Source organism: Podarcis pityusensis (genome assembly GCF_964106645.2).
Source record: "Podarcis pityusensis genome assembly, chromosome: 3".
NCBI lineage: Eukaryota > Metazoa > Chordata > Lepidosauria > Squamata > Lacertidae > Podarcis > Podarcis pityusensis.
This window is the reverse complement of record NC_138026.1, coordinates 13,375,530-13,519,708: the sequence shown is the minus strand read 5'-3', so window position 1 is coordinate 13,519,708 and position 144,179 is coordinate 13,375,530. Positions and strand designations below refer to the sequence as shown.

General features: G+C 44.5%; 1 protein-coding gene and 4 long non-coding RNA genes across 11 annotated transcripts; 3 read left to right on the top strand and 2 right to left on the bottom strand.

Annotated features, from left to right (window-relative positions):
* Positions 1-11,273: 11,273 nt before the first annotated feature.
* LOC308473706 lies at positions 11,274-38,389 on the top strand. The gene is made up of 3 exons (XR_013984224.1): positions 11,274-11,374; positions 29,201-29,824; positions 37,213-38,389. It is a non-coding gene; the product is annotated as an uncharacterized lncRNA (long non-coding RNA).
* A 15,329-nt stretch (positions 38,390-53,718) lies between these two features.
* Positions 53,719-90,319, bottom strand: LOC308473631 (uncharacterized protein). Of its 6 annotated transcripts, XM_080999429.1 has the most exons (4): positions 89,596-90,319; positions 73,072-73,129; positions 72,011-72,122; positions 53,719-54,011 (listed from the first exon to the last, which is right to left on the bottom strand). In XM_080999429.1, the coding sequence occupies exons 1-4, from the start codon at positions 89,707-89,709 to the stop codon at positions 53,927-53,929; spliced, it is 369 nt and encodes a 122-aa protein (XP_080855555.1). In that variant the 5' UTR covers positions 89,710-90,319; the 3' UTR covers positions 53,719-53,926. The 6 variants fall into 6 exon arrangements, 1 of the variants encoding a protein (XP_080855555.1); XR_013984108.1 differs by lacking the exons at positions 53,719-54,011; positions 72,011-72,122; positions 73,072-73,129; positions 89,596-90,319 and adding exons at positions 61,925-62,117; positions 63,912-65,029; positions 65,984-66,114; XR_013984107.1 differs by lacking the exons at positions 53,719-54,011; positions 89,596-90,319 and adding an exon at positions 76,331-76,594 and having other exon boundaries at positions 71,598-72,122.
* Positions 65,739-68,724, top strand: LOC308473697. Its single transcript, XR_013984214.1, has 2 exons — positions 65,739-65,877; positions 65,999-68,724. It is a non-coding gene; the product is annotated as an uncharacterized lncRNA (long non-coding RNA).
* A 9,998-nt stretch (positions 90,320-100,317) lies between the features above and the next one.
* Positions 100,318-105,697, bottom strand: LOC308473682. Its single transcript, XR_013984193.1, has 4 exons — positions 105,610-105,697; positions 103,513-103,724; positions 101,849-101,937; positions 100,318-100,730 (listed from the first exon to the last, which is right to left on the bottom strand). It is a non-coding gene; the product is annotated as an uncharacterized lncRNA (long non-coding RNA).
* On the top strand, positions 100,883-129,371 carry LOC308473654. Of its 2 annotated transcripts, none has more exons than XR_013984144.1 (4): positions 100,883-101,819; positions 110,367-110,466; positions 126,253-126,500; positions 129,145-129,371. It is a non-coding gene; the product is annotated as an uncharacterized lncRNA (long non-coding RNA). The 2 variants fall into 2 exon arrangements; XR_013984145.1 differs by lacking the exon at positions 100,883-101,819 and adding an exon at positions 105,706-105,799.
* The last annotated feature ends 14,808 nt before the right edge of the window (positions 129,372-144,179 follow it).

Genomic DNA, 144,179 nt, shown 5'->3' with positions numbered 1-144,179 from the left:
GTAGGATCAGACTGGATAGTTAGCCTTGGTGAAGACTTGACGTTTTCATCCCCCAAAAAGGTTTTGATTTGAGTTTCCACTGAAATGAGGCTGCATTTTAATGTTTTAATGTTGTATTTTAATCTTGTTTTTTAAGTTGTATTTCAATCAATTGTTTTTATATTGGGTGTTAGCCGCCCTGAGCCCCGTCTTGGCTATTATTATTATTATTATTATTATTATTATTATTATTATTACAGTGGTACCTCGGGTTAAGAACTTAATTCGTTCCGGAGGTCCGTTCTTAACCTGAAACTGTTCTTAACCTGAGGTACCACTTTAGCTAATGGGGCCTCCCACTGCTGCCATGCTGTTCTCATCTTGAAGCAAAGTTCTTAACCCGAGGTACTATTTCTGGGTTAGCGGAGTCTGTAACCTGAAGCGTATGTAACCCGAGTTACCACTGTATTATATGATTAGTCCAGTAGGCAGGACCCATAGCTCACATGCTTTGTGTGCTGAAGTTCCCAGCCTCAGTCTCTGGCATCTCCAGTTCATGCACAGGAACAGGAACCAGTGAAGCCAGCAGAAATCAAAACAGTCATCAGCCAAAACACAAGCAACAATATGCAAGGGTTTTGACTACACTGACTGGTAGCGGCATGCCAGTGTTTCAGGCAGAAGTATTTCCCAACCCTCTCTGGACATGCCAGGAATTGAATGTGGGACATTTTGCACACAAAACCGATGTTCCACCACTGCCATGTTTGAATTGTGTGTGTGTGTGTTTGTGTTGCAGTGGCCACTGAATGTATGACTGCAAACAACAGCAACAGTAATTACTAAATATGAAGTGGATATACCTGAAGGTCATAAAATATCAGTTTGTATTTGGAGGTAAATAAAAGCTTGCCTTAATCAACACACCCCTAAACAAGGAAATAAGTGTAGCGCCTCCTATTTGAATATGCAAATTTATACTAGCTCCTACTGATTTATTTATTTTTTTACAGGCAAGTTAACAATCACATGACACATTTATATACTCTCCATAATTGAGTTCACCTGCTTGGGGTGAAGCTGCCTTATCAGTTTACTGATTTTGTAGGCAAACAGTTTAGTGTTGCTGTTCTGATAGGGAAAGGGTCCACGCCTGTTTTTAATTCCCACACCTTTCCTAGGAAGTTGCTGATGGAGTTCTCTGTGAAGGAGCTTCCCCAGTCCTTAGTACGATTCCACTCAGAACTGTGAAACCCATCAAAGGGAACAGAACCCATAAACTAAGCATAATGATATAGTAAGGATCCCTTTAGAGACGCGGGTGGTACTGTGGGTTAAACCACAGAGCCTAGGACTTGCCGATCAGAAGGTCAGCAGTTTGAATCCCCGTGACGGGGTGAGCTCCCGTTGCTTGGTCCCTGCTCCTGCCAACCTAGCAGTTCGAAAGCACCTCAAAGTTCAAGTAGATAAATAGGTATCGCTCCGGCGGTAAGGTAAACGGCGCTTCCGTGCGCTGCTCTAGTTCACCAGAAGCGGCTTAGTCATGCTGGCCACATGACCCAGAAGCTGTACGCCGGCTCCCTCAGCCAATAAAGTGAGATGAGCGCCGCAACCCCAAAGTCGGCCATGACTGGACCTAATGGTCAGGGGTCCCTTTACCTTTACCTTTAAGGGTCCCTTTGGCATGAAGCTTAATTAATAGTGTTAGTATAATTAACATGCTGGTGAATTTACCTAATCAAATCTCCTACCTTACATAGAATAAAGTAAAGGTAAAGGACCCCTGGAGGGTTAAGTCCAGTCAAAGGAGACTATGGGGATGCGGCGCTCATCTCCCTTTCAAACCAAGGGAGCTGGCATTTGTCCACAGACAGCTTTCTGGGCCATGTAGCCAGCATGACTGAACTGCTTCTGGCATAACGGGACCCCGTGATGAGTGCCAGAGCACACGGAAACGCTGTACATAGAATAACTATGTAAGAGTGTCGTCAAGCTGCATTTTCTATGGCTGCCAACAGATGGACCACAGTTTAACAGCAATCTGGGCTTTCAGAGTTGCTGGATCATTGCAGCAACATCAAAGGTGAGAAAAAAGGTACCAGGGTGTATGAGACCTATGGAGGTTTGGTAAGGTATAAGAGGAGGGGGAGGGTGGCTTTGATTAGGAGTAAGGGAATGCATAGTTTTGGCAAATTATAGGAGGGTTAAGGTAAAGGTAAAGGGGCCCCTGACCATTAGGTCCAGTCGTGGCCGACTCTGGGGTTGCGGCACTCATCTCACTTTATTGGCCGAAGGAGCCGGCGTACAGCTTCCGGGTCATGTGGCCAGCATGCATGACTAAGCCGCTTCTGGCGAACCAGAGCAGCGCACACTGTTTACCTTCCCACCAGAGCGGTACCTATTTATCTACTTGCACTGTGACATGCTTTCGAACTGCTAGGTTGGCAGAAGCAGGGACCAAGCAAGGGGAGCTCACCCCATCATGGGGATTCGAACCACTGACCTTCTGATCGGCAAGCCCTAGGCTCTGTGGTTTATCCCACAGCGCCACCTGCATCCCTATAGGAGGGTTAGCAATTTGCAAAGGGAGGAGGTGGGTGGGTTTTTGCAAGGAGTGAACAGAGGGGGTGGGTGCTTAATTCTCCCCAAGGAGTTCAACATGTTGTCCATGGTTCTCCCCCTCCCCATTTTATTCTCACAACAAACCATTGAAGTAGGTTAGGATTTGACTGGCCCAAGGTCAGCCAGCGAGCTTCATGGCTGAGTAAAGATGTCAACTGGGATCTCTCAGGCCCTAGTCCAACTCTCTGGCTGCTAATCTTTCGCAAGTCAACAGGATTTAGGTTCTCTAAATCAAACCTTCATCTGAACACAAGAGCAAAGTTAGTCTCCAGAAAGGCATGTATAGTGGATAAAAACATCTCAAAATATAGATGCACTTTCACGAGATTGAATATACTGCCTTCGGCTGTTCTTGAGGGTCGATTTCAAAAAATTCCACTGGAAAAACTTTTCCACTGAAAAGTTATGTCCATGTGGAGATGGCAATATTGAGTCAGTGGCTCATGTGCTTCTGGCTTGCACTCTTTATAAAGATTTGAGGAGTGAGGTCATTTTGTTGTTGTTTTTTAGTTGTTTAGTCCTGTCCGACTCTTCGTGACCCCCTGGACGAGAGCACGCCAGGCACTCCTGTCTTCCACTGCGTCCCGCAGTTTGGTCAAACTCATGCTGGTAGCTTCGAGAACACTATCCAACCATCTCGTCCTCTGTCGTCCCCTTCTCCTTGTGCCCTCCATCTTTCCCAGCATCAGGGTCTTTTCCAGGGAGTCTTCTCTTCTCATGAGGTGGCCAAAGTATTGGAGCCTCAGCTTCATGATCTGTCCTTCCAGTGAGCACTCAGGGCTGATTTCCTTAAGAATGGATAGGTTTGATCTTCTTTCAGTCCATGGGACTCTCAAGAGTCTCCTCCAGCACCATTATTCAAAAGCATTAATTCTTCGGCGATCAGCCTTCTTTATGGTCCAGCTCTCACTTCCATACATCACTACTGGGAAAACCATAGCTTTTAACTATACGGACCTTTGTTGGCAAGGCAATGTCATTACCCCTCTGTTATTGTCCATGCCGGGTCGCTCAACCATTGCTACTGTGTCTTTTCTTCTAGCACAGTGGTTCTCAAGCTGTGGGTCCCCAGATGTTGTTGGACTACAACTCCCATCATCCCTGAGCCCTGGCCTTGCTAGCTAGGGGTGATGGGAGTTGTAGTTCAACAACATCTGGGGACCCATAGGTTGAGAAAGGCTGTGAGCAGATCAAGATGACCAGGTGACAGGGAAAATTGCAAGGTTTTTAGTGGGGGCAATTAGAATAAGATCTATTATTTGATTATTGTTGTAAACCTCCCAATGTATTTTGTATAGTTAAGTTTTTACCTCTATCTTCAGTACATTTCATTTCATTTCATTATGATGGCTAGAGGCTAATGCAAATAAAGATTTTTCTGAGCTGGATAAAAACATAAAAGCCCTGATAATTGTATCTTAACATCCTAACAAAAACATACATAGCGCCTTCTGTTGAGTCGTACTGTTGGCCCCTCACAAGACCAGTTATTCTAATTCCAACTGGCAGCAGAACTACAAGATCTCAGGGAAAGCTTTTTCCTTGTCATATTACCCAAGAACCACTTAACTGGAGATGAGGGAAATCTTCAGTTTTGGCATCTCAGTTTCCCCTTACCCCAGTCTTCAATGAAGTATTCCATTTCACCTATCAGCTTGCGAAAAGGCGTTTTCGAAAGTCCTCATGAAATGTATTCTCCTACTACGTGCATTGATTGCAAACATTTTCTCAAATACAAAGCATTTTGTATGTTGTTTTCATGAGCACATGCATTTTTATGCACACTCTACCCTAATATATGCATTTTTGCTCACATTACCTGGCCAGGGAACTGCATTGCAAAATTCAAAGAAATGTGGATTTTGAACACTGGCTGCATTTTGTTTTGCATATTGCTTCAGGAAGTGTGCTCTGGTAGGTTTGCCTTTAAATGTGAACCAAACTGAATTTCTCCCCCATCAGTATTTGGGCAGAAATCCTAACCCCATTTACTTGGGAGTAAGTCCTTTTTTTAATAATATATTTTTTTATTAATTTTCAATTTTTTTTGACAATATTATAACATCGTATCACCTTTCACAATTTTTTAGCTCTGCAGAGCTTTTGACTTCCCTCCGTTCCGCCATCTGGATTTTATAAAACACATCTTATAACCACACATTTATATCATCTAACTTCTACGTTTAACTTGAATGATTTAAAACTTAAAGCACAAGCAGAAAGTTTCTTCTTTTAAACGTTGTGAACTTTACCGCAGTCCGGCTAGTGTCTTTATAAATTTACTCCATTCTCCCTGGAGCACTTGGTCACTCTGGTTTCGGATTTCCCCTGTCAGCTTTGCCAATTCTGCATAGTCCATCATCTTCGTCTGCCATTCTTCTACTGTCGGTAATTCTTGCTGTTTCCACTTTTGGGCTAATAAAGTTCTAGCTGCCGTAGTAGCATACATAAACAGTTTCTGGTCAGCTTTTGATATTTCCACTTGGGAGTAAGTCCTGTTGAATTCAATAGAGGGTCAATACTAGAGGACAACCTCAGCCTCCATGATGACCTTGCATGAAAAGGCATATGCAATTGATTGCAAAGATCCAAATTGCTACATTTGATATGCTTGCTAAGTATTGGCAAAGCTAAGGCCCCTCCCCAAATACAACAATCCCATTCACGAAGCTGTATGTGTAAATAAATGTGACTCAATCATTCTACACCATGAGAAGGATAATAACCTGAATTGTCTCAAAATGGGAGGTTTTCAAAGAATATTTGAAATATAAATATAGTAGTTTAAACTCTGTTGCAGCATTCGAGGAACTTCAGTAATAGTTGCAAGTTAGCCATAAGAGTTAAGATGTATTAAGAAAAAGTTAAATGATGATAAAAGTGTGTATTGGCAATAAGTAATAAGAAATTGGAATAAGGAATAGACAGGAGGTCAGGTCTATAGTGTTAAGACCAACTTATGTTTTATTGTTTGTTAAGAAAATTTTGTGTTTATTGTTATTCCTGTGTGTAATTCTATATTTGTGTTTTCTCTTTTTTTCTTTTTCTTGCTGTATCATTAAAAAGAGAGAGAGAGAGAGAGAAGGATGATAACCTGCTCCACTCCAGCCCAAGGTGTTTATTAAGGCATGCCAAGATGTAAGTGGGCTGTTGTTGTAGGGTAAAGGGCATTGCGATCCTATGACGTAGCGATGTACTCTAATTCCCCGCAGCAAATATACAAACCACAGCCTTATATAAAACAGCTCAATAGAGGTAAGGCGGAAACAAGTCCTTCGTTTACAGCAGTCTTACGAATGAAGCTCAACTTTGATTTCTTTTTACTGTGGGAAAATTCCCTGCTGTATTAATAGCGTTCCCTTTTATAGATCCCTCATGCTTAACAAATTGAAAGGCACACTATTAATAGCGATTGCATGGAAATGGAGGCACCTCTGGGACTCAGCGTGAGTTGCACTTGGCAGCAGACAGAAGAAGTACCACACAAATGTTTGTGCAACGGAGCCACAGATTGCTTGGGCACAAACTTTGCGAATGTTTCTCATGTGATGACTATGATTATCATGTGATAGCCTGCTTTGATCATTAAGAAAACCCTCTAAGAAATGATGGCTCTTGATATACAATAGCTGCTTTAGATTTTTCATTATAGTATTTTGATCTGATGTATCCAGTGAGACAAAGGTTTTGTGAATGCATCATTATGCTTAGCTTAAATGAAACTATTCTAATGGTTGCTATTATCTCTATCTATCTATCTTTCTATTTTTTATTAAATTTTCTATTTTACAATTTAAAGTACTCATTTTTACATCCTTAAAATAACAGTGACTTACCCTTCTTCTCTTTCCATGGTTCATTTTACATACTATAGATCCCTGCATATTTTACTGCTGCAATTTGAATGTGGGTTTGATTGGCTATACTTTATTGAAGGAGCATCTCCACCTCCATCATTCAGCCCAGGCACTGAGGTCCAACTCTGAGGGCCTTCTGGTGGTTCCCTCACTGTGAGAAATGAGGTTACAGAGAACCAGACAGAGGGCCTTCTAGGTAGTGGCACCTGCCCTGTGGAACACCCTCCCTTCAGGTGTCAAAGAAATAAACAGCCATCTGACTTTTAGAAAACATCAGAAGGCAGCCCTGTTTAGGGAAGCTTGCAAGATTTGATGAATTACTGTATTTTAATATTTTGCTGGAAGCCGCCCAGATGGGCGGGGAATAAATTATTATTATTATTATTATTATTATTATTATTTACATTGTTAGTCCCTCTGAACTATCTTGTGGGAGGAAGGTTGGGCTCTAAATGTAAGAAAACACATCACTAACTAACTAATCAAGACAGGGGCCCATGGGAGAAGAGAGCACTGTTCCTCTAAAACCAAATTTAATGAGAAGTGCTTGTTCTTAGGGTCATAACATAAGTTTTTATGTTATTTCAATATCTAACCTAATTAGTTGACATTAAGAAGAAGAAGAAACCTTCTATAATTTTTATAATTCTGCCTTTAAATCTGTAGAACAATCAGATCAGTTCAAGCAAAAAGCAGGTTTATTATGCATTATGTATCCTGGATGCCTTCCTTCTGTTTCATAGTTGATTGAAAATGCAATGTTAATGCCTGTGGCAAACCAATGGATTTTTTTTTTTTTTTTTAACAAGCATTACTGCCGTGTAACAAATATACATCTGAAGGGCTAGAGCTGATGCAGGAATAAAAGGCCCATGCAAACTTCACTGGCAAAGCATGCATTTTAAATAAAGCCTCAGTGAAGAGTAACAGAGACAGTCTCCATTCTCATTCTGAGTAATGTCTGCCTTTATTCAGCAGAACAGCCCACGAGGAAAGTAACAGACAAAGACATACCAGATGAAAAACATCACACTAACAAAATCCTTGTACGCAGGGCAAAAAATTTTATAATTGCCGACTGATGATATTTGCCTCTGAAAGTATGTGGGGAAGACAGTGGGAATGGGTAAGGGTTTTTTGTTTTGTTTTTAAAAAGGAAAAAAAAAGTGTGAAAGAGAAAATATACAAAATAATGAGTGGGTGATGATGCTGTGCTTTGAAAGTTTTATTCTAATCAAAATATCTGTGCTGTGGTTTGGGTTGTGGAGCCTCGTTCGGTTTCCCCGACTCAGCTCTGAAATGCTTAATCCAGTATCAAACAGCAAACACCACTTGGCACTGATCCTCCTAAACCCAGACTGAGACCTTTGCCAACATTTCTTGATGAGGAGTGAAATTTGCCCGCACGTTCAAGATGGAATATGGCCCATGCTTATGATGTCAGAATGAGTCTTCCACTTTGGGTTCGGGCAGACTGAAGAAGTTAGTCAACCTATACATCTTTTCATGTTTATTTTTTAACCAATATGATAAAAATGGGCGCCTTACTACCAAAACATCATGCTGGTATTAATTAAAAGCCTATTGAACTCAATTGAAAGACATCAATGGGCCTCAATTAACTAATGTGTTTGTTTATGTAGAGATTACAATCCTACTCAACACATGTCTTTGCACTAGTTACAGTGCATAAATAGCTGCAGTTTAAAATCACAATGCCCATGGACTTCAGTCCAAGCCCATTGATCATATATATATATATATATGTATATATATATATATATACACACACATATACATATATATATACTTTATTGTCACTTGTACAACTTGTATACAGTGAGATTACATGAGCACCCCCCACTCAGCTCTCTTAGTCTTAATTCCCCTCGTTTACTGACGCACGCACACCACACCTGAAAGTCCGTTGCCCTGTTGCTACCTTTTCATTCAGCAGCCTAACAGCCCACAGATAGAAGCTGTTCTTTGCCCTGTTGGTGTGACTAATCATGCTTCTATATCTTCTGCCTGAGGGCAGGAGATCAAGAAAGTGCCGGCCAGGGTGTGAATCATCCCTGAGAATTTTCCTCACTCTCCTGAGGTAACGTTCTTCTGCTATTTCATCCAGCGGATTCATGGGACAGCCCATAATATCTTGTGCTGTATTCACCACTCTCTGTAGGCACTTCCTATCAGTTGATGTCAAACCAGTGTACCACACCGTGATGCAGTATGAAAGAACACTCTCTATTGTTGACCAGTAGAAGGAGATCATCAAATGTTGATTGACATTGTTCTTCCACAATACTCCTAGGAGATGGTGTCTCTGTTAGGCTTTCTTAACCACCTGGGTTGTATTTATTTTCCAAGTAAGGTCTTCACTGAGATAAACTCCTAGGAATTTAAAGGAAGAGACTCTCTCCACACACCCCTCCCCGATGTACAGTGGGGCTAGTTCTCCTCTCTTCCTCCAAAAGTCCAACACCATCTCCTTTGTCTTTCTGATATTAAGGTGCAAGTTGTTCCCTAGGCACCATGTAGATATTTTTTGGACCTCCCCTCTATATGCTGATTCATCTCCACCTGTTATTAAACCCATTATGGTGGTGTCATCTGCAAACTTAATAATTGTAGTAGACGGGTCAGATGATACACAATCATATGTATACAATGCATACTATATAGGCCATTACATGCAATAGCATGTGTTAACTTGTGTGAAGTTGAGCTTAAGAGCCTGATCCATACTTTCTTTCAGAGCATGAGATAGCTTCTAAAGAAGGAGCAGAAGAGCAGTAGGAGAAGGAAGATAATGAGAGAGAAACATAACTATACAATAATATGCACCAGATGTACATTTAACAATAGGAGAAGAGCCTGCTGGTTCAGGCTAATGGCCCATCTAGTACAACTTCCTATTTTCACAGTGGCCAAGCAGCTGATGGGTAGCCTGAAAGCAGGAGTTGAGCACAAGAGCAATCTCCCCTCCTACAGTTCCCAGCCACTGGTATTCAGAAGTCTGCAGCCATAGTGGCCTAGAAAAGCCAGAACAGACCTATCAACTTCTCCAACCTAACCTTGAAAAGAAGCCCACAAGGCAGCACCATGGAGAGCTCCAACAAAGCAACTTGCTCCAACAGTGTCCACTACCCGCTAACTCTTGGGATGTTCGAGACTCCTCCTTTCCTCTGCCCATATGGAGTTGCCCCTTTCAGTGAGAGAGGGGCTGGTGGCCACTCTTCCCACACACTGCTGCTGCCCTCCACAGTGAGACAAAGAGAGATTATGCCCACCTACCTCTGGGTGACTCTGTGTACACTACATACACTGCAGCTGTGGAGAGGGAGGGGGTTGAATTTGCCAGCTGGCAAATGAAGCGAACTATGTGTCTTCCCTACTGATGCTGCTTGCCTGAAAAGGAGACAGTGGCCATTGTGACCTCATGATGATGACACCTGCCTGAGGGAGTGTCATGGCAACCTGTTTCATGTAATATCTTGCCTGATGAAGCATCATGAAGAACTTGAAAGCTTGCCACATTTTTGTGACTTTTTGATTGGTCCCAGGTATTGCCCAACTAGCCGATGGATAACAAACATGGATTCTGCGATGTGTTATGGTGGCTAAGAGACTTATACTGCTAGACTAGAAGGACAAACTTTCTCCATGTTTCAGCCCGTGGTTTGAAGAGCTCACTGCCCGCTTTGCATTTGAATGCATGCCATATAACTATCCATTTCATTTAGAAACCTATTAATGTATATGTTTCAAACAGAGTTAATGGGGTATTTTTAGTTTCAATGTCAGCTGGCAATAGATTGTTTCAATCACTGTTGTTCGTTTGTTTAGTTATTTTCTGTTACAAATGAAAATAAAAAAAACTGAAAGGGAGGAGGTATTGCTCAACTAAGAGTTGCAGTCATTCTTATAACAGGGAACAAGCTAAATTCAAAATTAAGGTGAAATTTAAACATTTAGAACAAAAATCTAAACTAATGTTAAATAAGAGATGAAATACCAAATGTAAATTTTGCACACCCAAAAACTAACAGCTGTGAATATTATTAATGTGAAATGCATAAATTATCCAGGATCAGTACAAGCTGATCTGGATCAGTGAGATGATTTCTGTACTGAAAATAAATAGTTTATTTCTTAAAGTGAGTTGCTTCTTGAGCCAAAAGAGGGTTAAGTTTTCATTTGCTGTCTACAGCAAGAATATTGATTTTCAATAAAAACTATTCTATTAAACATCAGATCTGTAAGATACAGAATATTCTGCTTTTGCTCAAATTTAATATATTTTATGAGATATACGGAAGGAAAACTCAGTTTCCTTTTATATGGAAGAAATGATGGATCGCTGTGATAAAATGAATCAGGCAAGGAAAAATGTAGATAAAGGGCCATAGCTCAGTGGTAGAACATTTGCTTTGTATGCAGAAAAACCCAAGTTCCATCCTCAGGTAAGACTTCGAATGTTCCTTGCCTGAAAGTGGGTCTGTATTGTTCTCCTTGCCTTCCCAAGGCTGCAGGTTGCTACCACATAGTTCATCATAGTGTGGCAGAGCCAATCTGACACTCCCCCCATGCTGGCCTTGCCCCATTGCCTCTCCCTCTCAGTAGGTAACAGAGATGTTCAGGACTGGGAAGTCAGGAGAGCACAACATCCCCACACCTGGGTAGCACCATTGGTCACTACTGAATGTCGACAATATTGAGCTAGGTGGACTAATGTCCTAACAGTAGAAGGCAACTTCCTAAGTTCTTATGAAAATTTTGTCATACTCTTTTCTCATGGTTTGATCCTCCAGGCCATTGAAATCATTCAGTATCTTCCAACTTTGACTTGGAAGCACTTCAGTAAGGATAGTGATATGTGACATGGCATCAAAACGCAGAAGCCAGCTTTTGAGGTGAGTAAATTTGTTCCCTAAATATCATTTTGTGCCTCATGTTGCTGAATATATTGAAAATGTAAACAGATGTTAGAGAACTCCTCTAGCTTCTTTGGCTTTGGAAAGAGCAAATGGAATTATTTTTATTTTTTTCATGCAGTTCATTTTTTTTTGTTTTTTGGATGAAGTTAAAGTGAACCAAATTAATTTTGCCACAATGCTTTAGGCTCTCTTATATGATGCCACCAACTGAGAGCCTACTGAAACATTAAGGGTGAAGGTGAAGGATTTTAAAGAACTAGTACGATGGTGGAAAGGAGTTTCCCTTTCAAATGTTCTCTTCTTGGGAGTTGAGTTTTCTAAACTCAGGCCACCCATAAAACAAGCCATATGATTTTGTTATCATTGGAAGCTGACTGTCAGAAGCACAGCTAATATGTTCTGTGGTATCTGGATGCCTCTACATTGCACGATAAGAGTATTATGCAGCAACAAAAAACTTTGACACACTATCCGTAAGAACTAGTTCAGATTTAGGATCCCACAGAACACTCCCTTCCTTACCCACCCTCTGCGGCACTCAGATAAGGGCTACTCAAGGCTTTTAAAATAGGGTTTGAGATTCTGTATAAGCTTAACCTAAACTTCAAAAAATGTGATCCAATAATTGCTTAAAATCCAATTTTTGCTGTAAATCCCATTCTACCACCAAAATCATTGGGATTAAAAATGCTAAAATTGGACTACCTAAAAATATCAGAGACACGAGTGGCACTGTGGTCTAAACCACTGAGCCTCTTTGGGCTATACTTGCTATTCTGGTATAGAATGTAAGCAGCCCAACTACTTGTGGGACAACTTTCTGACAGCAAATAACACCTGCACTGGCCAGCCTAGGATCAAGGTTTGGGACGCAGGTGGCACTGTGGTCTAAACCACTGAGCCTCTTGGGCTTGCCAGTCAGAAGGTTGGCAGTTCGAATCCCCGTGACGGAGTGAGCTCCCATTGCTCTATCTCAGCTCCTGCCAACCTAGCAGTTGGAAAGCACACCAGTGCAAGTAGATAAATAGGTATCACAGTGGCAGGAAGGTAAATGGCGTTTCTGTGAGCTCTGGCTTCAATCACGGTGTTCCATTGCGCCAGAAGCGGTTAGCCATGCTGGCCACATGACCCAGAAAGCTGTCTGTGGACGAACGCTAGCTCCCTTGGCCTGAAAGTGAGATGAGCGCCTCAACCCCATTGTCACCTTTGACTGGACTTAACTGTCCAGGGGTTCTTTACCTTTACCTTTACCGGGGGATGATGACTATTAAGTTTCTCCCTTTCCTTCTGTTACATCCCGATAATTTTGGACATAGTTCCCGCTCTGGCAGAAAAACCTTTATCTGGCCTGTCCCACTTCAGAACGGTAGTAATGCATTCTTGAGTGTACCCCAAAGTTCTTCCTTTTAAGTGAATGGGTTCCTTCATTCCTTTGGGGAAAAATAAAACCCTGTAGTTGGGAACAACATTGTGGCAGATGAAGTCCAATCTTGTCCTCTGCTCCTAACTCTGGGTGGGACAGTCTTTGCTTGTAGAGGAGGAGTTGCACCCATACAACATCCTTGTGGTTCACAAATCCTCTTTCTACACACGTTACTGCCACCACAATAAACCTTTGCCTTATACAGTTGTACCTCGGGTTAAGAACTTAATTCGTTCTGGAGGTCCATTCTTAACCTGAAACTGTTCTTAACCTGAGGTACCACTTTAGCTAATGGGGCTTCCCGCTGCTGTTACGCTGCCGCCACACAATTTCTATTCTCATCCTGAAGCAAAGTTCTTAACCCAAGGTACTGTTTCTGGGTTAGAGGAGTCTGTAACCTGAGGCGTCTGTAACCCGAGGTACCACTGTAATTTAAGAATAATCCAAGAGTCTTCTTTTTCACTAAACATTGGAAAGGAGGAGACATTGAGGTGACATGATAGCTACAGTATCTTCAAATATCTAAAGGGCTGTCACATGAAATGTTTTCTGCTGCTCTGGAGGGTAGGACCTGTACCAATGAATTCAAGTCACAAGAAAGGAGATTCCAACTAAACATCAGGAAGAAGCTTCTGACAGTAAGAGCTGTTAGAATGGACTCTCTTGGGAAGTTATGGACTCTCCTTCAAGTGGTTGGATGGCCATCTGCCATGGATGCTTTAGCTGATATTCCTGCATTGCAGGGAGTTGAGCTAGATGACCCTCATGGTCCCTTCCAACTCTACAGGTTCTATAATTCTGTTATTGGGGGAGCCAGTTGGCTGAGTGTACACCTGTCAGTTGGGGTCTTGACACTGGTGTTGCTGCCGCTTTCCCAAATGGGGATACAGCAGGGTGGCAGCGAGGGTGGGGCTGTGCAGACACACCAACGGAGCTAATCCTTACCATCACCCTGCCGCTTCCAGGTAAGCTGCTGCAACACTTTTACTTAAGCAGACATCAGTAGTGGATCACGTGATGGGGTGGAGCCACAGAGCCATCCCATCGCATGAGCCACTACTGATGCCTGTGTCATGAATTAGCAACTGTTGCTCATATATTGGGGGGAGGGATTTTATCCACGTGTCTTCCCTTGTTCTGGAAATGTGTGTAAAGAAGCAGCAGGGAAATAACTGCAGAATAGCTTTTTTCTCCCGCACATAAGTGAACTTGGACATAAGAATGAGATGTCTCTAGTAAAGTCTGGGAAGATTCTTCGCCATCCGTGATTAATCTATCCTACACCAGTCTGCATGATGACCCCTTTTAGATGTTCCCATTGGCCGATTCCCAGAGTTCCAGACATGCCACAAAGTTTTGGCTGGCCAGGAGATTCCAAGCATCGCCAGACTTCTTGATTTTAGCTACGTTCAAGATGAAAGTTGGATTTCCCCTCTCCCCTTTAAAAGTTGGTGGCATAACCCAATGAATATATTGCATTTTCAGCTGCATGTTTTGAAAACTAAAAGGACAAGAAAACAGTGTGGGAAAAATCAGGCTACAGGACGACAAGAGGGGAGAAAAACAAACACCCTCTATAGTTCCCATAGCTCAACAGAGCATATTGTTAGGGTAACTCATAGGCCAGTGCCTCTGAGGGATCCAATCACTGTTTGGCAGAATTAGATTCTGATTCATGCTTTCTTAACTCATACACGTGCCAATGAGGGATGAGAACATTCCATGGGAACTTTATGACCAGTCTCCTCCTTATCAGCTTTGAACCAGCTGCCAGACTTGAAGGTTGTTCGATAGATAATTGAATTCTCCACATCACACATTAATTTCTAGATCCTGTCTTATCCATCCATGGGCTAAGATTCAAGGCCCAATGCAGAGTAGCATTTTCCTATCCACACCCACCCTTCCTGTCTCTGAACTTCCTTCCTTAAGATTTACCCAGAGATCATTGTGCTAAGTGAATTCCCTGTCCTCAGCTTGTAAACCTCATGCCCTTGGAACTTGTTCACAAGCTTTGCTCTGACACTAGGGATTTTTTAAATCAATGCTTCCCTACAAGCAAGGTCTGCAACAAAAAGTTGTGTTGTATTCCCAGTCTCTCTTACAGGAGTGCTCTCTATAGGAGAGTTATAGTCCTACTCAGGTAGCCTCAGGAGGAAGGAAGGGGGAAAGGCTATCATCAACAACGCATCACCAGGTGATTGACAGGAGGGTTGTCCCATTCACCTGTCAAAGGTGGCCCATGGAGGTGGGAGGAGATGGCAACCAAGCAGGATCAAACTCCTTGCCCATCAGATAATGGGTTGGGAGTCCAGTTCTGCTGTTGGCAGAACAGCCGTGTCCTGCTGTTGGCAGAATCAGTCGTGTCCTTACCAAGCCTCATACCTGATCCCATATAAGACATGCAAGGTGGGTGCAGCCCCAGATTACACATCTTTGTAAAATACTCTCCCCTAATATATTTTGCATGCTATTTTCATAAACATATGCATAATATTTAGTATGTATTTTTTTCACTAATATTGGGATTTTTTATGCATACTATACCCCAGTGTAGGTAGAACTCATCTTACACACATAAAGCTACAATCACATAAGCGAATAAGTGTAACATGCAAGTTACTTTTATATGTGTTTACTTTTACATAGTACTTGGTATTATTATCTTTAGAGAGGAGCAAAAATCCGTGGAAATCCACCCATGTGCTTCCACTAGAAGGGGTTGTGGATTAGGCTGAAAATGTGTTAGTGCTGAAGCTGCCTTTTACTGAGTCATCATTGCTTACCCAGTCCATCAGTGGTTCTTCAAGGTCACAAACATGAGATCTTCTGCAGTTCATTGAAATTCTTGTAACTGGACATGCCAAGGATAGAACCTGAAACCTTATTCATACAAAGGCCCATATGAACTTATCCAGATCATATGATCATCATCTGAGGCCCTTCATCGTGTGCCTCCTCCACTAAAAAAAAAAAAAAAGGATACTTTTAAAAAAGGAGGAGAAGGGGAGATGATGTGGAATGCTCTGTAAATACAGTGATCCATCCAGTCCTACATGCTTCTCCAAGAGAATCAGATGTCTCAGAAGATAGGCAGATAGAGGATGCTTCATTCCCACACTGATCAAAGCTCATACCCACTTTGCCACACTAGTTATACCAAGGTCGGAAGCCACACAGAACATAGGCACCATTTTTCATAGCAAGTTATTTGTGTGATATGGCTTCCACCTGTTCATGGTGAGTTTTAACCACACCAAAGAAACTCCCTGAAAAAGTGGAATGGTTATTTGTGGCCACACTCTGGGTTGTATTCATAGAATCATAGCACCAGTCTTTACTCAGAGAAGACCCACTTAAATTAAAGCCAATATCTCTTGAGTTAGTTGAATACAGCCCCATGTGCCTGGAACAGCCACCAACTCTACCTGATGAAAAAGCCACAGACCTTTCTGTCTGATGGACCCTTGGTGACTGCCATTCTTGTTTTCACTTGATGTCTCTTAAAAAGTAGAGACATCACCTTGCCAACAAAGGTCCGTATAGTAAAAGCTATGGTTTTCCCAGTAGTGATGTATGGAAGTGAAAGCTGGACCATAAAGAAGGCTGATCGCCGAAGAATTGATGCTTTTGAATTATGGTGCTGGAGGAGACTCTTGAGAGTCCCATGGACTGCAAGAAGATCAAACCTATCCGTTCTTAAGGAAATCAGCCCTGAGTGCTCACTGGAAGGACAGATCCTGAAGCTGAGGCTCCAGTACTTTGGCCACTTCATGAGAAGAGAAGACTCCCTGGAAAAGACCCTGATGTTGGGAAAGATGGAGGGCACAAGGAGAAGGGGACGACAGAGGGTGAGATGGTTGGATAGTGTTTGCGAAGCTACCAGCATGAGTTTGACCAAACTGCGGGAGGCAGTGAAGACAGAAGGGTCTGTCGTGCTCTGGTCCATGGGGTCATGAAGAATCGGACACGACTAAACGACTAAACAACAACACTTCATATAAAACTTCATGTACACTGCTTGGAAGTGCCAGTCACTGCAGAATGCATTGTACAGTCACTGTGCAGGGGATTTTAGGAGAGCAATGCACAAGAAGACCTTGCTATGTGCACATTGATCTAAGCTAGAATCCTAATGCCTATGCATAAGCCTGGTAGATATTGCCTGCTAATCAGTCTACGGGGTATAATATTTTTATTTGTAGTTGGTCAAAACGACTGTGCTGCAGTTTGACACTGAAAATGCCAGGTATTTCACTCTTAATACAGCTACTGGCTTGTGCCAACTCTCTTTTCATATGCCAACTCTCTTTTCAAATACTGACAAAGGAAGGTTATGTCTAAGTATGCAAATCCTCCTAAATGTACAATGGGAAACAGCAAACCGATACAAATAACTTGCAGTCTACGGAGCTGACCTGATGATATGATGTCAATCCAGCAGATCAGCGGTGGAAATGGAAATTGACTAGTTTTCCAGACATTCCATTACTGTCCATTCCTTATAAAGCCAGCAAGAACGTGGGTGGTGCTGTGGTCTAAACCCCAGAGCCTAGGGCTTGACAATCAGAAGGTTAGCGGTTTGAATCCTCATGATGGGGTGAGCTCCCGTTGCTCAGTCCCTGCTCCTGCCAACCTAGCAGTTTGAAAGCACATCAAAGTGCAAGTAAATAAATAGGTACCGCTCCGGCGGGAAGGTAAACGGCATTTCTGTGCGCTGCTCTGGCTCGCCAGAAGTGGCTTAGTCATGCTGGCCACATGACCCGGAAGCTGTCTGTGGACAAATGCCGGCTCCCTCGGCCTACAGACCGAGATGAGCGCGCAACCCCAGAATCGTCTGCGACTAGACCTAACGGTCAAGGGTACTGTCAGGGGTTCAGGGACAGAGGCACAGGGTAGGCAGGAGATGGAGAGCGATGGGGATGAATCCCAGGACAGCGAGGAAGAGGATGACAATGACTCTAGAGATTCCATGAGTCTTTCCAGCGAATCAGAGGATTCCCAGAAGGGGGCGCCGGTGGTCAAGGCCAGGGGAGCCCCAGGGGGGACTTGTCAGGAGCAGGGGGCCAGCGGGGGATCCCAAAGTGGCAGCTGGGCGTCAGGACCAGCCTCCCCGCCAGAGTGCAGCGAAGGGGGTGGAGGTTCCAGTGTATCAGGGGAGGCGGCTCCGGCAGTAGAGAAAGGAGGGAGGTCGGAGCAAGCCACCCTCCCGGAAGGGGAGGGGAGTAGTGAAGGGAGTAGCGTAGCTGTCAAAAGGAAAGTTAGAGGTTGGGGGCGCGCGCCAAGTTCAAATGTAGAGGCGCGCGGAAGTACAGGGAGCCCGGAGGAGGGGCCAGGTCCCAAAGCCCGCAGGAGGGGGCAAGAGCAGTCTGATTCCGCGTCGGAGGAATCCAGGAGGGGCGAAACCCCAGCGGGCAGAAAGACCCTGCGGAAAAGGAAAGAGAGAAAGAGGTGGAGCAGCGCAAGCCTCTTAAACTGGTGCAGGGCGGGGACAGATTCAGAAGGGACTTCAGCGGTCTAAGCCTAGCAGACGTAGGGCTGCGCGCCTCGGATCTGAAGCAAACAATGAACTGCAATAAACACTTTTGTATATAAGAAAAGAAAGGCGTTGGTCTTTTGTGAGCTGAGACTTGAGGCAGCCCTGACAGTAAGTCCCTTCTCTAAAAAAACTGCAAAAAAAAATTTTTTTGCAAAGCTCACGAAGTTTGGCAGACATGACTACTGAGGAGCAGATAACGACCCTGCAAAACGCAGTCGCTGAACTCTCCGTTGCAGTACGGGTCTCTCAGAAGACAGTTGCCGAAGCAGAAGCGCGATGCCAGGATCTGCAAGCCAGGTGGGATCAGGCGTGCAAACAGGGGTTCCCGGGGTCCAGATCAGAGGGAATCGCTCTTGGACGAAGGGGGGGCAATTTAGTAGCCCACTTCGATGGGAACCTGAAGCATTATCCCAATTTCAGAGCAGACGTCCTATACGCGCTGCATTTGCTTCGAAAAGACTTCAAAGATGAGGAGGAGAAAGTAGGCTTTATTGTGTCACATTTGCATGGGGAAGCTAGAACCTGGTTACGCAATTTGTGGCGCGAAGATGGTCTTGCCCGCAGGGACTCTGACGAATTTATCAAAGCCATGGACGCTTGCTTCCAATCTACCGTTGACGTTGATGTGGCGCGCCAGGAGATGCATGGATTGCGGCAGGGCAAGGCTACAGTGCGTCAGTACCATTCTCGCTTTTTTGCATTGCTGAATGTGCTGGGCTGGGAAAAAGACTCCCTGGCAGTGAGAGACTTGTTTTGGGAGGGGCTTCATGGCTCAGTAAAAGATGAGCTGGCTAGGGGAGACAGACCTCAAACCCTAGCAGACGTCGTCCAGAGGGCACTCACGATAGGGGTGCGCCACGAAGAACGCCCTTGGCACAGTGAGGAGGGGCGTCACGTCCGCCCACCAGCTAGAGCGCCTCCTTTTCTTCTTCCCAGGGACCTGGGACGTACAAATCCCTCGCCTATGCTGAAGGGAGGGGAGGAGCCAATGGAGCTGGGTCGTGCAAAGGCTCAGTCAGCTGCCGGAGCCTCAGCGTCCGGAGCAGTCAAGGCGAAGCCTCCTAGAGGGACCAGGAAGTGTTACATCTGTGACAGCCCACAGCACATGGCTAAAGAGTGTCCCCAGAGGCTCCAGAAGCACACTGCAGCCTTAGCAACAGTAACAGGGGAAGAGTTCCAAGGAGAACAGTTTCAGGGAAACGAGAATGCCTGATGGAAGCAGAGACGCTGGGGCTCCACCAGGCAAGTCAGTGAAGCAGTCCCCAGCGCTTTTGCAGCCTACAGACCCTTTACCACCCAAGCCAGTGGTGCAGCTCACTGCTACTCTCCAGCTACCTAATGGACTCACCCTGGAAGTCCCCATTACGATTGACTCAGGGAGCAACGCAGACTTCGTGGGGATGCAGTTCATCAAGCAGCATCGCATAGCGCTACTACCAGCCACGCTGCCTCTGAACGTCGTCACGGTAGATGGCAGAAAGTTGCTGGGTGGGCAAGTGGTACAACAGACGCCACCCATGCTGCTGAAAATTGGGAATCATCGCGAGGTCATCAGTTTCAATGTCACCCAACTGTCAGACACGCCTATAGTGTTAGGCATGAGTTGGCTGGATAGACACAGCCCATCATTAGCGTGGTACCAGCGGCAGCTCACCTTTGGCTCGTCCTACTGCGCACAACATTGCATCCAGACAGGCCAGGAGGAGGAGGGCCAGGAGGAAGGGCAGCAGTTGCATCTAGGCATGGTGCAGGCAGTGCCCCACAAGTACAAGGGGTTTTTGGAGGTCTTCTGTGAAAAGGAAGCTGCCAATTACCACCCCACCGGCCCTACGACTGTGCAATTGACCTCTTACCAGGGGCGACGCTGCCGACTGCGAAGCTGTATTCCATGTCTGAAGATGAAATGCAGGAACTCCGGGAGTTCATAGATCACAATTTGAAGCGGGGATTCATCCGAGAATCCAAGGCCGTGGGGGGCAGTCCTGTGTTTTTCGTGAAGAAGAAGGACACGCCCCAAAAAAGGCTCATTGTGGACTATAGGGCCATCAACTCGATGACAAAGCCCAAGGCCTTCCCCATGCCCAAGATTGACGACCTGCTCGCGACGGTGAGGAAGGGGAGGATCTTCACCAAGTTGGATCTACGCGGAGCATACAATCTAATACGCATGAAGGAAGGTGACGAGTGGAAGACGGCCATGTTCACGCCGCTGGGCACCTATGAATACAGAGTTATGCCGTTTGGTCTCCAAAATGGCTCCCACTGTTTCCAAGCATTCATGCACCACGTGCTAGCAGGACTCCTCTACAAGAAGTGCGTATGCTTCCTCGACGACATTCTGATCTTCTCAGAATCGCAGGAGACTCACGAGAGAGACGTAAAGGAGGTCCTGCAGAGGCTACGGGAGCACAGGCTCTACGCCAAACTGGAGAAGTGCCAGTTCGACGTGACGGAGGTGGATTTCCTGGGCTACCGGCTGTCCGACAAGGGACTAGCCATGGACAGCGCCAAAGTCCGCGCGGTGTTGGACTGGAATAGTCCGCGCAATCGGAAGGAGGTCCAGAGGTTCGTCGGTTTCGCCAACTTTTACCGCAAGTTCATCAGGGGTTTCGCGAAAGAGACGGCAGCTATCACGGACACCCTCAGTTCCAAGAAGAAAAAGTTCACCTGGACGGACCAGGCGGAGCAGTCCTTCAGGAGACTTAAGAGTCTCTTCGCGTCCGAAGACCAGCTGCTACACGTGAATCCCGGCAGGCCCATGCGGGTTGAGACTGACGCCTCTGACAGAGCAGTGGGGGCCGTCCTCTTGCAGGAAGATCCGCAAGGGAACTGGAGGCCCTGCGCTTTCTATTCCCGGAAGCTCAGCAAGTCGGAACAGAACTACACCATCTGGGACAGGGAGTTGTTGGCCATCCACGCGGCTTTCAAGGCGTGGCGGCACTTCCTTATCGGAGCCAAGCACACCGTGCAGGTCCGCACGGACCACAAGAACCTAGAGTATTGGCGCACGGCGAAGCTCCAGAGCCAGAGGCACATGAGATGGGCGGAGTTCTTTGCGGATTTCGATTTCCGGATAGAGTATATCCCGGGAGACAACAACGTCATAGCGGATGCGCTCTCCAGGAAACCGCAGTATCTCGAGGAAGCAGCACCAGTGGCAGCCAGGCACATTTTCGCACCGCAAGCGTGGGCGTGCGCTTCCGCCGCCGTGGACCTGGACGCGGTACGACGCGCGCTACAGACGGATCCGTTCGCACAATCCAAGATGGAGGAGGTGCGAAGGGGGACAGCAAAGGACGGCGAATTCCAGATACGCGACGGTCTGCTGACCCGCAAAGGTGCTCTCTACGTGCCCGGAGACGATCTCCGCGCGAAGGTTTTACAGCAGTTACACGACGCACCCAGCGCGGGTCACTTCGGCAAAGAAAAGACGGCGGACTTAGTAGCCAGAGACTTTTGGTGGCCCCAGATGCGGGGAGAGGTCGCGGATTACGTCGCCAGGTGTGACATTTGTCAGAGGTCCAAGCCAGTGCACAAGAAGCCAGCGGGATTGCTGGAACCGCTGGAGACGCCACTACAGCCGTGGGAACGGGTGGCGCTGGACTTTGTTACTGATCTGCCCAGTTCGCGGGGCAAGACGGCGGTGCTTGTGGTTGTAGACCTGTTCACCAAGATGGCGCACTTCATTCCTTGCGCCAAGGTGGCAACAGCGGAACAGACCGCCAAGCTGTTCATAGACCACGTGTTCCGGGTGCACGGCTTACCGCGGTCCATCCTGTCCGACCGGGGTCGCCAATTCATTTCCAGTTTCTGGCAGAAGCTCCTGGGCATCCTGAATGTCAAGATCAACTTAGCGTCGGCGAGACACCCGCAAACCAACGGCCAAGCGGAGAGGGTCAACGCCATCATGCAGCAGTACCTGCGATGTTACGCCAATCAAAACCTGCAACTTGGGTGGACTACTTACCGATGGCCGAGTTTGCCTACAACAACACGAAGCACGCGTCAACGGGGGTGACACCGTTCTTCGCCAACAATGGGCGACATCCCAGAACCTTCCCGGCGTTGGAGACAACGACGCAGGGGGAGTCGCAGGGAGCTGAGCATTTAGCAGCAGAATTGCAGGAGGTCCACGAGGAGCTACGACGGCACTTGGAACTAGCTAAACACGCCTACAAAGTGCAGGCAGACAGGCACAGGAGGGCAGGAGAAGACATCCAGGTGGGGGACTGGGTATGGTTAGCAGCCCAGGCGGTGCCGGCCAAGTCGTTAGCTAAGAAGAAGCTAGGACACAAACAGCTAGGGCCATACCAAGTTGAGGGCAGGATCAATCCCGTAGCTTTTCGGTTGACCCTCCCAGAAGGTTCCCGAATGCACCCGGTCTTTCATAGGTCGGTGCTTACACCCTACAAGGCCCCACACAGATTTCAGGAGCCAGGGACGGCACCAGACCCACGTAGAGAATCACCAGGGGGGGGGGGAGTCACCGAGGACCCCGACACTCAACGAGGTCACGGAAATTCTGGACTCGAGATGGGGGGAGGAGGGAGTGGAATACCTCCTCGCCAGGGAAGGTACCCCGGCCAGCGCCAACAGTTGGGTGCCAGATTATGCTCTGGAGGAACCTCTTCTTAAAGATGAGTTCCATGCACTCTTCCCACACAGGCCCATGCCAGAGGAGTATTTTGATGACTGGCTTTTTACGCCCACACTTTCAGGCAGCACCTTCCGGGGGTTCTCCTCCGCAGAGGAGACCACGCCGGAATCGAGCCCTCCAAGGGGATCGTGCTCGGGGGTGGACACGGACCGCTCTTATTGGTGGGACGATCAACCAGAAGTGGGGTGGCGAAGGGGGCCTTGGCAAGCAGCATCGCCTGAAGTAACAGGGGGAGGGAAGGGTTTGGATGTGTTGGGGGAGGACCCCGGTTTCGAGCACGCATACACTGAACTGGAAGCAGAGGAGATCGACGTCGATGAACTGTATCCAGCGTCTACCCCCGCTACAACGGAGCTCCCGGAACCTGCGCCCGAGCAGCGGGAGGGGGGAAGGGGGGGCTTCAAGGGGGGGATGGATGTCAGGGGTTCAGGGACAGAGGCACAGGGTAGGCAGGAGATGGAGAGCGATGGGGATGAATCCCAGGACAGCGAGGAAGAGGATGACAATGACTCTAGAGATTCCATGAGTCTTTCCAGCGAATCAGAGGATTCCCAGAAGGGGGCGCCGGTGGTCAAGGCCAGGGGAGCCCCAGGGGGGACTTGTCAGGAGCAGGGGGCCAGCGGGGGATCCCAAAGTGGCAGCTGGGCGTCAGGACCAGCCTCCCCGCCAGAGTGCAGCGAAGGGGGTGGAGGTTCCAGTGTATCAGGGGAGGCGGCTCCGGCAGTAGAGAAAGGAGGGAGGTCGGAGCAAGCCACCCTCCCGGAAGGGGAGGGGAGTAGTGAAGGGAGTAGCGTAGCTGTCAAAAGGAAAGTTAGAGGTTGGGGGCGCGCGCCAAGTTCAAATGTAGAGGCGCGCGGAAGTACAGGGAGCCCGGAGGAGGGGCCAGGTCCCAAAGCCCGCAGGAGGGGGCAAGAGCAGTCTGATTCCGCGTCGGAGGAATCCAGGAGGGGCGAAACCCCAGCGGGCAGAAAGACCCTGCGGAAAAGGAAAGAGAGAAAGAGGTGGAGCAGCGCAAGCCTCTTAAACTGGTGCAGGGCGGGGACAGATTCAGAAGGGACTTCAGCGGTCTAAGCCTAGCGGACGTAGGGCTGCGCGCCTCGGATCTGAAGCAAACAATGAACTGCAATAAACACTTTTGTATATAAGAAAAGAAAGGCGTTGGTCTTTTGTGAGCTGAGACTTGAGGCAGCCCTGACAGGTACCTTTACCTTTCACCTTATAAAGCCACAGTACTGTTCTGTAGGGCTCTCATGCTAATAGTCTCTATAATGTCTGTTATAACTAAACCTCTGGAACATCAGAAGCCTTTGATACGAAAGACATGCTAACATATCTCCCTTGATTTCCTTATTGTTTTCAGTACTGTGTGTTCTAAGAACTGGAGAGGATTTGAGTTTATTTAACTTCTACAGATAGATTATCCTGAGATATTTATTTAAACCTTTGGGGTTTAAAATCAGTCATGTCCACCGCAATTTGGGCAATGTTGACTGTTGGCAACTCCCTATGGTTCTTTACTCCAAATCTCCATTAGGCCGCAGAGGCACAAATCAAGTAATTTAATGGAACTTGCAGTTCTTGACTAAACATTTTTGAGAAGTCTTTGCTTAAAACGTGTCTTGCATTGTGAATTTAGGAAATGGAAAAGCTCCCTAAATGTAATCACAGCTAGAGTAGCCTTCTTCAAGCCCAGTTGTTCTTGGACTCCAGCACCCATCAGCCCCAACCATCATGGTCAGTGGTTAGCAATGACAGGAGTTGGAGTGCAAAACCATCTGGAGGGCACCAGATTGGGAGAAATTGAGCAAAGCTGTTGGTTAGTTTGGAAGGAAACATAGATTTAATTCATCATTGAATCTGTGCAGATTAGTTTATCTCACCTCCATGCAAGATTTCTGTGTGGCTAAAATGTAGTTCTGAGCTCCTGAAAAGTAATGTGACACTTAATTGAACATAACCCTGGTTAAAACAACACTGTTTGGTTTCAATTGTTTTAAAACTATATTCTGGAGACAATGGACATTGTGAGGTTTTGGCAGTATCACTGAGTGGCTTGATATCTCTCCTAGCAGTCTATGGACCCAAGCAGGTAAGTAAGGAGACTGGAGGAGACTCTTGAGAGTCCCGTGGACTGCAAGAAGATCAAACCTATCCATTCTGAAGGAAATCAGCCCTGAGTGCTCACTGGAGGGACAGATCATGAAGCTGAGGCTCCAATACTTTGGCTACCTCATGAGAAGAGAAGACTCCCTGGAAAAGACCCTGATGTTGGGAAAGATGGAGGGCACAAGAAGAAGGGGACGACAGAGGATGAGATGGTTGGATAGTGTTCTCGAAGCTACCAGCAGGAGTTTGACCAAACTGCGGGAGGCAGTGGAAGACAGGAGTGCCTGGCGTGCTCTGGTCCATGGGGTCACAAAGAGTCAGACACGACTAAATGACTAAACAACAACAACGGGTCAGTAAAGGAATGACAACACAGTATTGCAGAAAAAGGGCTAGGATTGGTAATAGGTTGGCAATTGGTTATAGGTTGGCAATAGGTTCAGGACAAATCAGAGCGGGGTTCACGCAATGTATAATTACATTATGCGTTTTCTCCCAAACGAAATTGTGATGAACAGTGGCCTAGATGGCCTTATTTTTATTCAATTGTACTGCCCTTTTAATCTCACGTTTCTTCTGCCATGGAACTCAAGATGCCATACATGTGATTCCCCATTGGTCACTCATCTAGGCACTGACCAGACCCAGACCAGCTTCAGCAGGCATGGTGGCCTTCTAACCAGAGAAATTCATGGATGAGAAAAGGTCTGTCAATGGCTATCAGCAGAGCCAGCCCAATATATTTTGACCCCTGAGGCAAACTGCAAAATGGTGTCCCCCCCCCCCCCCATCAGGGAAGAAGGTGTGAGTGAAGATCTACATTGAGAATGGGGGTAGGGAATCTACATCGGGATCTGCTGCTCCTATGGATCCTGCCTCCTGAGGTGGTCACTTCAACTGGCCTCATGGGTGGACCACCTCTGGCTATCAGGGATGCCTGTCTATTTGTGGTCTTAGTCACTTTACACCAGAATTTATCAGCAAATTGGATTCTTTTCAGTGTAAGTATGGATCAAGATAAAGGTTTTTATCTCCTACTGCAGATGTTACATTTGCATAGTAAGCTTTGTACAATGATATTATCACCAATTAATTCTCTGTTCTTATTTTGGAGCTTTGCCTATAAATGGCACAGTCGTACTGGGCCTCTTACATTTCAGATAGATCATTAGGCCCTACTATTTCCAATCCCCACTCCAGACCTTTGACATGTATGTTGTTGTTTAGTCGTTTAGTCGTGTCCGACTCTTTGTGACCCCATGGACCAGAGCAGGCCAGGCACTCCTGTCTTCCACTGCCTCCTGCAGTTTGGTCAAACTCATGCTGGTAGCTTCGAGAACACTGTCCAACCATCTCATCCTCTGTCGTCCCCTTCTCCTTGTGCCCTCAATCCTTCCCAACATCGTGGTCTTTTCCAGTGAGTCTTCTCTTCTCATGAGGTGGCCAAAGTATTGGAGCCCTAGCTTCAGGATCTGTCCTTCCAGTGATCACTCAGGGCTGATTTCCTTAAGAATGGATAGGTTTGATCTTCTTGCAGTCCATGGGACTCTCAAGAGTCTCCTCCAGCACCATAATTCAAAAGCATTAATTCTTCGGCGATCAGCCTTCTTTATGGTCCGGCTCTCGCTTCCATACATCACTACTGGGAAAACCATAGCTTTACCTGCCAGTTGAGGATTATGCATCTGATGAAGTGGGTTTCAGTCTATGAAAGTTACATCACAAAAAAGTTATTAGTCATTCGGAAGTCAAAGATTCTTTGACTTCTATTTTTGCAGCAGACTTAATGCAGTTACCTTTCTGGGATGTGTCAGGTGCTTTGAGCACTTTAGAAGAGAGTTAAAATTTAAGCACAGGACGCTGGGAAAGTGATTCGAAAGAGCTAATTGGAGAGAAGGGGATTTCCAAAGATGACGACACTTCTGGAAAAAACTGTTCAGGACCAGCTTAAACAAATATGGCATCAAGCCTTGTTGATGGGAGCCAAGGAACACAGGGCCATTTCTGTGCTGTCAAATGTCATGACACAAAGATTCATGAGAAAATGCCTTCTAGCTCCCGGGAAATCTCCCTGTCAGAGCACACCCTCCTAGTTCGACACATCTGCTATACTTCGTGCAGGAATTCATCGGGCACAAAACATAGATGGATTTCTTGGGAATGAGCAAGAGACTTCATATAAATGCTTTTTGTTGGGGGGGGGGGCGAAGGAAGCAAGAAGAACCATACATGTAATTATTTTTATTTTTGCATATTTCTGAAGCATTCTAAAGAGGGTGATAGATAAACCATGCATCATATCACATCCTCCTCAAAATGACTGAGACATGTGGATGAAGAGAATCTATTAGACTAGAGAGATGTGCTTTGTACAGGGGAAGGTTTGGCATTAGTTTAGCAGAAAACCAACATTTGTCAAGGACCCTTATGGTGGAAGAAGGTAGCAGAGCTTTCATTTTATGCAGTAGGCTGAAACGAGTCCTCGCCTTTCTAAAAGCCCATCCCTAGGGGTCAAATTACTGTAATATCAAATAATGGTTGCAGACATTTCAAGTGGTGCTGGCAGAGATAGGAATCAATTACAGAATGTTGAATTTTAATGTTGTTGATATGAGTTCGTCTTAATGGGGGGGGGGGAGGGATATCTCACACAAGACCAGGAAACAGAAGGGGCAGACTGAGCAATGCTCTAAAACTGTGAAGACAGGGGCTACACAACCAGATGGGAGGTGTCTCAAGAAGTCCAGGAGGAAAATGGGGTTACACCTCCACTCAAGACAGGAGGGGGAGAAGTGCTGTTAAGTGGGGAAGAGTGCCAAGAGGTAAGGAAGGCTGACTTTCATATACTGATTCAATTTAACCGGCCAGTTTTCTGACTGTGGGCTTCCAGTGAACTTATGATTCAGCAACACGTGCATATTTAGTCTGCGGGACACTGCCACAAATTATTAATGTGGCAAATAGTTTAAACATCTCTATCCAAAAGACGGTCAGATTTCTAGTTGGAGCTTAAGATTGTTTGGCACTGAATGTGTAATTCTGCGACAGCTCAAAGCATGTTCACTGCTAACGCAGCTCAGATATATCCATGGACAGATTTTGGCCTTTTGATCTGTGGAGTAAAAATGGTTTTAAGGTCTGCAGAAGTAAATAGTAGACGCTAATATGGTGTTCATCCCAGATCTGTCATTGGAAAGGCTCCATCTTCTCACAATCTCAGAGTGCAAACATCTCTGTATATTTGATATCCTTGACATTAAAAGAGTGATCTGGTTTGTTTAATGGCTCCGAAAGCATCCCTGAGTCACTGAAGCTAATAGCCCCCATTTGAATTTGTAGTGCCTGCTCTGAGCAGCACCAAGTGAAAAGTTCCAGATCCAGCAATTTGAAAAACTCCTGGCACCGATGTTTAGATCTTGACCCCCTGACTATATTTTGGTTCATAGTTAGCAGCTAGGTTACCAAAGAGGATGGCAATGTTTAGGCATCTCTGCAGCTTCATTCTTCATTCAGGGTCTCATTTGACAAGATACTCCAACAGGCCTGATGTTTCTCCAAACTGCATTCCTGGGCTGAAGAACTATATAGAGGGAGAGCCATGGCTTAAATGCTCTCTCTGGAGTAGCTTCTGGCAGGAGAGGTCGGTGAGAAGGGCTGTCACCAGGTACCTAACCTCCAATTAGTGCAAGTTTTACCCCTTACTGGGAGGTAGGGGATGAGGCGACAGGCAGCTTAGTGCTGTATGGATGCTTGGGCAGGAGTGCCAGAGTGACCCCATCAATGCCCCCAACAAGTGGGATGTAATCCATTGGAGCAGTCAAATACAACATTCCTTGTTTCCCTAGAGTGGGCACAGGCAGGAGGATGTTAATCCAGTCAGTATGACTTCGTGTTCCACTGGTCTGGAGCGTCCTCCCCCTGCATGTGACCAGGGAGATGGGCGTGACCCTGGCTGATGCCATAAAAGAGCCGAGTCACGCAGCAATCTTCTCTCTTGATGCCATGCTGCTCTCCTGCTGCCATTTTGTTCTCTTGATGCTGTTCTCTTAACGTATTTTGCTCTCTGCTTGCTCTCAGCCAGCAGCACATGGGCTCAATCCCCATGAGGGATTAACTCACCCTATGTTCTGTAACTACTAGCTAAAACCTGCCTTCAGGGATCATACCGTGAACTGAATGTGAGTAAACTTCTTGTTACTTTTAAGGAAAGACTCTTGCGTCTTTATTCTTTTAAGAAGGATAAAAGGGGACACCAGGAATAATCCATTCTGGTCAAGCCAGACTGGATTGCTTAACTAAAGAGATTCAAATGAGTCTGCAAACTAGCTTCCTGCTGAATTGAGGGGAATCTGTTCTGCTACATGACCCAGTAGCATGAATGAAGGAAGGATAATATTTAATTAATATATCCTCTCCTACTATCCTTAACATTCCCACACAATAAAGTGCCAACTTCCTCATTGCCTTGTCCCATCCCTTCTCCTTCCCTGTAAGTGGCCATGACTTTGCAAGCCAGGTACCCACCACTGCCTCTACTCACTGACTGCTCCGGGCTTCTAGAAAGGATAATCTGCTGTCTTTGGTTTGAGCTTTAAGGGAGTCTGAAATTCTGCCTGTTCGCATGGAACATAATCCAAGCTGTACCTGAAGAGTTCCATCCAGCTCACCGACTTGGAAGGCAGAGATGGGTGTTTTATCAGGGTTGGTTGCAAAATGTTCTTCCTCAGATTGTAGCTAAGGCGCTGAGCATCAAATTTTGGGGAAACGTGTAAACGTTTTGGGCATGACCCACTCCAATTGTGGACTCTGTTCCTGAACACAGAGGGTTCCCATGGGCCCTGTTAGCACCCTGTTTCTCCTCCCCCCCCCCACATAGGACAACAATTAAATCATTCTTTATGATTTCGTCAAGAAAACATAGAATGGGGAATTGCTGAGCCCCGTCTGAACCCCTTACGTTCAGGGGCTGTGTCTGTGGCTTGAGTTGCTGGTGTCCATTGATCTTAGCAATTTGACTCTTACATTTTTTTTGCCTTAAAATTCTTTGGTAATCATTAATAAATATCCATGATAGTTTAAAAGCAACATTTCAGCCAATATGTTTTATGGCTGAGAAGGGATTTGAACCCAAGTCTCTCAGGCCCTAGCTTAGTCCAACACTACACTACAGTGGCTTTCATTTACATAGGTTTAGATAAGATCTGCATGTCACCTCTGCCCTGCAAAGGAGATCTACAGGTGAGTCACATTTTGGATATGGAATCAAAGGCATAAATCAGTGTTTCAAACCAAAGGAAATTAGAATGTGCATCTGGGTGTTGATGTTGTCCATCTGCATTGCATTGCTTTCAGCTGAATGCACATTTAACACACAGCCCCATCCATATTCTGATGCAGCTAGTCTTACAGAAACAGCTTTATAAAGTGTAGCTCGAGTGGATTCAGAGCAATCGTCTATTATATACAGCGTCTTGTGTGCTATTAGATAACAGAAGCATCTGGGAAAGATGATACGTTTTACTGTTGCATAAGAGATATCACCATTGATATACACTTGAGATTGTGAGAAATGGGTGTGTTCTTTTGGAATATGCCTGCTGGAGAGTCTAACTGCTTTCCAGTGCAAGTGCCAAAGAATCGGAGCCAAAATCACAGCCATTAAATATTGAAGTCATTGTAGCCATCCAAGAAAAAGGGTCACAAATTCTCTATTGTTCTGTCTGACTTTATAGAAAGAAACTTGGGAATGTCAAACACTGATTACAATTCAAAGAAGAAAAAAAACAATAATAAAAAATGATGCCAAATAACACTGTTTTAAAGTTCAGCTTAGTGCTCTTAAATTACAAAGCAGAACTCTTTCTTCTAATGTTTGGCATGCCCACATTCTAATTTTGACTTCTTCTGAGAGGTGGCGATAGCATCTGATGAGTCACCATTGAAATGTGTGAGACCAAATGTTTTTCCCCCCATATAGCTGAAGCAATCAGCACTCTTGGTTTGTTGTGCATGGCTTGCTTTCGTTGGGCAATAGTGGCATGGTGTTCCACTTCCTGAACCATGTGATCGGGGCATTCTATTGGGGAACTTGGACTGAACTCTACGTTCCCTCTCAGACCCAGGCACCTAACTCTCCTACTCCCGACATGAACTTCATTTCATTCACTTTTGGCCATTGGCCCCACCCCTGAGCCTAGAATTCAGCATTTTTAAAATCTGATCTAATACAATGTGTGCTGGGCTGGAGTCTGCACTGTAAGAAATGATAGGCACGGGCACCATTGGTGACAGATGCCCATTGGGAGGAAAATAGAAATACAGGAAGTGGTTTTATATCGCGCCAGACTATGTGTTCATCTTTCAGGGACCGTGCTGAGGAGGGCTGCACTGAGGAGGAATGGTGGGAGCCTCCCCCTCCCCCTGCTCCAGATCCTGAATCTTCCCAGGAGCAGGAGGACAGTATAGATTTGGAACAGTGGTTTGCAGAGGGGCATAGTTCAGAAGGCAGAAGCTGGGAAATACTGGATGGGAGACAGCTAGGAGAAGAAACACTGGAAGAGAGAGGGTTAACAGATTCACAGTCTCTGGACAGCATTCACTCCCCCCTTCTCCAAAGTCATGGAGAGCTCAGAAAGCACAGAGGGTACAAGCTCAGATTACAAAACATAGAAGTGGCGTAGATTAATAGGGACAGGAGGGGGTAGATTCCTTAATTGGGAGCACTTGCCATTCCTAATTGTGTTCTTTGTTCTCTCTGTGATTATTAAAGTATAAATGGCAGTTAATAATTTGTTTCTGAAGCTAATTTAGATTACATTTATACAATGGAAAGACAATTCTTCCATGGAGGTCTATAGAAAGCCATTGCCGTATCTGGCCACAGAGACTGAGTCACACAAACCTTTATTGCACATGCAATCCAAGAAAAATTGTCCCAGAGAAAGGAGTTTGGTTGATTGCCTTGTGTCCCTTAAGACAATTCTGCTTGTACCCACCAGCTTACTAAAATTAAAATGCACCCCCAACGCAATTATCTTGGGATGTGTTGTTTTGTGTGGTTGATTGTTATATCCTGTTAGAAATCCTTAAACCCCAACCAAAGAGCAGGTCTCAGAGTTCTGATGGGGGAAGAATGTAAGAATGCTCAACTGGTTCCTGTTTGGAGGAAGGATGTGCCTTCAGTAATAGAGATGAATATGTGAACAGTCTAAATAAGGGATCCAAACTCTCTTAGGAAAGGGGGGCGGGAATCTTGTTTTTATTTCTGGAAAGGAAAGAGAGATACATTTCACAAAAAGCCTGTTTTCTTTTTGTAAGTCAGCTTCCCTTTAGCTCTCACATCTGGAAAGCATGAAAGGAGGAGGACAGCCTTCTGCCAGGCCTAGAAGTGTAGAGGTGTTTGGAAAACTTCAACCATCCCAAAATGCTTAAATCAGCCAAAGCGAAAGGCAGAACCTGGAATCTAGTCATTCTTGCTGTGGTGTGTGTATGTGTTGCTACAGCTTCCTTTTGAAAGTTAAAATAAAAGATCAGCTCCCCCACAGGACTTTTTTTTTGAGCACATCATCAAGGAAGCGATGATTTTGGCACACAGCAGTTGCTGCCTCTCCTCTCCAGACATCAAATAGGCCCACCACATTGCGCTGGGTGAAGAAACAGGAAGGAGCAAGAACACACAGCTTGCGCTCCTTGTCTCCAATGAGTCAGGAGAGCCGCCTCTGCTGAGGATGGAAATCCTCCACTTTTCCTGTGGTGCAGGAAATACCTGTAAACATCTCGGGGTATATTCAGCTCCAACAGACAGTAAACAAGACTATGTCATCCACTCCCATCTACCAGAGCCTTGTAAGGCGAAAGCAACAAGGCGACCTTGAATTCAACCTGAAGGAAAATAACAGTGAAGGAACTGACTCATATGTATCCCCCCCAAAAAATCCAAGTAGGGTCAGTCAGGAAGAAGGAAGGAAGGAAGGACACCTTGAGCCTACACAAGTCAAGAACATGTTAGAACCAGGAACCAAATTGATTCAGTGGGCCACCCAGCTCAATATCCTGTTAATAACAGTAGCCAGTCCAGGATGCTTCCAAGGAAATGTGTAAGAAAATAGTGCCGATACGAAAGAAGCTGTGCATATTGCTTCCAGCTTTTGAAGGTCAGAGAGCAAGGGGTGTCCTGTTTATAAAGTTTCTCAGGATGTCCAGCTTGGTCCTGAATGGGTTGACTGAGAGCTGATGCCTATGCACCTATGACAGTTGAAACATGAGGTGGCAAAGAGAGGAGGATGGAAAGGATACTGTGAATTTATGAGACCATTCTCATAACAGGAACTCTGGAAGCTTCCTCCTACTGAGTCCGACTGTCGGACTGAACCTGAGGCCTTCTGCATGCAAAGTACATGCTCTACCACTGAACTATGACCAGTAGCTCCTTATGAGGTGGGCTTATGCCTTCCCACAGTGCTTTGCAAATGTTCATGCATGGGACCAGAATGCTGCAGACAGGGTGGGAGACAGCCATTCACCCAGCAGAGCTAATGGCTAATGTAGCGTAGAAGCCTAGTACGAACGGAGGACCTAAAATTGTGAAATACTAATTCATTTAACAGTCGAGAGAACATTGCCCACAGAAAGTGTGGCAATAAAAATGTACACTGTAGAATTTTATGACCTCATAAAACTACAGATTGAATATGATTCTTAGATCATAACATTCAACCATTGTCTAGAATTCTGTTGTCTTTTCAGAGTATAGACTGGCACGGAAGAAAGCAAACTAAAATCTAACTGGGGGGCATTTCACGAACAGGAAGGAAATGTGCAAGTGAGCTAATATTGAGCAGTGCAAAATTACTTTTTTTTTCCTTTTAAAAACATGATTTTTAATTAGAGTATCATAGAAAAGATGGAAGGCAAAATGGCCGCACACACTACGTGTTGACAATTTCCCCAGCCATTCAAAACATTCTCATGGTGTATCAAGTGTATGGTAAACTACTGGGGACTCAAAGTGTGGAAGAACATGTACAAGGACCTAGGTTTTTTGTAGAATCAAGGCGGTGGCTGGAGCTCTTCTGATTTCCTTTATACAGTGGTGCCTCGCAAGACGAAATTAATCCGTTCCGCGAGTGTCTTCGTCTAGCGGTTTTTTCGTCTTGCGAAGCAACCCTATTAGCGGCTTAACGGATTAGCGCTATTAGCGGTTTAGCGGCTATTAAAGGCTTAAAAGCTTAGCGGATTAGCTGCTAAAAGGCTATTAAAGGCTTAGCGGCTTAGATAAAGGGGGGGGGGGGAGCGAGAAAAAAATCTCAAGACTCGCAAGACATTTTCGTCTTGCGAAGCAAGCCCATAGGGAAATTCGTCCTGCGAAGCAACTCAAAAACGGAAAACCCTTTCGTCTAGCGGGTTTTCCGTCTTGCGAGGCATTCGTCTTGTGGGGCACCACTGTACTCTGTTTCTCATTCTCGTGAATGGACATTAATGAATATTTCCATCATTTAAAACAAATAGCACCTGATAGAATTGGGTGTGATTGTGAAGATGACCTGTTTCTGAAAACCAGCACCTCTTCTCGTACATGAATAGTGTGTAGAACCGTTGCAGATTATAAAGAATGCTTTTGGCTGTGGCAGCATGCTGGATATCTGAGAAGATTCAGAAGCACATCTTGGTGGATGCCCCAAATTCTGGAGTAAATACACGGAAGCACTACTTTTCCAAGTTCATCTGAGCACCCACAGAGACAGTAAAGTCCATGCAACAGGCATATGGTGAGTGGAGAGCCGATCATTGTAGGAGGAGGACCACCTGCCTTCCAGAGGCAGCAGGAGAAGAAGAATCTCTTGCTGCTTTGTCAGTGTTAAGACTGGTGTTCTACTTCTGTTTTATATTAAGAAGCAGTGTCTGTTCTTATTGGAAACCTGAGAACACGGATGGCGGTATCCCCCTACACATTGCAATCTCTTCTCCCCGATAATTCAATTTGAATCTCTATCCATTTCACTGCCTTATAACATTGTCAAGCTGCTCTTACTGCTAAAACATTTCTCTTTCTGTTCAGCTGAAATCTACCCTCCTATAACTTCAGCTAATTAGATCTACTCTGGCAGCAGACAACATGTCTTGACCCTGTTCTATGTGACAACACTTCAGGTCTTTGGAAAGTGGCATCATTCCCACCTACCTCCCAGTTTTATCCACGCTAAATGTTCCTGGTCCCTGCCATTTTTCCTCATAGAATTTGTTTTCTATTGTCCTGACCATCTTCATCCATCTCCTTAGAACCCAGTCTAATTTGCCGATAATATATCAATCCATCTAGCACTGCAGATGAAATCTGAGTAGTGTAGAAGAAAGCAATATCTATCTATCTATCTATCATCTATCTATCTATCTATCTATCTATCTATCTATCATCTATCTAGCTATCTATCATCTATCTTTCTCTATCTATCATCTATCTATCTATCTATCTATCTATCTATCTATCTATCTATCTATCATCTATCTATCTATCTATCTATCTATCTATCTATCTATCATCTATCTATCTATCTATCTATCTATCTATCTATCTATATCTATCTATCATCTATCTATCTATCTATCTATCTATCTATCTATCTATCTATCTATCTCTATCATCTGTCTATCATCTATCTATCTATCTATCTATCATCTATCTATCTATCTATCTATCTATCATCTACCATCTATCTATCATCTATCTATCTCTGGCAGCACACGATTTCCGTTCTCATCCTATCTCTATCTATCTATCTATCTATCTATCTATCTATCTATCTATCATCTATCATCTATCATCTACCTATCTATCTATCTATCTATCTATCTATCTATCTATCTATCTATCATCTATCATCTATCTATCATCTATCTATCTCTGGCAGCACACGATTTCCGTTCTCATCCTGGGGCAAAGTTCTCAACTCAAGGTAACTCTTCCAGGTTAGCAGAAGAGTTTGTAACCTGAAGCGTTTGTAACCTGAGGCATTTGTAATTCGAGGTACCTCTCTCTCTCTCTCTCTCTCTCTCTCTCTCTCTCTCTCTCTCTGTATTTCTTGTGACCTGGAACCTGTGGTTCTGTTAATGAAACCTAAAACCACATTAGCCTTTTTCACAGCTGCATCACACTGCTGACTCATGTCACTGCTGACTCATGTCCAGTTTGCAGTTGTCCTGGATACAGGAAAAGCAAAAGCCAAGATTTTACATTGACTTCTATAATAAAATCAACTAAAAATCCTATATTATTATTAAAGACGTTTGCACGTAAACACTTTTCTCAGGTCAGATTTATAAAACCACCTATATGTGAACTTTGCCTACTCTCCAATACTTTAAAGCTAAAATCCAAGACACCATCTTCCCATTTTCTTAATCACAAAAGCATGGCAGCCATTTTGGTTGCCGTGATCTCACACATTTTTGCACTGTGGTACCCCCCTAAAAAAACAAAAACAAAAAAAACTTTTCCAGGCCCATTATCCCAAAACACACATTTTAGGGCACCAAGCAAAATCACAGCCCTGAAATAATCACTCTCTTTTTTGGGTGGGGGCGGCCATCACACTGAGAAATCATGTGATATCATGGCAACCAAATGGCTGTTCTCTCGTGGTAAAAAATGGGGTGTCCTGGTTTTCCTGGGACACTTATAGGGTGTGAGCTTGATCTTGTGACAAGAATTGACATATAAAATGGAAGAATGGTATAAAAGAGGTGTGGGATATAGCTATTAATGATAAATAAACAACTGCTATTAAGGTAAGATGGGGACTATGCAGGAGAAATGATTCTGAGGTGATACCAAAGGTCTTTGTAGAATTTCTACTGTTAAAATGGAAAGGGGTCAAACCATTGCAAGAGGTGTTGAGATTTTGGGAGGTTGGATAGTTACAATGAAATGGTCTCAGGGGTGGGGTGCACATTTTTATTTATTTATTATTATTTTGTAATCATCATCATCATCATCATCATCATCATCTTGTGAAGGGGGGGGGAAGAATTGACATAGTTGCATTGTTGTCATCATCAGTATTCTGATTATTTACCTGGCCTTCACCATACAGGCAACCAGGCAGAGGGCCTTCTCAGTAGTGGCCCGCCTCCTGTGGAACACCCTCCCATCAGATATCAAGGAAATAAACAACAATCTGACTTTTAGAAGACATCTGAAGGAAGCCCTGTTTAAGGAAATTTTTAATGTTTGATGTTTTATTGTCTTTTTAATATTCTGTTGGGTTGGGAGCCAGCCAGTGTGTGTGTGTGTGTGTGTGTGTGTGTGTGTGTGTGTGTTTGTGTGTATCCGTATCTATCTCTATCTCTATCTCTATCTATCTATCTATCTATCTATCTATCTATCTATCTATATCTCTATATAAGTAGATAGATAGATGATAGATAGGTCCCTGGGTTGGTCACAGCAATTAAAAAATACAATATTAAAACAGTTTAAAACTAGTACAGTCAAGAGAATAGAATGGGCCCTAAAAATATCTCTCTTGGGTGTCAGAGGCCAGGGCTGCCACCCCTTGAACTTCTGAGGGCAGTGGAACTACCAAGATGGTACCATTTACCACCAGAGAGGAGCTACAGGGAAAAGGCTCACTTTCAGATGTTTCAGGCCTAAGTCATACTGGGCTTTAAATATGAAGATGGCTTGCCATTCTTTAGGAGATGGGAAACAAGATGTATTCAACCCTTTCACAAAAGAAGTGTTGGATCCCACCACAGTGTGACCAGAAAAAGGAAAAAGAATCCAACAGGAGTCACAGATCTGCTGATCTAGTGAAAAAAGGAGGCTTCAGATCTCTTGTCAGCTGACCCAAGGGAGGGATATAAAGGAGTGCAAACCAAGAGAAGCATCTTTAGATGAGGGTGCAGAGGGAAGAAGTTGGGTATGCTGACCTAGGATTTGGCTTCTGATCTGAAGCATTTCTAAAAAACATAAGTGGTTTAATAAAAACACCCTGTAACCACAGAGTCAGGAAGAAGCTCCTTTGAGAACTCTTTGGTGCTTTCCAAGGGTTGGGAAATGCAATGTACCTCCTGTTTATACTTGCCACCAGGCAGTTGATACTGATACCTTTGAAGCTGGTTCAAGGAAAGGAGGATTCGGTGCTGAGAAAGTGACCCTGTGATCTCTCATGTGATCTAAAGGGAGCTGGTCTTCAACCAGTTAGGACTCACAATTGGACGCTGTTCCAACCTAAGGTGGACCACAAATGTGACACCATCAGCACTGTTGTTGTTGTTGTTGTTGTTGTTGTTGTTCTTCTTCTTCTTCTTCTTCTTCTTCTTCTTCTTCTTCTTCTTCTTCTTCTTCTTCTTCTTCTCTCTCCTCCTCCTCCTCCTCCTCCTCCTCCTCCTCCTCCTCCTCCTCCTTTTCCTTGTTTCCTTGTTTGGCTTTCTTTTTCACAGGGCACCTGACCATTCTAAAGAAAGAAAGAAAGAAAGAAAGAGAAAAATGGCAAATGCTTTTTTTAATATTAAAAAGTTGTTATTTTCCAGATCATCAGACTAGTTGATTTGAAGCATTAAAACATATAAACATGGAGGGAGGGAAACAATCACACAGCCTATGTTTGTTTCTTTTTTAAAAAATAGTAACTACTTTCCATTAAGACTTTTCAGTTGCAAAACAGCAGTACATTAACCAACATTTCCTACTCTCTTTTCAGAGCCAACAACCAATTTTCACTTACCAACTGTCTTTTCAGAGTTGCCAAAGATTGCAAATTCACCCAGAGCTTTACAAAATATTGAGAATTGCTATGACTTTCTCCAACAGCAAAAGAACAAACTGTTACTGTATGTACAATCAATACAGTTTATTAATCTTTGCTATTGTAGGCACAGGAGCTTTGAAGGATTTTTATTATTATTTTGCTCCTTTTTGTTTTGAAGTTTCATACCCTGCCTTTAAATTCAATTATCCTCAAGGTGGCTTAGTTTGCAATCATACAACCTTCACTTGTCAGAGGGGGAGGTCCCTGAGTTAGGGTTGCCATATTTCAAAGAGTGAAAAAAGAAAAGTTGTTGAGCTCTTTTTGCCATTTTTGAGCTATTTTTATGGGAAATCGGCAGTTGCTAGGAATCACAAGTGTTGTGTTGTTCATGTCCTGTTTGCAGACTTTCAACAGGACACCATGAGAACACAAGAGGCATAGCTTCCCCAGCCTTGGCCAGAGGGTGGACTTTGGTTTTTCAAATTTCAGCTGTGCCCTGTGCAAGCCCAGAATTCAGCAAACACCTTTCCCCCAACACCTCTCACCTTCCGTTCTGTTCAATTCACTACTTCATAGTTGTATCCATTGCAAGGGAACCAGTTGCCTCTGCCTAGGCCTAGGGGAAGAAGGGGCTCCTATAGGTGGAAAGGGGGCTTAATTTCACATTTTCTATTCACCCCTTTGGCAAGATGTTTCTCTATATGAGTTAAATTGTTTTACAAATCCCATGATTTAAAGACCAAACACAGATACTTTAAAAAAAGAAAAGAAAAACTGGAGACTGGCAGTGTTGGGTGGAAGATAGACTCAACTAAAGCTTTGTAATAAATAAACCAATAACGTCCTTAATCAGAGACACATGGCGAGAAAATGGATGACATCAGCAAGGCTGGAACTGCCGCTAGCAGGAAAATAAGGTACTGTAATACCATCTGAATGGTTTGAGATCTATTTGTGGTGATTCAGCATCAAAGCCACTACATTATGAAGCAAATATTGAGATTCAGGCTGCAATTCTATACTAACTTGCTTGGGAGTAAGCCCTATTTAGTGCTGTGCTTTTAGTTCTAAGTAGACACGTATACGCGGGTGGCGCTGTGGGTTAAACCACAGAGCCTAGGACTTGCCGATCAGAAGGTCGGCTGTTCGAAGCCCTGCGACGGGGTGAGCTCCCATTGCTTGGTCCCTGCTCCTGCCAACCTAGCAGTTCGAAAGCACATCAAAGTGCAAATAGATAAATAGGTACCGTTCCGGCAGGAAGGTAAACGGCGTTTCCGTGCGCTGGTTCGCCAGAAGCGGCTTAGTCATGCTGGCCACATGACCCAGAAGCTGTACGCCAGCTCCTAGGCTAATAAAGCAAGATGAGCGCCGCAACCCCAGAGTCGGGCACGACTGGACCTAATGGTCAGGGGTCCCTTTACCTTTACCTTAGACACGTATAGGCTTGCACTGTCAGTTGTTTGCTTGATAGAACCTTCTTGAATGTATGTGGTAGAGGGCATAAGATGTCGATCAACTGAGAGTCTGAGCTTCTATGGATTTGTCACAGTTTAGGAAAATAAGGGATAGATCTCTGCAGATATTCCCATTCTCAAGAAGAAACTGAAATAAAAACTGTCCAAGTCAGACATTGATTATGCATCTGTTTTATGATGTTGTGCAAGAGCATAAAACAGACCAGGCTATCTGTAAAGAGGTCTGGGGCCTATCTGACTTCCCTATCCCATAAAATTGACTAGATAAATGCATCCATGCAAGCAACAAATCAACGACTCATATTTTTAATATGTAATTGGCTGATTGTATTATGCCAAAAGAACAACAAGTCATAAAGCGAGCTCAATATATTTACATGCCCATCAGATACAGTCTCCCTTTCCATCTCTGTTACTTTCCATCAGACTACATATCCGGAGCATTTTAATTATAGATATCCACAAGAAAGTCAGATTTTCTTGACCAACTCAGCACATAAAACTTTCATCTAATCTATTTTTTATGTCCCAGAAGAAGAAAAGAAGATGGGTAATCAGAGTGTAACAAATAAATATGAAAGGAATTTTGATGTTTCCCCAGAAATTCCAAGGCTTTCTTGGTACTGGGGTGAGCAGTTCAGAGCAATTAGTAGCCACCCTCTTGTTTCTCCTACATTTTACAAAATGATAATTGGAATAGAGGGCTTGAGACTTTTAGGACTGCTACCAACAGTTCCCAATCAGGGAGTGGGGATGACTCGCGACGAGACGACGGCGAAGAATGAGGCCAGGGAGAGGCTGGCACCGCAGCATAAGGCTGCTGAACACGCCCCCTCCGAGGCACCTGGTTGGATGCCTGCAGAGGGGGCGTGGGCGCCAGCCAGGTGAGGTGGAGGCAGGGGGCAACCGCCCCCTGCTAGGGGCGGTGCTCGGGCTCCCGCCCACAACCACTCCCCTCTCTTCCAGGGAGGAGAGTCTTTCCCAATCAGGGAGTGGGGATGAGGGCTCAGGCTGGCCACTTATCACAAAGAAGAGAGCATCTGCATAAATTTTGCATATGCTAATATATAGGCATTGCTTATGCTGTGTGGGTTATTTCTCCTGGGGTTTTTTAATATATATAATTTTTATTGAGTTTTCATTTTTCTACAAATCAAATTAAACATTTTACAAATCCAATGACTTCCCTTCTCCTTCCATGGTTGACATTACATATCATAGTTTCCTGCATATTTTACTATAACCATTCAAATCAATATTTTCCACTTTTACATCAATCAACTATTTATTTCTCCTGTTTTTATGATATATATTTGAATTGTGTATTTATGTTTATGGTGGCAAAATTAGTGTCTGTACGTTTACATTCCCTCAGAACTGTTCCCTCAGAACTGTCTACGAAGTGTCATAAAATTCCCCACACTGGTTCCGACTGGTTATAACAAAGAAAATTAATCTCGAAGAGCTCGCTTTTGCTAGCTGTTGTTGCCTGAAATGAATGTGTTGCTAAGAAAATCATGGCGGGTATAAATTTTATAAGATTGCACAGCTTTGCATATCCTGCATTTTTTTTTTTTTTAAGAGACTCCCTACATGGTGATCTAAGATGTGGGATACCTATGTAAACTCTACTCCTACGTGTGGTCCTGAAAGGAAAGCTAATATTTTGCGGTATTAATTGGTCCCCACTGAGATGCCATCATTTGATCCCTCTATGGAAAGTACTACTACTACTTTGGTCAAAACCACAGACCCACTTTAGCAGCCAAGCAAGAATGTCTGTGGTTTTGCTTTAGGAACATGATGAAGCTTGCAACAGCCTTCAAGCAGGTGAATAATCTGGCTAAGTCATTGGGTTTACACGTGGCTAGGGGAACAAACCTACTGTGGTTCAGTGCTGAATCAGGACCCAAATTCCTCTCGTATTTCTGCTTACAGACGGAATGACAGAATGAGGATAATTACTTAATTGCTCCTCCCCCTTAATATTCCCCAGGCACCATACAAACTGCCCACACAATTCTCAACAGTGTGGGTCTGTATGACAGCTCTACCCATTCTTCATTCATCTGCTTTCACTGAAGAACCTGCATTCAGATTCCCAGCAATTTTAAATTCATTGGGACCTTGTTTGAGTACCTAAAAGAACAGCACCTTTGTAGTTCCAAAGAGAAAGCTCACATTTTGTCATCCTTTGACAAATCTTCCAATTCGTGTGGCTGCTCTTCCTAAGGATTATCGGTCTCATATTGTAACATGTGTATGGTATCACTGCAAGTTTAGATATTAGATTCAGTATTTAGAGTCCCTTATAGCTTTTTATCATTGTGAAAACAAGTTTTAAAATCTACAGGCTGTGCCTATACATTGTTCACATGTATAGGAGGGTATTGCATAGCAAGCCATCTCTTACGGCTTTTCAGTGCCTGCTCAGACAACAACATCCTCCATCCCAAATCTCTACAGGCACCTCCAGACTACAGTGGTACCTCAGGTTAAGTACTTAATTCGTTCTGGAGGTCCGTTCTTAACCTGAAACTGTTCTTAACCTGAAGCACCACTTTAGCTAATGGGGCCTCCTGCTGCTGCCACACCGCCGGAGCCCAATTCCTGTTCTTATCCTGAAGCAAAGTTCTTAACCTGAGGTAACATTTCTGGGTTAGCGGAGTGTGTAACCTGAAGCGTATGTAACCTGAGGTACCACTGTAATAGTATTTTGCAGGAGGGATTCAGGTGCATATAACAATTAAAGTAGATTAATTGTGTCATCCTAGTGCAACAACAGACAAGCAGACTTCTTGCAGTTAGGAAAATGAAAGCATTGAAAAGTGTGGCATGAACAAATGACTAACATTAAGATGTGAAAACACCCGACAAGCAAATCATGATGAATGTTTGTTGTCATATAGCTGCCCCACAAACAAATCAGAACAAATGCATAACGCAACCATAGAATATTTACACGAGCAAATGAGGATGAATGCTCAATAAATAAGTCATCTGGATGATCCCTCTGTCTGCCCCATGTCTATGGCTGATTTTGGAAGAGGAAGCCCTTCCAGACTGAATAGATATTGTGATGCAACTTTTATGAGCCTGAGTAATTAAGACTTGAGGTTAGCCAGAGACATGCTGAGATAAGCCATAGAAGAGCTCTCTTCAGAAATGCATGTATGGTTCTAGAATTAAATCAGCAGCTGACTCCAGAACATTTTAACATAGAAAGAGACAAGGCCTTAGCACTGTCTCCTCACGCAGAAACATCTTCTACCCAGGGCTTTGCTTTCATCCAGAACTCACTGGACCTCAGTTCTGGCACCTCTCAGGCAAGTGCCATTGCCATTCTAAGAGAATGAGGGAGCTGTTCCTGGTGACTTCTGGCACCTCTTTTTCTAGAAAAATAGCACTGCCTCTACCAATGCTTCTTCTTTTTTTGATGGACATCATTTTAAGGAAGAGTTCTGTGTAACGCCAAAGCTTATCTACCACATTTTGAAAATTGGTTGGTCTTAGCAGAGAGATTTCCCCCCACACTAACTAAAGTTTAAATGTGTGCCCACACACTCACTGCTGCATTAAGGCTGAAGTTTGAAGAGTGCAGTCTGAACTGTGGGGTGTGTGTTCTGGCTAGGATGGGTAGGGGCTTGCATTTGTGTAGACTTTTTTCTTTATTGCGTGGACATTTACTTTTAAAAAATACCCCTTCATTGCTTCTAGTGGGATTGATACCATAAAATCTTTGAGGGACCTGAACCAAGAGGGATGGAGAGAGAAGCTATATTATATTCCATCTCCAGGCTGTAAATAGGAACCCTCTGGGGTCCCTCTAAAAATGAATGGGTCTTGGATTCAGTAGATCCAAGACAACCTCTGCAATGGCTCTCTGAAGACGGTTCGGAAATTTCAGCTAGTGCAGAATTCAGTGGCCAGGTTGCTCACTGGAGCGACTGCGCTGGCTACCAATTAGTTTCCAGGCCCAATTCAAAGTGCTGGTCTTGACCTTAAATGGCTCAGGACTGCAATACCTCAAGGACCGCCTCTTTCCATATAAATCTCCCTGGACCCTGAGATCATCTTCTGAGTCCCTCCTTCGTGTGCCTCCTCCTCAAGAGTCCGGAGGGTGGCAACATGAGAACGGGCCTTCTTTGTAGTGGCTCCCCGTCTGTGGAATGCTCTCCCCAGGGAAGTTTGCCTGGCACCTTCATTACACACTTTTAGGTGCCAGGCAAAATTGGTCCTTTTTAACCAGGCCTTTGGTTGATCTGATTGACACCCTATACCTTTTTGGGGGGGGAGGGAGTGTAATTGGGTTGTTGTTTTTATTTTGGTTATATATATTGTGGTTTTTATGTTGATCTTTTCTGTGAGACCTCCGGGTATAGGGCAGCATATAAATTCAATTAATAATAATAATAATGCCTCATTTTGGGGGAATAATGGTGACTATTGCCTCCAAAGAACCAGCAGTAGTAGAGCTATGCCTGGGGAGATACTTGTGGGTGTAGCAGGATCTTATGTTGCAGATGTGCCGCTTCATGGAAACAGCTCTTCTGTCCCAGAGGTAAGGCACCTCCATGTCTTTGCAATGCCCTCTGGCCATCTGATCTGGGGATGTTAAGTAAAACAAAATATAAGCAGCTCTGCATATATTTTAAATATGGCATGACTTCTCCAAACGTAATATACAGTATTCCCTTTCTATGTATGCACTATATTGTGTGTCTGATGTAGAGCATATAGGGAGAGGGGATGGAATTAACTGTCAGGAAACTTTCCCTGAACAAAATATATATCTAGCATCTATATGTTGAATTCTGTTTGGTAAATAGGGACTATTGTTTTGAGAGGAATGTAACCAGCATTCATTATGTTTTGACTCAACATGCTTCATGGGGAGTACAGGAAGTGGCGCAGACTGAAATATTCCCCTATGTTATCTGACCTGTAAAAACTTGGCTGCAGTCCAAAGCTGCAGTTTTTAATCACACAACACTCACATTGACTAGGGGTTTGGACCCTAACATCACCTTTCGATTCAGTAGATGTTCCATGTGAGTTATGGCAGCAAATAAACGCAGAAGATCATTTATCTGTACGTCTGCCTGGAAAGTAAGAAGCCCGCTGATACGTTAAGATCCTTTTATTAGTCAACCTCTGCCTATAAGAGTTTTAAAAAGGTGTTTCCCATCTGACCTCTCTGTTTTGGAGGAATGGGGTGTAACCAAGAGGGGCTATTTTATGCAGTTAAGATCATATACAGCAACATTCCTCAGCCTAGTGACTTGCAGATGTTGTAAGACTCCAACTCCCATCAGCCCCAGCCAGCAAGTTCAACAGTCAAGGATGATGGGCGCAGTAGTCTGGCAACATCTGGAGGGCATCAGGCTGCGGAGAGAGAGAGAGTGCTCACATGAAGTCATTGCTCATGGCAGGAATAGATGGAAGGTTTTATCAGAGCTAGTTCTGAAGTTCTGTTTCCTTCTTTGCATCTCAAAAGCACAGAAATGGAAGGGATAAATGGCATGTCTGTCATTTTGATTAGATGCATGAGACAGGCCTGAACATTCTACATATCCTGTTCACATCTGACACCATTCAGATATGATGAAAACTTGTGTCTGCTGTCAATTAGCCGTCCACTCCCTACTCCACAAATTCCCTGTTCAGAAGTGAGAGATGTAACTAGTGGAGAAATACCAGTCACTACATCCATGGCCAATACTCATGTATTTAGAGCATTTTTAGCCTGCTTTCCAAATTATGTTAAATTCCCAGGGCAGGGAAGAACAGAACAACATATAAAAATACAAGGAAAAAGTACAAACTCATAAAACCGTAAGAGCTCAAAAGCTGTCAAATAAAATAGCAAACCACTAAAAGGCACAAAGACACTATGTAAACTGATATGGATGAAACAGAGGATTAAGACCGTTCCATTTAAAAACTAGGGGTGAGCATTGGATGAGGATGAATTCTAAGCTAAAGTGGGCTGCCTTGGAAGGACTTAGAGTTTGTCAGGGTAGAAATGAGATCTGTTTGAGGCAGCTTGAGTGAAAGGGGTACCTCTGAAGTGCTTCTTGAATCCCCAGTGATCCAGATCATTTTTTAAAAAAAAACCCTGGAAATATGTTTGATAAAATCAAAGGCACTACTCCTTATCTCGGACCATAAAAAATAATCCCAGGTTAAGTATAGGATTGCAGTCTTAATGCTGTAAGAGTGCTGAACAGAAGCTTCCAGAGAAGAAACAATATTTACACTGCAATCCTCTGTTTATCCCACAGTAAGCTCTATTGCTCAATGGGCCTTCCTTTTGAGTAGAATTGTATAGAATTCCACTGTTATAGCCATAAATGTTCAGTTGCAGCTTATGGAGTTAAACAGTGGAACAAAAAGAGGGTTTAGAGAAAGGATATATAGCCAAAAACCTACATTTATATAGGATATATAAGGATATATAGCCAAAAACCTACATTTGTGTTCCCAGTCCGAAATGTATTCATTTGGAGTTACATCACAGAGATTTTTATTTGAATTTCTAAGCAGCTATGCTTAGGACTGTGGCACAATCTTATCCTTGTTTACTGAGAAGTGAGGTTGCCACATGTTTACTTTAGAGTAACGCTCACTGAACTCATTTAGCCTTAACTTTTGAGTAAACCTGCATAGGATTATGATGTAAGGCCCATTTAATTCCTCGGATCTGCAGCCTTAGACTCACAACTGTCCTGATTTTCATTTGAGATTTGTGTTTGAAGGTGATTTCATGGATAGAGGTCCAATGCTTTATGAAGTAAAGCCCTGGCCCTTTGCATAGCTGCCGTGCAATTTCTGTTCTCATCCTGAGGTAAAGTTCTTAACCTGAGGTACTACTTCTGGGTTAGCAGAGTCTGTAACCTGAAGTGTTTGTAACCCAAGGTGTTTGTAACCCGAGGTACCACTGTAGTTTTTAAGACCCTGTGTCCAATTCTATATTAATTTTATAATGAATGATTTTAGAGTGTTGTTTGTGCTGTAATTTTGTACTGTTTTATTGTTGTTAGCCGCCCTGAGCCCGGCTTCAGCTGGGGAGGGCAGGATATAAATAAAAATTTATTATTATTATTATTATATTATTATTATTATATAGGGACACATATATAGGATATAGGGACGCGGGTGGCGCTGTGGGTTAAACCACAGAGCCTAGGACTTGCCGATCAGAAGGTCAGCGGTTCGAATCCCCGCAACGGAGTGAGCTCCTGTTGCTCGGTCCCTGCTCCTGCCAACCTAGCAGTTCAAAAGCACGTCAAAGTGCAAGTAGATAAATAGTTACCGCTCTGGCGGGAAGGTAAATGGCGTTTCCGTGCGCTGCTCTGGTTCGCCAGAAGTGGCTTAGTCATGCTGGCCACATGACCCAGAAGCTGTACGCTGGCTCCTTCGGCCAATAAAGCGAGATGAGCGCCGCAACCCCAGAGTCGGCCACGACTGGACCTAATGGTCAAGGGTCCCTTTCCCTTTCCCTTTCCCTTTCCCTTTACTGTCCAATTCTAGATGTCACCAGTTAAAAGGATCTCGGGTAGGTGGAACCAGTAAAAGGTCCTGAAATCCTGGAAAGAGCTACTTCTGGGCAGAGCACACCATAATCAATCAATAACCCGACTCAGAAGTATAAGGCATCTATATGTTTTTGCTGTGCGAGCTTACCCTATCACTTTCAATGCAAATAAAAACAGGTCAGTTTTGCATGTTTGGCTTTGCATAGCAGAAATGAGTGGGAGAGTTCCCCTCATCTTGAAAGCAGCTCTGTTCTTGCAAGCTTTCTGGGAGAGCATTTGGGGGAAAGCCTGTGTTTTCCCTGAAAGTTCTCGTTCCTGGCTTGTCAACGTTACTGGCTGCATTCTGACGGTGTTGCGTCTCTGTGCACTGCAGATAGGGAATGGTATTTTCTTTGGCTCCACATGCATGGCTGAAGTGACAAGGAATACAGTTTGATGTGATGCCCTTTGTTCATGCAGCAGGATGTTATAAATTGCATTGAAGAAATTCATACAATTTTGCAGCAATCGATGAGAGGTCTGCTCACCTTCCCTGGTGGGTGGCATTGCAGCCAGGCATCCAGGACCTCTCAGTGATCTGTCTGGCACTGAGGGATGCTGCCCTCATCATGCTTACTCCTGGCCACATCATGCGCCCAGCTGTCCAATCAGCATGGCCAGGGCATGAGGCATTGGGTAAGCTTTTGTTTAAGGGAGGGGAGGTGTAGCTGCTGCCTGCCCCTCCTCAATAAGGGTATCCTGTTAAAGCGATCGGGGTGTGTGGATCTTGTCCAAAGCCTGGATGTGGGCTAGGGCCATGCCATGACCCCAACGGGGACCCCACAGGGTGCCCCAATTTGACATATGTCATAGGGCTCCCCCTATTGGTGGTTTACCCTTAGTTAGACTCCCTGAAGACGGGCAGGAGTTGGAATATAGCCTGGTTTTCACCCCATGCCTAAGCCAAACACATCTGTAACCAATAAAGTTGTGGCCTAATTTATCCCATAAACCTACATATTCGTCTCCATGTGTTTATTATCTATGGGAACTGAGGGGCCCAGGGCCTTGGCACGCAATTTCATCAAGCTTGTGGGGTTAATGCTAAAGTGCTTCTGCCCATGAGCCTGCTATTCTGTTGGCTTTGGGCGCCTGGCCTGTTGAATGCTGACTGAGGCAGTTCAGGATCTTGTTTAGCATTTCAGGCTAGACAAGCCATTCTGTAGGAAATTACAAGCCAGACGAATTCAAAACCAGGAAACTCAGAAAATCCCGGTGCCATTGCTTGTCAAAATTCTTAGTGGCTCAGATCCTGTTCATGTGGTGCTCTTGCTATGATCTCTTTCAGGCATAGGCAAACTTGGCCCTCCAGATGTTTTGGGACTACAACTCCCAACATCCCTAGCTAACAGGACCAATGGTCAGGGGTGATGGGAGTTGTAGTTCCAAAACATCTGGAGGGCTGAGTTTGCCTATGCCTGATCTCTTTCCTTCCAGTTCCATTGTGAAGATTGCTATGTTGCACCAAGCCACCATTGCTGGTGCAACTTCAGCAAACTTCAACTGACTGCCTGATAATACAAGTCCCAACCTATTCTCATCTCATCCTTCGGGAGAATTTGCCTGTTAATTTTAGCCCCTGCTTTGGTGATACAGTGTGGGAAGTCCTTTCAGTGGGATTCCTCCAGAGTAAGCGTCATGCAGGTGCCTGCCTTGATCACACCTTTAGCTCATGTACGAATTCTCTAAACCTACTAAGTCCAATATGTGAAAATGATATTACTGTTTAACCCACATAATTAATGATTCCTGGATCAGAAATGCCAAGGTTGGCACAAATAATAGGATTAGCTCAGTTGTCAAATGTCCAAATGCACCTGGTTTGTCTTTTAAAACACTGGAAGGAGCAAAGTTGCTGCACTTGTCCTTTTACCTTCTACCGTCAGGTAGGGGATTTCCATTTCTGTTAAATCCTTTCTTTGGCACAGCCAGCGTTGCTCATGCTAGGAATTATTTTCTTTGTCTTTTATCCAGTGTGGGTCTTGCTTTCCTCAGTGCCGTATGAGTCATTCCACCTTCCTTTCTCAGGAAAGTGGAACTCCCTTTTCTGGTGTCAGCGAAAAGAAAAACAAAACAAAACTGGTAAGCCACATGCTGCCAATGTCCCATTCCCCCCCCCCCCCCATTTTCTTCAAGAGGAATTTGGAACAATCATCTTGAATTTTGTAAAGAATTCAGTGATTTCTTGAACGGTGGGCTTGAGATCTTACAATACTTTTGAAGTATTGGGCCACTGGCATGAGTCAAGAGACTCTTCTTATTTTCCTACTCTGAGGCAAATGCTAACTAGATGCAGCGCTGTCGCTGATTCTCAGAATCATCTGTTTTAGGATATGAATTTGTCAGCTTGTAATGCTTATATATACTGAGAATTGAATATTATTTCCCCTGGAAGAACTTATCTTAGGGTTGCCATATTTCAAAAAGTGAAAATCCAGAAACAAAAGTTGTTGAGGGTTTTTTTGTTTTGCAAAGTTGTTGAGTCTTTCATGAAATTTGAAAATTGCGTGTGGAGGTCCCCAAGCCACCCCTCAAAATAATTCACAAATAACACATAATTTTTGTTTAAGGTTTTTGGCATAATTTTGGCCACAACTTTATTAAATGCATAATCTGTGAGTGGTTGCTTAGGCATTGGTTATGACTATCTGTCCCCCTGCCTGGGACAGAACTGACTATCCGAACTCCCTCAGAAGCCAGAGAAAGGAAAACAATATTGGGGATCAGTTGAGCTGAGCGACAGTCCCTCACTGCTCACCCAACCTGCTCCCCAAGGCTTGCCGGCCCTGGTCCCATTTCAGGGATTGGATGAAATCGTGGCAAGCCCCAGGATTCCTTTAACGGAATTCCCTTCCACACCACCATTGGAGAGGCAGGCCCAGCCTATCCTGACCCCCCTCCACCAATTTTTTATAACCAATGCCTAACCGCAACCTTACAAGTTGTGATGAATTGCTAAGTAGTAGACAAAAACCAAATGGCACCAGCCAATCAGCCAAATGGACAAAATTCCTACTAGGCCCCTGCCCCAACGGCAGACGACCCCATGACAGGCATAGCAAGGTCAACCGGAACACAGGGCGGGCGGGTGGGTGATCCGATGCACTCAGCGAAAGAGAAAGCAAAAGCGGAGTGCCCCAATATTTAAAGCCTTTGGTCCCACCCACCCAATTTGCAACATGCAATTTACCCCAGCAACCTGGTCATCCAATCGTTGCATCAGGCATTCACCATTTAACCTGCCTGGCAACAGAGGGTTGGCAGACCCCACCACAACACGTGCTCTCATTTCAGGGAGAATACACTTTGTCAAAATCTACACTACTGACATGGGCTGCCATACACCTGGATTTCCCCAGTCATTTCAGTGACGCTGTTTGCGAGGACTGAATGCCGGTTATGTCTGGGGAAATCTGGATGTATGGCAACCCTATCTTATCTGGTCCAGAATTTGCAGTCAACTGCAGGCTGGCTAACTAGGCTGCAACACAGGCTCATGCACACTGCTGTAGCTTCAACCACTTGCCTCTTGCCATCTGGTCTCCCTTTCCTAATCCATCCCTTGGCAGGAGGCACATGCATTTAAGATGCCATGCCAACATTGCCTGCTGTTCTTCTCTTCACCTGTAGCCTGCTGGTTTGCTCCTCAAAGTGTGCTCACATGTGCCAGACTCAGCAAGCTCCCATTCTGGGATGCTGCCAGTAGCAGATGGTGCGGAGAGGCTGTGTCACTTACCTGACCTCTCTCTGGTTGAGTCGCTGCTGCATACCAAGATGAAGAGAGGTAGGGGTAAGGTAGCAGGGATGTCAGTGCAGTGCAAATGCATCAGCAGGAGCGTGGGACTGGCTTTGCCATCTTCTTTGGAGATTATTTTCAAACACTGATAAACAAAGTTGTTGGGCTTTTTTAATAGAAGACTGGGGTCATCCAACAAAATTGAATGGCAGAAAATTTAGGCTAGACAAAAGGAAATACTTCTTCACACAGAGATAGAATAATTTGGCCCGAATAAGGAAATTTTGTCCATGGTATGATTATTTCCTACCTAGAGATTTTGAAACTATTTGCAAAATTTTGCACCCTATTTGCAAAATTTAACAATTCCAAAATATAGATGTGCTTTTGCTCTTGCAGGATTCAATATACTGCCTTCAGCTGCACTTGAGGGTCGATTTCAAAAAATTCTGCTGGAAAAATGGTTATGTCCATGTGGAGATGGCGGTATTGTATCAGGGGCTCATGTGTTTCTGGCTTGCACTCTTTATAAAGATCTGAGGAGTGAGGTTATTACCGCTCTACTATTGTCCATGCTGGGTCACTCAGCCATTGCTACAGTGACCTTTCTTCTAGCAGATCAAGATGATCGTTGTTGTTGTTTAGTCATTTAGTCATGTCCGACTCTTCGTGACCCCATGGACCAGAGCACACCAGGCACTCCTGTCTTCCACTTCCTCCCGCAGTTTGGTCAAACTCATGCTGGTAGCTTCGAGAACACTGTCCAACCATCTCATCCTCTGTTGTCCCCTTCTCCTTGTGCCCTCCGTCTTTCCCAACATCAGGGTCTTTTCCAGGGAGCCTTCTCTTCTCATGAGGTGGCCAAAGTATTGGAGCCTCAGCTTCAGGATCTGTCCTTCTAGTGAGCACTCAGGGCTGATTTCCTTCAGAATGAATCGGTTTGATCTTCTTGCAGTCCATGGGACTTTCAAGAGTCTCCTTCAGCACCATAATTCAAAAGCATCAATTCTTTGGCGATATGCCTTCTATCAAGATGATCAGGTGACAGCAAAAACTGCAAGGTTTTTTAGTGGGGGCAATTAGAATAAGATCTATTATTTGATTATTGATGTAAACCTCCCAAATGTATTTTGTATAGTTAAGTTTTTACCTCTATCATCAGTATATCTTATTTTATTTTATTGCTATGGCTAGTGACTGATGCAAATTAAGACTCTTCTGATCTGATCTTCTTCGCACAGCATATACAGAGTTTGGTACCTCAGGATGCTGGCTGCCTCCCTGGAAATTTGATTCAAAAGCAATGCATTGGATAGTTTGTCTGCATCTCCAGCTATGTTCAACCTGTGTATTTGTAAATAAACTAAATATTACAATTTCCAGAGGGGTAGCCAGGTTGCCCAGGCAGGCACAATCTGAGGCCCTGCAAGAGCGGTGAAGTAACTGAGATGGGACACAGGTGTTGGGTAAAACCAAGCCAAAACTTTATTAACTACAGCAGAAAGTTGGGTTTCCATGGCAGTAGGGCAAGGATCCAGTTCCTCATTCCACTCAGCCCTTGCTGTTGGAATGACACTCTGTCATGATTGGGACATGCCCAAACTCCTTCCATGGGAATCCCCCAGAGTTGAGTCCTGGCATGGTGCAAGTCAACTATCCAGGGTCTCACTGGGTGACCATGTTGAAAGATTCCAGCTGGGCAGAGGCCCAAAGCAGTACTTCTTCCCTTTTCCACCATTCCTGGAGGTTGTGCAATATCAGATCGATGCATAGTAAGGTCCCTTAGCATCCAAATATCAACCCATATCGGTTCACACCCTTGCAAGAGAAATAGAGGTAAAGCAGAAGAATAGCTATAAAATGGTTTAAGCAAGTACAGATTAGCTGTCAAGGATCACCTCTCCTATCAGTTGTGACAATAACCTCACAGTGGCAGGCAAGCTGGGAGAAGCCCATCAAGTGCTTGCTGTCATTAGAACTGATTGCTTGAACTCAGCCTTACCCTAAGGCTGGTCTATCAGCAACTGCAGTTTAAAGAAAATGTGAGGTTGGGGCAGAGTGGATTTTGCTTGAAAAATCAGTGTTTATTTTTTCAGATCCATATGAATTTGCGAATCAGCAGCTGTATTTTCCACATTTTCCAATATCTGTTTCAGAGGGTTTTCTGCCCTCCTCCCTACATGCTAGACTTTTTCTTCTCCAGTCTTTTCCCACACACAAATATCATTGTAACTTTGTCTAGATGGTCTTCTCTGTAATCTTTACAACTAGGGTTGAGACTGCCAGGAATTCTTGGAACCATGTTTCTTCAAAGATTCTTTGTTCCTTGTTTCTGACTCATCAATTCTTGGCCTGTTGAATACAATGAGATCAGGATCAGGATCCCAGTGAGGTAGCGTCTTAGATGTGTGAGTCAGACTGTGCCACTCTAACACTCATGTGAATAAAATGCCAACCTTCCGAACATCTGTGCCCTGTCTCAATAATTTTTCAATTGCAGACATCAAGAAAAAAACATGTAATAAAAGCTGAAACATCTTTTCATTTGTCTGATGAAGAGCGGTGACAGCCATAGGAAACCCGCAGGGACATTTTTCTACTCCTCCACATATTTTGAGGTTAGAAATGTTATTGGAATGGAAAGAACAAAGGCAGTTGGTGATGCCAGCCAGCAGACCAGGAGCCTCAGGGATGAAATGATTAAGGTAGAGAAGCTAAAAACTGGTAAGTGGATTAGACACGGACTTGGTTCAAATCCTAATTTAGCAGTACATTTCCTACTTAACTGGCTATCAAACACAAGGTGTTAAGAGAACATGTAAAATAACAACATATAAACATGAGTCAGACCGTTGGTCCACATAGCTCAACATTTTCAACTCTGGGGTTGGGGAACCTGATAACCTCAAGTTGTTGTTTGACTTCATCATCACGGACCCTGGTCTACTGCAACTGGCAGCCAGGTCTCAGGTAGAAGTCCCACCGGAGATCCTCTGCAACTGGAGCTACCAGGGACCCACTGAATGAAAAACTGAAGCTGTACCGCAGTTTGGAGAACTTTAAGCTGCCCTCTGTTGAGCCAGGCCATTGGAAGTCCCTGGAAAGCTGCCCATGAAGGAATGTGGCCCTTGAGCTTAGATAAGATCCCCGCCTCCTATCTATGGTCATACCACCTGGCTGTATCAGAGATGGACAGGTGTGGCGATAAGGGCCCCCTCCACTGTCCTAGCTGGGGCCAAGCACCACACTCTTGAAGGAAGGTAAAAAAAAAAATGTTCAAGGACCCCTGGACGATTAAGTCCAGTCAAAGGTGACTATGGAGTTGAGGCGCTCATCTCACTTTCAAGCTGATGGAGTCAGTGTTTGTCCACAGACAGCTTTCTGGGTCATGTGGCCAGCATGACTGAACTGCTTCTAGTGAACGGAACACCGTGACAGAAACCAGAGCACATGGAAATGCCATTTACCTTCCTGCCACAGCAGTACCTATTTATCTACTTGCACTGGCATGCTTTCCAACTGCTAGGTTTGGCAGGAGCTGGGACAGAGCAACGGGAGCTCACTCCACTGTGGGGATTCGAACCGCTGACCTGATTGGGAAGCCCAAGAGGCTCAGTGGTTTAGACCACAGCGCTAAACGTGCTTTGGGTGTGCTTTAAGCCTATAATGTGTATGCAACCTAAGAACTGGAACTTGACTGCCTGATCCTGTGCCTATTTCTCAGAAATAAGTCTCACTGGGCTTCCTGGGATTTGCTCCATGTAACCCTGCATAAATTTGCCCCCTTCCCTCATTATTCCTTTTTTTTTTTTTTTTTTTTTACTTTAACATCAGCCACGTTGTTGTAAGGCATTATTTTTGTAAACTTGATTTGAGCACATTGGCAGAGGAGTGTAAATCTAGTAAATAAATACTCGCCCACCCCTTCATTCCTGCTTCATGTGCTTCTCTTTGAAGAAGGGGAGCACAAAACCAGACTGGTTGCTCTTAATCACAAGTGACTTATGAAATGACAGCATTTAGCTAATCTGGTTTAACCGCTAAAGCCTTCCCACAGGAGAATAATGAGTGACTAGACCACCTTCCAGAGCTGTCTTTAATATCCATTCTGAATTCATTAAAGTCTTGTGATCTGAGGAGGACCTTTCGCTGTCCTTAATTTCACTGAGGTTGACTCCACATCCTGGCCTGACAGGACAACAAATGTGTGGGTTATATAACAGAGTCTCCGTACATCTGCTGGAAATGGAGGGCCTTTCAGTATACAAGCTGTCCTGCAGGCGAGGGAAATCCTAGTTTGTGACCCTGAGCTTTCTGCTTTGAGTTTACCCAAAGAAAATTCCTCCTTTGTTTCAGATGTGAGACTGCAAGAAAGTGGTTCCCCAGGGAGCGAGTTTTTACATGAGTTCCTTCAGCTTGGAACAAGTTCCCATAAAATATTTTTTGAATGAATAAACCACCTCGCTTCCTACATTAAAATTCCTATACCTAAGGTAAATGAGGTTCTCTTTCACTTTTTTAAAGAACAAAAATAAAAGGGCTATGCAATGTGACAATTAACCAAAGTCACAGAGGACCTTGTAAAGAATTATAGAAAAAATATACTGAGAGGATCTTGCCATTCTCCCCCTACCTTAGGCAACTTAATTGGGAAATATCGAAAGAAAACCACAAAGTATTTTTTTAAATGAAAACGTAAATAAATAAATATGAGGGGCGAGAGTGAGGGCAAATGTACACACACGGCTGTATTTCTTCCCCACAGGAAATCACTTCCATTTGAAGAGCATTATTAGGGGCAAAGGGAGACACTATTAGTGTGGAGGCAATTAATGTTCATGATTAGCTTAATCAATTTATATGCCACTTTCCCACAGTGTCCAAAGTGGCTTACTACAAACACCCAAAACACAAAATTTGGGGTGGGGTGGGAGCAGCTTACAAAACATACCAAGACTTTAAAATTAGAATAAAAGACAAGAATAATAAATGCAAAAGGGTGCAATTACAGGGACCATAGCTTCATGCTTTGCATGCAGAAGGTTAAAGGATCTTAATTAGCAGGACTGAGTATTATCTCTGTGAGCCATGGGGGAGATGGTTGGGGTACACAGTACCAGCCGCGGACGGCAGGATAGATTGGAAGCACTTGTCTGATCTCCTGACAACTGAGTTGTTGCTGCTTATTGGGAAGGAGAGCACGATGGGCAAGGCACCAGGAAGGTCAGTGCAGTGCAAACACTGCCATGTTGGCTCCACCAGTGTGGTGGCACCGCACTAACCTCTCTGCTGCATTTCTCTTCCCATCTTCCTCCTGGTAAACAGCAGTGACTCCCTTGTCAGGAGGTCAATTAAAAGACACAGCCCCACAGTGCTGTTCACTACTGGAAAGCACTAAGGTAAATGCTTTAGGTCAGTGGTGTCAAAGAGGGCCAGATTTGATGAAGTGAAAGGTCATGAGGGCCGACCAAAGTTGTTAACCTTTTTTTTTTTTTAAGAATTGAATTTGTGAGCTTTTTTATGGTTTTACCTCAAAGAGTTGTTGAACTATTTTTAGGGTTGAACTGGCAGGCCAGATTAGGCCCCCAGAACGGACTTTGGACGTGGCTGCTTTAGGTATAACGTATCCATGTCCTGTAGTTGGGGAGAAAAATTAGAAAGCAAAGGGAAAATGCCAATTGATTTGTCTTTGAATGAGGAGGATGCATTGACAAAGTGAAGGGCATTAAGCATTTAAAAAGGTAAAAGTTAAAAGGTAAAGGACTCCTGGACAGTTAAGTCTAGTCAAAGGTGACTATGGGGTTGTAGCGCTTATCTCACTTTCAGGCTGAGGGAGCCGGCGTTTGTCCACAGACAGCTTTCTGGGTCATGTGGCCAACAAGACTAAACCGCTTCTGGCACAATGGAACACCATGACAGAAACCAGAGTGCACGGAAACACCGTTTACCTTCCCACCGCAGTGGTACCTATTTAGCTACTTGCACTGGCATGCTTTCAAACTACTAGTTTTGACAGAGCAACAGGAGCTCACTCTGTCGTGTGGAATCCTTTAGTCTATCTTCCCTGAATGGGGGGGCATGCAGCGGTGACCCACGCCCCCTTCCTCTTTGTTGCTGCGATACCAGGGTTCCCCGTTAAAGGGGTTTTTGAAGAGAGGCTTTCACCTTACGCCTAGAGGTCGTCATTGCTCTCCCCTGCGATGGCGGCATAACGGGGGCGGCTATCTCCGCTTGAACATATGTTCTCCAGAGCCGGCCCATCCCCCCCCCACACACACACTGGATAACCCTGATGTTCCCTATGTCCCTGGCTGGGGACTGGGGAGGGATAACGCCCAATGCCTAAGCCAAGGTCTACCCACATTTGAAATATAATAAAGTTGTGGCCAATTTAATCCCATAGCACGTTGTCTTGAGTCGTTATTCCACATGACGGGGGTGGCGTGGCGCCCGGGATCTGGGGGACTCTGCCTGTTCACGCAATTATCAGAGAATGCCCTGTTGAATTAATGGGCAAACATCTTATGACATTTCAAGAAGTTTAATTGACTTTATTGTACACCGCCATGATTCCCCCCCCCCATATGAGTTGGCAGGTTACAAACGTCGTTACAAAATAAATAAATAAATAAATAAATAAATAAATAAATGCATCAAATGAAGTAGCTCCGTTAGTGCAAGGACTTCTGGCTGCGCAGTGCAACTTTCTCCTCTCCCCATGTGCCCACTCCCACCCCCCACCCCCCAAAAAAAATCTGTTCTGGGAGTCCTTCCAGCTCTCCTGAGCAGATTTGGACATGGCACGGGGAAAGGAGAGGGAGGGGGATTTCTGTCGCGCAAATGGAAATCCTTGTGAAAACAGAAGTTTTTAATTGGATGCCACCCTATGGGAGGAATTCAATATTGTGCGCTGCTGACTGTCAGCACAAGCATTTCGGCTTGCCAGATGGAACGATTCCCCCCTCTCCTCCCCAATCCAATGTTTTGAGGGGTCTCCAGACACACATACACATCCTGAGCCAACTTTGTAGGGCACCCAGGGGTAGGAGAGGTGGGAAAGCCCCATTGCAGAAGCAGAAGTCCTTGCACAGGGACTCAGTTAAATCTTCTGCAAAACAAACAAACAAACCGCCTTGGGGGTCAAAAATGAAGTGTGTGCGTCTGTCTTAAATAAAAGCAGGCTCTTCTTTAAAATATTCTTTACATCAAAAGATGCCACTCTGTTAAAGTCCTCTCTTTGTATCATGAGAGAGCCAGTAGTTTTCATTTCCCACCTCTGGTCTTTCTGTGCTGTTGCGCTGGGTGACCCTTACCGTCTCAAGGCCAAGTGACCTTTCTGCATGATTTCTCTTCCGCTTGCCTTTCTTCCCAACTCCAAATTGAAATGGCCTAGTCCTCTTTGCAATCTACCTTTCCCTTTTACGAATCTTTGCCTTCTGGCATTCCCCTGTCTCTGACTAAGCTGCAGCTGGTGATGGTAAAGGGTGGAGATGGTAGGGTTTTTTATGATACCTTATCGGTGGGCTGATACCGTTGTCTCAAAAGCAACTTCTTAATGGCAGCGAGATCTTTGCAAGTTTCTCATGTTACCAGTAATTTGCTTTAGTTGTTAGGCAAATGTGGCATAAGTGCCTGCCAAACTTTTTCCCCCCCAAAGCCACATCAGAGCCTGCAGAGAATGCTTTATGGCTGCCAGTCTCTAAGCTGCTTAATCCATACAGCATGATATACTCTAGTCTGGGCGGCAGGAAAATCACTACTCCACTATGGGATTGGTTGAGTTTTTGTGCTCGTAACGGAGACTTTGAAGCCTGTCAGATTTTAAACCCAAAAGGCCTGCTTGATTTCAAGCCAAGACTCTTTTCCGATAAGGAAGGCTGGTGAAACTTCTCTATGAGTGTAAGTGTCTTAAAGGAATTTAGCAACAGTTCTTTGTGATAATGGAGTTTTGATGTGCAGTCAAGAGACCTATTAAGGTCTGGAATCTGCAAAACTAGCCTATGAGAAAGAAAATATGCTTATACACATATACAGATCGAGATCTGATAGGTGTCTTTGTGCTTACAGAAGGGCTTTTGATCCTGCAGATGCCTCTGCTAATAGAGAAAAAGAATATAGGGCATTTCTGATTATCATTTTCTCACACAGCCACCGATCCCCACCTATCAGCCTTAGAAAACTGGAGGAAACTCCAAAACGGTTGCAGGTGATGTGAAGAACTACAGGGGTGGGAGTGAACTGCATTCCCTCTTTTTCTATTAGTGGAGACGTCCACTGGTTCAAAAGCTCTTTCCTGTGTCCAAGATCACCAACTGGATTCATTGCCTATCTGTCTGTCTGTCCTTCCGTCCATCCATCTCTATCTATTTAATTCAACCCTCACATTTCCTAAACATTCTACGAATGAAGGCTACCCAGTCCTGAATCCTGCCCTAAACCACATACAGTATTTTGGGGCTTCTGAACTATAAATGAGATTGCAAGTAAATATAAATGCAATCAAGTATTTTATAAATTATTATCACTGGGTCAGGATTTTAGAGAGATAGATGATAGATAGATAGAGATAGATAGATAGATAGATAGATAGATAGATATGGAGTGGAGATGCTCCTTCAGGTATACTGAATACTGAATATTTTAGTGTATTTTTGGTTTCTATGGAAGCCACCCAGAGTGGCTGGGGAAACCCATCCAGATGGGCAGGGTACAAATAATAAATTATTATTAATTATTATTATTATTATTATTATTATTATTACTGAAGGATAACCTAATTAAGAGATCATACCCACCTTTGCGGGAGACAGGACCTATAAGCAATCTTTATTGAAAGCAACATCATCTTCCTTTCTTATAGAAGACAAGTGTGAACGATTCCAGATTGTAGCACATTTTTCTGCTATGAACAGGTCATTGTGTGAACTGCCTCAGGCTGAAGAAAGCCCTATTGCACAAGCAGAAGTCCTTATGCATGGCTTTCCACTGACGGGATTCATTAGTTGAATCCCACCCATGTAAATATTACCATCCAGTTGCGAGAACAGTCAGAATATTTTGGATATCTCTAGATCAGGAATGGGGAATCCCGCTCTCCTGATGTTGTTGGACTGCAACTTCCATCATCTTTAACCATTGGCCATGGAAAACCCAAAATATTTGGAGGAACACTGCTTCCCCATCCCTGCACTAAATCATATCAATTAAGGATGTGTGTAAATTAGGGCAAATCCCACACCAAAGTCTGCTGCTCTAGACAGATTTGGGGCTTGATGTAAATGGAACTGTCCCAAACTGAAGCAAAGGCTTTTAAAGCACCTTGAGGTGTTTTGGAAATTTAGATGTTAAAAGCAGAAATGATTATCCCCAAACTTGCCATGTAACGAAAATGCCAGGGTGCAGAGAGAGGCCTATAACTGACAGGATTATATGTCTCCTTAGGGTGAAAGGCAGGTAATAAATTAAAATTGTAATAGTAGGAATAAGAATATGCAAATCCAATGTTGTGTTGTTGTAGTAGTAGCTATAGCCGGTTTTTTGCCCACAACAGTGAGTGGGTTGTGGGGGGGAGAGGTGGTAAATTAAAGTTTTTCTGAATCAGGATTTGGATGCTGAGACAAACTGAACTACTTCCAAAGTGCTTCTCACCCAATCATGCTCTTTTCCAGAGTGCCAATTTGGAGTCTGAAGCAAATCTTGTGGCTGGTGCACAACCTTCATTTCAATAATTTGAGGCCATGCTATATCTCATTTACATTTCTGTTACATTAACGAATACATTTTTGTATTTGTTTCATCTTTGGGTTATTTTATTTATTGATTGATTATGATTATAACCTTTTTTTCAGTCCACATTGGATCCCAAAGTAGCTTACAATTACACGTCCTCTCCAAGGTACAACATAAGTACAAAGTATTGTTAGCATTCTCTATTCCAACATACTCAATTTCTAGCTTCAGTTCTTAAAGTGATGGGAACAGAGTTTCTTGCAAAACATATTTCATTTTACAAACCAATCCTCTATTTAGCAAACTGACACCAGTTCCAATGACCTTGACAATATTGACGGGGTCACATTTCCAAACAGATAAGCTGTTCTCAAACAATTAGCCTAGTGTGTTAAGCATAGGCTGAGTTTTCTTCAACATTGGGCATGTGTGTCTCTACATCGCCTTCCTTCCCTTGCAGTATATTTAACCGGCTATAGGGTGGTATATAAATTCAGTGAATAATAGTAATAATAATAACTGTGGCACTATGGAGGGGGGGTATCCAATCTCTTTATTTCTGCTTTATTCTTCACAAAATGCTGTTTATCAAAGACATTATCAACCATATGCATTTCTTTTTTGAGACACTCTGCTCCCCTGCTCTCCTGATCTATTTTTTCAAGACTGTAATGAAAGAAAGCCACTGGGCGCATTGTTTTCAAGCTGTGGGTGGTTCCTTTTACAAGTCTGAGGGAGAAGAAATGGGTATTTAATAATGTTCTTGTTGACACATGAAACCTGGGGAATGCCAATTGATTAAAATTTCCAGCTGATCAACTGTGCTGCCTTTAACCGACTGATCACTTGATTAGGCAGTAAAAAAGCAACATTGTCAAAATTAAACTGAATAACCATGAGTCCTAAATGGGTGCAGCTCTTCCTGTTTAGCAAATAATATCGTTCCAGTTGCAGCATGAATGACAAGTAAAATATTACTTGCTAGCATGACTTGGACACATATACCTTTCCAGCCAGAAGAAACAGGATCTCGGAGGCGGGTGATTTCATCAGGAAAATGGCACAGGAAGAAAAGGGTTAATCTTTCCTCCTGGGTGGACTGTGCAATAATATGATCTAGTCCCTAGGTGGTGCTGGACTTAGTGGTTCATGGATGAAGTCATAAGGTTCCTCTTCTGCTTTTGCTTAAGAGAGACTGAAGTTTTTTCCCCTAGCTTCCTGTCTGGGGTGCCTGCTAAGCCTTCAATGACAGCACTGCCCTGGGGTCTCGATCCAGATCCATACACACCCATGATTGCTATTTGCAAAAACCTTAATGAGCTGGAGGTGCATTCGAGTCCCAAGAAATTTGACCTTGGATTCTCATTATACATGTAGCATCATCAAGCTACAGGGTTGCATCCAGTGGTGGCTCTGTAAAGGTAAAGGTAAAGGGACCCCTGACCATTAGGTCCAGTCGCAGACGACTCTAGCTGAGGGAGCCGGCATACAGCTTCCGGGTCATGTGGCCAGCATGACTAAGCCACTTCTGGCAAACCAGAGGAGTGCACGGAAATGCCATTTACCTTCCCGCCGGAGCGGTACCTATTTATCTACTTGCACTTTGACGTGCTTTCGAACTGCTAGGTTGGCAGGAGCAGGGACTGAGCAACGGGAGCTCACCCCGTCGCAGGGATTCAAACCGCCGACCTTCTGATCGGCAAGCCCTAGGCTCTGTGGCTTAATCCATAGCGCCACCCACATCCCCGGTAGCTCTGTAGGATGGTGCTATTTGGGCACAGTCTGTCCCTTCTCTTATGGGTTCACAGGTCATCCCTGAACACATAAACCCGTATTACAATGTGCTAGAACACTTTCCCATCTAATCCAGGGATGTGGGACTCTGTGGATGCCATATCACATCAGTCCCAGATAGCATGGCCAATGGAGGATGACAGCTTCCCTACACCTGATGAGAATCCACTGTCACCTCCTCTGATGAGCAGAGGCTCTCCAGGATCTCTGACAAGCCTTTCAATTGGAGATGCCATCGAACTGCTACACTTTTCCAATAGCTTTAACCAGTGCTCCCCCCCCCCAAAGAAATGTTTTGGGGTACTCTCATTTTGACTCAAGAAAACCACCATTTTATAGTTTAAATTGGGGAAAATAAATACAGTAAATGGACAAAAGTAGAAAGATTCACAAAATGTTTAGGGGTATGCGTACCCCTGCATTCCCCCCCAGAAAACAAACAAACAAACACTGGCTTTAACAATGGCACCATTGAATCAGTTCCCAGTAATATCATAGTTAAAGCTATTGGAAATGATATATAATGAATTGAAAAGGATATTTAAAATAACTTTTGTAAACAAAACCAGAAGCTTTACTTTGGGGAATTATAGGGATATAACTACCTATTCCTGTATCCTACTACAGTGGCAAGAATGTTACTTGCCCAAAATGGAAAAAAGCAGAAGTCCCAGCAAAGGAAGGATGGATACAAAAACTTATGGAATATGCAGAAATTGTGAAACTTACCAGAAAAATAAGAAATCAGGTGAGCATTGCTATTCCTGTCCAAATTACCTTCTCTCTTCCTCTCCAAGTGCTGGGTGCTTTCTCCTATTCTTCCTTTCTTCTGTACAGTGGTACCTCAGGTTAAGAACTTAATTTGTTCTGGAGGTTCGTTCTTAACCTGAAACTGTTCTTAACCTGAAGCACCACTTTAGCTAATGGGGCCTCCCGCTGCTGCCACACCGCCGCTGCGTGATTTCTGTTCTCATCCCGAAACAAAGTTCTTAACCTGAGGTACTATTTCTGGGTTAACAGAGTCTGTAACCTGAAGCCTCTGTAACCTGAAGCATCTGTAACCCGAGGTACCAGTGTAGTTTCCTCTTGGCTGTTCTACTGCTGCTTTGCCCATCAGTTGCTGCCTAGTCCATCTCTTCTCTCTACTCTGCCCTCAACCTGCGACAGCTACTGGACTTTGAAGGCTCACCATTGAATTTGGGGTGCCAGGCAACACCTGCATCTACCATCTGCACACACAGCCTGCTGTGGTCTGGTTTTTTCCTATCCTCTCCTGGCCATTGTGACCTCATGTTGATAGTGGCCAATGAAGGAGAGAGACTTGTCATTGTGTCCTCGTGCTGATGTTGTCCACTTGAAGGAGAGAGATTGGCCTTTATGATCTCATTCTGGTGCTGATAATAATATGAATGATTACATAATGCCACAGGACATTATAGGAACATTATTTGGGAATTATAGGGACAGAACTACCCAAACTGTATAGAAATTTATTCATGTGTGTGACTACAGCAGCAAGAATGTTACTTGCCCCAGAATGGAAAGAAGCAGAAGTCCCATCAAAGGAAGAATGGATACAAAAGCTTGTGGAATATGCAGAAATGGCGAAACTTTCCAGAAGAATAAGAAATCAAGACAACAAAGAATGGAAATGGTTTATTGAATATTTTCAGATAAATTGTAAACAGATAAGAACATTGGCAGGATTACTGTAATAACCTACAGTTTCATAAGAGTATATATTTAAAGTGGATGAATAAATGAGCAAATTAAGTTGATTTGGATATGCAGAAGATATTAAAAAGACATTTAAGGAACCGCCGAAAGAGGGGGAAGGAAGTCAAGTTCTGAAATGATAAAATGATTGTAAAATTAGTGAAATGTATAAATCTGAAAAGCATAAATAAAATAAAACAGCAACTACAATGGCATCATTGGAATACTTCAATCCTTCAGAGAACAGGATCAAGAGGGAAGACAGGTGAGTAATTATTGTTCCCTACTGTATCCTTGGTTCATGCTTCAAGAACAGTCTAAAATGACTGCATTCATTGGGCGATCTTGCTCCACCAAGTACCTGGTGATGTTCATTGGCTCATGCTACAATCTGTTTGCACTGATAGACAATCAAGTAGGAAAGTACAAGAATTTCAAGCCCTGCAGTAGTCTGCCATCTGCCGTCCCTTGAACCTGACTCTTAGGACTCTTAAACTCAAGGCAGATAAAGAAGTTGTTGGCTTTCTGTTGAATTGCTGGAAACAAAGTTCCTGAAAGTTCTCCAGGGCTCATAGTATGAAAGTTAGTCCACTCTTTCCCCCCTAAATATGCTCTTGTAGCAAGATGAGATGGACATGACAAGATTGCTTCAACACGTGTGTGGTCATTCTGCTGTATAGCTGCTCTAAAGTCAAGATCTGTTGCCAAAAACCAAAATATTCCATAAGGAAGATCTGGCGAAACGGCATCAAGGAAGTTGTGCAGTGTGACCATCAAAACCTTGGCTAGCTGAAAAAGTTCTGAATTCTAATCCAAGCCTGACTTTGAAGTGCCTTAACCATCCCAGCTGGAGAACTGAATAAAAACAATGGGAAACCTCTGAAAACCAGATGCTGCCTCTGAACCCAGCTTTCGTAGGCAAATAAACTGCTAAGGATACACAACGGCCTATTCTCGAAAGGGCAACGAATACCACAAGGTCATGTATTTAATTTGAAGATTAATCTCTCTGAGTCACACTCCTTCCCACCCTTTACCCCCCACTGTCCTTGGTATCGGCAGATTTAATCAATAAGCGGACCTACTCTGCTTTCTTCCAGATATTTATAAAGGCGTCCCCTGCCGCGATTGCTGAATATGCTTCCTTCAACACAGCAGGCTCTTGAGGTGAACCCGGTCATAAGTCATTACATTTTCCCAGGCTCTTCCACAACATGAGAGAGAGAGAGAGAGAGAGAGAGAGAGATGGGAATATGAGGAAAGGAGACGATTTTCTAATGGGAGCTGGTATGTATAAAGTACTCAGAGGCCAAAACAGCTGAAGGACAATTTGTGACATACCCTTCATGCTTCAAACTTTTCCTCTCACAGACCTTCTCTGAAACCTTCATCACCAAAACTCCAAAACACCCAATATCCTAAGCAAAGCCCCATTTTTCCTATTCTTAAAAATTAATATAAATATATATTTTTTAAGCCCTGTTTGTCCTATTAGAATTAAATTTTGCCGATAATAAACACTCTCCCCCCTAGCAATTTCCCCCTAATGGAATGCAGTTTTGTACAGCATTTTCACAAATATACACGTTTATCCTCCGCATTTTTGTTCACTTTCTTTGTGAAGAACGATGCCGTAAAATTCAGGTCAGCGTGAATTTCAAAGGAGAGCTGTGTTTCATCTTGCATATTGGTTTGGGAAGTGTGAACTGAATAGGTTCACATTAAAACGTGAACTGTACATTTTTTTCCACCCTTAGAATACACAACTTAAACCTTTACAAGTTACAAGAGTTAAAGCGTATGGTTTCAGCTGATATTCAGATGAATATTATTTCAAGGTTTGGAGTATTCCAACATTCTGACCACAAGGCATGCAAATTTCTTTGTTGTTGTTACTAATCTTCCAGTGGTATCCATTACTCAGGACACTACTTGGCAGGATGCAGATGAGACCAGCATTGCAAAGCTATTAAGCATGCAACGGTACTCCGAGTGACAACAGTAATAACCAGAATTAAATTCACCCTAAATTCAACTAAAGAGTTTAAATCACAGCACAGCAATTGTGGCAAAGAACCCGAAGGCCATGTGATTCCATTTGCAGCTTCAACTCTTAGCAATATGGCTTAATGCAAATGATAGTGTGGGAATGCTTGGTTCTTCATACAAAACGTTGCCTTTTAGCATTAAGAATTAAAGCCAATTGAATGAAATAAAGGTGTTTCTTTGGTCCTTTTCCTGTGTAACAAGAAAAACTGCTCTCCCAGTGCAATTGCTAACTCAGAGGTGGGGAACTGGATTCTCTGGGAAGATACGATCCTTACCTCCCTCACTATCCCATGAGCCAACTTGGACAGGTGGGTTGGGCTTCCCATCTGTCAATCATCTGACATCAATACATCAATTTATTTTTAATAGAAGCGTGTCTATGCTGTCGTATCATAAAATATCATTTAAATAGATTAATTAAATTTTAAACTACTGATAATCATCAAGGTGACTGGCTAATCAAAAATTGCACAGCTACTTTTGAATAAACATTCACAAACTTCTTATTGGTAATATATAGATAGATAAATTAAGGATCTTTACAATTTTATAATATGCAGAGAATAACATGTGCTGAAAAACCAGAGAAAGGAGCTGAGGGTAGCCGGGGGGGGGGGTCTTTTTGGGGGAGGGAAAAAATGGGGGGGATGAGGATGATGTTTTTGATAAATTGTTATGTTGAAATTCCTAATAAAAATATTCAAAGTAACATTTTTTTAAAAGAATATTCCTGAATATCTGTTGAAAAAATAAATAAATTGCACAGCTACAAGGGCTGCCAGCGCAAAAAAGTCCAAGGGTCACTTGAATGTCAAAAGGAGGATGCCTGTCAAATCTCAGCTGGGAGACAGTTCCATAGCATATGTATTGTACCAGAACATGTTCATTGTCTGCAGATGTGCCCATTGGCAAGTCCTTGATCAGAGTCTACTCCAGGTTTTCCCAAACCTGGGTCTCCAGCTGTTGTTGGACTACAACTCCCATCATCTCCAGCTAGCAGGACCAGTGGTCAGGGATGATGGGAATTGTAGTCCCAAAACAGCTGGAGAACCAAGTTTGGGAAACCTTGGTCTCATCCCTGAAAGTGTATGCCATTCTACATGTGTTAGTGTGAAATACAATTGGGGTGTCCTTTTTGTGTAACAGACCTTCCTACTCCTACGGACAGGACTTCCATTTCCTCTGCTCCCCACTGCAGCACCCTGCACTTGCACACACACCAAGATCTCCTCTGTCTAGTTGGGTCTCTCCGGAGCAAATTGGGTGGAGCCTAACATATCCTGACATAATGTTGGATCTCAACCTTTGTCTTGAAGATGCCACAATACTCTTTGTTATTGTTGTCTTCTAGTGTTCCTAAGCAACTGAGCTGAAACAACTGCTCTGGAAATCTGAAGGACCACACCTCTAGGGAGAACCTAGTTCCCCGCCATCTTGTTTCAGTAGATGCTGACAGAAACCCTGCTGACTGCTTGTCCTTTGCCGCAGGGTCCGTTGACTGGTGAAGAAAACCATATGCTGGCTGTGCAGTTGGGACCGTTGAGGAAAGCTAATGCTTTCCAGTTGGCATGTTCACAAGCTCCTGGTATTTAGCTGTGAGCAATCAACATTTTTACCTATTAAAAAATAAAGGTTTGATGGGGCCATATAAAATATTACATTGGCGCCCAGAGCAGCTGCAGAGGTCAATAATCTTCAGTTTAACATGCTCCAGAAATGGGAAGTGGCTCTTTCTGCCAAATAAATTGCTGTTTGTATTTACTTTTTTAATATAAAATTGTTCTCGTCATTCATTGTTAATCCTTACCTTTTTGGCAACAATGTGTGTGTGAGGGGAAGAGATTTTAGAGCTACAAAACGATTTCTTTGCTCTAAGCAGGTGCCTTCACGATAGGCTGCATTGTTCAAATAATTAATAAAGCCTAGCCTTCATATATATCTCTCTATCTCTATCTATCTATCTATCTATCTATCTATCTATCTATCTATCTATCATCTATCTATCTATCTATATCTATGAGAAAATGCAATTTTCCAGTAACAGCATCCAGGAGCAACCACTGTGGCTTCATTGGTATTCTAGGTCAATTATGGGAAACCTTAGAACCAGGATCAAATGTTGTCCTCCAGGCCTCTCTATCTGGCACTGGGTGCTTTCCTCAACCCCTACAGCCTATCTCATGACACCACCTTCCTTGAGTGTTTTTACCTGCCTTGAATGTTGATAATGCCGCTTGCTTGTATGCCTGGAAAGAGATTTCTTCTTCGTGGCTGAGTAAGATTGTCTTCCATGAACACAGTCTTAGCAGTGTGTCTGTAAATGACTGTGGAGGCCAATTCTGGATCCACACGTCCTTCCACAGTAGAGACAAAGGTTTCCAGTCAGGAGTTGATCATGGTGAGGATTTGCCAAATGTGCCTTCTTCTTAGCTCATTTTTCCTTTTCGCCCTGAGTTCGTGTTTCTTCAAAGTCAATGACACCTTTGGTAAAGGCTGTTCTCCAACTGGAGCACTCGCAGGCCAGTGTTTCCCAGTTGTCCATGTTTATACAACATTTTTTTTAGATTTGCTTTGAGAGAGTCTTTAAACTTCTTTTGTTGTCCACTGGTGTTTCGCTTTCCATTCTTAAGTTGGGAATAGAGTACTTGCTTTGGAAGACGATAATAAAGCATCGGAACAACATGACCAGTTCAATGAAGCTGGTGTTGATGAATCATTGCTTCGATACTGTTGATCTAAAAAGGCCTGTGTGAGTGTGTGACAAAACTAGCCTGCTGCACAAAGTTGGCATCTACATTTGTTGCTCCAACCTCTTTTGTCTCGGGCCTTGCCCACCACTGGCAGGTGGCCCCTGGAAGGTTAACCAGAAGGCAATGCGGCCCTCGGTCTGAAAAAGGCATCTCCCTACTGTTGTAGTTCACCCAGGACTAGATTAAGAAGAAGAAGAAGAAGAAGAGTTTGGATTTGATATCCCGCCTTTCACTCCCTTTAAGGAGTCTCAAAGCGGCTAACATTCTCCTTTCCCTTCCTCCCCCACAACAAACACTCTGTGAGGTGAGTGAGGCTGAGAGACTTCAGAGAAGTGTGACTGGCCCAAGGTCACCCAGCAGCTGCATGTGGAGGAGCGGGGAATCGAACCCGGTTCCCCAGATTACGAGACTACCGCTCTTAACCACTACACCATAACTGTCATGGCAGGTAAACTTAAAGTATACTGTCCGAACAAATTGAAAGCTGTTCCAAGAAACTAGTTAGGTGTGCTCTCTCCTCAGCACTCCAGATGCCGGGACTGTCATGAAAACCCTTAAGCCAGCTTGACTTCTCCCAATATCATGCAGAGTGCCAAATTCTGCAAGCAGGGAAAGGGGATAGGGAAGTGTGGGGCAGGGGGAAGAGGGGGCTGCACAGCCCCTCACAGTGGTGCAGTGGGACCCATGGGGAGAGGAGTGAGGCACCAGCTGTTTCCACTGTGCTCCTCAGCTCCTCCGACTGGTATGGATCAACACATCAGACTACAGTGATGGTGATGGCAGAAGCAGCCTAAGGGGACCTAGCTCACACAGTCACATAGGAGGCCCTTCGACAGTCATGGCCACCAACTATAGAGACTACACCACTGGCATGGAGGTGCCGCCTTGAAACATCTGGTAGAGGTGCCTCCTCTGATGCCCAAGGTAGGATGGTGGAAGTTTTACCATGTATCATCTAAGTCTCCCTCATATAACCAAGACATTTGCTGGTACGGTATTGTTACATACTGCACCTGGTAACAACCATTGGGGCAGCTCAGTCAGCCACATCCCTTTCCTGTATTCCTCTGCCTGGTTTCCTGTAACCCCCCTTCTCTCAGTGAGGGAACCACCAGAAGGCCCTCAGCGCTGGACCTCAGTGTCCCGGCAGAACGATGGTGATGGAGACGCTCCTTCAGGTATACTGCGCCGAGGCCGTTCAAGGCTTTAAAGGTCAGCACCAACACTTTGAATTGTGCACTGCCGTTGGCAGTGCATGTATATCAAGGGTCTGGGGAGGGGTGACACTGATGTAAAATAGAAACAGGGCATTTTTCCAGCCAGAACTCACAGGAACTCAGTTCCAGCACCTCTCAGTTGTGTGCCGTTGCCATTATAAGAGCACAAGGGAGGCATTCATGGTGAATTTCGGCACCTTTTTTCTAAAAAAATAGCACGGAATAAGATGTCCCTGTTTTCATCTGAGAAATGTTGGAGGGTACGCTATGCATCTTCTAAGCATCCCACTCCTCCGAAGAGAAGGTGGGCTCCAGACTTAGATCCACTGAAGTCAATGGAACTTAAGTCACATGGATTTCAGTGAATCCACTCCAAGCATGGCTTCACCTACATCCAATCCATTGCCAAACCTTCATTACAGTCATACCTTCATCTTGTGATAAGAAGGTTAACAACCCTGGGCAAGCCCCAAATCCTGTCCATGACCACGGATGCTCATCTCTACTCTTAGACTCTCGGCTGTCTTACAGAAGAGTTTGAGCATCCGGCTACGGATTCTTTCCCAACCAAAAGTGAATCAGACAGAATTGGACAGAAGGTGAGTTTGAGCAAGCATCTCCAAAAGCACCTAAGATTGCGCCGCGACATGTTGGTATGTCTGTGCATATTTCCCTATATAAGCAAGGTATTTTCTGCTGAACATCAGCCCCTTGGAGTTCAAAAGAAAGCTGTAATGATAACCAAGGACAAGCTCTAGTCTAGTCCGTGTGGTGTTGTAACCTTTAAAATCTTCAAAATGCCCCACTATGAACGCTACTTCTGGTGGACTGAAAAGATGGATTCCATTCATAAAATTTAATGACTGTCCTGCTTTCTCTTGTTTATGGGGTAGTGGGCGTGAAAAACAGCTCAGTTTAGCTCTGATGACATTTTCATGCAGGTCGAAGGGAAACATGCAAAGAGAGTTGACAACCTGACATAAAAAGGGTGCAGTTGTTATGTTGCAAATGCAGGCACAAGTTTTCGAAGTGAAAACAGTAACATCTGATTCTTGTTCCGCGGGCATACTGTGACTCGCAGGGAAATTGGATCTACCTTTCATCCCAGTTCTTTTGAGCAATAGAGAACAGATGACTCAGTGATTTATTGTTTGTTTGTTTCCTTGTGGTATTCTGTGCTGCCCCATAAGCAAAGTTCTCCAGGTGACCTACATAAAAATCAAGGACTATGAACCATTTTTTAAAAAATTATTTCTAGTATTTCTCACCTTGCCTTCTTCTCCCAGGGTGGGGGTACATAAACTAATATATAATCACAGAGCAGTACATAATGAGCAGCTCATAAAAGCAACCAAAGCGTAACACAGATACAACTGTGACAATTTAAAGCAATTACAATATAAAACACATCAGAACAGAGATTAAGCAGTTAAACTAAACCTCTCAAGATTCATTTTAAAGCCTAATATGTTTCTTTCTGCTCACATTTTTTGGCCAAATTACATTACAGAAATTAAGGTGCACATCGGATTCGGTGGCACATTTACATTCACCAGCAAATACTTTTTTATTATTTCAAGGTTCTGAAAATTGAGGTGCGCATTAGATTTGATGGGGCATTAGACTCAAACCATAGTTAAGAAAGACCATGGGAATTTGAGCAGGCACAAATCCATGCCCCTATTTTGATTACTAATCTATGGTTAAGTGCTTAGCAAGCGTTTCCTCTACATCAGCTTTAAGAAGAAGCATTAGCATTTTGATGGAGTTGGCACTTCATATGTGACGATTCCCAGGTAAGATCCTCCCCCTATTGTGTGGGCAGGTGGTCCCTCCCCCTACCTGGCCTGATCACCTTGGTAATGCCTCCCCAGGCGGGATTGGGCAACTGGCTGAGGTAGGCGGAGACCTCCAGGTATCCCACCTGGGGAAGGCGAAGCCAAGCCTGTTTTAATGGTGCTGCATAGGGTGCAGGGGGCTGCGAGCGACCACGCAAAGGGCGCCCCACCCCACTTAATGTGGGGAGCGGTCATTAGCTACATCTAACTGTTTCCCCTGTTAACTACCCTAGGGAATCCTCACCTTTGTCAACAGAGTTTCAGTTATCTATAGATTCTACCAGGCAGTTTTTCAAATGTTCTGAAAAAGGAAGCTTACCTCTTAAGAGCATTCCATGAGTCAGAATTTCCTGGAGCAACAATACAATGAAATTTGTCTGGAGAGGATTGGGGAGGGGGGAGTAACAAAAAACACCACCATATAATATGAGCATTCCAAGGCCAAATAAAATACTTTTAAAAAAAAAATCACATCAACTAAAGGGAGTCTCCTAAAGATGATTCCAACAAAGCCAGCAAGTGCATGTTAACAAGATGTTGTTGGTTGTTGTTGTTTTTTTTAAAAAAAAAATCTGTTCATATCAGACATTATCTTCCCACATGTTTGGGAGTCATTCCAGATTCCCTGACATGCGGAAAATTCTTTGTGCAGAGCACATGGAAAAGGATACTGTTCTCAGAAGGCTGGGGAGTCTGTGGGCTGATGGGTGGTGAACATAAGTCCTTTTGCTCCACTTGGAACATAGCATCAAGACCTCTCTTCTATTAATTAAAAAAATGCCCTTCCTTTATCTATGCATACTATTCTTTAAGGTTGTTAATCATCTAATAATTGCCACCATGTGCTGCTGCTTCTGTTCCAAAAACATTCCTGAGAAACTCTGCCAGATTTTGCTACATGTTTCTTCAAAGGAGATAACTGTGATTTTTTTGCCATGATGACATATTGAGCGAGAACTAGGGGTGAGTCAAGTATTCTGTAACAAACGTTTAACTTTTTTGTGGGTAGTGCCATTATAGACAAAATAAAAAAAATCCTTCCAGTAGCACCTTTAAGACCAACTAAGTTAGTTCTTGGTATGAGCTTTCGTGTGCAAGCACACTTCTTCAGATACACTGAAACAGAAGTTGCCAGATCCTTCTATATAGTGAGAAGGTGGGGAGGGGTATTACTCAGAAGGGTGGTGGGAATGAGAGATTGGCAGATAGCTGAGATGAGCCTGCTGACGACTCTTAACGACTGTAATAGGTCTTACAGGAAGAGGCAAGGGGTGAGAAGGTGAGAAATGGCTTAGTCATGTATAATGGGATAAGAATCCAATGTCTTTGTTCAAACCAGGTCTCTCCATGGTTTTAAGTTTGGTAATGAGTTGCAATTCAGCAGCTTCTCTTTCCAGTCTATTTCTGAAATTCCTTTGTAGTAAAACAGCTACTTTGAGATCTTGTATAGAATGTCCTGGGAGATTGAAGTGTTCTCCTACTGGTTTCTCTGTTTTGTGATTCTTGATGTCAGATTTATGTCCATTTATTCTTTGGCGTAAGGTTTGGCCTGTTTGTCCAATATAGAGAGCTGAAGGACACTGTTGGCATTTGATGCCATACACAATGTTAGATGATGAGCAATTGAATAGTCCCGAGATGGTATGTGTGATGTTGTTGGGGCCAGTAATGGTGTTGTCCGGGTGTATGTGGCAGCAAAGTTGGCATCTGGGTTTATTGCAGGCTCTGGTGCCAGTGTCCGTGTTAAGTCTGGTTGTAGTATTGCCATTATAGAGTTTAGACACCAGGTGGAACTGGATTTAGCTGTATGTGGATAGAGAAAGGCATGTCCCCTATCTGTTCTGTTCTTGTTTAAGAGAGACAATAAAGTTCTTGTTGCACTTCATGACTTAGGTGTTCTCTCAGTCTTCTGTGGCAACCTTCAAATGAAACCCTATGTTGCTCATCTTATCTCTTCTTCATCACTTATTTGCAGTTCTGGCCAGGGTGACTTGAGTTTCACAATGCTATTTTGCTTCATTTCTCCTTCCTCTGTGCCAGAGAGATGACAGGAAGGAATGTTATCCCTCTGATTTGGCTTTGAGACATCAAATACAATTGATTATTGGGTGTCTTTATGAGCCAAATGCAAGCAGGGTCAGTGCTTCCTGCCCTCACTCTGATTTGGCTTCATGACCATGCCATGTAGCCAATCTGATTTGTCTTCTTTGGTGATATCATAAAGCCAGTTCAGAGTGAGGATTGGTAGCACTGCTCTCATGGGGAGACATTATGTTCCAAATTGACTAAGTTTTGATGTTCTAAAGCTAAACCAGAGGCCTTTATTTCTCAAGGCAGCACTGTGAAGGTGGAAGGAAGAGGTGGATGCTGGAAGTGGTTTCTGAATCGCATCACAATACTTTCAGAAAGGCTGGCCTGGGGTGGGGGGTCAGGCATAAACTGGGCTCAACTTCAGGCTGCAAAATGCCTTGGGTCAGCTTGAGGAGAAAAGAAACAAAGAAAAAAATAGCCATCAGCAGGTAAAGATGGTGGTGTAATATCTGCAAACAGTTGTGGGAAATGATTTGAGGTTTATTTTGTGGCATTCATTCACCCCGATCATTAGGTAAAGGTAAAGGGACCCCTGACCATTAGGTCCAGTCGTGACCGACTCTGGGGTTGCGGCGCTCATCTCGCTTTATTGGCTGAGGGAGCCAGCGTACAGCTTCCGGGTCATGTGGCCAGCATGACTAAGCTGATTCTGGCAAACCAGAGCAACTCACGGAAACACCGTTTACCTTCCCGCCGGAGCGGTACCTGTTTATCTACTTGCACTTTGACGTGCTTTCAAACTGCTAGGTTGGCAGGAGCAGGGACCGAGCAACGGGAGCTCACCCCGTCGCGGGGATTTGAACCGCTGACATTCTGATCAGCAAGTCCTAGGCTCTGTGGTTTTACCCACAGCGCCACCCGCGTCCCTACCCCGATCATTACTTTTAAGTTAAAAGATGATCTGAAGCAACATTTTACTCAGTCATGAATGTCCCACACATTTACAATGTGCACAGTTAATCCTCAAGCTGGGACAACTGACGAAACTACAATTCCCATCACTCATGGTCATTAGCCATGCCAGTTGATAGGAGCTGGAGTCCAGCAACCTCTTGAGGACACTATGTTGGCTGTTCTGTGCCCTTAAGTGCCATGTGGATGTGACATACATATTTTTAAAGTGCTGTATCTATTGAGGACTTTTACATTGAGATTACCAGTTCAAAAATACTCTGTGGGGAAGGCATAATGCCAGGCCCCCTGGGAAACAACCAGCTTGCTTCTCAGCCTTGCTTACTACCACACTCTGAGCTGTTTAGTCCCTTAACGCAACACACGTGTTCTTATTTTCATCTGCCAAATGTTAAGAGGCTATGTGAGCTTTGCTCTGTCTTTGGCTACCACAAGAAGATTCTCGAGGGACACTGGGAAGCTTTCTTGACTTGAATTGTGGCCTGGCATATATTCTTTAATCCTACACAGGGAAAAGAAAAGTAACTCTTGACAAGAAAAGAGTTTTCCCCACCAGCCCATTCGGCTGTAAGTACCTGACACATTATCACTACCTCTGTCAAAGTTCATCCCTGATAGCTGTGTCAAGTGGAGGAGAGAAAGAAAAGAGACACCCCCGTTGAGAAAAAGAAGAAGAAAGAGATTAGAGTTGTCCTAATGGCTCACCTCTTAGATGAAGCCTCACACATCACCTGCCTTCTACCCCTGGAATGTGGAATTGCTTAATCCACATGAGAATAAACTTGACAGCCTCCAACAGCCTCTTGCTCAGCTTCTAGCCTGCCATGAAAGACTTTAGCAAATGCTCATTTATTTGCCCTGGACCAGGAAATAATTCCAATAATTCCAATAATATGAATAATAGTAAATTAGCTAAGAAGGAAGTCGTGAGAGAGTATTCACATAGTGTGTAAGTGGGCAGAGGCCATATGTCTTTCCTGTACTTTGTATATAGTAGGTGGCACTGTGGTCTAACCACTGAGCCTCTTGGACTTGCCAATCAGAAGGTTGGTGGTTCAAATCCCTGGAACAGAGTGAGCTCCTGTTGCTCTGTCCCAGCTCCTGCCAACCTAGCAATTCGAAAGCATGCCAATGCAAGTAGATAAATAGGTACCGCTGTGGTGAGAAGGTAAACAGTGTTTCCATGCACTCTGGTTTCCGTCACGGTGTTTTGCTGCAACAGAAGTGGTTTAGTCATGCTGGCAAACATGACCTGGAAATCTGTCTGCAGACAAACGCTGGTTCCCTTGGCCTGAAAGTGAGATGAGTGCCACAACCCCATAGTCACCTCTGACTGGACATAACTGTCCAGGGGTCCTTTACTTTTACCTATATACCCTGTATACTTTTGAAACAAAACAGGCATCCATAGTAGCAGTAGCGAAGGGATCCAGATGTATACTCAATAGCCCAACCTCATAGGCTGCCTCAAAACTGAAGATGATCAGGTGTGGTCAGCAGCAATGCTGAAAGGACAGGTAAGGGTTGGGGCTTTCTAGCAGCTGTTGCTTGTGGTCCATGTCTGAGCTGGTAACCTTTACAAGTAGTTGGAGGCATCCATCAACATGTCTGCTCATTGATTGCTACAGTCTGAGAAAGAACCACATGATCCACTATTCATAGGTTAGCCAGGAACACACACACACACACACACACACACACACACACACACATATATATATGGAAGAGATGAGGGAACCTGTGACCCTCCAGATGTTGGATTCCCATCAGCCCCAGCCAGCAAGGCCAATGGCCAAGGATGATTAGCATGGTCACCCAATCCATGGGTACAAATAACCCATGCAAATTTGTACTCTTAATATTTTGGCCCTGGGATTTTTTAAAAGTTGCATCTCTGAAATTTGATCTCTACTGACAGACATCATGGTTTCCTGGTTATTTAGGATGGGGCTGGGGAAGATGTTGAACTCCAACTCCCACCATCCCTAGTTAGGACAGCCAAAGGTCAGGGATGATGGGAGTTGAAGTCCAATGATATCTAGAAGACCACATGTTCCCCAGCCCTGGCATAGGAGGATAAAACTTGCAATGAGATCATACATCCAATCTTGCCTGCACACTGAAGCATTAATTTATGCCTTTGCCTCAAAGAATCCCTAAACAGTCATTCTTTCTATAACTATATTTTGGCATGGAGGACCAAATGTTTTCTGTGCATCTTCCTGTTCTTTTCAGGCATCACTCAAGGCTGGAGGCCCTCAATGAGTTTCTGGAAAGGACGGTGACATCTGGAGATGTAAATTATAATGGTTGTGTTAAGTATGATTGCTTGTAAAAGTCAAAATGCTGTATTATTGTTCTGTGGTGCACAGCTAGGCTAGCGTCTCTGCCTCCCCCCCCACAACTTTCTCAAGGATCTCTCAGAGGAAAATAATGTCTGTATGCCATTTTTCTGACATTCTTGCTATAAGATTTAAAATGCCTACTGTTAACTGAAACCAGTGGCATTTTTTGTTGAAGGTGGTGCCAGAAATATTAATAGATTTCAGAGACTTTCCTGGTGGTAAAAAAAAAAAGTCTATTTCATAGCGATCCAGCAACACAGACACAGACTTTATGTAGTGTTTTCTTCTCCTTAAAAAAATAAATAAATTAAAAAACACCACCCAACACTGTTTTCATCTTCACATTTTTGAAACCACAGGTTAACTTGTGAAGTCTGATTTTCAGATGACAATACATATTGGATGAATGAAAGGAAGGTCTGACAAATGGCTCTGTACAGTATGCACATACTTCTCTTTATATTTCAATATGTACAACCATAATAAGCATTGAACCGGGGACTAACTCAGCTAGAGAAAGGATGTTGAATAGGATCATATAGGACTAGCTAAACCCATGCATTTGAATCAGCTGAAGCCTAAGGTCGCCTTCCTATCGTCCACCTGTTCAGTTGACTGTATTTGATGGAGCTGATGTGTGGATAACCCTACCTTGTAGACCATGGGCTGAGCAATCAAAAGAGGAGAAGGGGAGTGTCAGATTCATCACTGCAAACCTGTAACTCCTTTCTTATTTTTCACTATCCTGGCTCCAGGCTAGCAAATCTCAACTCAGGACACCTATGAGACATTTGCACACGTGCCCCTGAAATGCCCCATTTGGGTATTTCTGATTGTTGCTGCCAGCGGTTGTTTTCTCCCTACCTGGTTGCAGCTGGCGCCTCTACTGGTAAAACCAGGCAGAGAGGCACATGTCACCTTATTCCTCCCACCCTCTCCCCAGCGATCACATAGCGGGGTAAACTTGTGCCAAGTTATTTGTACCCAGCCCTTTAAAAAAATATTCCAAGACCACCTTTACAAGACAAATAAAGATGCAACAGTATAACAGTGTTAAAGATCAATACTGCAATACAGTGGTACCTAGGGTTACAGACGCTTCAGGTTACAGACTCCGCTAACCCAGAAATAGTACCTCGGGTTAAGAACTTTGCTTCAGGATGAGAACAGAAATCGTGTGGCGGCGGCGCAGCAGCAGCGGGAGGCTCCATTAGCTAAAGTGGTACCTCAGGTTAAGAACAGTTTCAGGTTAAGAATGGACCTCCAGAACAAATTAAGTTCTTAACCAGAGGTACCACTGTACAATAATACTGCAAGACAATGAAGATTAATACTGCAAGACAACAAAAACTAAAAGAGCAGATAGCAATCCCTGGTACCTCTGGTCCTTGATCTGAAGATAGATTCAGTGCTGAACAGCACCCTATTCATGTAGAACAGGGGTAGTCATAATGGTGCCCTTCAGATGGTCCCAATGCCTGCCCATCGGTCATGTTGGCTGGGGCTGATGAGAGCTGGAACCCAACAACATCTTGAAGTCACTGCACCGACTACCCCTGTTGTTGGGCATATGCCCTGTCACTGAGTTATGGCCCTTTCCTGCTGTTCAGAAACAAGCTGGGGGCAACCACTTGAACCACGTGGAAATTAGTCGGGTGGAGTTGGAAAAGAACTAGTGGAGCAGCTGCCTATGGACTACGAAGCCTTAGCAAACCAAAACTAGCTTTTAAAGGTTTGAGCAGTGAGGAGTGTGATCTACATGCCAAGTGACAAGGCCAAAGTGGGCAGGCATTTCTTGAGCCCGGAAGAGCATTTACTGGTATTTGGGGTCTTCAAAGAATCAGCTGCAGGGTCATCCTTTTTAATGCCTGCCGAAATCCTGTTCTCCTTCAGCTCTTGTCTATCTTCCCATTCCTGGTTCTCGTTAATCAAACCAGGCTTTCTTGCTAATGTTTGTTTATATTCTCGCTGTCACGGCTATGGAAGACCAGAGGCACGGGGCTGGGGGGTGGGGAGGAACCAAGTGTTTTGGCATATTAAACTCTTTCTCCATTTGTTATTAATATAATTTGCAGAACAGTTACTAGAGGTCCAAAGCCATTCATAGGGGGTTGTGCTCTCCCCCCCTTTCCCTCCACCAGAAACCACAAGATAATAAGAGGAGGCTCCAAGAGAGGTGTGGATCGCCCACAAGAGGTCTGAGCGCCATCGTGTATTTTTACTGGAAGTCTCCTAACTAGCCAAAACCTTTGGAAAGTCATGACACTAATTTGGCAAGGCACTATCTCTGTCTGCTTCATTGAAAACATCTTAGACAGCATAATAAATAAAATGCACTTCATTTTCAGGGTTTTAAACTTGTCTTTCTCTTGGCCTGCAGTCTGTCAGCAAGCAGAGATTAGAAAATTGACTGGAGCTTAGCAAATTTGGTTCAAGAGAAATCAGATAGGTAGCAGGGGAGAGGAGACATTTACCAAATGTATCCCCTTCCAGCCCCCCCTGCGCTGAAGCTTTGCCAGCTAATGCATTAAACACAAGCGCGATGAAGCCTCTGAACCCTGCCATCCACCGGCTTGGAGAAGCTTTGCTCTAGGATGCACCGTTAAAAACGTCAAGAGAGACTAAGAAAGAAGAGCATGACATGTGTCTTGTAAACTGCTACCACGCTAAATTCATCTAGCAACTGCACTCCTTCCAGGACAGAACTGAAACAGGCCCCTTTCCCACACTCCCCCTTGCAGTGCCAGGGAGCAATTCTCTGGCACTGCTGAGAGACATGGCCCTTCAGGACCTCATACGTTCTCTGAGTCTCGGGGCCAGCATGAGACAGACTGTGCTGGTCCCGAGGGTTAACAGTGCGGCGAGGTCCGAGTCCAGTCCGAGGTCGAGGGTACAGTATGGAGGCTGTCCGTCAGAGTTGAAGCTGGGTCCAAGGCAGGGAGTTGGGTGAGGTCAGGAACTCTGGCAGAAGAGCAGGACAGGGTCAGGCAGGAACAGGCTACCAACAATGTTGCTCCCGCAACCTGGGACTGGGGCTGGCTGGCTTTTATCTGCCCCGAGGCATTAGGGTGGCCCCGATCCACTGGTGACTCACCTCTCCTGGTGTGCTGGTCCAGGGGGGAGGTTACCGTGGGGCGAGGTCCAGGACCTGAGTTGAGGGTAGGCAGACAGTCCTCCTCGGGCGAAGCGGGGTCCACAGCGAGAAGCCGGGCAAGGACATGAACTCTGGGGGAACAGGACTGGATGCTGGCCGAAACAGCTCTTTAACGACGTTGCTCCTGCAACCTGGGACCGGGCTGACTGGCCTTTATCTTCTCTGAGGCCAGGGGCAGTCCCGGCCCCCAGGAGACCCGCCTCTCCTGGCCTTAAGGCGAGCACTCCTCCTGGGAGAAACCAGTTCCCTTCGCCTCTCTGCCCTGAGCCTCTGCAGTTCAGGAGAGGCTGAAGGGTTACTGGACCCAGGGGGAGACTCACCTGTAGGCACTGAGTCCTCAACCACCTCTGGAGCCAGAGTGGATTCGCTTGGTGCCTGCTCCTGAGGATCCGGCACAGGTGCAGGCGCTTCAGAATCAAGGCCCTGCCCCAGTTCAGCCGGCCCTGGAGGCGGGGACTCCTGTGCAGGCTGGGATTCCTCCGGTTCAGCCTCTGAATCGGATTCCCAGGCCATCACACCTGGCCTGGAGGTGAGCACTCCTCCTGCAGGAACTTAGTTCCCTCCGCCTCTCTGCCCTGAGCCTCTGCAGCTCAGGAGAGGCTGGAGGGTTACCGGACCCAGAGGCAACCTCAGCTTCCCCTGACGGGGCTGAGAGTGGAGCACCTGCAGGCAATGGGTCCTCCATCACCTCAGGAGCCAGAGCAGAATCAGCTGGTGCCTGCACCTGAGGATCCAGCACAGGTGAGGACCCTTCAGGCTCAAGCCCCAGCCCCGGCTCAGCTGGTTCTGGAGGCGGGGACTCCTGTGCAGGCTGGGATTCCTCAGGTTCAGCCTCTGAGTCCGAATCCCAGGCCATTCACTGACACAGTTTTGCCTGATGCCCCCTTCCGTTCCAGATCCTGAATGGATTGGCAGTTGAATTTTACTTCAGCACCGGTGACAAACAGGATGGTATCCACCACCACACTGGAAGGCAGCAGACAACCTTCAGGGATTCAGGACAGGTTACATTTCATGTATGCCTCTGTTCCCCAACACCTCACTGACAATCCATGTTCCCAGAACCCCCTGGACACTCGCCACCTGGGGCAGCTGCCTCAGTCTGTAAAATGTTAGAGCTGGCCCAGTTGTGCCGCAACTTCCTTCTAGCATCAGTCTTGTTGGGGTGGATTGTGCTACTTCGGACAAATGCATAAGCTCGTCTGCTCTGATACAGGGCACCCCCTTGCCGTCTCCTGTCTCACTTGATCTCTGTAGGTTCCATCTCAGGCACTTTGTAGGATCTCTTCTGCTTCCTCTCCCTGATGACCATTAGGCATCTTGTCATGGGGATGCTGGGGATGCTGCTTATAGTGTTTTCTTCCTGGTTTGCTGTGCAGATGGAAAGATCTGTGGGAGAGGACCCTTCAGAATTACTGAATGGTGGCACAACAAATATGGCAGGAATGGAGGACATGTGCTCCTCCAGGTTTTTATGGACTCCCATCATCCCCAGGCATCATGTCCTATGGTGAGGGATGATGGGAGTTGTAGTCTAGTAACATCTGGAGATCTGTGGAGAGCCACCACTACTGATATATAGGAACAAGAAAAAGGAAGTCATGGTAAGATGAACTGGCTACATCATCTTGAAGATGTATTAGGCCAGGAGGCAAAACCCTCATGTCAAAAATGGGGTCTCCAGGGCAAGTGTCTTCACCCTATACAGATGTGGGGTTCACATTAGACCATAAAGCCTGGTTCTCCAGCATGTCAGGGGAATGGAGAAGGATGGAAGGAAGTGTAAAGAAGGCCCTCGCCATGTTGTGGTGTACTGGAAGAAAACATGGGAGACCAGGGTTCATTGAACCATGAACCTAAGTGTGTGACTGTGGGCCAGTTGCAGTCTCTCAGCCTAACCTACCTCACAAGGATGTTGTGAGAATAAAGGGTGGGGGGAAGAACCATGGATAACACCTTGAGCTCATGGGAGAAAAGATGGGCTAGTTAGGTAAAAACTAATAAAATGAAAATGATTTTTTGCCCTACCACCATCACTGTTGATCCAATCACTGTTTGAGAGGTTAGTGAAGGGGTTGGGAGAATGTGTTTTGGAAGTGTGTAGGCTGGTCGGGAGAGTTTTTAGCAATGGACAGTGGGGAAAACCAAGAATTCATCTCCAACTCAGAATTTCATGTCAGCCATATCAGGGCTTTAAAAACTCACCTCTCATTTGAAGCAAGCTTCTACAAGTCCCTTAATTTCATACTCTAGTCTGGGTCAGAAGAACCTTCACCAGCATCTCTTTCTTATCAGTTGGTGGCATTTTCAAAATGAGAGGCTGTGTCCTCTTCAACCAGGAAAACCACACACACATTTACAAGATGTTCCTAAGCATTGACACGCCCCTTCCCCCTTCCACCATTTCAGTCTCTGCCACCCAAAAAGTCAGTAACTTGAAACACTGAGAAAATCTGTTTCTTGCTCACAACAGGTTTGGGATACTACTAAACAGTGCACTGCTATCTGATCGAATCGGGATTGTCAGGCGATGGAGAGCAGCTGGAGACAAGGCTGCGGAATGAAAAAGTAGAAAACTGCCATTTGTATCTGTGTGCTTATTTGGCTTAGTTTTAAGCACATTTATTGGTGCATTAGTTCTGCTCCTAAAGGAAACAAGAGTCCGAATGTAAAATGATACGAAAGACATCGAAAAGGACGTGGGCTGATTATAAACTCGTACAATTGGCATCTTTCCCAATAATACTCTTACACAATCCCCACTTCCAAGCAGGAAGTGGGATGTTTCAGGGGCAACAGCACCAAGTCCAGACATTTCCTTTGGATCAAAAAGCACTGGAGACTGAGGGTGTTCTTAAAATATTTTCTTAATTCACAAATACTATTATTTTATTTTATTTAGATTTCATAGGCTGGCTTTCCCCCCGAAAGGGAGCCTTATTGCAGCATATAACAAACTGATTCTGTGTGTGTGTGTGTGTGTGTGTGTGTGTGTGTGTAATTCAAAAGATAAATAAAACAACAAAACATTTTTTAAAATGGAGGTGCATAGAGAATCAGGATCCAGCAACAGAACCAGACAAGAATATGCAAGCAGGGCATAGTGGAGGCAAACAGGTACTCCTGCAGAGCCACTGAAAATGTTAAGAACACAAGAGCCTATCTTGTGCATTCTCCACCCCTGAGGCTGGACCCAGGTGCATCTTTCTAACTCTAGTTAGAAAGTTTTGCTTCTTTCTCTCTTTATTCAAACGTCAAACTGCTGTTTCTCATGCACAAGTTCTGCAGAGCCTTTGTCTTAAGTCGCAACCCTATTGTCAAATGACCGCTTAGGAGACCATCCACAGTAATTGGTTTGTTTGAGGCGGTGGACATAGCCAGGTAGGGTTCAAGCATTTAAACAATTACAGTAGGTTAAGAGGCAAGAAGGGACACGGGTGGCGCTGTGGGTTAAACCACAGAGCCTAGGACTTGCCGATCAGAAGGTCGCGGTTCGAATCCCCACGACGGGGTGAGCTCCCGTTGCTCGGTCCCTGCTCCTGCCAACCTAGCAGTTCGAAAGGACATCAAAGTGCAAGTAGATAAATAGGTACCGCTCTGGCGGGAAGGTAAACGGCATTTCCGTGTGCTGTTCTGGTTCGCCAGAAGTGGCTTAGTCATGCTGGCCACATGACCCGGAAGCTGTACACTGGCTCCCTCGGCCAATAAAGCAAAATGAGCGCCGCAACCCCAGAGTCGGCCATGACTGGACCTAATGGTCAGGGGTCCCTTTACCTTTAAGAGGCAAGAATGTGCTTCAAGAACCCTAGGTTTCTGAGACTGACAAGAAGGAATTTTAAGAGATGGACCCTTCACTGTGGGATCCTTGCTCATGGAGGTTCATCAAGGTGTCTCGTCTCTCTATAGTATCAGGCTAGTTAAAAAGCATTTAATTTTGATAAAACCTTTTGAGGGGGGTGTTAATTGCCAGTATTGTTAACCTGCATTTTGTGTGCTTTGTCCTGGGTTTCGGTTGGTGCTTTTAATTTGATGTTTTCTACCAGTGGTTTTAAAAGGTCCCCCCCCCCCCGCTTAATTGCATTTTGAAATTTTTATGTAATCCCCCTTGAACTGAAATGTGGAGTAGAAAACAATTGATCGATCAAATGAATAAATAAATGGAAACATTCAGGAGAGGCTATTAAAAGAAAAGAGGCAGAACTCACTGAAAGAATAGATGTATGAAATAAGAATGTGAAAGGTAGAAGAGAATAAGGAAAAAAATCTGTGTTGGATGTGTGTGTAGAAGACAGCAAAATCGAGACACGACATATATTGTCAATCTGCCTTTTTCTGGGTGCTTTCCTAATCCAAACATACAAGGAAACCATGTTTTTCTTTTTAAAAGTGAATCATCTGTGGGTAGGAGAAATTATAGCTTTAAATTATAGGGGTGGTGGGAAAGTCTGTGAATTCAAACTAACTTTACATATTTAATTAGCAGTTTGAGACATGTCGAAAACCTCAAAACCCACCAAGTTCACCCACCTCAACTACTGGTACTGGCACCAGTAAATATATTTAGGGCCAGATGTTGTGTCAGTCAATGGGACATCCAAAGACATAACATTCAAAAAGTCATCATCGCACTTTATTCCCCCTCTCCAAAATCCTTCTTTATTATTTTCATTATTATCAGGAAATAGCAACAGTGAAGTCAAAGGAGGGGATACAGTCGACTAGTATGAGTCATAGTCGCCACTTGCTCTCCCAGCCACACAGAGATGCAAATGGTTGTAGATGAGAGGATTTGGGTCTTGCGAGGGAAGCAGGAGGAATTATACTTTCCTCCAGGCAAAGTCTTTTATATTTCTCGCTACTCCATGATATACTTATTTCTAATCAGCCTTTTTCAGTATAAGTCTCCTCTGAAGATGTATATGGAACGTGTCACTTCTTGTTTTTTTAATTGCGTTCAGGTGGTTTAGCAGATGAATGGGAACCCCCCCCTTTTTTTTTTTTGTTTTCATGGGATCAAGGCTGCAATCCTATAGGATGTATTAGAACTCCCTTTCTGGGATCAGAGAGAGAGAGAGAGAGAGAGAGAGAGAGAGAGAGAGAGAGAGAGATCCAGTGTTGGATCTACATTCTGTCACAGACATTTTCAACATCCTGGCTCAGCCAGCACAGGCCAGACCACAGGTGATTTGGGGGGGCAGGCAGACTAGAAAACACCCAGGATCCAAAGTTCTCTCTGCCAAATGGCACCACTCATCTTCCCAACTGGCGAGATATTTACACCAGCTCAGGAGTTCGCTTTTATGGGAAACAAAATGCCACTCAACAGGGCAGGATTGCAAAAAAGCAACCCACAAAATAGAAGGAGGAGTCCTCTGGTCTTATGTCTGAGAGCCATCTAGATCTTAATATATGGAAGTTAAGCCACTTTTGGTACCCAAAGCCAGTGGAGTTGCAATGGGGGGCAGGGGACGGTGTGCCCCAGGTGTCATGTCTGGGGAGTGACAAGAAGGCACCCCGCGGGGGCCCGCGAGGGAGTGAGCAGCCATCACGCCGCTGCAGCCGCATGTGGAGGATCCTGACACCAGCGGCAAACTGCTATGTACAGCGCATGTGCGGCGTCGCATGCATGCGCTGTACGTAACAACGCCACACATGTGCTGTACATAGCAGTTTGCTGCCGGTGCCGCTCAATCGCCGTACAGATGGCGGTGGATCCCTCTGTCACCGCTACAGCCACATGTAGAGGATCCTCCGTTCACGGCTGCAGTCACGAGCAGAGGATCCCAGCACCGTCCATATGGCGCTGAAGCAGTGGCGCCAGCAAACCGCTATGTACAGTGCATGTGCGGCATCGGGTGCATGCGTCGTACATAGCGATGCCGCACATGCGCCCTACGTAGCGACACCCCATTCCGGGTGTCACGATGCCTTCGTTCGCCCCTGCCCAGAGCTACCTCAGGACTTCAACCCACCTCTGTGTTTTGCAAAAGTGATTGTGAGAACAGAATACTGATTTTAGCTGCAGTGGGATAATATGAATGTCTGCAGCATGTCAAGGATATTGGAACATCAGAAATGGATGAAAAAGAACGAGGAGATTAAAATGATATTAAAGTGCATTGCTCAGTATAATTTGCTCATATTTTCAAGTCTCACAGCTTTCTCCGGGATTCTCCCCTCCTCTCCATTCCTTCCTCTCATTAGCAGGGGTCACAGCTCATGCTTGGCATGTGCTTTCCATAATACATCTCTTGTACACTTTTCAGGAATATTGATTTGCTATTAATTCCCCCTCTCCTCCCACAGAATGCTATTCCAGAGGTTCTCCCAATGCCCCCCCTGCTCATTTCAGCAGCTGCAGGGGGAAAAGTGAGGGGGAAAGACCCATTGCACAATCAGAAGTCCTTATGCAGGGCTCTTGCTGAAGGGATTCATGAATTAAATGCCAGCAACGGTTTTCCTTTACATCTGAAGCTAGCCTATGAATGATGGCTGCATCGCAAGAGAATGTCACATTGTTATTTGACTATTTCTTAAAGCTGAATGCCTAAGGAACCTTTCCAGAGTTTATGCCAAACTTCACAAGCGTCACAAAGCATGGCTTTGGTGTGAAATTTGGACTGAAGTCCGTTATCTTGACATGCCCATCTCCTTGATCCTAATGTAGTCCCCCTTTGACTAACGAGCTGGAAAGTAAACATCTTCCTGTTACTTGTCTTTCTCCTCAGCAGGTGTCACCATTAATTTCCAACCAATATCCTCTTCTCACTGAACAATCTCACCCCCCGCCCTAGCGGAGCTGCATCCGTAGTGCCTCCTTCCTGGAAAGGAAAGGAATATACACAAAGGCATCACCGTAAATAGAGGGCTCTTAAAGCGAGGCCAGCAGCTTGGGAAAATCCATAAATGACCCAAGGAAAGCTTGAGATAAAATTCCAAACATCTCGTAGAGAAGAGAACCACCCCAAGCAAGGTGTATGAGCCGTTATGTACAATCAATCAAATCTTTATTACGGTCAGAGACCAGCATAAGTAGGGGAGGGATACAATCATTTAAACACTGTAAAACATTTTGGAAAGCTAAAAATTATTAAAACAGAATAAAGTAAAGGGACCCCTGACCATTAGGTCCACTCGTGGCCGACTCTGGGGTTGCAGCGCTCATTTCACTTTATTGGCCGAGGGAGCTGGCGTACAGCTTCCGGGTCATGTGGCCAGCATGATTAAGCCACTTCTGGCGAACCAGAGCAGCACACGGAAATGCCATTTAACTTCCCGCCAGAGCGGTAACTATTTATCTACTTGCACTTTGAGGTGCTTTCGAACTGCTAGGTTGGCAGGAGCAGGGACCGAGCAACGGGAGCTCACCCCATCGCTGGGATTCGAACCGCTGAGCTTCAGATCAGCAAGCCCTAGGCTCTGTGGTTTAACCCACAGCACCACCCTTATTAAAACAGAAGGTGTATATAAAAGACTATAAGAATCCAAAAGAAGCTAAAAGAAGGGTTAGGAGCATTAAACGGATGTGGAAGAGCATAAAAGGTGAGTACAGATGTATTTTGGTTCTTGAACAGAATGTGTTCTGGGAGTCTGTTCGACTCCTGGAACCATTCAAAAACCAACGTGCAGCTTCTGATTGGTTGCAGGAGCATCCTGCAGCCAATCGGAAGCCGTGGAAGCCGCGCTGGATGTTCGGCTTCCGAAAATCATTCAAAAATCAGAACACTCACTTCTGGGTTTCAATCGTTCAGGAGCTGATGTGTCCGGGAGCCAAGGCATTTGGCTTCCACTGTATAGAAAAGACTATAGCTATCAGTTTACAGAGCACTCTGATATGAGTGTTTATTAAATCTAGTTTGTGGCACAGATCATCATCCGACGAATTTTGGATACTGCTATGCGGAATCTGGCAACATTGTACAGTGGTACCTCGGGTTAAGAACTTAATTAGTTCTGGAGGTCTGTTCGTAACCTGAAACTGTTCTTAACCTGAGATACCATTTTAGCTAATGGGGCCTCCCGCTGCCGCCATGCCGCCGGAGCACAATTTCTGTTCTCATCCTGAAGCAAAGTTCTTAACCAGAGGTACTATTTCTGGGTGAGCGGAGTCTGTAACCTGAAGTGTCTGTAACCTGAAGCGTATGTAACCCAAGGTACCACTGTATGTTGTAGCAGGGTTGGTAGCCATTATTTGGCCCCAACCATTTGATGCAATAAAGTTCCGAACCACATCCATTGTACATTTATCTGGATCACAGAAAATGTTTAAACAACCAGCTGCACGGTATGGATCATAAGCACTCCTCCATCATCTTAAGGATCATGCCTAGCTGTTACTCACCTCTGTGCTCCTGGAAAGATTACATACAATGGCAGGATTGGATGTATGTTCATAGGCCCCAGTGATGGAGCATCTGTCTTGCATGCAGAAAGTCCTAGGTCCAATCTCCTGCATCTCTAGGTAGGGCTGGGAGAAGAAGGACTGTCTAAAACCCCAGAGAGCCACCGGCAGTCATTGTAGGCAAGACTGATCTAAGGTCTGACTCATTTTATGGTAGCTTCCTATGTTCCTTAGATGACCACTCATGACAGTTGAGAACTGATATCTTGGAATACAGAATGGAGATACTTAAATTCTATAAGAGGAATGTGGCTGGTTGACTTGAGTATATAAAGTAGGATATGTTTTTAACCATAACCTATATTACCCTCTCAAGATCTATATGAAGTGAATAATGCTCCAGCCCAGCCCAAATCATTTGGACCAGAATTGGTGAATGCAGGGTTACAGATCCAGACCTAGACTGGAAAGCTTCAGTAAATCAGGGAAAACCATGGTGGAGTCTAATCAATTCTGTGCTGCTCTTTGTTAAATGAACTCTTGTTGACTAATAAAGAAACTCTATTGTACTTGGATTGTTGAGGGTGTTAATTAGAATTTATCAGTTCCAATAATGAAATAATTTACCAAGAGTCGGAAAACAATGACCAACTCAAATCACACAGATGTTTAATGAAGGGTAAGATCACCCAAGCCTACTCTTGAATTAATTCAGTATAATTGGATAAACTACATACAAAACATACAAAAATTTGGACATGGATTGGGTCCAAGGTGGTTCAGGCCTCCAGTCTTGACCAAATGTCAACGGTGTCCCCAAATATTATTTACTTAAAAAATAAAACAATAATAATAAATATTTGGGGAGTAGGGCCTATTGTCCTCAGTCTCCACCATAATTTTGGGAGCTGTCATTACCACAACACCCTTTCCTGAAGCTTATCAGGTTGAGTAAGAAGGTCTGTCAGGACCATCACAACATGTGGGTTTTTTGTGGTTTTATATTTTGATTTTGTTCTGGGAACCGCCCTGAGACCTCCAGTATATAAATTCAATAAATTCAATAAATAATTTAATAAATGTGCACAATTTCTTGCGCATAGTGTTTGCTGAACACAGGGGATTATGGGAAATGTAATTCTCTCAATATTTCAGTCTTACAATAATTCAGCTGAAATGAACTTGAGCTTATCTCTCCAAAAACCTGATATTGTTTGAGCTGGGCTAGGTTTCTATGTCAAGGGCAAAAGCTTGTAAATTCAGATCTCCGCCACACTTCACTAGAGTGGCCCAGTTTTACTCCATGCTTGCTAATCCCAGACCTTCTCTGAACCACTTTAAAACATATGAAAAAGCCTTTGTTCCCTGATAAACAAGGAGCAGCTGAGAGAGAGTCCCTGGGCAGTCATTCTACATTCTTCTAGCGCAAATGCCGAAGGTTCACGGAAAAGCTTTCTTATCAAGGAGAAACTGCTTTAAAACATTGCCAAATTAGGCCCCAGCACGTCAAACAGGGGCAAGAATTTAAAGCTATTTTTTACTCCTGAAAATACCCAGTGCCTCTCATTTTCTGGGGCCAAAGAACCACAACATTACCATCTCTAATTATTAAAACTACAGAAACACTACTTGTTGTGTTAAGTCTCAAGAAACGAGAGGCACTGGGCACGTTTAAGGCCCTAAAAACACATCTCCCCATTTCACCAATTTCTCACCGGTATCAGTTAATATGGCCACAGACTCTGTAATATCACAGAGTTAATATATGTAGGATGCGGGTGGCGCTGTGGTCTAAACCATTGAGCCTCTTGGGCTTGCCGATCAGAAGGTTGGCAGTTCGAATCCCTGCGACGGGGTAAGCTCCCGTTGCTCTGTCCCAGCTCCTGCCTACCTAGCAGTTCAAAATCACACCAGTGCAAGTAGATAAATAGGTATCACTGTGGCAGGAAAGTAAACAGCGTTTCCGTGCACTCTGGTTTCTGTCACGGTGTTCCATTGCACCAGAAGCGGTTTAGTCATGCTGGCCACATGACCCGGAAAGCTGTCTGTGGACAAACGCCAGCTCCCTCAGCCTGAACGCGAGATGAGCGCCACAACTCCATAGTTTCCTTTGACTGAATTTAACCATCCAGGGGTCCTTTACCTTTACTTTTACCCATAATTAGTTACCGTCATTAGATAACTGGGCTGTGCGCACACCTTATATTTAAAGCACATGACTTTCCTCAAAGAATATGAGGAACTATAGATTACTTCTCACAGAGACCCCTTAACAGGACTGAGGTTTCTTCATCCTTGGTATAAACCATGGGACAAAAATAATGTGATGGCCTGCTTAATTGTTGTAAGTTATGTGCCCATTCTCCTGCCAACCTAGCAGTTCGAAAGCACGTCAAAGTGCAAGTAGATAAAGGTACCGCTCCGGAGGGAAGGCAAACAGCGTTTCTGTGCGCTGCTCTGGTTCGCCAGAAGCGGCTTAGTCATGCTGGCCACATGACCCGGAAGCTGTAAGCCGGCTCCCACGGCCAATAAAGTGAGATGAGCACCGCAACCCCAGAGTCGGTCACGACTGGACCTAATGGTCAGGGGTCCCTTTACCTTTACCTTTATGTGCCCATTAAGACAATGCATTCCTTTATTTTCTTTAAAAAATAATAATACCCAGAGTCTGAGCTTGGTCCTTCTATGCCGTATATCCAATTAATGTTGTTGTTTTAAAAAGCCAGACCTAGCTGTAACAGTTTTATACAAAGTAATAATTTACACAAGAGGAGCCAAGGGGATAGTACGGGACCCTTTTCAACCTATGTTACAGTTTAACTACTTTAAACACACCCAGCTGTGCAAAGTTCACTCATCCACTTCAGCGAGTAAGCTGAAGCTGAGATAAGCAGTCACATTTTTAATGCATCACCCAGTTCATTGGAGCAAGATTAAATCTCAAGGCTTTAGAAAGATCTGATATCTATATATATTTTTTCTTTATGACTTAGGGTTGCCAGCCTTCTTCCTCCCATATGCCAGCCTGGTTGGGGGTCTATAGGATCTGACGTCAAGTGTCTCTGTGCCAATGGCAAGGTAGCAGTTCGACATGCCCCAATCTTGTTCCCAAGCTGGGACATGACCTCTCTTTTCCACAAAGTACTGTCTGCCCCATTTCCACAGCACAAGAGGGTTTCACACAGAAGGGGGTAACTGGGAAAGAAGGCAGATATGCTTTATAAATATGCTGTAAGCCACCCAGAATGGCTGGGGAAACCCAGCCAGATGGGCAGGGTATAAATAAAATTATATGGATGGTGGCTAATGGATTGAGGTTGAATCCTGACAAGACAGAAGTACTGTTCTTAGGGGACAGGGGGCAGGCTAGTGTGGAGGACTCCCTGATCCTGAATGGGGTAACTGTGCCCCTGAAGGAACAGGAGCGTAGCCTGGGAGTCATTTTGGACTCACAGCTGTCCATGGAGGCGCAAGTCAATTCTGTATCCAGGGCAGCTGTCTACCAGCTCCACCTGGTACGCAGGCTGAGACTTTATCTGCCCGCAGACTGTCTTGCCAGAGTGGTGCATGCTCTAGTTATCTCCCGCTTGGACTACTGCAATGCGCTCTATGTGGAGCTACCTTTGAAGGTGACCCGGAAACTACAACTAATCCAGAATGCGGCAGCTAGACTGGTGACTGGGGGCGGCCGCTGAGACCACATAACACCGGTCTTGAAAGACCTACATTGGCTCCCAGTACATTTCCGAGCACAATTCAAATTGTTGGGCTTGACCTTTAAAGCCCTAAACGGCCTCGGCCCAGTATACCTGAAGGAGCGTCTCCACCCCCATTGTTCAGCCTGGACGCTGAGGTCCAGCAGCAAGGGCCTTCTGGTGGTTCCCTCATTGCGAGAAGCAGGGAACCAGGCAAAGGGCCTTCTCGGTAGTGACGCCTGCCCTGTGGAATGCCCTCCTATCAGATGTCAAAGAGATAAACAACTACCTGACATTCAGAAGACATCTGAAGGCAGCCCTGTTCAGGGAAGTTTTTAATGTGTGACATTTTGGTGTATTTTTTGGAAGCCGCCCAGAGTGGCTGGGGAAACCCAGCCAGATGGGTGGGGTACAAATAATAAATTGTTGTTGTTGTTGTTGTTGTTGTTGTTGTTGTTAATGGCTCCTTTCTCCAGTATTTAAAATGTTGCTGGAATGACTTGGTGTCTCCAACAACAGGACAATTTGAATTACAGGGGTGTTCTGGGTTGATTTAAATGTCTAGCAGGGAAGTTTTTTGGAGAGGTTCGCAGCATTTCCCTAGCACAGGATGCCAACAAACCTCTCTGCAATGTACTGGGGGCTGTGGCATGGGGTTGGTGGGCACCACAGGGGCAGTTGCCCCGGGGACAAAATTGTTAGGGGCTCAAAATTTTGATTCCCAGTGCTGTCTCAATACAACTGCGTGCTTCCATTGCTGGGCTCAGTTGAAAATGGCTTCTCCCTGGGACCGAGTAAGTGACTTGCTCTTCTTTTCTTATCTCTGTGATCTCCTGGGTGACGCAGACGCTGTTAGGCAGTTGAATACGCGTCCGTTGTCAGTCAATTTCCTTCCGTGTGGCCCTGGGCTCTAGCAATACATGCTACACCACTGCAAGGGGGATTTCACACAAGGGTTCCTGGCAGCGTTATCTCCTGTGCCACTGAGACAACAACATGCTTGCAGATGGAATTGCAGAACTGTGCTACCAAGGAGCATTACATAGGCAGCATTACAAGCTGCATCAGTTGAATATGGAGCAAGACAGGTGACTCAGGAACCTATCCAACTCAACCCTGTAAAAATAGCTCAGCCCAAAGGCTTCCTCTTCAGTCTGAGCAATTTGTCTCCTAACTAGAAGACACTCTCAGACAAAACTCCGGCTCGCTACCCTTTCCAATCGTATATTTAATATAATCAACCTTTGCTGGACCATAATTTAAGAACGTAAGAAGAGCCCTCTTGGATCAGTCTAAAGGCCTATTATTATTATTATTATTATTATTATTATTATTATTTATTTTGCTGCCAGGGATGGAAAATAGGTACTTGGGGGATTTTTGGAGACCAAAATAACTGGCCTGCATACCCTCCAACAAGTCTTTGATGAAAATAGGGAAATCCTATTCAATAATAATAATAATAATAATAATAATAATAATATCCCACCCATCTAACTGGGCCAACATGTATAAAAACATAATAAAAACATTAAATATTTTTTACAAATTCCCTATACAGGGCTTCCTCCTGTTGTCTTCTGAAGGTTGTATAGTTACTCATCTCCTTAGTTCTGGGGTCGCATAACTCTATACCCTCCAACATTTCTCCAATGAAAATAGGGACGTCCTAAGGAAAGGTGGTAAATTCTGGCATCAAATCAGAAACCGGGATGGCTTCTGTAAATCCAGGCCTGTCCCTGGAAAACTGGGGCAGTTGGAGGGCCTGGGATACCTTACTCTTTGCTTTGTGGTGAAGGGACGCTTTTTCAGGAAGCAAAGTATCTTGGACTAGCCCTGTGGGGCAGATTTGGCTAAAACGGGGGAGGGGGAAATCAGGAAGTAGGGCTTGTAGATTTCATTAAATCCTTCCCCCACCTTGGCCCAATAGTTCAAGCCCTGTGTGTGATTGCTAACAATATAGGATGGTATGAGTTTCCTCACCTCCCCGGTCAACTCTTCTTTCTCTGAAGATGTTAAATGTTCCTGTGACCTGGGAGTGGGAAAGTGGAATCTTAATTAGGAACTGCAAGTCGGATAGAGGGTTTTTCTTTTGCCTGACTTGTGAGAGGGTGCTGGCTTATCCTAAAAGCTAAAGATGAAAAAGGCAAAGGTCATTCCAATCCGGGGCAGCTCATGTGCCCTCTCTAGAGTTCATAAAGCTTTCCAAAGGATCTTTGGATTTTCCGGGATCAAAGGCTTCTGCTAAGCCTTTTGTAGGAAACCTGAACCCAGAAGGAAGAAAATCTTATCAAATGGATGGGTCCGCTCTAAGTAGACGGAATATAAGAAACTGCAGCAGCTGAAACAGGTATTCCAATTACATGCCCACACAGTTTACATAAGTTGTGATGTGCTGCCACAATCTTTCAAATCAAAGAAAGAATAGGCACTTCTATTCATTTCGAATCCTTTCTTCCAGAAATGTTTTTAATTATCATTTCTGTTGCAGGCTTCTGAGGATTGTATCCAGTAGCACCAAATGAACAAGGATGCTTACACACAGGGAATTCCTCATACAGTCGTACCGTGTGAGTTGAATGGAATCCGTTCCAGAAGTCCGTTCGATTTCCAAAACTTTTGAAAACCAAAACACGGCTTCTGATTGGCTGCGGGAAGCTCCTGCAGCCAATCGGAAGCCACGTCGGACATTCAGCTTCTGGGTTTTGATTGTCCGGGAGCCTATTTGTTCGAGATCTAAGGTACGACTGTACAGTGGTACCTCAGGTAACATACACTTCAGGTTACAGACGCTTCAGGTTACAGACTCCGCTAACCCAGAAATAATACCTCGAGTTAAGAACTTTGCTTCAGGATGAGAACAGAAATCGTGCTCCGGTGGCACAGCGGCAGCAGGAGGCCCCATTAGCTAAAGTGGTGCTTCAGGTTAAGAACAGTTTCAGGTTAAGTATGGACCTCCAGAACAAATTAAGTACTTAACCTGAGGTACCACTGTACTTGCCTCCCCACTGCAGCCCAGTGTGTTCCCCAAAAGCCATTTGTGGGGATCGTGGGAGGCAAGCTAGGCCTAGAACATGGGGAAAATACGGAGGCACCTTGAGTCCATTACTTTGAAAATATGGGCTTATGCTGTGGAATTTTTTTTAAACTAAGGGCTCGTCCACATTCCCACTTGTCCTGTGCCTGGAAAACACAGGTCTCAGCAGTTTCCCACTTGCTCTGAGTTTTCTAGGTTCGGGTTCAAGTGATTTTGCCGCTGCGCCACTGCTTTTCCCCACTGCTCTCGCACTAAATCAGAACAAACCACAATCAGCAGAAAACCAAACTACCATTTGTTCTGATTCAGAGCCACTTCCTGGGGGGAAGTGGTCGGTAAACAGAGGTGTGGCTGAGTCCTAAGTTGTGTGAAAACCTAGACTAACCTGTCAATTTTGATTTCTCTCTTTCATTTTTCAAGTTCATTTTAAGTTCAATTCATTTGCGTGGACAGGCGGAGTCCCCCAGACCCCGGGCTTAAATTGGGATTAAATTGGCCACAACTTTATTATATTTCAGATGTGGGTAGACCTTGGCTCAGGCATTGGGCATTATCCCTCCCCAGTCCCCAGCCGGGGACCTAGGGAGCATCAGGGTTATCCAGCGTGTGGGGGGGGGGATGGGCCAGCTCTGGAGAACATATGTTCAAGGAGAGATAACTGCCCCCGTTATGCCGCTGTCGCAAGGGAGAGCAATGATGACCTCTCGGCGTACGGTCAAAGCCTCCCCTCAGAAACCCTTTTAACAGGGAACCCTGGTATCGCAGCTGCAAAGAGGAAGATAGACTAAAGGATTCCGCCCAAGGCCTGATACCGCCAAAGTTGTGACGTTTTGCTACAGGAAAGGCAAAACCTGCCAATGCAGGGGAATTCCTTTCCGGCCCTTCAACAGCGACCTTGACGTAGCAGCGCCCGCATACCTGTGAAGAAAAGTTAACCTGCAAAATAAGACTTAACTGAGGGTGGGTAGGGTGGGAGAAGCTCTGGAGCCAACTGAGGATTCCAAGGTAAGATCCTCCCTCTATTGTGTGGGCAGGTAGTCCCTCCCCTACCTGGCCTGGTCTCCTTGGCAACGCTTTTCCCAAGCGGGATTGGACAACTGACTGAGGTAGGCGGAGACCTCCAGGTATCCCACCTGGGGGAAGGCGAAGCCAAGCCTGTGCTGATGGAGCCGCTCCAGATCCAGGGGCTGTGCGCATCCACGCAAAGGGTGCCCCCTGTTTTAAGCAGGGAGCGGTCATTCCACATCAGTCTATGGTTTTTCTAAAAAAGAAATCAATAAACTGATGAAACTTCACCAGCATTTTCTCCTTATACATATTTTGGTATGCAGTTTTCCCTAATATGCACACCTTTGCAAGCAATTTCCTGAAATATATGCATTTTTTCACACATTTCCTCCACCAAACATTTGTTTACATTATTTGGTTGGAGAACTACATAGCAAAATTCAGAGAAGTTCAATGAACAAGCTGCATTTCGATTCATGAATTGTTTCAGGAAGTGGGAATTAGGGAACTTTGCATTAAAATGTGAACTGCTTTTATTGATTGTAATGCTAGCGCTTCTGTCCCAATTTCCAACATTCCTTTACATTCCCACCTGTTGCATTTTGCCATGTGAAATCACAACACAAAAATTCCCATGGTTTTCTGACTCAAAACAGTGTGGCAAGCAGGGTTTTTTTTCTGGAAACAATTAACACAAATATGAATGCTAAACTTCAACTACGAGTGGCTTTTATGTGATGTGAAAGATCACATAAAATGCAAAAATTATCAGGTCAAGAAATGTCAAAAACATGGAATAAAGTGCTATCTGAGTGCAGCCTATTGTGATTCAATTCTCTGATTCTGACAAATGGAGAACATTTCAGTCAGAGTATGTATTCAATAAATCAAATCCAGAATTAATTTATATTCCATGACTGGGCTGCTTTGCTTTCGGGTTTCAATTCTTATTCATTTGAATCAATGTGAGAAACATATTGTGATGGCTTCAAAATTTATTTTACATTAATGAGCAAGGATGGGTTTTATAAGTAGTCAAAAACATTTCACAGACACTTAGAAGGGAAATTGTGCCAATGCTATAGAGAATCCAAATGTGACACATTCTCTGCCTCCGTAACACTGAATTGGCACATTAAATTGAAGTTTTTATTTCACAAATGACCATCTGGGATAACTTCAAATAGAGTTTCACACTGTTCTGATTCAGATATTCAGAGTCCAAATAACTTTTTCCGCTCAACAAGCACCTGGTATGAAAAGCAATTATTTATTTCTCTCTTGTCCTTTGTTAGCACTGCAGAAAATCACTGAAATTGCAAATTAGCCATCTGCAGGTGAACGGCCTTTGAGCTAAGCCATTGTATGCTTGTATTCCAATGAAATATATCTATGGGCCGGATTCAGCTGAACAGTTGCACTAGCAGAAGTCGGCACAACTAGCCCCACTAACTCAACAGTGTCTTTCCCCCTTCTGCTCCCTCTTCATGCCATCAGCTCTGAGGGAGTCAAGAGAATCCCCAGGCCAGGAGGAAGGGAGAGACATTTGCACTGACAGAGTGATTATTATAATAATAATTTGTTATTTATACCCCGCCCATCTGGCTGGGCTTCCCCAGCCACTCTGTGCGGCTTCCAACCAAATATTAAAATACAGTAGTGCATCAAACATTAAAGGCTTCCCTAAACAGGGCTGCCTTCAGATGTCTTCTAAAAGTTTGGTAGTTGTTCTCTTTGACATCTGGTGGGAGGGCGTTCCACAGGGAGGATGCCACTACCGAGAAGGCCCTCTGCCTGATTCCCTGTAACTTGGCTTCGTGCAGTGAGGGAACCACCAGAAGGCCCTCGGCGCTGGACCTCAGTGTCTGGGTAGAACGATGGGGTTGGAGACGCTCCTTCAGATATACTGGACCGAGGCCATTTAGGGCTTTAAAGGTCACATTAGCATAAAATTTAATTCCACTGTCGGAGATGTCTGCCTTAACTAAGGATTTCCATATGAACCTACCTTGACCCTGAGATCATCTTCTGAGGCCCTTCTTCATGTGCCTCCTCCTTGAGAGGTCAGGAGGGTGACAACATGAGAATGGGTCTTTTTTGCAGTGGCTCCCCATCTGTGGAATGCCCCTCCCCAAGAGGTTCAGCTGGTGCCTTCATTATATACCTTTGGGTGCCAAGCAGAAACATTCCTCTTTAACCAGACCTTTGGCTGATTGGCATCCAGTACTCTTTTAAAATATGTTGCAGATGGGGAGGTTGATTGGGTTGTTTTTGTTTTGTTTTTCTATACAGTGGTACCTCAGGTTCAGAACTTAATTCATTCTGGAGGTCCGTTCGTAACCTGAAACTGTTTTTAACCTGAGGTACCACCTTAGCTAATGGGGCCTCCCACTGCTGCCGTACAGCCGTCGTGCGATTTCTGTTCTCATCAAGAAGCAAAGTTCTTAACTCGAGGTACTATTTCTGGGTTAGCGGAGTCTGTAACCTGAAGAGTCTGTAACCTGAGATTCCACTGTATTGTGATTTTATGTTGCAACCACCCTGAGAGCAGCGGGTATAGGGCGGTATACAAATGTAAAATAATAAGAATAATACTGGGCAACAATTTTTTACTTTTTGAATGTTGTCTAGATTTCTACAACTGATTTAGGGTATTTGTTCCTCATCCATTTTGGAGTATGGCTTTTTGAAATTGTAGTTGTATCTATAAGGGTCTCAGTGGTTTGACATGTTCAGATCAGATTCTGCCTTGGCATTTTTTCTAGACTACCATGTCCTACATGCAAACAATGCATGGAAAGAGCTGGAGCCTTGGTACCTTAAAGACTAGCAAATTCATTGCGGCATCATCTTCCTTATAAGTATCGATATAGTTGCTGATCATTAGAACAATTCATCACATGTGCAGATGGGGAAAACTGATGTACACACCCCTCTTCAAAGCCACATTAAGGCCATCTTAAATGGCTAGCGTTTTCCCCCCCTGTTCATTTGACCAAAACACAATAGCAGAAACAAACTGTTCCAGGTAAGGACAACTTGGGGGTGGGGCAGGCTTCTACTCCATGCCTCCTTATCCTGAAAATGCACTGACTCAAGCTTGCAGCTGATCTGCTGTTCTGGGAAGTTGCTTTTATTGCTCATCTGGTAACTGTTTAGAGCTTTATGTGAAACAACCTGGTGGCCAGGCCCCTTTAGGGCAGCAATTCATGTCAGAACATTTGCTATTGCAACCCACCCCCTACCCCAATCTCCCGTTTGTTTCTCACAGAACCAATTCAGAGTCCAGCCTGATGCAGGTCCCTGGTTTTCTGCAGAAGCAAACAAAGCAACAAAGGACTAATGCGCCTGAAGGTTTGACAGATTCCTCAGGAAGCTTGTTTTCCCTGCTTTCACTGGAAGACAAAATATATTTTGTTATAGAATGCCCTGTATTATTATTATTATTATTATTATTATTATTATTATTATTATTCAATTTTATACATTTCACTAGTTTTACAATCCTTTTAACATTTCAATACTTGAATTCCTTCCTTCTCTTTCTGCGGTTCCTTAAATTTATTTTTAATATCTTCTGCATATCCTAATCAACTTAATTTGCTCATTGATTCATCTACTTTAAATATATACTCTTAGGAAACTGCAGGTTGTTACAATAATTCTGCCAATGTTCTTATCTGATTACAATTTATCTGTAAATATTCAACAAACCATTTCTATTCTTCTATAAAAAGTTTGTGATATTGATTTCTTATTTTTCCGGTATGTGTTTCTATTTCTGCGTATTCCATAAGTTTTTGTATCCATTCTTCTTTTGATGGGACTTCTTCTTCCTTCCATTTTTGGGCAAGTAACATTCTTGCTGCTGTAGTCTAATACATGAATAAATTTCTATACAGTTTGGGTAGTTCTGTCCCTATAATTCCCAAATAATGCCCCTATAACGCCCTGTATTATTATTCATCATTCACATTGTTATCAGCACCAGAATGAGATCATAATGGCCAATCTCTCTCCTTCAAGTGGACAAGTTTCTATCCTTCAGTTGGCCACTATCAACATGAGGTCACAATGGCCAATCCCTCTCCTTCAGGTGGACAACATCAGCACAAGGACACAATGACCAGTCTCACTCCTTCATTGGCCACTATCAACATGAGGTCACAATGGCCAGTCTCTCTCTCTCCTTCAGGGAGGCAGCATCCTCACGAGGTCTCAATGGCCAAGAGAGGGTAAGAAATAAACAGATCACAGCAAGCTGTGTGTGCAGATGGTAGGTGGAAGTGTTGCCTGGCACCCCAAATTCAATGGTGAGCCTTCAAAGTGCAGTAACCATCCCAGGTTGAGGGCAGAGTAGAGAGAAGAGATGGACTAGGCAGCAACTGATGGGCAAAGCAGCAGCAGAACAGCCGAGAGGAAACTACGGAAGAAGAGAGGAAGGATAGGAGGAAGCACCCAGCACTTGGAGAGGAAGAGAGAAGGTAATTAGAACAGAAGTAGCTATGCTCACCTGTACTTGTCCCTGTGACAGTCATCCAGAGTCATAAGGCAGCTCATGAACATCAACCCCAAGCAATGAAAATTAACTTTCTGGGACACCTGTAGCAACAAAAAGGGAAGGGGTCAGATGGCACTTCAGTGGTACCTCAGGTTAAGTATTTAATTCATTCCGGAGGTCTGTTCTTAACCTGAAACTGTTCTTAACCTGAAGCACCACTTTAGCTAATGGGGCCTCCTGCTGCTGCCGCGCCGCCAGAGCACAATTTCTGTTCTCATCCTGAAGCAAAGTTCTTAACCTGAAGGACTATTTCTGGGTTAGCAGAGTCTGTAACCTGAAGCGTATGTTACCTGAAGCGTATGTAACCTGAGGTACCACTGTATTAACAAGATGTTTCAAGTCAAATCAGAGACTCACGAGTCATTCTGTGGATTGCAGCCTTTCAAGCCCCACTAGATTCAAAGGGAGAAATTAAACAGGTGCCAAAGGCTGCAGTCTTATACCAATTTTCCTGGGAACAAGCCCCATGAATTTAATGAGACTTACTTTTGAGTAGGCATATATAGGATTGTAATATAGCTCTCCCAATGAGATCAATAGAACCTTGGAGTGCTTCAGTTTGGGTGGAGCACACCCAAACCTTCATTAAAGTTTTGTCTGCAGTATAAAGGTTTGCAGATTTGAAGGGAAATGACACCTGTACCGTAATTTCCAAGATTCTAATATATAGCGGGATGCGGGTGGCGCTGTGGGTTAAACCACAGAGCCTAGGTTGCCAATCAGAAGGTCGGCGGTTCAAATCCCCACGACGGGGTGAGCTCCCATTGTTCGGTCCCAGCTCCTGCCAACCTAGCAGTTCAAAAGCATGTCAAAGTGCAAGTAGATAAATAGGTACTGCTCCGGCGGGAAGGTGAATGGCGTTTCCGAGCGCTGCTCTGGTTCGCCAGAAGCGTCTTACTCATGCTGGCCACATGACCCAGAAGCTGTCTGTGGACAAATGCTGGGTCCCTCGGCCAATAAAGCGAGACGAGCGCCACAACCCCAGAGTCCTCTGCGACTGGACCTAATGGTCAGGGGTCCCTTTACCTTGACCTTTAAATGATAAATGGAGGCTGTGGGTCATCTCTTAAGGTGACCACATGAACCTATCATTTGGGCATGGCAAGGAATGATGCTCCATTAGAAACTCTGCAACAACTTTGTTTTAAAGTCATTGCTCCAGTAATTTGCTGTTGCCCCACTTTTCCAAACTGCAATGTATCCCTGATACCCTCTAATCTGTTTTGACTGAACTGGGAAAAGGTGAAGATTTGGGGCACAGTGGAGGGTGCCAAGGAACCCTGGTACAGACAGAATTCTCCATATAATTTGCCTTCTCCTACTTCCTTCTAGATCCAAAGCCATGACCCCTTTTTGCTGAAACCGTTTTAGGGTCAGACCAGAGACAAAAGGGCTGGTGTCATTGCTGCCAATTTCTGACTCAATGGGAGGCTATCTCAAAGTGTGGAGGGTTTTTCCCATGAACAGAGTGTACTTTACCCTATGAAACTCAAAGGCAGTATAATTAGCATTCTTACTGGGCAAAAGAACAGCTTTGATTGTGTCTGCATTCACTGGACATTTGTCTGCTATCCAAGCAAACACTGACTGTCATTCTATGCACTTGTTCTACCCACCTGCTTGTTCTTAGAAAACCCAGCACAACTCTTGCAGTGCAACTCCAATAACAACAGTGTTATTGGAGCAACATGGTCTCAAGTCAAACCATTTAGCGGTTTGTATTTCAGAAGAGTTCCTGTTTTGTGACTTCTTGTTTTCTCAAACTCTTAATTATTCAGTTTCGTTCTAAGCTTTCCTCATAACCATATGTAGACAGCATTCGATTAATCTAAACAAGCAAATCAAGGCTGCTTAGCTAAATATTATAGATGTTCTCATGCAATTTGAAGAAAATAAGGCCAGTTCACACCAGTGTTACTCTCTGAGTACAGTGGTAGCTCGGGTTAAGAACTTAATTTGTTCTGGAGGTCCGTTCTTAACCTGAAAATGTTCTTAACCTGAAGCACCACTTTAGCTAATGGGGCCTCCTGCTGCTGCCGCGCCACCACTGCACAATTTCTGTTCTCATCCTGAAGCAAAGTTCTTAACCTGAGGTACTATTTCTGGATTAGCGGAGTCTGTAACCTGAAGTGTCTGTAACCTGAAGCATCTGTAACCCGAGGTACCACTGTATGTCAGGTGAATCAGGATTTGCCACACTTCATTTGCTCATAGTGGCATATCTTACAGCTGCAGTAATAACAAGAATCACCTCTGATCAATGGTTTTTGCATCTTTGCCCCAAGGCATCTTGAAGAGCATGGTACAAAGCCCTTCGTAGGAATAGACACACAGTTGCCTCCACGTGTGTAGCCTACACAAGGAGAGAGGCAAGAACCATGGCTATTGAGCTTGTCTTCAACATCCTACACACAGCTGCCCAATCTCTGACATCCTGAATTCAGTGTGGCTGTTGTGGGCGGCGCCAGGATGCATCTACTGTTCTTTCTGAATGTAGACAAAATGTCTGGAGGGGACCATGTGTATTCAGCCTGTGACACAAATAGATGAGAAACTGAGCACATCATGAGACATGTACAGAAGCAATCTAGTTTAAATCTGATGAATTGCCAGCTACCCAGCATCCAATTGCGTGAGCATTTACATTTTTTGAAAGATTGATAAATACGGATGATTTGTTCATTTTTAAACTTTGAGGTAGAAAATATAGATTTCAACTAAATCCTGGTTGCAAAGGTAGGGAGGAAGTGTCTAAAAAAATTGGGGGTGGAGGTACTGAATTTTCTGGTGGGGGTATCTTTTAACTGAGGTAGCAGAAAGTAAGGTTTTCTCTTTCTCTTTTTAAATAAATAAACCCTTTGTCATTGCTGCAAGTCATGGCACCTCACCGGCATCTCCCTTCATTTTTAATGTGGCATTGTTCCTCAGGCATTGAACCGTAGGCTGTCCCTTGAACAAAATTTGAATCATTCCCATGATCTTCTGTTTGTCAATAAAGTCAGATGCTGCTGGGGTACCGGAAAACTCTACCATGGCTTAAACAGCAGTAAATATTACTTTTTGGCCTAAGCAACAGAAGAGAAACGTGCCCTTTGTGGCTCCTGAAAAATGCAGATAATTTATCCCCCTGAGTCTACTTTCATCCAACTCCCATCAAATCACTGGGGGGGGGGGGGAGAGCCTGGCCCAATAACTTTCACTCAGGCTGACTTTCAACAGTGAATGAGAGAAAGCTTGCCACAACTGTCTCATCCCATTTTAAAACCATCACCAATGGTATTCCTGTGTTCATGACTCCCATTTGCTCTCCTGTTTTGATAGTTCTGCATTCAAAGCACATTCCTTTGCAGAAATTAGAAAATGAAGCTTCCACGCTGAAGATTCCAGCAAGATCTTCAACTGAGCAGCAGTTGAGGGCTGTTTCACACATTACGCCGTGCAAAGCCGGGTTTGGCTTCAGATGAACATTTGACAGGGAGCTGCAGTCAACCCTGACTCCCTACCATGTGTGATGGTATGTGTGGCATTCGTATGGAGCCCCCGGTCGTCTCACGAACTAGTGACCTGTACACCACTAACCCGCTGCCACCAACCAGGTCCTCCCCGGTAAATCACTTAGTCTCAGTCAGGTTCTCAAGTTAACAAAGTAGAGTGTAGTTTATTGCAGACACAAACAAACTTTAACTGCATTCCAAAATTTTGTTACTCTTCACCTTCTTAGTCTTATTTTATCCTGTCTCTATCTCTTCTATCTCCCCTCACATAAGAACCCACTGCACTAACTGTCTCTCTATTTCCAACTGCCTGCCAACTGCTTTTCCAACTGCCCTTCCCAACCAACCAACCCACTAAAACCAACCAACTACCCACACCCAAACCTCGGGTAAGCCCTTCTATAAACAGGTAAGCTCTGCCTCCGGTTTTCCTATTGGTCTACATTTTAACCCTTTCTCTCTCCCCTGTACAGACATTTTCAAACGAACGGACAAACCCCACAGTATGTTATAGGTATTTCTCAACATGAGCTTGTCACCTCCATACAGTGCTTTTTCGGGGGGGGGGTAACGCAGGGGTACGCACACCCCTAAACATTTTGTGAATCTAAGTTTGGCCTCATTGAGGGGCAGTGTTTCAATATGAGTAGGAAAATGAAAGTACCCCTAAACATTTGTTGTTGTTTAGTTGTTTAGTCGTGTCTGACTCTTCGTGACCCCATGGACCAGAGCACGCCAGGCACTTCTGTCTTCCACTGCTTCCCACAGTTTAGTCAAACTCATGCTGGTCTCTTCAAGAACACTGTCCAACCATCTCGTCCTCTGTCGTCCCCTTCTCCTTGTGCCTTCCATCTTTCCCAACACCAGGGTCTTTTCCAGGGAGTCTTCTCTTCTCATGAGGTGGCCAAAGTACTGGAGCATCAGCTTCAGGATCTGTCCTTCCAGTGAGCACTCAGGGCTGATTTCCTTAAGAATGGATAGGTTTGATCTTCTTGCAGTCTATGGGACTCTCAAGAGTCTCCTCCAGCACCATAATTCAATTCACCATAACCCCTAAACATATATTATTATTATTTTAGGAAAAAAAGCACTGGATCTATTATTAAACCTTTTCTACTGCATCTTTTTCAATAGTCCATATTGTATATAAATCCATTATCTCCATAGTATTTGCCACATTCCAAGTGTTATTGCAATCCTGCTAATATTTTCATCTGCTCACAACTCTCTCTCTAAGGTCACACCAACAGCATACATTTAAAGAATACTTATGGCACCCCCCCCCTCAAAAAAAAAGAATCCTGATAACCGTAATTGCTTAAGGGCAGTGGTTGTTTTTTTTCTGGCGGGACACAGTGGTAAGCATACCCCTAAACATTTTGTAAATCTAAGTTTGGCCTCAGTGAGGGGCAGTATTTCAATATGGGTAGGAAAATGAGAGTACCCCTAAACATTTTTTTAGAAAAAAAAGCACTGCCTCCATACATTACATTTCAGTCACATGCCTATGGCATTCCAAGTGTACATTTTAAAATGCAATGCAATGCTGGGAGATGCTGAATAATGGAAGACAAGGCCCTCCGCACCCTGACGCAACGTTAATCTTTTCCTGACAGTGCAGTAACTGACTGGTATTGGCGTTAGCTTCGGGGTGGGGTAGTTATCACTGATTTGAAAGCTAAGATCCCACAGAAAGTTTCCATTTAGAGACAACGCAAAACGGAGAAAGGAATCGAGGATCTCCCCACTTCAAAAACTATAACATTCCATGGAGTGGCTCAGACACTCATGAATGGGTGCAGCAGGATGGAGGCTGGCTGTTCTACTTATCCTAGACAAACTTTACTTGGTTGGCTCCCAGCCAGGAAAAATAACCTATTGCAGTCCAAACCCAGCTAAGTCAAACAGTCCATGCTTAATTAAGCTCACTGTAAGAGTTCTCTGTCCCCACCAAACACCAGAAAGCTGATATTCTCAGCAGGTGAGATTGAAACTGTCCAGGTCTAGCTACCCAGTTTAAACCTCTGAAACAGGAGGGGAAAGCCTGAGCTGCAGCGTGCTGCAAATGGGTGTTAATTCTGAAAAGGAGACCAGGGTCTACTAAAGGTGTAAGCATGTATTATGCACAATTGTACCCAGTGGCGTAGCGTGGGGGGTGCAGGGGGGGGCGGCCGCACCGGGCGCAACATCTGGGGGTTAGGGTTAGGGGGCGCAAATCCACGGGTTAGGGGGCGCAAATCCACGGGCTAGGGGGCGCAAATTACTTGCCTTGCCCCGGGTGCTGACAACCCACGCTACGCCACTGATTGTACCCCACACAGTCTTGATGGCTTGTTTTAGGAAATTGTGCCCACTCATTTTTGCTTTTGGAAGGAGAGCCCAAATGATACCTGCTCCAGATCCAGCTTTTGTTAGATCATTCATAGCCAGTTCCTAAATATTTCCTAATATTGCAGCATTCAAAATGATGAATTCCTTATGTTGCTCATCTCAGCAGCATGAAATCATAAAAAACCTGTAGATTATACTGCTGATTTAAATAAAAGAAAAAAGGAGTACTATGATCTTTCAAACTGCTTCTTTTCCAATCTCCCTTCCCTTGATCCAACTATCTCCACTAGTTTAACTATTGCACAATATTTTAGCATCCATTCCATCATCAAGGGTATTTGAGGTGTTTCCTGGCCAGTTAGTGGCCAGGAAAACTCTTACAGCTCTCAAGCAATTTCCTACTGTCGTTATGTGTTCTGATTGAATATCCTTTTCCATGTTTCCCAAAAGACTTAAACGTGGATCAGAAGGCACCACATATCCAACAATAGCTGCAAAGACCTTGAACAATCATCTCCCAAAAATTCTTAGGTGTGCATTGTTTTTGACATTTCCCTTCCATTGAAAAGTATTGAAATTAGTTAATTGCATTCGTTTCGATCACAGCCACGAGTGAGACAGATAATGTAGGTTTTAGCAGAAGCTGAACTGTAGCAGAAAAGAAACAGAGCTGATTGCAACAAACTCAGGACAGGAAGGAAATCTCTGCCTGCCCTACTCAATGCAGAATGTGCACAGTTGTATATGCTGTTTTCCTAATTTTCCTTCAAACCATTCCCCCGCTTCTCAAACACCTGCACTGCTCTCCATGTTACACTGTGCAAAAAATAGCTCAGCCTCCATCTTTCAATGTCGTGTTCCCTTCTAGACTCAGATTTCTCCAGACAAGTCTCCCCAAAGGCTACAACATTCGGATGGCTTGCTCATTCTTGCATTTTCTTATGGGGCTTAAAAATGGCACTGCCTTCTGGGTAACGTCGTCGCACCCACTATTATACTTGGCTCATGTTCAGTTTGTAATCTACTACCCTGTCCAGAGCCTTCAGAGCAGTGTTGCCGCCCAGCCGCTGATCCCCGCATTTTGTATATGTGTTTTATTTTGGTTTCCCTTCCCTGTGGGCATGTTAGAGGTCAGACACATTCGGCCAAAAGAAAAGGCAGACAGGAAAACATCTGTAGCATGTGTACAGAAGTTTCTCAGGGCTGTCTGTCTGCACAGAGGGATCCAGGCAAATAAACAGTGAGACTCTTCAAAAGAGTCTCCCTTGCTTTCAGACACAGAGGTGTGCAGGCCAAGTCGTGGCTTGATACGGCATAGAGTGGCTCACCATGGGAGGATATTCTTGTCTTCTTCTTCTTCTTTTTTAATTACTCAGAAGCTTTGGTTCCAACCCCTGTTTTCAAAGGAGTCTGAGAATGAAATATGATTCATGCTGTATCTGTTAAGAGGTTCTATGACTGAGGAGTAGCTGATGGAATGCCCCAAACTGGGCCATGTCAGACAAACGAAGGAAACTGATTTCCTTTCCTCAGAATGGTTTATTGGCTTGGGCTACCATAATTGCTACTACATTGCAACCACAGCTGTGAAAGACTGACAAAAATAGAAGAGAGTGGAAGGCCAGCCACGGTTAGACCCATGTCATTTATTTTATTTTTTACATTCCTAGAAAATAAAATTCAAGTTAGGGTTTAGCTTTGGCTATTTATTTATTTTTAAGTCAAAAGATGTTTCTAAAGAACCCCTTTGGATTTTTGACAATAGAGATGCTGTGGATGATGTAATGGGACTCAAGAGCCCAAATCTCACCCTCACAGAAAATGTATCATTTAATGTGTTTCTGCCTATGTGCGCCGTAAATGTGCTGATGAACTGTTATGCATCATACTTGCCACATTAATCTGTGCTATCATAACAGTAGCCGATGGGAAAATGCCATGCGTTTTCTGAAACTCTCCCCCCTTTAACCTCTCTAAATGCCATCTGACATAGAGAGAAAGTATAATGAAAAGACCTTTATTAGATTGACCAACAGGGCATCCCATTCATAAAAAAGCAGGCAAGGGAAAGGAGGGGAGGATGCTGTAGCTGTGACATTCACAGTAGCCGAATAGGATGGGGGGAAATAGTGATTGACCAAAAGGGCTAGAAAATACTGTAACTTGTAATCTAGCCACATTTGAGAACAGCAAAATGCCTAATTCATTCTTACAGCCTTTCCAGCCAATCAGTCCAAGTGTTTAGCTCTGAGAAGCAAAAGGCTAGCCTTTGGATAGCCTTTTGTGAAATTCACCAAATCAAAGGTAACTTAAGATGTAATTGATGAGGATATGTCAATATCAAAGTAAACAAATGGGGGGGGGGATGCACTTCAGCTCTACTATATGTTTGCATGTGTCTATATAGAGTCTTCAGAAAACTAAAAAAATCAGGGTCAGCTTTTTAGGATGGTCCATGATCATTCTAAGTGAGAAATTGAGAGATACTGAAATGGGCAGGTCTGCCCACCCCTACTTGTGTGCAAATATGAAAAGTACATTAAAGGTCTGGATTCTGTCCAGCCAACAAGCAATCACAGTCCACATACACACACACATGAAATAGAGGAGGATATAAACATTCTTTATGTGTTTTCCTCACACAGAAGTTCCTTCTGTATAAGAAAACCATAACATCTGAAGACTTCATGATCGCCGAGAGCTATAATTTGTTCCCCTCCTGTGTGACAGGGCACACGTTGTCAAGTAAGTGATTCCAAGTCACTGACTAGTTACTTTCCCACCAAGGGGGGTCCCCGAACCGTTGCAACGATCTGTGAGTCAGCGTGAAAAAAGAGCTTTGAGAAATTCCAAGATGGGAACCATATGCTGGCATCCTCCCCTCTGAAATTGTGTGTGTGTGTGTGTGTGTACGCACACAGACCACCAACCAACACACCAATAACTTGCTGGGTGTCTTTATGCTTTTTCGGTTCTTAGCAAGTGCCAGATTCCTCATCTTCTGAAGATTCCTCATCTTCTGAACAGGTTCTCATATTGCACATGTGCAGTGTGTGTGTGTGTGTGTGTGAGAGAGAGAGAGAGAGAGAGAGAGAGAGAGAGAGAGGTCCCCACACCACCACAGCAAATGTGTTGGAGGAGATGCTTGACAAGACCAAGTGGCTAACCCCTCTGACACTCTCCCTAGGTTTATCACTTCTGATGATAAAGCAAAGATACTGCCTGCTGCTGAGAATGGGTTGTGTTATTGTGCATACTGCCTTGATTAAATCGTGGCCTATTTAAACAAAGAACAAACATTCAACGCGCGCACACATGCAGAAAGAGAAACACACATGAAACCATTTCTGATCATAGGCTGCGATACAGAAAAGACCCCCCGCCGCTTTGCAGAATGACGTTGGAATATGATCTGAGAATGATACCGTCTCTGTCAACCATAAACCCCTGCCATTGATCTTCTTTGCATATGGAACACAAAGGGTGAAGCTCTTTTGCAGCTCCTCGCTGCAGATTATGGTGCTGGAGAGTTTGAAGCGGCAGCACGCAGGTTAGCCAGTTCAAATTCCTATTCTGGATCCTATATTCCCAAAGATTCATAGGAAAACTCAGGTATCATCCAGGATGACTGGCCCTACCGTTAGACAGAGGGGAGCAACAGCCACAGGCAGAAAATGCTGTAGGGCAGCAACAGCAGTTCCCAGATGTTCCTTCTGAGCCCCCTATCATCCTACATGTTGTCACATGGCCCTCTCAGTCCCCTAAATTGTCATAAGGGAAAAAGGTAAAGGACCCCTGGATGATTAAGTTCAGTCAAAGGTGACTATGGGGTTGCGGTGCTCATCGTGTTTTCAGGCTGAGGGAGCCGGCATTTGTCCACAGGTAGCTTTCCAGGTCATGTGGCCAGCATGACTAAACCACTTCTGGCGCAACGGAACACCATGACGGAAACCAGAGCGCATGGAAATGTCATTTACCTTCCCACCGCAGCGATACCTATTCATCTACTTGCACGGGCATGCTTTCAAACTGCTAGGGGGGCAGGAACTGGGACAGAGCAACGGGAGCTCACTCTGGTGCATGGATTTGAACCACCAACCTTCTCATCAGCAAGCCCATGGGGCTCAGTGGTTTAGACCACAGCGCCACCTATAATGTGCTTCATATGCAAGAGAGGGGTGCTATTTTGTCACCAGTGTTGAGGTAAGTAAGGTTCACATGCCAGTCCAGTAGGCTTTTGCTTGTTGAATGCGTAAGGGATGTAAACTTCTTGAGCGAGTGATCGTTTATTGCAATTCTAAGTTGCCACACTGTGATGGCAGTTGATTGTGGCGTGCCAAACCAGGTGAAGTCAAGATGCCCCCAAACAGGAATGTTTATTGGACAAAACACGGTTTCTGCTAAGTGCCCCCAAAGACTACCACACTAAAAATGCTAAGGCAACCAGTGGGGGGAGGGAGTAAGAGTGTTAAAGGTGGGGGAATTTGTCCTTATTCCCTCTGAACATAGCATAGAGCACAGCTGAAGGTCTACACCTGCCTTCACTAGCCTGGTGCCCATCCAATGTTGCTAGACTACAGATCCCATTATCCTTGACCATCTTGGCTGTGGAGTCCACTATGGCAGAATTGGTGGTGAAGAAAAGATGATCTTCTGCTACCTTTCCACAGAGGAACGATATGCCCAGATTCCTTGGTCATCATATATTTTCCCTAATGCAACTAGCATGCAAGCCTTTGCACAGATGATGTTGCTCATACCTGGTCCAAGTCACAGATAGCTTCCATTTCAGATGGCTATTTGGATATGGCTGCTCCCAGAGAATGCACACATGAGGAGGGGTTTGGACTGTTATATATGACCACAAACTTGAGTACTATCAGGCTGGGTCTTGTGAATAAGCTTTTGCTGGTGCTCCTGAAATAAGTGAAGCAACCCTTTTGGATAGATGACTTAAACAGTATTGGGTATCCCAAGATGAAAGAACACCATATTGATTATTTATTTTTTACTAACCTTTTGTAGTCCCCCCCCCCAAAAGCACAGATAATGTGCTATTTTTGAGCATCCCTCTCATTTTTCTTTTAACGGCGAAATGAAAATGAGCTCATTTTCAGCTCCACAAGAAGAGATTCGCTTCTTAATGTGTTGATTACATACTTGTAAGAAAATGTGAGCAATTATTGCTTGCAGTAAAACCAAATGTAATAGCTGTCGGGGTATTACGCAGAGTAATTGCTCTACAATTTGGAAGATTTTAAACAACCATGGAAAAGCTTCTATCCTAATTAAACCTATAGCAAGATGTAAAACTCATTATATAATAGCCACATTAATACATAGAGGATGTTGACCTTGGAAATGAAAGAAATGTTGATTGTTTCTCCTGGGTAGTTGGGGAGGTGGGAAGGAAACAAATTGTGGGCTTGAGTAAATTGAATGGACAAAATGACAATATATTCCTTTTCTTACCAATGATCAACTGTGGCTGGAAACAGACAGAAACATTCAAGGAAAGCCTGTGTATGACAGACATCTATACCAGTGAACTGAGTGCTGTTTTGGTCACCAACTGTTCTCTCTCTCTCATGCTTCAGTCAACCTGCTTGCCTATATATATATTTTACTATGTATCCATCCTTCCCATAAAGAAAGGAAAGAAACATTTTCCAAAACAATGGCAAAACCACTCCAGGAATTTAGGGTGGTGTCATTGTGACGTCACTGATGCTAGCCAGTCGGCACCTTCTGTAGCTGGTCTTTGCAGTAGAATTGCTTATCTGTTTTATGGTTTTCAGCCCTAGAAAGCATGCATCCTAGCCTCTTCCAAACCAGCTCTGTTGCTTCACAGACAGCTCTTCACCCCATGGAATATTCTTAAGTGTGACATTTTTGCCTGGCAGAAACACATCACTGAACTCTTCTTGCTTGCCTTGAGGAAGGATAGAGATGGCAGGGAATGGGGAGTGTAAGTAGAAACTAACCTACTGACCTTTGGAAAGTTGCCATGAAGTTTCTCCCATACAAAAGGTGTATATTTTCAGGAGCCACTTTATTTTTGTGATCGTAAGTTGTTTTTAACTTTCCTGAATATTGTGTTTTAATGTTGTAACCCGCCTTGGAACCTTAGGGTGAGAGGCAGGTGATAGATAGATAGATAGATAGATAGATAGATAGATAGATAATCTCCTGGCCTCCTGTTGATGGGTATTAAGAAATTAAGAAGTGTTGACGGTCTCACATGGGAGACTGCTGAGAAACATTTTCACATGGCCATGTTCCACGTATGAGCTGGAACATTTGTAGACTCCTTAGCACTGGTGTGAAGGACTCCCTAGTCCTGAATGGGATAACGGTGCCCCTGAAGGACCAGGTGTGCAGCCTGGGAGTCATTTTGGACTCACAGCTGTCCATGGAGACACAGGTCAATTCTGTGTCCAGGGCAGCTGTGTACTTCAGCCCTGTATACCTAAAGGAGCATCTCCACCCCCACCATTCAGTGCCGAGGTCCAGTGCCAAGGGCCTTCTGGCAGATCCCTCACTGCGAGAAGTGAGGTTACAGGGAACCAGGCAGAGGGCCTTCTCAGTAGTGGTGCCCATCCTGTGGAACGTCCTCCCATCAGATGTCAAGGAAATAAGCAACTATCTGACTTTTAGAAGACATCTGAAGGCAGCCCTGTTTAGGGAAGTTTTTAATGTTTAATGCTGCATCATGTTTTCAATATTCAGTTGGGAGCCAAATATTAAATTTTATTATTATTATTATTATTATTATTATTATCCATCAGGTTCATGTGTGTGGGGACAGTTTCCATGGCGCTGAGTGCAAGAGGCCCCCTGGAATGTGCTACAGGGTGCTCAAGTTCACTACATGACCGACCAGAGTCATGTGCAGGCAGCTTCCTGATTTGTGTTGTGTGCTCGTGTGCTTTCTATTGTGGTCGTGTTAGACCATGCGATGCCCTAAGATCAGTGGTTCTCAAACTTTCTTCTCTGGGCCACACTTTCAGAATACAAATTTGCTTGCACCACGCTGAATTTTTTTTATTGTTAAGGAATACACTGGGGGAAAACAACAACTTGAAAAGAGCTCTCATTTTGAAAAGATATCTGCCCGTATATACTATACTACAGGGATTTGTTTAAATGTTCCTTTGGTTGTCCTTGAATCTTCCCAACACACTTGCTGTCCTCTCCTGCCAAGCCAGTATGGTGTGCCACACCCTTTGAGAATCATGCCCTAGAGGAATCTCTTATTTATATTCATATTATTATTCTCCAGTGCTCAAACTCTCTATTAGGCTAGTCTATCCCTCCCAAAAGCCAGCTGTCTGGGTGACTGGTTTGCTCGTGGACCAGTTCTAAATATGGCACTGTAAGTAAGTCTCCAACCAGAGCATCTGCAAAATGGCAGGTGATTACGGTTCAGGCTTAGAACCACAACAATGCCTACTTCTTACATAACCTCAAACTTTGGGAAGGGGCATAATGTGGCGGTGGTCCCTCTAAAGAAATCTCTCTGCTGTCATTAGATCTCCCATGGCTTTCAATGAGATAAATGGCCTTTGCTCGTGAATTTAGGTTGTCTCCGTTCAGGGTGTTGAGTTTTCTATTTCCTTTGCAGATACAATCACAAACATTTGGCTGGGCGAGGAAGGGGGAAGCCTCAACCTGAATCCAGGTAGCACACTATATTGTTGTTTTGATCTTTATCACTTTTATTCTGTGTGGTTATTTTATTGTTAGTACCCTCTTTGAGAACTGAAAAGGAATAGGCTATAAATTCTTCAAACAAACAGCTGGACTGGGGATATAGAAATTGTGCTGTTGCTAAATCCTAGACAGATAGAAGAAGCGGAAAAGAAGCAAAAATGAAATACACTGTATATGCAGCCTCTGTTGTAGTTGCTGAGGTATTTGGATCTCTTGCATCCTCTTACTACCTTTTCCAGTTGATTATATAATCCAATTTATAATTTTTAAAATGCCTACAGTGTATTATTTAGAGTAGTCCTACGCCCATATATATTTATCAAGGCCGGCCCTGTCATTAGGCAGTGGGAAGAAGCCATCTCAGGCAGCAGGTGCTGAGGGCCAGGGAGCACACAGAATATGTCACACAGCCTATTCTGTAGCCCCCAGACCAGCATGCTGCCCTTAGCTGCAATGGAGGAGGCTCTCCCATTACCAGTGTTGAAGTAGCATTCAACTGCTAGGCTTACAGACCAAGTGTCCCTATTTTCCAGGGACAGCCCCATATTTACAGAAGCCATCCTGGTTTCTGATTTGATCTCGCAATGTCCTGCGTTTCCTTAGGACGTCCCTATTTTCATCGGAGAAATGTTGGAGGGTGTGGACTTATTCCACCCCCCCAAGCCAAGGAGATAAGTAAATATACAGCCTTTAAAAGACCTCTGAAGGTAGCCCTGTATACAGAAGTTTTTTAAAGGTTTATATATGTTGGAAGCTGCCCAGAGTGGCTGGGTCAACCCAGTAACATAATAATAATAATAATAATAATAATAATAATAATAATAATAATAATAATTTATACCCTGCCCATCTGGCTGAGTTTCCCCAGCCACTCTGGGCAGCTCCCAATCCAGTGTTAAAAACAATACAGCACTAAATATTAAAAACATCCCTAAACAGGGCTGTCTTCAGATGTCTTTTAAAAATAGGATAGCTGCTTATTTCCTTGACATCTGAAGGGAGGGTGTTCCATGGGACGGGTGCCACTACCAATAAGGCCCTCTGCCTGGTTCCCTGTAGCCTCACTTCTCGCAGAGAGGGAACCGCCAGAAGGCCCTTGGCGCTGGATCTCAGTGTCCGGGCTGAATGATGGGGGTGGAGACACTCCTTCAGGTATGCAGGACCGAGGCTGATTAGTAGTACAGGGGTACCTCAGAAGTCGAATGGAATCTATTCTGAAAGTCTGTTTGACTTCCAAAATGTTCACAAACCAAGGTGCAGCTTCTGATTGGCTGCAGGAAGCTCCTGCAGCCAATCGGAAGCCACGGAAGCCTTGTCGGACGTTTGGCTTCTAAAAGAACGTTCAAAAACCGGAACACTCACTTCTGGGTTTGCAGCGTTTGGGAGCCAAAACGTTCGAGTTGCAAGGCGTTCGTCAATCAAGGTATGACTGTAGTAGTATTATTGAAAAAGACATCCCTATTTTCACTGGAGAAATATTGGAGGTTATGGGCTTACCATCTTTTGTACACCACTGATTGGAGGAAGTGGAGGTGACGCCATCTTACCTTTTTCCTCAGGTAGCAAAATAAATGTTTTTGGCAGCCTTGTCACATTATGTAGGGTATATAGGCCAGCTACTGGACATTTTAATATTGTGATCATAACTAGCAATTTTACAGCACTGTACTTTTCCGCAGCGGTTTGTAGCTTGTCAGGCTTAGAACATCTCAGCGCTGAAGTCTCCAATGAAGCAAGTAGACATAGGAAGGATGGGCCAAAAGAAAGGCATTTCTTATGTCAAGGAAACACTTCAGATACTCCGACTTGATCTCAGCCTCCCTCCCTCCCTCCCTCTTAAAAAAAAATAATGAAAATGAAAATCCCTGAGAATAAGTTTGCCTGCCAGCCCTCATGTTATCAGAACGATTTAACATTGACTTACGCTCACAGAGCCTATAAATCTTGACTAACAGCTTAACATGTGAGGCATTTGATGTGTCTGGGAACCTGCCGTATGAAAGAAATTAGCTGTAAAAAAGGAGCAAAATGCCTATTCCCATGGGAATACTCTGTTCAGCTTCTAATAGATCATTTGTTCATTTGGAAGATGACTTGTTCGTCAAAGTAAAATAGCAGCTTGCTTTTCAAAAAAAGGGGGGGAGAGAGAAAAAGGGGGAAGCTTTCTACCACTTTCACAGGAAATGCAGTGCTAAGGGCCAATAGACAGAGCAAATCATCATATTAATTACACGGTCAGTAAACATTTGCTCTCCCATGTTTCTTAAAGACTTGGATGTTTCCTGAACGGAGACCAGCAGTGGAACCGGCTCCGGTTAGTTGTAACCAATCTGGAAGATGAATGGTGACAGAGCAGCTCCTCAACAGAAGCACAGAGGGGTTTAGACTGCTTAGGCCAGCATTGTCCAAATGCTAAAAGACAAAGGTGCGGGGCTGTCCGGTGCTTTTTCCCTAAAAAAAATGTTTGCATGTTGAGGTTCCCAAGCCACCCCAATAACTCACACATCACACATAATTTTTGTTTAAGGTTTTTGGCATAATTTAAATACATTTATTTAAATACATAACTGTGAGTGGTTGCTTAGGCATTGGTTATGACTATCTGTCCCCCCACCCAGTGACAGAACTGACTTCCGGATTCCAGTGGAAGCCAGTCAGGGAAAACAATATCGGGGAGAAATGAAGCTGGGCACCAGACCCTTACCTCTCCCCGCATGCTCCCAGAGGCCTTGCGAGGCCCAAGCCCGATGCCAGGGACTTGGACGAAAGCATGGCAAGCCCCTGGATTCCTTTAACGGAATTCCCTTGCAGCACCAGCATTGGAGGGGTAGGCACTTACCCCTCCACCAACCAATTTTTTAACCAGTGCCTAACTGCAAACCTTACAAGTTGTGGCAATTTGCTACACAGTAGGCAAAAACCAAATGGCTCCAGCCAATCAGCCAAATGGACAAAATTCCTGCCAGGCACCTGCCCCAAAGCAGACGACCCCATGACAGGCATAGCAAGGTCAAGCGCAAAATCCCCATTTCAGGGAGGGTGGGCGGGTAATCCAATGCACACAGCAAAAGAGGATGCTCAAAGCTGTGTGTCCTGTATTTAAAACCTTTGAGCCCAACCCACAAATTGGCAACATCAAAATCTCCCCAGAAACACCAGTACCCAATCACAGCCTGTGGCCATCCAAACAGATCAGCCCAGCGACAGTGGGGCGGCCTGCTAGACTCCACCGCAACACGTGCTCTCTATTAGTGAGAACACGCTTTAGGGGTACTCTCATTTTCCTACTCATATTGAGATACTGATCCTCGATGAGGCCAAACTTAGATTGACGAAATGTTGGGGGGTATGCGTCCCCCTGCGTCCCCCCAGGAAAAAATCACTGGGGCTATCCAAATAAAATTATTTTGGGGCACAACCTGAGCACACATGCTTCCATCCGCATATTATAAATGCAAGTGGGAAGGGTGGTAAATGGATGGTAAGACTTCTTCTTTTTTAAAAAAATAATTTTATTTGATTTTACAAATAAAAAATTATAACAATACAATCACACATCTCAACAGTTAAAAGATTCCATCAAATCTCTGGACTTCCCACCTTCTCCTCCATGGGTCCTTTTGTTAAACATTTTCTACTGTATCTTTTCCAATAATCTATATTTTATATAACTCCATTGTCTCCGTAGCACAAGTGTTATTGCAATCCTGCTGGTGTTTTCATCTGCTTACAGTGGCCTCCAAGATAAATCACAATTTTCCCCATTCTTTGTTAATGTTTTGGTCTTGGTTCCTGAGCTTTCCGGTCAGTTTTGCCATTTTGGCATAGTCCAACAGTTTAATTTGCCATTCTTCTCTGTTAGGGACTTTATCTTCTTTCCATCTCTGGCCTAATAGCATCCATGCAGCTGTCATCGCATACATAAAAAGTATTTTCTGCTCCCTTGGAATATCTACACCTACAATTCCTAATAGAAAAGCCTCTGGTGTTGTTGTTGTTGTTTTGTTGTTTGGCTTTTTAATAAAAGTTAATTTAAACTTTTTAAAAATTCATTATATATCATTTCCCAGAATGCTTTTATTACCTTGCACTTCCACCACATATGATAAAAGGTGCCTTGATGGTAAGGCTTCAGTCCCAGCCTCACTTACTTAGGAGTAAGCCCAACTGACTTCAGTAGGACTTACTTATGAGCAGACACAATTTGGGTTGTGCTTTTGGACACCAGTGGGTTTGCTTCCTTCACCCACACAAGGGAGAGCTCTCCCGGAAGCTACCGTTACGTAAAGAAAGAGTGGCTCATTTATGGCTGGAGGTGGGTGAATCTGTCAATGCTCAGTTTCTCATCTCCCCCCCCCCCAAACTTACGTTCAGTTCTCCAAATTTCCATGTCATTTTAAAAAAAAAAAAGTCCTCATGAAAATTCTTCAGCATTTTAGTGTGGATTTCTCTCAATATACACGTTTCTGGACAGTGATTTCCCCATGATGATGCCTTTTTTTGTATACCGTATGTGTTTTCATACACATTACCTGGATGACGAGTTGCAAGGCAAAAACTGGAGAAGTGCAATTTCTGAAGGGTGGCTGGGTTTGGGGTTGACTAAGTGTGAATTAGATAAGTTATCTCATGAAGCAGTGGCAAGGACTGAGCAAAACATGACTGACTGATGGTCTGCTTTCTGCAGGTAGTTCTGAAGCACATTTGTTCCTCAAGTTTCTATAACCCTAATGGCTTATCATCTTCAGTCTGATATGGGACTACAAATCTATTTACAGTCGTACCTTGGATCCCAAACACCGCAAACCCAAAAGTGATTGGTTCAGTTTGTGAATGTTCTTTTGGAACCCGAGCATCTGACGGGGCTTCCATGGCTTCTGATTGGCTGCAGGAGCTTCCTGCAGCCAGTCAGAAGCCGTGATTTAGTTTTCAAACGTTTTGGAAGTCAAACGGACTTCAAGAATGGATTCCTTTCAACTTCCAAGGTACAACTGTATTACTGTTACTCTGATTATTGTTCTGATTATCATCTATTATATACTGATTATTTATTACTATTATGGTGGTGGTGATTAATACGGCACTTAAAGTGGCTTCTGAGCGATTTACAAATATGGAACCAAATACAAAAGTATCAGCACACATAATTAAAAAGTGCACAGTCAAACCAAAATAAACACCCACAGTGGAAATTTCTGCAATAACCATGTGTTAGTTGATCACACACACACACACACACACACGTTTTCCTTTTGTGTACATTATGGACTGAGTATCATATGACAACATTTCTTTAGCCCTTTCAAGAGTTCAGCGCATTTTAGCTGGTTGTAATCCTTACAACAACCCTGTAAGAAATAGCAGTATTATTTTCCTCCATATTGCAGATGGAAGAACTGAGGGTGTGTGTGTGAGTCTTGCCTACAGTGGATATCACACTTGATCTTGAGGGGGGGGGAACTAATGATGGCAGAATATTCTATTGGCCTTTCACCAACTATATTTAATCACTTTATTTGCACCTCTGTTGATGCTTTAACTGCTTCCACGATGTATTATGGACAATCTGCCATGTCTCCACCAAAATCTGAAGACCAGCACACAAATGGCAGCAGATTTATAAACACAGCGAAAGCACCAGAGCTTCCTCCATTACTCTGTCATCAAAGATATCAGCCCTAGGTTGCGCTCTGAGCATTAGCCCATGTAGCCTGATATGAGTTCATGAGCCAGGAATTCAAAACACTAACCAGCTGTGGGAACCCGGGAAGGAGCCTGTCACACTAAATGGTATCCAGATTAGAGCTGTGAGAATTTGGGAAAGCCCATCTCACAAACAAGACTGCTCACTTAGCCTGAGAGGTGAAAGGGAGGGGGGTTGACAGGAGGGGACTGTGGGAGAGAGAAGAAAATAGTTCTTTAGTCCTTATGGTCTTCCTTCACTTAAAAGTAACAAGTTCTACATTCGCTCTGTAACCGACTTATTGTTTACCAGTAGAGTGGTACCTCAGTTGCCGAACTGTTCTGGAAGACCATTTGACTTCCGAAGCGTTTGACAACCGAGGCGCAAAGGGTGGTCTGCAAAGTCAATGGAGAAAATTGGGCGAAAACACAGCAGAAACCGTTTGACTTCTGAGGCGTGTTCAAAAATGGAAGCATTTGCTTCTGGGTTTTCGGCATCTGAAAACTGAAACACTCAACATCTGAGATGCTCGAAAACTGAGGTACCACTGTATTTGCTTTACTACATTATCATCCCCACCCCCAACACACACCCTTCTCTGGGGAGCTGCTTTGAACAGCATTTTAGCTTCAAAAAACAACCTTGTGAGGTAGGTTAGCCTGACTGATGCCAACTTGCCTGAGACTGCTGCTGCCTCAGTGAGTTTCACTGCTGTGAAGTGATTCATATCTGAGCTGGTCTTCCATATCAAAACCAATGGCAAGCATTGGCTGAGCAGTATTTTAAGAATCCAAAACCTCCAACCACCCACAGATAAAATTGGGATGCGGGTCTTTTGGGCCCTGCATGAGTCACGTGACTTGCATGAGAGCACAGCCCCCCGAAACCGGCGTCTTTGGGGGCTGCGCTCTCACGGGAGCCCAAACAGGACATCCCAGGATCCAATAAGAAGCCAGGGGGGCTCTGTAATTCCAGGACATCCTGCTAAAAGTGGGAGAGTTGATGAGTATGAGAATCCATACTTCTCAGAGCCCATTTTGGCAACCAACAGATCCCATACATTGTGTATCAGCCAGAGAAAGGATATTTTGAGTAGAGATTTGATTGAGTTGGCTGTTTAGTACAAACCTACCTACTCTGCATTTCCTGGACTGATGCATGAACCAAAAAATCATCACCACAGAATCATGCAGAATCTTTCCAAATTTGCACTTTTCTGAATTCAGCAAGCAGTGCTCCAGCTCAAAAATACGTGCCGTCGACTCACAACTTGTGCACATTTAACTTGCACGACCACAGATTTCTGCACTTGGCGGCCAGCCAGCTGCGATCGTGCAAATGAAATGTATTAAAGGCAAGGGCAATTAAGATGTTCCAGGAGCCTCCCAGAGCCTAGTAAGCAAAGCGAAGAGCTTTAAACTTGGAACTGGGGAAGCTACCATGTTTGTCCTGCTTGAGAAATATGAACAGCAACAGCTCATCTCTCTCATTCATTTTTGCTTTTTTGCTTTCCACACAGGCAACCCAGTTGCGCTTTAGTCTCTTTTGGCAGAATTCTGTCTGAAGGGAGGGTTGTCTCATCTTCTGGAAGTCAGATCTGCTGAGGTTCTGTACATATTGAGCCAGCCATGATGTCTGGCATGCAGGTGCTTGAGTTACAGCTAGCTAGCTACAGAGACAGCCAGATTTCAGGCAGGGAGGCTGAGCGAAGAGAGAGACCACCCATGGTGTTATTATACATAAGAGAAGGAGGTGGAAGGAGAGACAGACCGATGCGACACACCCACCCAACAATGAACTCCAGGCTTGGGGCAAAGCTATCAAGCTCTCTTTCAATCTGAGTTACTATAATATTTTCTATCCTTCTCCACAACAGAAGGCTGCCCCTTCCACAACTGAAAGCTATTCTCCCCCTCACAGATATGGGATCAAATCCCTAAACAGCCTCGGCCCTGTATACCTGAAGGAGCATCTCTACCCCCATCGTTCAGCCCAGACACCAAGGTCCAGCTCCAAGGACTTTCTGACAGTTCACTCACTGAGAGAAGTGAAGTTGCAAGGAACGAGGCAGGGGGCCTTCTCAGCAGTGGCACCCACCTTGTGGAACACCCTCCCATTAGATGTCAAGGAGATAAAAAACTATATGACTTTTAGAAGGCATCTGAAGGCAACTCTGTATGGGGAAGTTTTCAATGGTTGGTGTTTTGTTGTGTCTTTGATACAGTGGTACCTCGGTTTTCGAACGTAATCCGTTCCGAAAGACCATTCGAGTGCCTAAGCATTCAAAAACCGAAATTCAGCACGGAAGCCTCAAAATGGAAAACTCCTTATGGAAAACTCAATATAGAAGCCACGTGGCACGTTTGACTTCCAAGGCAAGTTTGAAAACCGAACTATTTACTTCTGGGTTTACGGCGTTCACAGCTAATGTCAGAGCTGTGCGTCACATACAGGCTCTTCCAGGTTGTCATCGTGAGGCTGTCATCATTAACATGAAAGCGGATGTTCAAAGGCAGGAGATCTTTCCAGAAGTGGCCTTTTTCCTGGACACTCAGCTATTGACCCTGAACAGAGAAGCCAGAGAAAGAGAGAGAGAATGCCAGAAAACCTTCAGAGGTTCTGCGGCCAGGGCTGTGCACTCTGATTGATGTTACACCTGTTCAGACCTGTGGGAGCGGAGGGCGGCATGCGTCTAATGAAACCCTCATTTGTGACTTCCCCTCTTGTTATAGCTGAGTCTCTTTAGCCTCTAAACTTTGCTCTAGACTTGGGCTGCTGCGGGGGGGAGAGGGGGAGCGATGACAAACTGCTTTCTTCTGTCAACATTCTAATTGGCCTGATAATGAAACAAAATAAATACCCAAGTTAGAGGGATTTGAAATCCAATTTATTTTTGTTTTACTCCCCCAAAAGTGTCTGCTGCAGGGTTTTTTTCTGTGAAAATTCAATAAAAACAAAGCCATGAAAATAAATACCCATGGTCCAGGAAAACACAGACAACCTGCCAACATTTCTCCAATGAAAATAGGGACATCAATAATAACAATAACAATAATAATACCCTGCACATTTGACTGGGTTGCCCCAGCCACACTGGGCAACTTCCACCATATATAAAAGCATAATAAAACATTAAACATTAAACAACTTCCCTATACAGGCTGCCTTCAGGTGTCTTCTAAAGGTTGTATCGTTGCTTATCTCCTTAGCTCTGGGGTCACATAACTCCATAGCCTCCAACATTTCTCTGATGAAAATAGGGACGTCCTAAGGAAAAGTGGGACATTCCAGGATCAAATCAGAAACTGGGACTTCTTCTGTAAATCCGTGACTGTCCCTGGAAAATAAGGGACACACCTATTTTCCTATGTGACCTCCTTCCAGATGAGTAGCTGCTGCGTACTGGGATACATGCATCATTATATTTGTATGCCGCTTTCCAAAGTTAAAACCAGTGCTTTTTTTAAAGAAAAAAAGGTGCCAGTACTCACCATGAAGGGACGTGGATGGCACTATGGGTTAAACCAGAGCCTAGGACTTGCCAATCAGAAGGTCGGTGGTTCGAATCCCCACGACAGGGTGAGCTCCCGTTGCTCGGTCCCTGCTCCTGCCAACCTAGCAGTTCGAAAGCACGAAGTGCAAGAAGATAAATAGGTACTGCTCCAGCGGAAAGGTAAACGGTGTTTCTGTGTGCTGCTCTGGTTCACCAGAAGTGGCTTAGTCATGGTGGCCACATGACCCAGAAGCTGTATGCCGGCTCCCTCGGCCAATAAAGTGAGATGACCAGGGGTCCCTTTACCTTTACTCACCATGAAGTTGTAACAGCAAGTGCCAAACTTTTAATATGGGGGAGGGGGAGGTGTCGGGACTGTGTACCCCAGAAAAGTATGGGACGCAGGTGGCGCTGTGGTCTAAACCATTGAGCCCCTTGGGCTTGCCTATCAGAAGGTCAGTGGTTTGAATCCCCATGATGTGGTGAGCTCCCATTGCTCTGTCGCAGCTCCTGCCAACCTAGGAGTTCTAAAGCACACCAGTGCAAGTAGATAAATAGGTACTGCTGCAGAAGGAAGGTAAACGGCATTTCTGTGCACTCTGGTTTCCGTCATGGCATTCCATTGCACCAGAAGTGGTTTAGTCATGCTGGCCACATGACTCAGAAAGCTGTCTGCGGACAACGCCGGCTCCCTCAGCCTGAAAGCAAGATGAGCGCCATAGTCACCGCAGGGGAAAAAAAGCACTGGTTAAAACCATGCTCAAGGCAGCATACAACATGAAAATATCACATAATTACAAACGTAACAAAAGTATAAAACTATACAGTGGTACGTCAGGTTAAGTACTTAATTCATTCCGGAGGTCCGTACTTAACCTGAAACTGTTCTTAACCTGAAGCACCACTTTAGGGGCCTCCTGCTGCTGCTGCGCCGCCGGAGCACGATTTCTGTTCTCATCCTGAAGCAAAGTTCTTAACCCGAGGTACTATTTCTGGGTTAGCGGAGTCTGTAACCTGAAGCGTATGTAACCCAAGGTACCACTGTAAATGAGACATCAAAAAGTACAAATTGGACCAAATTAGACCATTTCCAAATAAATCCTAATAAGGTCTAGAATAAAGATACAAAATAATGTCAAAAATAGCAACAACCTCCAACAAAAACCCCTAAACAATAGAGAGGGGTGAAGCAGTGGTGAGTTCTGCATGGTGCAAACATGCCAGCTCTGCTGCTGTATTTGCGCCATGCTGCCTCCCCTATTGCCCTTCTCCATCCCAGTATGCAGTAGCAATTCTACCACAGTGAGGTCGGGTAAATGTCACAGCCGTACCGCACCATTTGTTACTGTATGTTGTGTTTACACCAATGCATTGCTTCCGACAGAAAAAGTTGTGCCACCTGCGGCCTTTAGTGTGGCAGTCCCTGCCCTGTGGAACTCCTTGCCACTAGAGGTTTGGCAGGAAAGCTCCTTGCTTTCTTTCGGACCTCTTTTCCAAACTGCACTGTTCAGGCAGGCCTTTGGGTTGCGAACGTTTTCTCTGTCTTTCTTTTTTTAACCGACTAGGGTTTTTTTTTAATGTTTTTGCTGTTCATGTGTTTTTATGTTGTACATCACCTTATTTTATTTTATTTTTCTTTTAGGAAAGTGTGGTTGCTAAATATTTACACGAAGCAAAAAAACAAAGAAATTTAGCAGCCCTCATCCTGATTTCATGTGGGTGCGGGAAGCCTGGAGGGAGAGAAGAATGGTGGTTTGGAGGGAAATGGAGTTTAAAACAAGACAAAACTGCAATGGAGAGGAGAGTTGTGGAAAGGGAATCCTCTTCGAGCAATCCGTTCAGACCTCTGGAAACAATAACCAGTCTCTCTACCAGCCGACTGCTAGTTAGGTAAGTAGGAAAGCAGAAAGGGTCTCACAGAGAGATGTGGAAGTCATAGATCACATCCATAACCACACATTTAAAGTACCTTTGTAGCATTTTAACAGTTCTCGTCCCCCCGCCAAAGAATCCTGGGAACTGATGGAAATGTAAAGAGAAAGAAGGTTCTTTTTATCATATGTGGTGGTCTTGTAAAAAGCGAACCCTGACCATTGGGTCCAGTTGTGACCGACTCTGGGGTTGCGGCGTTCATCTCGCTTTACTGGCCAAGGGAGCTGGCATACAGCTTCTGGGTCATGTGGGCAGCATGACTAACCCACTTCTGGCGAACCAGAGCAGCGCACGGAAACGGAGCGGTTGGTGTGTTTCTTCTTGGTTGGTTGGTTGGTCGGTCGGTCGGTCGGTTAGTCGATCGGTCAGTAGGTTGGTTGGTCATTCAGTTGGTTGGTAGTTTGGTTGGTCGGTTGGTTGGTCAGTCAGTTGGTTGGTCATTTGGTTGGTTGGTTGGTCGATTGGTTGGTCATTCAGTTTGTTGGTCGGTTGGTTGGTTGGGCAGGCGGGTGGGTGGTTGGTCGGTTGGTTGGTTGGGCGGTTGGTTGGTTGGTAATTCAGTTGGTTGGTTGGTTGGTTGGTTGGTTGGTCAGTCAGTTAGTTGGTTGAGCAAATAAGCAAAAAAATGAGCAAAAAAATAAGAGCAAACATTACTCAGCAGAGTAAACAATACAGATCAGCCCCGAGGCATGGATACTATACTAAACTACCTTTTATTATACATAAATCAGGACAAAGAAAAACATGGCCTCTCTCCTTGTCACTCTTCTTGGAGAGAGAGAAAAGAAAAGCAATACAGAGTGGATGTTCCACTCACGGGACTCCAGCAATCTGTGTTGGAATGTAAACCAACATGTGACATGTTACAATCCCACATATCTGCAGCAAGGGTGGAATGGAATTCCCAACATGAAGATGCTGCAATCAAGCCTCCGTCCCAAAGCCCAGTGCCTTGCCTACCATTCTTTGAGATGGCGCCCCCTCTGCTCAGTGTGCAGAGCATGTGCACTGCTTGCACAGCCCTAAATCCACCCCTTGAAAGGTGAGGGGGCAGCCCCATAGCGCCACCCACATTGGACTCGCCACAATCACTCGCCATAGGCATGTGGCCCCTAAGAGATTACTCTGAAGGGCATGCAGCCCTTGACAGAAGAAGGAGGTCCGCCCAGGGGTGGGGGCAGAGAGGGTGAGGGCAGTGGGGGTGGTTCACCCCGTGTGTCACCACTGAGGGGGGTGACAGAATGCCGGGTGGCAGCCACCACAGAGCCTGCAGTGTGCCCGAGCCACACGTCTCTCCTGGGAGTGACATGGTGGCTTAGGCGCCCACAGGCTCAGCGCTGCCCCAAATGGTCTGCCCGCCGCCTCCCCCTCAACTGTAGGGCAGCTGAGTGGGAGGAGGCAGGCAGACTCCTTGGAGGTACACGCGCTGCCCCAGGCGCCCGATTGGCTTGCTCCGCCTCTGGGTCCACCACCCCTATCCTATAAGGGATATCCACACCACAGGACAACAAGATGCAGCCTGGACCTCCATGCTTTCAGACCTTCCAAGTGTCCCTATTTTCCAAGGATGTCCCTGATTTAGAGAAGCCATCCCGATTTCTGATTTGATCCTGGAATGTCCCACTTTTCCTTAAAGGTAAAGGTAAAGGGACCTCTGACCATTAGGTTCAGTTGTGGCCGACTTTGGGGTTGAGGCGCTCATCTCGCTTTATTGGCCGAGGCTGCCGGCGTACAGCTTCCGGGTCATGTGGCCAGCATGACTAAGCCGCTTCTGGCGAACCAGAGCAGAGCACGGAAATGCCGTTTACCTTCCCACCGGAGAGGTACCTATTTATCTACTTGCACTTTGACGTTCCTTCAAACTGCTAGGTTGGCAGGAGCAGGGACTGAGCAACGGGAGCTCACCCCGTCGCGGGGGTTTGAACTGCTGACCTTCTGATCAGCAAGTCCTAGGCTCTGTGGTTTAACCCACAGCGCCACCTGTGTCCACTTTTCCTTAGGATGTCTCTATTCTCATTGGAGAAATGTTGGAGGGTATGGAATTATCCAACCCCCGAGCCGTCTGAAGGCAATCCTGTATAAGGAAGGTTTTTTTTAATGTTTAATGTTCTATTTTGTTTTTATATATCTTGGTAGATGCCCAGAATGGCTGGGGCAACGCAGTAAGATGTGTAGGGTATAAATAGTAAAATTATCATTATGGAATGAGACGCCTTTGGAGAAATGTTGGAGGGTATGTACTTTTGTCACTCTGCATAAGGTTGCCAAGTCTCTCAAGGCTCTGGGTGACATTCAAGGGGTGGACTCTGGGAGATCTTGAGTAGCACTTGGTAGTTCCCCAACAGAGTGGAGCATGTTCAGATTATATTAAGATTGAGGTCTGGTGGGGAGAAAGGATCATTTCTGGGTGGTCAAACAAAGTGCCAGGTTGTTCCCAGTGGGCCCCGGTGGACATCAGGAAATGGAGCAAAAAGCAAATGTGCTTAAACCAAGACACACCCTCCATGGATTTATCTACTCACCCTTCAAACCAGCTAAGTTGCCACACCTTGTGGAAGAGAGTTCCATAAGCTAATTATTTGTTTTCTTTCGTTTGTTGTAGCTCTACAGTGCATTCCGTGAACCTAAGAAGCTGAGAGGAAGATTACTTATTTGCTTTGTGCATTCCATGTTTCTCATTAGGAAAAAAAACATCCGCTCAGCTTTCAGATATTTGCAACAATTCATGCTGCACAGGATCTTTCATCCTTGCCAATATACGTTGAAATATGGGCCTGGAAAAAAATAATCCCACAGCAGATCAATGAAATAATATTTACATACTTCAAAGGATGCTTTGCCTCTTTTCTCCCCCTTCGTCTTCAGCACTAAGTGTCTTGGATATTTCAGCTCTCCTTACAAGTTTTTCTAATTGTATTTCTGCATTTCATGGTTATTTTCTTATTAGCAACATAATTTTCATCTGTTAAGCATTTGCATCCTCTATTAGAAACATCAAAGGCCTATAACATTTTATGGCAGTCATCTCCATCAATATTCACAAGAAAGAAAGAAAGAAAGAAAGAAAGAAAGAAAGAAAGAAAGAAAGAAAGAAAGAAAATGTATCCATATAAAATCCATGATGAATATAGGAATTAACCCAAGTGCTTGCCTTAAACTGAGTCAGACCGCTAGTGGCACAAACTCTGTGTTGTCTACTCTGCAGCAGCTCTCTAAGACAGGAATTCTCAGGTCTTCTGTCAGAGATCTATAATATGGCCTTAATGGACTCAAAGCATGTGTTCTTTCATTGAGCCAGCATTCCCCTTCATGGTGCTTCTTAGATGCTGTTTCTAACTTGCATCAACCCTGACCACTGGCCATGCCAACTGGGGCTGATGGAAGCTGCAGTTCAAGATATCTTGAATGCTGCCATTTGGAGAGACAGCACAGAGCAATGATTTCAATGGGCTGTAATAATCTTCTTTAACCTCCTGCTAACAATTCTGTGTCCAGGGCAGCTGTCTGCCAGCTCTATCTAGTACGCAGACTGAGACCCTATCTGCCTGCAGACTGTCTTGCCAGAGTGGTGCATGCTCTAGTTATCTCCCGCTTGGACTACTGCAACATGCTCTACATGGGGTTACCTTTGAAGGTGACCCGGAAACTACAACTAATCCAGAATGCGGCAGCTAGACTGGTGACTGGGAGAGGCCACCAAGACCATATAACACTGCTCCTGAAAGACCTGCATTGGCTCCCAGTATGTTTCCGAGCACAATTCAAAGTGTTCATAGAATCATAGAATCATAGAGTTGGAAGAGACCACAAGGGCCATCGAGTCCAACCCCCTGCCAACCCTGCCCTGTTGGTGCTCACCTTTAAAGCCCTCAACGGCCTTGGTCCAGTATACCTGAAAGAGCATCTTCACCCCTATCATTCACCCTGAGGTCCAGCTCCGAGGGCCTTCTGGCGGTTCCCTCCCAGCGAGAAGTGAGGCTACAGGGAACCAGGCAGAGGCCCTTCTCGGTAGTGGCACCTGCCCTGTGGAATACCCTCCCTTCAGATGTCAAGGAAATAAACAACTGTCTGACTTTTAGAAAACATCTGAAGGCAGCCCAGCTTAGGGAAGTTTTTAATGTTTGATGTTTTATCGTGTTTTTAATATTCTGTTGGGAGCTGCCCAGAATGGCTGGGGAAACCCAGCCAGACGAGTGGAGTATAAATTTATGATGATGATGATGATGATGATGATGATGATGTTTTGCCAAATCAAGGGTTGTTTCCCATGCCATTTTTATTGTTTTTCATTTTCTTTATAGGATTAAGAACAAAAATATACTGTTAGGTTCGCAGGCGTGGATCTTCTGGGGTTAATTTCAACTCTTTTTGAAAAGCCCCTTAACCTCAATGGGGCTGAAGAATCCTATGACATGGATGTTTTGGATTTGCCACACGTTTCTGGATCCAAACTTGATTGGTTGTCTCTAAAGGTGCACTAGATAGAGTTGTGTTTCAGTTTTCCAGAAAGTGAATTAAAGATGTTGGTGAGCTAAATACTTTTTCTAGAATGCATGGAAATTTGTGAATATTCACTTTTCTTGAGCCTCATTTATGCCATTGTTTGGAGGTGGCTTCTTCCGCCTTTAGATTAACCATATGGATGATCCCAGACAATCAGGGATCACATAGTGAATAAGCTACATAGGCAGTCAGATTTGACAACATGATGATATCACTGCAGGCAACTCAGGAAGATGTTTCATGGCTTAGTCGTGTGGATGATCATACTAATCCAAGGTTTACACAGCGAATGGCATCAGAATTTTATTCCCACCCGATCGATTTGGCTGCTTGGCCAATTCACTAAGGGCAAGTGAAAGAATGAGAGTGCATGTGGGCAATTAAAATAAGTAAATATATTGACAAGAAATACAGAAAAATCACTAAAAATTGGGAGTTCTTCAACACTGTTCAAAAATGTGCAAGAAAACCCCCCAAACACCTATGAGCAGTTTTGGCTCAATCCTACAAGTTGTACTTACCAGGTTTTAACAGTAATAAAAATGCAGAAATTCAAGTGGCTCAGGCATCTGTCCGCTCCACAATGGCAGAAACATTGGACCAGGATGTATCAACATAGAATAAGAGCAACCTCAGGGACCATTCCGTACAGGTAGAACAGGTGTCTTTGCAAAGTTTTTGCTCTTAGGTAATGAGAGATTTTTTTATATTGGTTGTTAAATATTATGTGAGAGCAAGACCACTGTAAATACCCTGAAAAATCAATGGATTTTTTTAATCATTAGGATGCTTTCAAAAATGCACCTCCTCTATCATTGAAAACTGTTTAAATTGGTGCCTTTAGACCCAGCAAATATTGACCAGGGTGTGTGCATTCTGAAGTTTGACATCCACAGTGTAGACCAACTGCCTGAACATATGTAAATAGCTAACAGGCCAACTGTGCTGGGGTTTTTTTTTGGGGGGGGGTCCTCACTGGCCAGGAATGTCTCCATCAGGGTCCAAGATCCTCCTAATAATTATTGACTCTAAAATCAATGTGCATTCCATGTGCATAGCCTTGGTGCGAGCCAATAATACAGTATGTGCATTCCCAAAATCGTTTTAGGCAAGGTGCAAAGTCTAACTTTGGAGTTCCCCTTCTGACTATTGCAGGTGGAATGCATTGCCTCACAAGCCCATACCTATGTCAGAAATACCAATGGCCATGTTTGCTTCCCTGGAACAGTTCGGTCTCCCTGAAACAGCTCCCCAAATTCCAAGCTGACATCACCTTTTGGCAGTGCTCCGTTCTAGCAATGAATCAATTTTTTTGTTCTAGAAAATTGTTGATTGCATATATCTAATTGTACATTTACTTACTTGAAACATTTACATATGCATTTCAATCTTGTTAGGATTTTCAGGGTGATGTACTTCAAAAATCAGTGGAGGCTGGTCCATTTACACAAATAAGCCACTGCTTTGATCAACCTCAGTGTGCCTTCAACCTACAACCCCCCCCCCCCCGCACAGCCTGATTTCTTACAAACAGATCTGTGGGTACCATTGTCTGTCAGCTTCCTACTTCATAGTCATAGCATTCATACCCTCTAACATTCCCCAGATGAAAATAGGGACATTCCTCACTGTCCATCCATCTGACCCCCTCCGCCCACCCGACCCCCTATTTTTTGGTTCTGCCCGCCACCCACAGAAGGTCAGCAGTTCAAATCCCCGCGATGGGGTGAGCTCCCATTGCTGTGTCCCAGCTCCTGCCAACCTAGCAGTTTGAAAGCACACCAGTGCAAGTAGATAAATAGGTACAGTTGCAGCGGGAAGGTAAACGGCGTTTCTGTGCGCTCTGGTTTCCGTCATGGCGTTCCATTGCACCAGAAGCGGTTTAGTCATGCTGGCCACATGACCTGGAAAGCTGTCTGTGGACAAACGCCTGCTCCCTCGGCCTGAAAGAGAAATGAGCGCTGCAACCCCATAGTCACCTTTGACTGGACTTAACGGTCCAGGGGTCCTTTACCTTACAACAACGGGACTCATCATACACACCTTCCAGCATCCTGAGAAAACCCCTTGACCCTGATTTTATTTTATAAACACACTCCAATAAATAAATTTTTTAAAGGGGCAAGATTAGATGTGGACAAACAACACATAAAACCCCCATAAAGCAACGGTTCTCAACCTGTGGGTCCCCAGATATTGTTGGACTGCAACTCCCAACATCCCTGAGCTCTGGCCTTGCTAGCTAGGGCTGATGGGAGTTGTAGTTCAACAACATCCGGGGACCCACAGGTTGAGAAAGGCTGCCATAAAGGTTCCTTGCACTCGACTCAGCTCCCCCTTTCTTCACACCCAGGACTGCCCTGTCCTCTGCCTGCAATTCAGAGCCAGTGCGTCATTCAGTGCTGGGTGACAGCCTCTCCCACTCTTCTCCTGCTCTCCAGCAGCCCCTATGAGGTGCCCAAGGGAGGAGGCTTGCAGTGGCGGCCACAGAGAGGCAACAATATGCTCCCTTGCAGCTGCCACTGCTGCTCAGGAAAAGCATCAGCTCATCCTCCTCCCCGAGCTCAGTAGCGGCACTGTTGGGGAAAGTAGGAACATTCTTGGATCAAATCAGAAGCTGGAGTGGCTTTCATAATTCTGGGACTGTCCCTGGAAAATAGGGACAGCTGCTGTTGAAGCATGGGGAAGAATGGGAACAAAACTTGGTTCTGCCTGCCATTGGCTTTGGCTCCAGCTACTGTCTGGGCTTCTTTCCTTCCACCCTTTGTTGTTGTTTAGTCGTTTAGTCGTGTCCGACTCTTCGTGACCCCATGGACCAGAGCACGCCAGGCACTCCTGTCTTTCACTGCCTCCCACAGTTTGGTCAAACTCATGCTGGTAGCTTCGAGAACACTGTCCAACCATCTCATCCTCTGTCGTCCCCTTCTCCTTGTGCCCTCCATCTTTCCCAACATCAGGGTCTTTTCCAGGGAGTCTTCTCTTCTCATGAGGTGGCCAAAGTATTGGAGCCTCAGCTTCAGGATCTGTCCTGCCACTGAGCATTCAGGGCTGATTTCCTTCAGAATGGATAGGTTTGATCTTCTTGCAGTCCATGGGACTCTCAAGAGTCTCCTCCAGTACCATAATTCAAAAGCATCAATTCTTTGGCGAACAGCCTTCTTTATGATCCAGCTCTATCAATCCCAATAGGCACCAGACACCGCTGATGAAAACATCTGACAAGGGCTTTTAAATGATAACAACACAGGAGGGGGGAGAACACACAATGTAAGATGCTAGTCATGAGGGGTCCTCAACTTGCAGAAACAATTTGGCACTAGCCAGGCTCTCTGGATGTCCAACCTAAATTAAAACAGAGACTTTGCAAGGCTCAAGCTGGCATGTGCCAACACGTATGTCTATTTTACACCTAAAAGGGGAAGCATGGCCTGCCAAATAGCAAGCAGAGAGAGTTGTGTTGTTTTTTCTAAAGGCACCTGCAACTCAGAAAGTCTCAAAGGCAGTGGCGTAGTGTGGGTTGTCAGTGCCCGGGGCCATGTGGATGGGGTGAGTGGGAGTGAGGGAAATGGGCTGAGCATGCATGCACATTCAACTGCCTAATGGCACCCGCATCACTCACCCAGGAGATAACAGCCACAGAGATAACAAAAGAAGAGTCATTCCATTGTCTGGAGAGGTCACTCCCTGGTTTGCACAGAGAAACCGTTTTCAATGGAGCCCAGCGATGGAAGGGCGCAGCAGTTTTGAGGCAGCCCCAGGTGTTGACATTTTTAACCCCTAAAATTTTGCGCCCGGGGCAACCGCCCCAGTGCCCCCCCTACACACACTATGCCACTGCTCAAAGGAGGCATTAATGGAGGTCTCTGATCACAATGCTGATGGAATAGTGCAGCAACTCAGCCATGGGCGGAGTTTACATTTGCCTATAGGCATATTGTCACAGAGTAATCACTGAGAACAGTCCATTGACATTTACCATTGCACTTGCTATCTAAAAGCCCCATAGTACTTATAAAAGTTAACTTTGGGCTGTCAATTGAGCTCAGAAGGATCAATAAAATACGACTGGCAATATTTATATATATGACAAGGAAGAGACATATCAGAACACTGTCTATGTACTGAAAAATATTATTGTGGGGATCAAATGACTTTCAATTACAACGTAACACAATGATAAGAGGAGGAAGAGGGCAACGATGCAAAATGAGAAATGGGAGACCAAATATATTTTCCAAGATTAGCTCTTGCAGCTGAAACAGAATCCAACCTGTTGGCTAAAATTTGGCTCTATTCCTGTTAAAATACCTCCCACTAATCAGTTCAGCATGTTACATGTAGCATATGTCTATGGGGCAAGCAAAAGTCCTTATGAGTGTGCTGTGTGGTATAATGTCTCACATACTTCATGTGGAAAGCTCAGTAGTAATGCCAAAGAGGCCTGCCCTTTCAGCCTTTTTAAAGCTAAAAATCAATGCTCAAAGTTTGATTTGAACAAACATCTCAAATTCACAAATGATATTTGCTATGAACGCTGGTGCAGTCTTTGAACTAAGCATCTGGAGATTGCGAAGATGTTTGCCATTCTGTTACAGAACCCAGAGTTTGGCAACATGTAACTCAACGTGTACTTTGGAATGTGTGAACTTGGGGTTATGCATCTGGTTCATTTTATGGCAGGATATTTCATGAAGATGGAGACAATAAGATGGTCAAGTTATCAAGTCTGAAACCCAGTAGAAGAGCCTTGAGTTCATGGCCAACCATCACTTTCCTTGCTCTCTTTTACCAGCTTTCTCTTATCTATAGGTAGAAAATCCCATGTGACCTGGCTGAATGTCAAATTTTGAACTCTTGTTTTTAACATATTTTTATTAAAGATTTCTTGGTTTACAAAAGTACAGTCATACCTCGGGTTACAGACCCTTCAGGTTGAGCGTTTTCAGGTTACGGACGCGCCGAAACCCGGAAGTACCAGAACGGGTTACTTCTGGGTTTCGGCGCTCGCGCATGCGCAAAATCAATAATTCGCACTTTGCGCATGCGCAGAAGCGCCGAATCGCAACCCGCGTGTGCGCGGACGCAGCGTTGCTGGTTGCGAATGCTGCAGGTTGCGAACGTGCCTCCTGCACAGATCACGTTCGCAACCCGAGCATCCACTGTATGTGCAATATCTCTTTTTTCAAGTTACATTTTCTACAGATCAGTTTCATTTGTTGAGACATTAGTGATACATTAGAAAGAAAAGGGGAGAAAGAGGTGGAGAGGGCATGGTAAGTGGGGCTGAGGTTGAGTGGCAATACAAATCAACAAAGACCTGAAGAGATGGAACAATACCAACTTCACTCTCTCGGACAAAATAAAGGTAAAGGTAAAGGGACCCCTGACCATTAGGTCCAGTTGTGACCAACTCTGGGGTTACGGCGCTCATCTCGCTTTATTGGCCGAGGGAGCCGGCGTACAGCTTCCGGGTCATGTGGCCAGCATGACTAAGCTGCTTCTGGCGAACCAGAGCAGCGCACTGAAATGCTGTTTACCTTCCCACCGGAGCGGTACCTATTTATCTACTTGCACTTTGACGTGCTTTCGAACTGCTAGGTTGGCAGGAGCTGGGACTGAGCAATGGGAGCTCACCCCGTCGTGGGGATTTGAACCACCAACCTTCCGATGATCAAAATGATCACCCTCTCAAAACTAACCTACCTATTCCAAACCCTCCCAATCTGGATTCCCCCAGCCCAACATTGCAAATGGCAGAAAAAAACTACACTCATTTATCTTCTCACACAAAAAGCCAAGAATAAACCCAAATACCTGCACCTCCCTTCCTCAGAGGTAGGATGGGGAATCCCCAACACAGAAACATATTACATCACCAACCAAGTACGCCACATAATCCCGTATGTACTAGAAGATGAGACAAAACAATGGGTACACCTGGAGAGGGACACAACTGACAGTTGTTTTGTTTACAGTTCCTCAAATTCACAATTACCCCCTTATTGAAAGAGGGAGCCAGCATGTTTAGGGTGGTCCAGGCAGTGGTGCCATCGGGGCAGGATGGGGGTGGCAATTTTCTGTTGGGGATCCCTTGTTCCCCCCTCCCAGCACAAAAATACAGTTCCCAAGTTTCCCTGAAGAAGAGAATGACAGTTAAACCAGTTCAGGTATGTCATATACTTTAGAGGGGATTCAAATACAAATTTAAGTGGATGTATCTGGCGCTGTGGGTTAAACCACAGAGCCTAGGACTTGCCAATCAGATGATCGGCGGTTCGAATCCCCACGACGGGGTGAGCTCCCGTTGTTCGGTCCCTGCTCCTGCCAACCTAGCAGTTCGAAAGCACAAAGTGCAAGTAGATAAATAGGTACCGCTCTGGCGGGAAGGTAAACAGCCTTTCCGTGCACTGCTCTGGTTCACCGAAGTGGCTTAGTCATGCTGGCCACATGACCCGGAAGCTGTACATCGTCTCCCTTGGCCAATAAAGCAAGATGAGCACTGCAACCCCAGAGTCGACCACGACTGGACCTAATGGTCAGGGGTCCCTGTACGTTTACCTGCCTAAACAAACAACTGCACAGATTTTCTCAGCGCTCTTTATCTCAGATTTGCTGCATATTGGGGATTAATTTCTCTGAATCCCCTTGCTAGAAATGAACATTCCTGCCACCCCAAAGAAGTTTAGATTTTCAAGCAGCGGGAAAATGCTATTTGTATTCCACCCAGTAATGGAGAAATACCAAGTTTTTTGGCTGTTCTTCCGGCCCAGGATTTCATATAGGGGCAGAAATAGCCTTATATGCATGCCAGCTAAGTATGGTTTTGTATTTCTTCGCACATTAGTGCGCATTCCACAGTTCTGGATGCAAAGCTGCGCAGCAGGGTATGTAAATAAATGTCTCCCTGGGGAGAATTCACTGGGGCCAGAGTTTTTCCTCTCCAAGTCCAGAATCAAGATGTCTCTCCAAGGACATGTGAACTATGTCGCCGAAAGAAATTAAAGCATACTTCTCCGACTGCCAGTGAATGAAAGCAGCAAGCAACATTATTCCTCCACTGAGCATATTTAAAAATCTAATATCCATTTGTTGTGGTTGTTTTAAACGTGCTTTAACAATGCTTATTGAGACCTCTCCGGCTATCATAGGCACCATCTCCAGGGGGCTCTGGGGGCCTGGGCACCCACAAAATGTTCATTGTGGGTGCCCGGTCGGGCAACTCAACATGTTGCATACTGAGGCAGGGGCTCCTGTATTCAGAGGTTTTTTAACATATTTTTATTAAAGATTTCTTGGTTTACAAAAGTACAGTCATACCTCGGGTTACAGGCCCAGTCAGATGGGCAGGGTGTAAATAAGAAAATTATTTATTTATTCTTATTAGAAAGCGTATTTTTTCTCTCTTGTTCTGCTAGCAGCTGAAGTGCTAAGGATTTCTGCGTGTGCTCAGCCATATCAAGCTGGGATTTGCTTTTAACAGCAAGCCAGCCTGTTCCACTTCACGGAGCAGTATTTCTTTGCTGAGAAAAGGTCTGTGTTCTTTGTCATCAGTCACCTGTCTCTGGGAGCTGTCACCTCCATCTCCCAACTTAGCAACCGTCCCAAGATAACAACCCGACTTTCTCTTTTTCCTTTCCTCTTAATCACAACACTTGCTCAAGTAGAATATTCTCTCCTCCCACCCTCCTTCCTATGTGAGGAAATTGCTCCAAACTTCACTGGCCGGGGACGCTTGAGGGATTTAATGGTTGTAAATTCCAGGACTAATGTGTGGCTGATAACTTAGCAATCTACTTGCTTTTCACAATTCCTGGACTGTTTAGCTTAAAAAAAACAAAACACCCTTATCCAAATTAGGTGTCTGCCATGTTTAGATTAAGTTTGTAAAGTTGATACAGATAACAAATGAATAGTTAAATAACAATATTAAAGATGAGAGTTACAAATTGCAATATAAATAAGAATATAAGAAATACAGGAAATGATGAACACTGGTGGAGGGAAGCCACATAGGTGTAATATTTATGTTTGTATTTGTGTAGTGTATTTGTATTGTCGGTATTTGAATGGTTGTATCTGTAATGTTGTGTGTGCATTGTAAATAATAATAATAATAAATTTTTAAAAAACAAAATTAGGTATCGGCCTAAACAGCTGCCCCCCCCAATTCACCACCCCATTCACCGTTGATGAAATGCCGGGGGGGGGGGGTGTTTCCGTTATGTTTTTGGTCTTTGTGGAGAGCTTCTACCTCCACCCCACAATGCCAGGGGTCCCAGGTTCTTCAGCCTCCCTTGTCTACCCTACAAGTACCATGTTTGCATATTTTTAATTTCTTCGCTGATACCAATTCCTTCAGCTTCACAGCCACCTAGTAAAGTGATTAGGCTTGGACGTGAGATGGGATTCAGAAAAAGGCTTAATTTAAACTGGCCTGTTAAGGGGACTCTATATACAAACAAAAATCTGATACCTATATTGGGGACCTCCACTGGTATGTCCACATTGCACCAACTTCATTGCAAATCACCTGCCGGGGGGTCAGGGCAGCACCTCCACCCCAGCCCATCATGCCATCTGCTGCTGTTAGGAACCTGGAGGGCTGCTGGCAGTCAGGCTAAATGATGAACTAGATGGACAAATTCTTTATGGCTGCTTGTCATCTTCTTCTTCTTTGGTGATCACTCATGGCTGGGTAAGATTGTCTTCCATGAACATGGTTTTAACAGTGAATCTGTAAGTGACTGTGGAGGCCAATTCTGGATCCACACGTCCTTCCAGTGGAAACATAAGTTTCCAGGTGGGAGTGGATCATGGTGAGGGTTTGCCAAGCGTGCCTTCCTCTTAACACGTTTCTCCCTTTCATCCTGAGTTCAAGCATCTTCAAAAGTCCATGACACCTTTGGTAAAGGCTGTTCTCCAATTGGAGCACTCGCAGGCCAGTGTTTCCCAGTTGTCAGTGTTTATACTACATTTTTAAAGATTTGCCTAGAGAGCGTCTTTAACCCTCTTTTGTTGACCACCAGCATTACGCTTTCCATTTTTAAGTTCGGAATAGAATAGTTGCTTTGGAAGACGATAGTAAAGCATCCGAACAACATGACCAGTCCAACGAAGCTGACGTTGAAGAATCATAGCAGCAAATGCCACATGGAAAAGCTGCAACTTCACAGCAAGCCCCTTCTCTGCTCATTTTTTAAAAATATAGGTATGTCTCAACCAAATGGGCTTAGAAACCCCTTTCAGACCTTCTTCTCATTTCAAAAGGCTGCAGGTGGAATGGGCAAGGAAAGGAGTGCTGGAGATAGAACTGGCACACACAGATACACCCTCCCGATTCGCGCTCCATTTCAGCTCCATTCAGGTTTGAGTGTTCTTCAATTCACATCACAGCATTGATCCCTAACTGAGTGGGGTCCCTTGCATGGTTAATTCGGAAAGAAAAAGAAAGAATATGCAACTGGTGGGTAGTTGTGTAGAAAAATAAGAATTTAATATATTTTTAGCAATGGGATCTTTTGCAGAAGAAATGCATGGATGCACTGAAAATGCCATATTTGACACCCCCCCAAAGGCAAACAAGATGCATCCCTAAGATCTGCATCCATCAAAAATTATTTGCACTGATGAATTTATCTTAATGCTGCCAGCATTTTCAGCTGTACACAATTATTTCCCATATAGTCAATAAACGTTTTCCAATCTTCTCGAAACGTATGTTCTTCTTGTTCTCTTATTCTATACAGTCGTACCTCGAGTTACAAATGCCTCAGGTCACAAATGCTTCAGGTTACAAACTCCTCTAACCTGGAAGAGGTACCTTGAGTTGAGAACTTTCCCCAGGATGAGAACGGAAATTATGTGCTGGCGGCGCAGCAGCAGCAAGAGGCCCCATTAGCGGAAGCACGCCTCTAGTTAAGAACAGTTTCAGGTTAAGAACAGATCTCTGGAATGAATTAAGTTCGTAACTAGAGGTATGTTAAGCCTGCAAGTTGTGCATATTTTGTCAACTTAAGTTGCCATTCTTCTTTGGTTGAGACCTCGCTCATTTTCCATTTTGGGGCAGATCTGCCTTGAAAGAAGAACCTGTAGCATCTTGTTTTCTGTTCAGTAGCTGCTGACCACTTTCTGTATCTGTGGATATGTGATTCCTATTCCATGGTCCCGTTCAGGAACCATAATGAAGTCAGGGCTAGGCCTCACAGCTTTTATTCACTCCATTCAATGAGACTATATAGCTTCCCTAATTATTAGCTTGTAAATTGCTCCATATCTGTGTGGCTTTTCCCAGGCTTTAGATATTTAAGGCTGATCCCTCCCTAGAAGAACCTCTACTGGGAAATGAAGGGGAACGACTGCAGCTGTGAGGTGCCTCCCCATGTCTGACCCTGGGTCAACAGTGGTCTGCTCTGGCAGCAAGAATGACCCAAGGGGTTCTGGAATCCCCCCTCCCTCCCTCGCCTTCTGTAGGATTTTCACAGTTCCACATTTCTATACTGGCACCGTTCTATATCCACCCCCTCAGCGTATCTTGAGAACAATGCACAAATGTGATTCCAATTAGGTCAATAACAAATTCATGAAGTTTCAGCCCTCGCCATCTGTCGAGAGAGAGAGAGAGAGAGAGAGAGAGAGAGAGAGAGAGAGAGAGAGATGTTCTGTGGATGGTTGCAAGGGGGTGTTGGGTTTTTTTTTGGAGGGGTGGCCATTATTATGAAGATTCCGCTTGACGAATCATCTGCATAAATGAGATTAAAGAGGCTTTATTGGAATGAAGCAAAAGGCCAAATTAATAGTGGGACTGACTTAATTCCAAACGCATGACAGCCTCACATAATCAATCAATCGGCACCTGCATATTTTAACACAGTTCAACAATTTCCGCCCCCCTAGCAAAGACTGGATGTTGGGAAAGATTGAGGGCACAAGGAGAAGGGGACGACAGATGACGAGATGGTAGGACAGTGTTCTCGAAGCTACAAACATGAGTTTGACAAAACTGTGGGATGCAGTGGAAGACGGGAGTGCCTGGCGTGCTCTGGTCCACAGGGTCACGAAGAGTCGGACACAACTAAACGAATAAACAACAACAAGCAAAGACTGGGGAAAATGTTTCCATGCACAGAAATCCCACAAAAATTCCTAAGCATGTATAAGCATCAGTAAGTCCAGCTGAGTTCAAAAGGACTTACTCCCAAATACAGGAAAGCCAGATATTGCTGGATTACAACTCCCCGCAGCCTCAGCCATCATGGTTAGTAGTCAGGGATGATGGGAATTGTAGTCCAGAAACATCAGGAGGGCTACCCCTGCCCTGGTAAATATGCTTTGGATTTAAAGTGCAGTATATAATTTAATAGACTTATGAGATTGTGTTTGGGGAAATGAGATCCTTCTGCCCTTAACAGTGTTGAATAATTCACACAGGTCCAAAAACAAGGAATTAACACCCAAATCTCACTATACACACTACAGGTTCAAATAGCCAAACAACCAGAGCTGCAAGTAGTACTGTAAACAAATAAGCAGCCTTAAACAAGCCTTACTTTTTGTGTTTTTCCGGTCCACAGCAGCCGTTTCAACAGAAACCATGGTGGTAGGTAGTGGGAGAGACCAGATAAATAAGAGAGCACTTTTTCATTCCTTGTATGTCTTTTGCAAGGTTTCATACAGTTATTTCCTGGGGGTGTTTGGGGGGAGGGTCAAAATCCCATGGGCAGGAACACATTAGAAATTTCCTCATAGATCATTGACTCATTATGTGAATGCTCGTCTAACAAACAATTTCCTGAAAACACACTGTGTTCAGATAACAAGACTTGCCTATATATGTTTACTACTACTACTACTACTACTACTACTACTACTACTACTACCCCGTCCATCTGGCTGGGTTTCCCCCAGCCATCTGGGCAGCTCCCAACAGAATATTAAAAACACGATAAAACATCAAAAATTAAAAACTTCCCTAAACAGGGCTGCCTTCAGATGCCTTCTAAAAGTCAGATAGTTGTTTATTTCCTTGACAACTGAAGGGAGGGTGCCACTACCTAGAAGGCCCTCTGCCTGGTTCCCTGTAACCTCACTTGACGCAGTAAGGGAACTGCCAGAAGGCTCTCAGTGCTGGACCCCAATGTCTGGGCTGAACAATGGGGGTGGAGATGCTTGCTCTTTGTAAATGCTCTAGAAGAGTAGCTATGTTGATTAGTTTGCTGGGTACACTGTGCTACAATGCCTTAGAGCAAATGTCGGCTTCCAGATGTTACTCCCATGAGCCTTAGTGAGAATGGTAAGTAGATAGGGATGCTGAGACAACAACATCTGGAGAGGCCGCACTGGCTTCCCTTGCCTAACAGTCGTACTGGGTCTGTTTCAGGGATAAGAGTTTAGCCCTGAGAAGATACACAGAAAAGATGAAGAACACTGGAGGATAGGAAAACCAAAGGTAACTAAATACACCCTGAATAGTACAACTAACTTGATTTGGATTGTGAATGGAGTGTCCAGCTATTTACTCTAAAGACAGGAAAATCCAAGTTAGGTTTTCTTTGTCAGGGTTTCCCAAACTTTCATCTCCAGCTGTTTTGGACTACAATTCTCAGCATCCCTAGCTAGCAGGTCAGGGATGATGGGAACTGTAGTTGAAAAACAGCTGGAGGCCCAAGATTGGGAAACACTGTTCTAAATGTTTCATATGATGAGGGACAGCATGGATAAGCATGCTAGCTTCATTGCCCTCCACAAGTTGGAAGGATAACTAAATCTCATGGGAACTGCAAGGTTAGAAAAGGGTCCACATTACAGATGTTTTCCCTCCAACTCACAGAGACCCGTGGAGATAGCCAAGGGGAGACAAAACTAGTACAGTGGTATCTCAGTTTACGAACTTAATCCATTCCGGAAGTCCATTCTTAAACCGAAACCGTTCTTAAACCAAGGCACGCTTTCCCTAATGAGGCCTCCCACCACCAGTGCCCTTCCACCATGCGGCTTCCATTCTTAGACCAAGGTAAAGTTCGCAGACCGGGACACTACTTCCGGTTTTGTGGAGTTCGTAAACTGAATAGTTCGTAAACAGGGCTGTTCTTAAACCGAGGTACCACTGTATGCTCTTCCTGCCTCAGATTTGTTGTT

What these genes read in the sequence shown, in the direction of transcription:
- LOC308473631 (XM_080999429.1), bottom strand. Translation starts at nt 89,709, where the DNA reads ATGCAGGAGATTGGACCTAGGACTTTCTGCATGCAAGACAGATGCTCC. An exon ending in TCATGGAATGCTCTTAAGAG is followed by an intron (nt 72,123 to 73,071) that starts GTAAGCTTCCTT and finishes ATTTTTATGTAG; the next exon opens with GTCACCTGGAGAACTTTGCT. An exon ending in CAAAAGAACTGGGATGAAAG is followed by an intron (nt 54,012 to 72,010) that starts GTAGATCCAATT and finishes TGTATTCAACAG; the next exon opens with GCCAAGAATTGATGAGTCAG.